General features: G+C 44.7%; 1 protein-coding gene across 1 annotated transcript; it reads left to right on the top strand.

Annotated features, from left to right (window-relative positions):
• Positions 1-22,525: 22,525 nt before the first annotated feature.
• odad2 (outer dynein arm docking complex subunit 2) lies at positions 22,526-143,416 on the top strand (the record flags this gene model as incomplete). Its single annotated transcript, XM_080751841.1, has 25 exons — positions 22,526-22,734; positions 23,174-23,331; positions 23,934-24,135; positions 24,562-24,668; positions 25,387-25,523; positions 27,729-27,848; positions 34,113-34,336; positions 37,465-37,618; positions 50,453-50,599; positions 51,892-52,101; positions 55,102-55,314; positions 56,625-56,735; positions 61,015-61,169; positions 70,050-70,230; positions 70,808-70,869; positions 74,854-74,968; positions 80,952-81,140; positions 81,831-82,052; positions 91,763-91,864; positions 110,677-110,882; positions 114,430-114,589; positions 118,870-119,023; positions 122,982-123,401; positions 142,066-142,099; positions 143,212-143,416. The coding sequence occupies 25 exons, from the start codon at positions 22,526-22,528 to the stop codon at positions 143,414-143,416; spliced, it is 4,197 nt and encodes a 1,398-aa protein (XP_080607967.1).
• Positions 143,417-144,179: the final 763 nt, after the last annotated feature.

Below are 144,179 nucleotides of genomic sequence, written 5' to 3'. Positions count from 1 at the left end.
TGCGGAGCGTATAGATGGCTGGTGCCTCGGCTGAAGTCCTCCCAACAAGCCCCCGAAAGCTTTTCACTCCACAGCTCGACCTTCCTGCACCCCATTACATTGAAGTCTATCTCATCCACTCCGGTTGTTCCTCTAGCGTGTTTATTTGACTCTGTCTAGTCTGTGAAGAGCTGTTGACCTCATGGGTGTTCCGCTGGTGTTTTGAGTGCCTCTCGCCATCACTGGGAGCGGTGGCGCTGCCTCTGTGAGAGGCCGTGCAACAAACGACCAGTGCCTGATGTGGTGTCATCTTGACGGCCACGCTTGCTTGCTCGCGTCCCGGCACTTCTTGACGTGTGAGCCGCCCTGCGCCTACGAGGAGCCCGCGGTGGTGGTGGGGTGTCAAAAGTGATGGGGGGGGAGGGAGCGCTTGCGTCAGCCCAGAACCCGTGTTTTTCATGCGCTTGCGAGTAGAGGAGGACAGAAACACATGTTCGCAGATTAGGTTTCCCCCCACAGTGCCACAGACGATGAAGAGCTAAGAAAGACGAGGAGACAGAGAGCCGCGCGTTCGCCGAAGCCAGGAATCAGTCACATGTACCGAGCTTATTTAGATGAGTGATGACGTGACTGTGACAAATTATGTGTGCATGTTGTGTGGCTGCGTGTGTGTGTGTGTGTGTGTGTGTGTGTGTGTGTGTGTGTGTGTGTGTGTGTGTGTGTGTGTGTGTGTGTGTGTGTGTGTGTGTGTGTGTGTGTGTGTGTGTGTGTGTGTGTGTGTGTGTGTGTGTGTGTGTGTGCGCTCATTCATGTATGTATGGACGGTCCGCATCAACAGAAGAAAAAAAAAGAATATATTTCTTGCACTAAATAGCGGTGCCCCGAGTACTAGACGAGAAGAGCTGCTCACATAAATCTCCATTTAAAAGTCTATAAAAGTCTACGAGTGCCTCTAGCCTCTGACTGATTTAAGATAACAAATCTCCCTCTTCCTCTCTCGCCGTCATTCCTAGGAGAAGTCATTCCTAAGCTGCCGTGTGAGGCGAGGCCTCGCCGTGGTTTCCACCCGGTTCTGACATGAACATTAGAGCGCTGCCGAATCAAAGGGACGCTTTCTCTTCGGCTTCCCCTCTGTCCCCGACGACCATAATACTTTAACAGGACGCGCTTTAGGATTTATAGTAAAGAGATGTTGTCCTTTTATCTTCAATATCCCTGAGATTAATGTTTGCCCCTGTTGGACTGCAGTAGGTTCTCATGAATCGCTCTCGTTGTTGGACAATGTCTTTTTTTTTCTTCATGTATTTATTTTCATGTCCATAAATCCATGTATTAACAGAGCCTTTGTTTTGGGGGAGAAGGCCAGGGCCAGACGAGCGAGGCGGACAGGGCTGGGGGGAGGAGGGAGGGGGGGGAGGAGGGAGGGAGGGGGGGGGGGGTCTCAGGAGACATACGGTACAGAGGATTAAGTTGTGGAAAATCAGACGGCACTGTCCCGTCCAAGGCCAAGCGACATGTCACAGAAGTTCCTACACCTCGCCCCCCCTGCAATCTTCCCGATGCATTTCAGAAACCATTCCGAGCACAAAAAAACAACAACAACACAGAAGACTGCCCTCGTGATGTACACTCCAATCGTCTTGATTTACGGAGCTGAAATCATGATGTCTGGGATGATATCCTGAAGCGGCTCTCTACGTGATAAGCCCTGCCTCCGCAACATGACAAACTGTACATCATGTGCATCGGAAAAGGGAGGCAGGGGGAGGGTATGAGGGCACTCGGGCTCCTGCTGACATCTGATCTTCTTCATATAAGGTCTCGCTTGAAAGAGCCATTCTCTCAGAGCTCCTCATAACCCCGTCTCTCAATATCCCCTCCCTGTGTCTCTCCCGCTGTGGCGCTCTCCCCCCTCTCCTCTGTCTGTCTTGTTAAGGAGTCCTACCTTTGCCCATGCAGCCTTTTCATGTGGCACGCTGGTCCAACCTCTCTTATGTGGGAGCCAGCCGGCCCACGCTGCTGTTTTCCTCACCCCCGTTAAATGCCCCTGACCGTAGGGAGATGGACTGGCGACCGGCGATGCTCTTCCGCCCACCCTGTCTCCTCTGCACTAATTAGCCTCCGCCATTACCTCATGTCTGTAGGCAGAGGTCTGCGGCGGCGGGGCCCGTTACCTTGAGCTGTATTTCCCCAATTATACGAGGCTCCTGGGAACCCGGTGGCCCCGGGATCTAAGGAGTGAAACAAGGGGATGCCCTTCATTCTTCCTCGATGTCTGAGAATGGCGTTTCACCCCGATGAGAGTGTAGAAATCACAACACTACAGGCTCCCTCTAATAACCCTCTAATATGGGGTGGCGTATGTATGTATACACTGCCTGCTGTGGCGTCAGGTATGTGTGTGTGTTTGAAAGTGAGGCCGAGGGGGCAAAAAGTGAAGTCGGAGGGTCCTTGGCGGTTGGAAATTCCTCTGACGTGTCGGAGCTAAAGCAGGGTACGAGTGCGAGGAGGTTGCGTGCAGACATTGACTGTGTTAGGGGAGTGCAGAGCTGTCCACCTGTATTTTCTTAAACTTTTGCCGCGGCCTTCCCCCCCGAGCCTCGTTGCCCTCTAACGAACCACTTTTAATTGCACATCGCTGAACTGTCATGTTTTAAGGTGAGAGAGCCGTGGAGGTCGCGGCCTCCGTTGTGTGCATTCCAGAGTCTCTGCGGTCCGTGACTTCCCCTGGTTTTGACTCGTGACTTGACAAGCGAAAAGGAGGAAAAACTATAACATGGCCTTTTTTCGGAACAGTGCTGTTTTAAGAGGCGTTGCTCATAGCTGATTTCACTCAATCATTGACAATTTAATTCCCGCCGTGTGCAGCCTTGAATGTACGAAAAACATGCAAATGTAAGTCATAAAACAGCGGTTCGCCATCCTCATCCAGCCACGCACAACTCCAGTGGAATGCACAGGAGAATCCAGCTGGGGTAGGAGAGGCCAGCGGCAGTAGCCACACTGACCCTGTGTAATGACGGTAAGTGGATTACAAGGAGGCCCTGGTCACCGTTCACTAATGGTGAGTCCACTATAGAGTTACCTCCATGTGGCAGCAGGCACACCACAGGGACCAGGCCTTGGGCCTCTGAGATACCTGAGAAGCTCCTGTCTCTGTGATGAGCTGACGGCAGTCTCTAAAGAAGGACTGGGTCAACAGTTTTATAATCTAATCCAGGGGTCTTCAATGTTTTCAGGCCAAGGACCCCTTAGTTGAGAGAGAGATGAAGCAGGGACCCCCACAACCTTTTAATAGATTCCATAATTTCATTGTTTGACCGCACAATAATCAGTGTATTTTGGATTCATGTCAATTTGTGTTTTTAGATATTTAACCACTTGAACCGTCAATACTTAATAAACTTGACCTTTCACTCTGTACATAGTGTGCTCTTTTTCCTCTCTACACCAAAGTTCTTTGCCAAAAATAGCCGATCTACAAGCTCACAACGCCTCGCGCTGCGAGGCGTTGTGAGCTTGTAGATCTGCTATTTTTGGCTAAAGTTCTCAGAATATGGACGTTAGGGTTCAAGTGGTTATAATATAAAAAAGGAGAAAAAAAAGTTTCTATCACACAAAGATTTGGAGGACCCCCTGTAGTAACTCTTGAGGACCCCCTAGGGGTCCCGGACCCCCTGTTGAAGACCCCTGATCTAATCAAAGATCAGGTTTTATGTCAGCATAGTGTGCAATCATAATCGTTGCTGTCGGGCAGAGCAACTCTCTTATCTCCATATTTTAACTTTTTCCGTAGATTAACGCCCCTATACTTGATCATACTGCAGCGTCACAAGAAATCATCAGATCCGGGGTGCCCGCTGGCCTACCGGTCCAGGCGCATACCACACAGGCTCAGTGTAGCCTGACAGTGTGGCTCAGGGACATGCTGGGCCCCTGATTCAGCCAGGGAAAAAAAGAGTTGTAGAGGCCCTCATTGCGCGCTATAGAGAGAGATCTCTCTCTATAGCACTGCTGCTACTCAAAGATTTGTGACAAAGTGACCAGCCAGTGGGCCAATTACATGAGTTATATTTTGTCGTTGTCGGGTGGAAACCTTGTATGTCCAAAACCGTTTGTTTTGTATTTATCATTTTAAAAATGATTTAAACTAATGAAAACAGACGATCTACAAGCACACAACGCCTCGCACCACGAGGCGTTGTGTGCTTGTAGATCTGCTGTTTTCACTACTTTTGTGCGACGGCCTTGTATGATGAAGCAGCTTTGCGAAAAAAATTACAAATTTGAAACTTGGAGATACGAGGTTTCTGCCCGACATTTTTTTCCTAATGGCCGGCCTGGACAGGCCAGTAATGAACCGGCCATTCGGGAGTTGTCCCGCTTTTCCCAATGGCCAGCATGTCCTTGGTGTCGCTGGTTCGAGTCTGGATCCCGACTACCTTTACGTGTCACTCCCCATCTCTCTCCCCATTTCCTGTCATATGAGGGTTCCACCTGACAGAGACTGTACTCTTCATGTCTTGGTAGAAAGAAGACATTTACCTTTTTCTTCCAACTAAGGATGGGCATTATTTATACAGTCCGTTGTCTAGCTATATAATTTTTTTAAGCTAAATTCAGATATTAAGTGATATTCTTTGGTTAAAACAATGTTTTTTGTTAAAATGTTAACACTATATTCAACTTAATTTTTATAGTGTTCCAGTTTCAACTTTGTCCGCTCATTTCTTTGTGTCATGATTTCCCATGTAACTTGTTTAATCTGTATCCTGTCCGAGTTCTCTATCCTGATTGGATAAAATCCCAATTTGAAAATGCATTTTCTGTTTAAAAAAAGACTCCAGTCATTGCACAAACAAACACTATATTAATATCAGAATATAGAGCTATTTAACACTTATTTTAACCAAAGAAAATCACTTACCCTACCTTTAATTTGAAGTAACGTCTGTGCCTCCGCCATGGGGCCCACAGTAGATTTCCAGGGGAACATTTGCAGTGGGTTTAGGATACATTTCAAAAATAATTCATGATATTAACGTTAATATCCCCACAAATCAACATAATATGTATTTTTTCCTTTTTTTACGATTTTTGAGTCTTATGTTAATAAAAGTTTTAAAAAGCACATATAACGGCATCAGAATTCACGGTCGCGATATTAACGGCCTTAATTTACTGTATGTCACAGAAAACGTCAAACTATCTTATGGCTTAAGTTAACCGCAGAGTTTATTTTCTGCGTAAATCAAACACCCTATGGCAAAAAGCTTTGGAACTACAAACTGTAGCACTCTATACCATGCCATGCATTGCTGTGGGCAGGGTAATAACCCTAATAAATTTAAATATAGACTATGGGGCAACTACGTCAATCATTACTGGTCTGAAGCCAGTGGACGTTTGAAACTAGAACATGAGACCACGCCGGCACCCCTAATTTGCATCCTTGCTATGGCAAACATTCTTTGCTGATTATTTGGGGATTACGTCCTCAGCCCTTTTTTTAAAACCATGTCAGCTTGAGTCTAGTTGCTAGAGCTACAGTACCACTATACTGTTGTAAACATACCGTACTCTTGGTTATAGCAAGGCTTCTTTCTGGATGTAGAAGGAAAATTATCCTGTAATTTCTAACTGTAACTTTGACAATGAAAGCAGGAATTCATGTACGTAGCGGCACATCCGTACTGTCCTTATGAAATCACTGACATGCTTCCCTGGCTTTGTTCACTGTCCTTGGATCTAACAAGCATTTTGAATGAAACCTTGTATAGGTTTGTATTTGGCCTGCAACACAAAGGCCTCGTGTCATGACAGATATTACAGGCCCACCTTGTCATCAACGGGCTTCTGAGAGACGCGGTGACAACATTACTGGAGCGCTTGGCTTGGCATCTCTGTATCAACACAGCGCGGTGTTGAGACGGGTCCAGGCCTTATCTTGACAATCACGCATTTATCTCACTGAGCTATAGTTCCCAGAGACCCCGAGAACGCAAGCCAGGGCCCTGAGCCCACACACCCAGGCCTTGTTTTGACAGGTTGTCGTTCATCTCTTGGAAGACTTGGTACGAAGATGAGTGGCCATATACACACACGCGCGCCATGTTCTGTTGCTCCAACCAAGCCCTCCTCAAACCCTGTCTGCCCAGCCTGGGAGGTATGGTGGGAACTCACATGATCGATCATCACACGACGTGTCAAAAACAACAAAAGCACAACTGAAGAATAAAGAGAGAGCAGAATAACCTGAGAAGAAACTAAGACATGCGAGGCGCCAAAGATTAAAATAAAAGGATCAAGAGTGAGCGATACAAGGAGAAAAGCTGGACCATAACAGAGGGGGAAACCCTGCCCCCACTTTGCCAAGGAAGAATAACAAGCAGCGTGTTTTCGTAATGGGTCGTGTCCCTTTACAAGCTGATGTAATCCCCAATAAAGAGCCACGGGCCGGCCGAGGGCCACGGCAGCCGACGGGGCTATAGCGGGCCTCGACTGGGCCAGATATAGCACGAGCCGTGATAGGAAAGGGAAACGGCATTGTGAAAAGGTCTGGTCCACTCACTCACTACGTGCTAAAACTGTCAACCCCGGCCGTGAGTCGCATGAGAGGATCCAGGTGGCCTGGGCCCTAACACAAACAAACCGTAAAGCACCGCACCTTTGCCCACTAATAAGAGCAACTGGCAACGCGAGGCTACACTAATAACAATACGTCTTACGCAACACAGCGACCGCTTTCGGCGCTTTGAGGAGTCCTCGAGGAAATGCTGAGAAAAGCCCAAAATAAAATGCTTCCAAAACCCGAGAAGAAAGAAGATGCTGTGGAACTTGTTAGCGCAAAGGAGCAAGTTCATATGGTGGGAGGGTTCTCCACCGCAGGGACCCTCAGCCTTGCGTCTGTGTGTCATGTGTCAGCAGGTGTTGATGGTGGGGAGTGGTGGAAGAGTGTTCCTGGGAGTACTTGGGGTTTTGGCTGAAGACAACGGGCCTGTATGTGTGTTAGTGAGTGATGCTCCGCAGGGGCTGCCCTGACAGCCAGCCAGAGTTCAGGGAGTGAAGCACCTCCTGAATGCATCTGGATGGGGGAGAGAGGCTAAAATGCCCACAGTGTGTTAAGGTATGGCTGCCTGGCACTCGCGCTTTGTGAGCCTCCAGAGAGGAGCCCCGACGTTAGACCAAGCCTAGCTAGCCCCCGCAACCCCCCCTCCCCCTCCCCAGTGGTGTAAAGTAACTAAGTACATTTACTTTTTTTTATTTTGAGGTATTTGTACTTTACTTGAGTATTTTCAATTTCCAATGCTTTTCCTCCTACTCCCCTACATCTCAGAGGCAAATACTTTTACTAAACTACAATTATTTGAAAACTTTAGTTAAGACTCACGAGTTACTTTGCAGATATAAATCATAATATCATAAAACATACATAAACCATTTTAGCCCTATTTTATAACTTGGCTATTTGAAAATAGCAGTCGCAATGCGACACTTGTCGCACTTTTACTTTTGGTCCTTTAAGTACCAAAACACTTTTGTACTTTTATTCAATTACATTATGAATTCCGAACATTTACAGAGTACTTCTACATTGCAGTATTGATACTTTTACCTAAGTAAACCACTGCCCCCGCCCCCCACCGCAGTAGAGCAGCAGACGTGCTCGCACGCAGTCTGCAGACAGACTGATTAGTCCGCTGTGCTTTGTGATTAGACTACATTGTTAGCATTGGAACGGCGCAGCCTTTGAGGGCCTCTCCTTGGCTTGGAGGAGAAGTTGTACAGAAACATATAGTATTTCCCAAAACTGAACTTCAAAGCGTCCAGTGGGATACTCCCTGAGTGCAGCTGTCCTCATGTTTAAACACTGGACATACTACTGTTTATAAACAAAAGGTCTCGTTTTGTCACACCGGTGATAATGATTGCTGGATGCGTATATGATCGCTATTTGTAATACCCTCCTTTTGCAAAAGCTCCCCCCCCCCTTGACCATTGACAGAGAGAAGATTATTGGCAACAACAACAAAAAAAGTCTTTTGATGTGGGTGCCATGTGCTCCTTGTTGTGGGCCCGAGTTCCAGTACAGCTCCTGTCTTGTCCCCTCCTCTATCTCCGACCCCATATGAATAATACTCAGAAGTACACAGAAGTGTGACTTTTAGCAACAATGCACCAGCGTATTTCTCCAACCACTGGAGAGTTTGTGTTTACTTGACTGGTACAATACAGATGTTACTACTATCACTACCACCACAAGAAGAACAACAATAAGTGTGCCTTCAGCTAACAAAAGGCAGATAGAAGTGGTGCTCGACCACTTCCTGCTTGTTAGAAGCACAAGCTAAAAACCACACACAGTGGAATTACATTACATTGGTGTTTATATAACCCTTTGGCATGTAGCTAGTGGACAATTTTGTTTAGTGTTTATGCACTGGTATTTTGGCTTGGGCATTTGTCATTGTTTCCTGTTGCGTGTAGCACATTCTGGCCCGTTCCATTGTTGTCACTGATATAAGGCCACATTGGAAGTTTAATACCAAATGTCCTGGTGTGCAGTTTTCCCCATGGCACTTTAGCCTACTGCAGGCTTTTAAACACGTTGGTATTGCTTGTATCTCTTTGTTTGTTTGTTTCATCTATAATCCAATATAATAATCGTAACGTAGGCTAGATTCAAGCTAGAAGATCAGTAACTGTGTGTTCAAGTCAAGAGACACAAAGATTCATGATTCGCCCGCTGCCCTAGCGGTCCAGGCGCATACCACATAGGATCTGATGCCTGACTGTGTGTCGTGGGTTTGAGTCCCGTTTCCGACAATCTTATTCTTCCCATTTCTGTCCTATCCGTAAAGGCATAAAAGCCCAAAAACAAGTCTTTAAAAAAAGAGACACAAATATTCATACTACTACAGAGTATAATTAGGCTTAAGTTTTTCAGCATTCTGTAACCTGGTTAGATATATGTGGCCCAGTATCTTCTAAAAAGCGCCTGCTACGCATTTCGACATAGATGGTTAAGATGATGTCATCCACCAACGATGAAAACACTGAAAACGTGTGTAGTGAGAGGCGGTTAAAAAGAAAATGTGTAACCTACACAAATTATTTTCACATTTGTAGATCAAAGTTGAGGAATATCATTGCAATACCACATAAATATCACAAATAATAACCCAGATAATAAGGTAATAATCTCCCACTGATTAATATCATGATTATAGTTTTAAAAATACATGGGAAAAAATACAGATAAATAGAGGGCAGGCACATGCATAAAGTTAGTGGCAAAACGAGTGGCAAAGTGAGTTTAATGTCGCTTAACGCCATTTAATGCAATCATATAGGACTTTTCCGTTTGGATCTATGGGCTGTCAAGGCCAGAAAGTAGCTTTTTTGCCACTCAGTAGGCGTTCCCGCATAACTTCCGGTTATGACGATGATGTCACACGCATAGCCTCTACTGCAAATGAATACAATCTACACACAATGTTCCAGCTCTGAAATCTGTCTTGATGTGGTGTCTTTTCCAAACATATTGTCTGTTCATAGTGTCAGGGAGGGGGTGGTGTGGTAGGAGATGTAATTATTTCCAAGGAGTGGTAAAAGTATCCCCTCTCCCTCTCTCCTCTCTGTCTCTGTCCATTGGTGCCAGCAGCGCTGGAGGCTGACCAACACCAGCTCTCAAACACCACCTCCACTATAATGACACGAGGAGAGAGGAGCTCTCTCTCTCTCTCTCTCTCTCTGTTCACCCCTCGTCGTCTGGCCTCCATTCTCCCCATTGGTCACCAGCAGGGACGTGCTGGCCATTGGGAAAAGCGGGACAACTCACGAACGGCTGGTTCATAACCCGGCCGGTCCAGGCCGGCCATTAGGAAAAAAATACAAATAAAATGTCGGCCTTCGTTCCGTTTTAGGGGCTGGGCGGCTAACAAAGTAAATCATCACTGTCGGGCAGAAACCTTGTATCTCCAAGTTTCAAATTTGTAAATTTTTTCGCAAAGCAAAGCCCTGCTTCATCATACAAGGCTGTCGCACAAAAGTAGTGAAAACAGCTGATCTACAAGCACACAACGCCTCGCACTAAATCATTTTTAAAATGATGAATACAAAACAAACGGTTTTGGATAATAAGGTTTCCACCCGACAACGACGAAATATAACTCATGTAATTGGCCCACTGGCTTGTCACTTTGTCACAAATCTTTGAGTAGCAGCAGCGCTATAGAGAGAGATCTCTCTCTATAGCGCGCAATGAGGGCCTCTCCAACTCTTTTTCCCGGGCTGAATCAGGGGCCCAGCACGTCCCTGCCTCCTTTTCTCTATACCTTCCCCACCTTGTTTTTTAATCCACTCATCATCTGTCGACGCTGTCACCTCACAGCTCTTCATCTGTACTTTCCCCTCCGCCTTGTGTAACAGACCACTCTCACTCTTTCCTGTACACTTCCTCCCCTGTCTCCCCCTCTTTTCATCCCATCCCCCCCCCCCCCTCTCACTCTCTCTCTCTCTCTCTCTCAAGGGTGCCTGTATACCCTCTCAACTCCCCTCTGGCTCCTCTCTCCCTCCGGTATACCTCAGCCCTCGTTTCGTCCTGTAACAGAGGAGGAGGAGGAGGAGGCGGAGGAGGAGGGCAGGAACAAAGGGCCCCTGAATGTCTTCCCGGAGAGCGCTTCTTAAAACAAAAGTCAAATTGTATTAGAGCTCCCCGAGCGTTAGCGAGTGAGGCGGTGCCAAGACGTGGACGGACCCACAGACCGCACTTTCAAAATAATAATTACCGCTTTGAGAGATGGAGCGAGGGAGACAAGAGCGCAAGAGGAGAGAGAGAGAAGGGAAGACAGCAGAGATCTGTGTTTTTATTTAAGTGCTCCGCTGAATGACTGAGAATAGTAGAAGCAGCTGCTATCTGCGGCCAAGGGAAGGAAGGGGCCTTGGAGGTGGAAGGAGGAGAGGGATGGGGAGAGCATCATGACACTATGCAAATGACGGTGTTTTATCACAGGATTCTACAACGAAGCAAGGTCATAACCTTGCATGAACCAAACAGACTTAAAGGACAACTTTGTTTTTTTACAAGGGTTCATATTTTAGATTGTAATTAGAGAAAAGAAAAGGTTAGTGTTAAAATGTTTTCATTTGCTTCGTTCTATCGTTTTATGACGTTTACTGTGCTAAAATGTGGGGCATGCGTACGCATGGGGGCATGCGTACAAGTGGCTAAATATGTATTTTTTTACACAATAAGCCAGCTGTTTCTTTATTGCTAATTACAGTAAAACTACTAGCCTCCATAAGTCACATCCAACCATGAAAGGTTGTGTTGTATCTTGGGAATGGGCTTATTCTGTGTAAAATGACATATTTAGCCACTTGTACGCATGGGAAAATCCCGTTTGGGCGGTGTAGCGATAGGGCGATGTAGCGATAAGGCGGTGTAGCGATAAGGCGAAGCGGACTAACAGGGGCAAATGTACGAACGGGCTCTCCTACCGTACTGATGAGCAATACAATGGTTATATGTCACAGTTATTGTCCACGACATTGCAAGCGGCGCGAAGGCCAGCGGACCTTGGTCCTGCTCTTCGCGCCCGAGCGCCGCGCTGTGAGCTTGTAGATCTGCTATTTTTCACTGGTTAAAGCATTCAATAATTCTAGGCCTAAATGTAATGGGTTGGAAATATTAAAGTTCATGGTGAGACTTTCTGAAAGATGTGTTTTGAGGTTACACACATGCTTGTTCAGCTTTTCTGGAAACTCACTGAGGCTCTTGTAAAGTTTCGACACTTTGTAGGCCTAGCAGTAGGAACTCCCAAATATCACAACACACAGTAGCAAACCAAAAATAAACATAATGTGTCTTAATACATGTGACTGTCCAGCCTGTCATTGGTTTTCCCATAAACCGTTACGGCCATAAATCTTGTTTTGCATCTATATTCGACAAGCACACATCTTCTCCAAAGAAAGCATTGGCAGATTTGGCACCGTGTGTTCGCAACTTGAAAATACATGCACGGTAGTACTTGAAAACCACAATTGTAGGTTTACATCCATAAGACGCTCAAGCAATGATGTTCATTGTTACTGAGGAAATATTTTCAAGAGTATCAGGTTTTGTTTGCTGAGGCTCATTTAGAATAGACACAGTGGAGTCTATAGACTTAATTTTCTCTGGCACTACAACAGACCTTAATGGACGTGGTCTTAAGAGTTCTTTCATCAAACAGAAAGGTGTAGCCACAATGGCTGATGCAACGCTGTTTATTTCAGCGACGGTCGCCTGTGAATCTCATCAAAGGACAGCCCATTAACATGGAGATGCTCTCTTTACGTTGGCTTTGAGGATGAGATAATTAAGTGCCGTTTTCTTTGGCACCGTGGCCTTTGCCTCGCTTGTCACCGACCGAGGAGTGAAGAGGGCTAACATATTTTCCATGAGCCACTTCTACTGGTGCCTATTCAAACAGTCAATAAAGCAGGCAATTACTTATAACGACCAAATGCTTTCATCGTCGTCTGTCAGAACATTAACCAGAAAGATAACCTCATTAGCAGTGGCCCGGTGCAGGACTGCCCTGCAAAGTAGCACATGTGTGCAATAAATTGCTCCCCAGAAGAAAGTTATATGACAGGTCATCGAGTCTCCTGTTCGTCATAAGTCACTCATGCTGGATCCCCCTTATAGCACTTGCCCCTTACTCTGTCCCTAAAAGCACAGAGGATTATAAAAGGGGACAAGGAATTATGGGGCAGCAGAACAGCTTTTACAACAGGGGATGTGGTCACGGTCTCTTGTTGGAGTCATGTTTTTCTTTTTTACTGTCTTCTATTTTGGAAATTCATATGTGAATGAATGCGACAGATTTCGCAGGTGCTCATTACGATGACCAGTGTCACCCCTGTCTTTTCCTGCCCTGGGTTCCCTTCCCTGCTTTTAAACCGCACAGCCATGAACTGTGCTGAACTGGATTTGACAGCAAGCCTGAAATAATAATCCAGCTTCTCTGCGTATACGGGAATCTATCCCTGAAAGGGAAGAAAATATATAGGAGATACGGTCTTAAACTACCTTCAAAACAGGACAGGAACAGTAGTCCTAGCTCCTCATTGCTCTAGTTACTCAAGCAAGCACTCTTTGTATATGTTTTAATTTCAGTGTTTAATGGGGTGTTTTGGAGGTCATAGTCACAGCGAATGGATGCAATCAACAGCGGCCATGATTTAAAAAGGCCGGCCCACAGTTCCTCTCTATGTGTGTCCCCTGTTTCCATGTAGTTCAATCAACGGCTCAACTCATGCATCTGGAGAACTGCCTGGTGGAGAATGGCCTTGTTTATTATGCCGTATTAAGTTGAAGTCTAAAGTGCATCTAGCAGGTGCTTCTGACCACAGTGTATTTGTTTTACTAGTGTAAAAGACCCCGGCCTGCCAGGCCGTTTCATTTATGTCATTTTAACGAACAGCAATTTGGCTCACTAATGAGACCCAGGGTTAGATATATTAAGACCCTCATTTATCCTGTGCTTGCTTTCTTTCTTTCTTCCCTGTTTCGTTTCGTTAGGTCACCCACTCCCTAGACTTCTCAGTTGTTCTTCTTTCTTACTGCACAGGGCAGATCCCACAAACCCATCCACACACCCACGTAGCTGCGGCTACGTGGATCTTCAATGCCTCCTAATTTTAGACGGGGCCATCATCTGCGTTGTTCCAAATGAAATACCTGGAGGGAGAGTCAAACTCATAAATTCAGCGCTGTAACAACAACATCTTCCCAGAGTGATCTCTCTTTCGTCCTTACAGATGAGCTTGCTGCTGCCCCCCCCCCCCCTTCCCCCTGAGGCTCCCATGCTGATTGATTTACATGCAGGCCCGCATGTCTCTCCTCCGAATCCTGACGGGTTTCAGAAGACAAAACCGTTCCACCTGCTGTGCTTATTTGCTTTGGGACTCGCCGCAGTGTGTTGTCAAACCAGTCAGTCATGGGACGCTTACAGGCAGGCAATAAGAAAAAGGAGCAGGAGGTTTGATTTGCACAAATTGCCCTGCCATTCTTTTTAGTCAGGATGAAGGAGACGGGGGTTTATTCAAATCGAATGAAAACATGTCTGCGCTCCAGTTATAAATTATGTGTCTGGGGCCACGCTTGAGCTCATACTGTATGGAGTCGTCCACGGCCGTGTGCTGCCGAGGGGCTAGAATTGGTTGGAGTTATCTTTCTTTTGGAGACTCGCCCCATTTACTCTCCGAGATGACTTCTGACAGGCTTGACTGCGACTGGTCTGAGTGTGTGCAGTGTCTAAAAACGGCTGCAGTCGTCTGGTTCTTCTCCAGTGGCATCTTCCTGAATAGGATAATGGCTGCTGCCACATGCACTTTATTTGATTGCTTTGCTTAAATTCTGTCAATATTCCTGGAGTCTGATTTGTGAAAAACAAAACTAAAGGGTTGCAAATGGTATTAAGGAAAGAGGGGGAGGGGGGGATTTCCTTACCCACTTAAGCCTCGTTAAGACAAATAGCCTAGTGAAAATAGCAGATCTACAAGCTCAAAATGCATCGCAATGGTATTTTTTTTTTCAACTTCTTTAAAAGGTTTGATCAAATCAAGACTACATTTCCCAAAAGGAGCAGGATAAAACATCCCAACCATCTCAAAAGCAGAGATATGGATTTCACCCAAACGCAGTGGTACTCAAGTACATGAGTTTTATTTATCAATTTTCAGGACTTTTACTTTTACGCCACTACAATTATTTGAAAACTTTAGTTACTAGTTTGTAGATTTTGATTATTATGACAAAAATACATTAACCACTTCAGCCCTATACATTTTGACCATTTGAAAATCTACTGTGCTTGTAGATCTGCTATTTTCTTTTTTTCCCCTTTTTTTCCCTTTTTTTTATTTTCTTTCTTTTTTTATATATACATTTTAAACATTTTGAAAACTTGTGAAATGGGACATTCTGCATAATGAGTACTTTCTACTTTTGCTACTTTAAGTACATTTTGATATCAATACTTTTGCACTTTTACTCAAATTCTCGAATTATTTTACATACATTGCAGTATTGATACTTTTACTCAAGTAAAACATTTGAATACTTTTTCCACCACTGCCCACATGCTCTCCCCCAGCAAATCCAACCCTGTCATAGTATTATCTCACATCTTTGGTTGGTATGTACAGTAGGCCACATTTACATAATATAGCCTAGGACAGGTTTTCCTCATCCCTCATTTGACTTGGTGGTAGGATCTGGCACTGGTTCAAGCACCCCTAATTGATATGCATTAGGCCGTGCCATACGCATTTAAAAAAATGCAGAATTATTTTCAACATTTTTCAAAATGGTTCAAAATATTACATGTACAAGCTCAGCTTGTAGATCTGCTAGTCTTGAATAGCCAGCGTATAAATGAATAAAGTGGTTAAAATTATTGTGATGCTTTATTAATAGAACGGGTACACATTATTGTGTATCATTATTTTATGCTTTAACAATTAAAAAATAGCAGATGTACAAGCTCACAGCACGGCACTCGGAGCCGCGCTTTGAGCTTGTAGATCTGCTATTTTTGAAAAATCGTAAAAAATTGAATTTTGACCTGATTCTATAAGTGTCTTTAGAATCCTTCTAAGATTTTTTGAAAAACCTATGTTTCTATGTCAGCAATCTGGCTAGCCATCGTCAAAGAAAAGGTCCTTTTCACTTAAAGGAGTAGTTCACCCCCAAAATGACTTTTTTTCCATTGATTACTCATGCCATGGAGAGTAGAGTTCCATAATATTAGAAAAGAAAAAATGTGATAACAATAAATTTACCCCCATTCGTTCCGGATGGGGACCCGTTTCGAAACGGGTCCCCATCCGCAATCAATGGGGGTAAATTTACTTGAATCATTTTTTTGTCTTAGGAATGTGACAAAAACCCAAAGATATTATTGAACTCTACTCTCCATGGCATGAGTAGGCCTAATCAATAGAAAACAAGTCATTTTGGGTGTGAACTACTCCTTTAACTGGAGCTCAGTTAGTCTGTTCTTGAGAGACTACCATGTCAGTGGTTCTCAAACCTTTTCATGTGGGACCCCCAAAATGATATTTATTTGGTCACGGACCCCCATCTCAAAACATTTAGTTCCAGGGACCACCCAGAAGCAAAGTTTGAGTTACGTTCGCTTTGAAAATACATATTCAAAGATTTGCACACATTTTCACGACAAAAAAATAAATAGCAGATCTACAAGCTCGCAGCGTGGCATTCAATAATTCTAGGCCTAAATGGGTTAACAAATGTACCTACTTTGAGAACAACTGCTATAAGGGGCTGTAACATTTTAACGTCATCATAGAAAGGTAGAAAGTAGTTAGAATTTCAAAATAAGATGGCCAGTATGACTTTCAATGGCATTCACACGTGAAAAAGATTTGCTTCTTGCTTTAATTTCCCATGCACTGTCAAGGACATTTTCTCGAAATACGTTCCTAAATTAGATGTTTGATTGGCGTCAGGAGTGACTAACTTTGTACTGAGTGAACTTATTTGCAGTGTCTAAACTGAGAAAATCCTTAACCCAAATAGACTGTTTTTCAGTGCCCAATGTTTGTCTCCAAATCACTGCCAAACCAGTAGTCAGAGGAAATAGGCTCTCAAATATGTGGTTGTGTGTGGACACTCAAAAAGGAAAGCATACAGTGATTTCCTTATTATAACAACATTTGATTTGACATTTTGAGTCTCAGACTATGCAAGTTGTTGTCTCCACACTGCCATAATATTATTCAGTTGATCTTTCACTGTTAAATAAAAATAGAGAAACTGTTGAAGGACGACTTGCACCCATTTTCAACCTATACTTTCATAAAAAATCGAACCTCTGTTCGAAGTGGAGCTGTGTGTGTGTGTGTGTGTGTGTGTGTGTGTGTGTGTGTGTGTGTGTGTGTGTGTGTGTGTGTGTGTGTGTGTGTGTATTGCAGTTGATGCTCAGGGCAGGCTAGACTCAACAGCACCTCTCTGGTCACCCAGGATCATGTGTACCGATTTTTGTGACATTTGAAGAAAATATGTAGGAAAAGGAGCAAAAAGTGTGTTTTGGAGAAAATTCAAGATGGCGGAAAATCTATCCTGGCGCAAATGGGCCTATATGGGGAGATGCGTCTTGACCCAAGGAATCCAGGGAAAAAAGAATTTTAATTTTCCGATCTACGGTTCAAGAGTTACAGGGCAAAACGCAAAGTGGGCCGTTATAGCGCCACCATGAGGCCGAGTGATGTAATTATTTTTCGATTCATTCTTAAAATCATTATGAATCTCCTCTCCGAGGTTTGAAACTGTAGCTCCTATGCTTTGCGAGAGAAAAATACTTGAATGTGATGTCTTGCATTGTCCCATTATAAGTCAATGGGGACAATTCAGCGTCGTTTTTTGCCGATTATGTCGCCATTGTAAGGCGGATCGGAAAGAAAGTTACTAGCACACCATTCCCGGCCGAGCCGCACGTTTTGATGTATATATTGCGGGGGTGGCGTAAATGGTGCGGGACTAGTAGCGTGCCGAAGTTTAGGCTACATACACGGACGGACGGAGACCCACACACACGGCCACGTATAGGGAGCTTGTGTTCCACACAGCTCCAAAAATTGGTCCTCACTCAATGCTCATGATAGAATGGTGAAAATCCTTTCTACTGGGCCTGTGTCTCAGAGGAGGGCTGTAGACAGTTCAGCCTACATCATCTTCATTAGGCATTTTTTTTAAGGACAACTTTGTTTTTTTACAACAAGGGTTCATATTTTAGAGAGAAAAGAAAAAGTGAGAGTTAAAATGTTTTCATTCGCTTCGTTCTATTGTTTTATCACATTTACCGTGCTAAAATGTGGGGCATGCGTACGCATGGGGGCATGCGTACAAGTGGCTAAATATGTCTTTTTAGACACAATAAGTCAGCAGTTTCTTTATTGCTATTTACAGTAACACTACTAGCCCCCATAAGTCACAACCAACCATGACAGGTTGCGTTGTATCTTAGTTGGGAATGGGCTTATTCTGTGTAAAATGACATATTTAGCCACTTGTACGCATGCCCCCAATCACTGAAATAAGAATCTCTAAAACAATAGAAAGAAGTAAATGAAATACTTTTAACACTCATCTTTTATTTTCTTTCATTTCAATCTAAAATATGAACCCTTGTTGTAAAAAACTAAAGTTGTCCTTTAATTGTTTATTTCCATTAGCATTCTAATTTTCCAGAAATAGAGCGCCTGCAGTTTCTATTATCTCTTGGATTCCCCATCGATGATGTCACTGGTAGGCGGGTTTCTCGACTGTCCACATAGCCCTCCTCTGGGGTATTTATGGTTCCACAAAAATGGAAGCATAATATCATGAGCATTAGAGTGAGGATCAACAACATGAGGATAGGTTGAACATGGGTGAAGTCGTCCTTTAAATAAAAAAATCGAACCTCTGTTCGAAGTGGAGCTGTGTGTGTGTGTGTGTGTGTGTGTGTGTGTGTGTGTAGCACCTCTCTGGTCACCCAGGATCATGTGTACCGATTTTTGTGACATTTGAAGAAAATATGTAGGAAAAGGTGCAAAAAGTGTGTTTTGGAGAAAATTCAAGATGGCGGAAAATCTATCCTGGCGCAAATGGGCGTGGCCTATATGGGGAGATGCGTCTTGACCCAAGGAATCCAGGGAAAAAAGAATTTTAATTTTCCGATCTACGGTTCAAGAGTTACGGGGCAAAACGCAAAGTGGGCCGTTATAGCGCCACCATGAGGCCGAGTGATGTAATTTTTTTTGGATTCATTCTTAAAATCATTATGAATCTCCTCTCCGAGGTTTGAAACTGTAGCTCCTATGGTTTACGAGAGAAAAATACTTGAATGTGAGTTTTTGCAATTCCCATTATAAGTCAATGGGGAAAATTAATTCACTAATAAATTAATATCAATTAAACTATAGAACCTTTCTCTTAGCAAGTTACTAGCAGACGATTCCCGAGTAAGCCGGTCGATTTGACATATGGCGCGAGTGTGTGGTGCAAAAACTGTGGGAGGAGTAGCGTGCCAAACTTTGAGGCTACATACAGACAGACAGACAGACAGACACGGACACACACACGGCCACGTATAGGGAGCTTGTGTTCCACACAGCTCCAAAAACAGAAAGGCAAAAAGAATGCATTCCTGCACAGATAATATATAGGCAATTGATCAAAACCTTTAATCTTAATTTTGTATTGCCTTATCAATTATCATCAGTGGTGGAAAAAGGCTACTCACATTTTAGTTAAGTAAAAGTATCAATACCGCAATAGGCCTATATAATAGCCTACTCCAAAGTAACTTTCAAATATGTAGTGGAGTAAAAGTACAAGATTTAGTAAGTAAAAGTAGGCCTACTGAAAATTGGAAATACTCCAGTAAATTACAAAAATACCTCATAATTGTACTGTACAGAGTACTTGAGTAAATAAACCTAGGCCTACTTAGTTACTGTAGGCCTACACCACTTATCACTCATCAGGCGAGGCAACTTTCCTTCAAACACCCCATAATGTTTGCGTTTTAGTCTATTTTGACCCTTCTGCCTCTCTGTAATGTTTGGCAGTATCATAGCAACAGGTTCCCCTCCCCATAGAGTTTCCATAACAACAATAAGGCTGGGCTCAACTAACTCTGGCTGCAGGCTACTGTTGCAAACATTTCCCACTACCACTAGAAAGAAGTAACGAACTTTGGGTAAGTGCGCAATACAAGTTGAAGTTACCATTTTATACATTGTCTTTAAATATTCTTTGGTTGCTCTAGTCTAGTGACGTTCTCACAGTGGTGGAAAGGGGACTCACATTTTTACTTTAATAGCCTATTAGGCTACTCGTTACAAGTCTGGACTGGAATTCAAATGAGTAAAAGTAGAAAAGTATTGTCATCGGGCTACTCATTGTGCAGAATGTCTCATTTCAAGTTGTATTCAAATGTGCTTTTTTTTTTTTTTTTTAATAGCAGCAGATATAGGCCTACAAGCTCACAATGCGCGTCCCATCGAGACTGTAGTATGCACTGTGAGCTTGTAGATCGGCTTCTTTCAAATGCCCAAAATGTATACAGAGCTGAAGTGGTTAATGATAATACCAATTTAAAGTAACTATAGTAACTAAAGTGTTCACATACTTGTAGTGGAGTAAACGTACAATATTAGCCTGGTGAGATGGGTGGAGTAAAAGTAAAGTAGGCCTACAAATACCTCAAATTAAAATGTTACTTAAAATGTAGCCTACGTGTAGTTACTTTACACTAGGGGTCTTCAACAGGGGGTCCGGGACCCCTAGGGGGTCCTCAGAGTTACTACAGGGGGTCCTCCAAAACTGAGTGATAGAACCTTTTTTACTTGGGCCAAAAATAGCAGATCTACAAGCTCACAACATTGTGAGCTTGTAGATCAGCTATTTTTGGCAAAGAGCATTGGTGTAGAGGGGAAAAAGAGCAGACTAAATACAGAGTAAAAGGTCAAGTTTATTAAGTGTTGATGGTTCAATTGGTTAAATATCTGAAAACACAAATTGACATGAATCCAAAATAGGCCCAGGCACTGACGATTGTGCTGTCAAACAATGAAACAATAATATGGAATCTATGAAGAGGTTATGGGGGTCCCTGCTTCATCTCTCTCTCAACTAAGGGGTCCTGGTCCCAATTGGCCTGAAAACGTTGAAGACCCCTGCTTTACACCACTGTCCAGGTCATATCATGTTATGTAAATGCGTGTGTGTCGTTTTGGGGGAAATGGGCCCAAGCAATGAAACAAAACAGGGTTTGTGACTCACCTCATCTTCTATGATTCGAATCATCACTGATTGATTTCAACTGGGAAGACGTGCTACATGAGACTGTGACATCATGCCCGAATGTATTTTAAACAACTAAAATCAGTGATTGCATAATTATGCACCTTCTTTTAGTTGTTTAAAAAGCGTTTGTTTAATTATAGCCTAGTGATTGCCAATCACTAAACTATGATTAAACAAACGTAAATCTGCTTCCGCAATTAATTAGCCTTGTAGGTTTATAGTCTAATGGGAGCATTTTAATGCTAGCTGGCTTCATTGTAATCTTTTTGAATAATGATGTGCTGAACAGACCGCTGTCTAATCAAAGACTCATCAGCTGCAGTGGCGTAAAGTAACTGCATAGGCCTAAGTAGGCCTACTTTTACTCAAATACTGTATTTATAGTACATTTTTGTGCAGCATGCACCTGGCTGCAGACACTAGGGTCTTGTTGAGGTCCACGGGAGACGGGAACCTCAACAAGTGGCAGGAAGTGACCTCACAGTGCGCAAGTGACTTCATGCCACTTGTGGAGGTCACGTGACGTCTCTGCCTTGCAGTCCAAGGCACTACAGTCCCTTTGAGCCGCATTGTCGCTATGTGTACATGTTATCTTTTAGACAACCCAACTCTACCCCTAACCCTAAACTTAACCTCCATGGGGTAGAGCAAGAAAGAGGTGTGAGGTCACTTCCTGCCACTTGTTGAGGTTCCTGTCTCCCGTGGACCTCAACAGGACCCTAGTGGCTGCAGCCATGGAGCATTTTTTAGGTACTTTTACTTTACTAAAGTAGGCCTACTCCACTAGCCTACATTTCAGGGGCAAATATGGTACTTTTACTCCACTACAATTATTTAAAAAAACTTTAATTACCAGTTTACTTTGTAGATTTGGATAATTATTATTACAAAAACTCACTTCAGCCCTACATTTCGGCCAATTGAAAATTGGCTCAGGCATTGTGAGCTTGTAGATCTGCTATTTTCAAATGATTTTTATACAATTTATAGGTTACATTTGAAAACTTTTGAAATGGCACCTGCATTTTGATGCCAATACCTTTGTACTTTTACTCAAGTAGGCTACATTTTGCTGAGTATTTCTACATTGCAGTATTGATACTTTAACTTAAGTAAAACATGCAGTACTTTTTCCACCACTCATCAGCTGCACCTGGCTCATATCAATCTGCTTTGCTTTGATATTATTGCCTCAAGCCTTAAATTACTAGGCCTATCCAACATGACAGTTATGTAAACAGAAGTCAGAATGCAGCTTACAGTTAAACAACACTCAAGATTTTTTTATCCATTTGAGGTGAGAAATAAACATTGCAGTAACAGAATATTGATTAAAACGTCCTATTATTACTTTTGGTCCCAGTAATTATTTTATTTATCAAGTAGCCATGTAATAAGAGGATAATCAATGGAGAAGGTCATTCTTGAGAAATAAACCCGGAGTCCTGCTCATCCCCATTAATTAGCCCTTGCATAACGGTAAATTCAATAACAAAAAAACAAACAAACAAAAAAACAGAGATGGTACAATATTAGAATATAATATAATATTAGATTACAGCAAGTACATTTTGAATACAGGACAACATAGTATAGGCCTATCTATTATCTACATTGCAGTATGACTTAAAACATTTGAATACTTCTTAATCTTACACCACTGCAGCTGATGCCATGGGAGCTTCACTGACCAGAGCGGCCCAGTGGACCACTGGCAAACTGGAGATCACACCTATCAACGAGTCCTTGTTGAAAGAGATCCTGCGCTTCGTGGAGCACTTCAGCGCTAGACACCCACAGGAGGCGAAGCATGTGTTCAAGGAGCCGCTGCAGTGGAGTACCACCTTAGAGGCTTCTGATTTCAAAACAGACTATGACATCAGGTTAGTCTTAATCATGAGGCGGGCAGCCTCCAGGTATTATGTGTCTCTGCAGGATATGCTGTCACTGTTTTACCTCCACATAATTGTCCTGGCTCTATATTAATTTGTTTTTCAACTTCAGCAGGAGACTGAAAACATTCTATCCCACTTCGTGGCAAAGTCCTCTTCCGCTAATTTCTGCTTGTGGTTAGCTTTTCACCTCATAGCCACAAGGCACGAAACAGCCAAACACAGATTTTTCTCCAATGTGCAAGCCTGGCTGAGGAGCAGCTCGGGCCACAACGACAGAAATGATTCAACAAAAAGATAATTAGAGCAATTAAATTGTTCTAATTATTATTTTTGGCTATAGCGCTATGGCTATGTTCATGTGAGCCTAAGTTTGGTGAAGTTGGTATCAATCAAGTTCTAACAAAAAAGAGTTTTCTTTCCTCCTCAGTGGCTCAATCGCACAGTCCCAAGAAAAGGACGGCAACGGACGTCCCTTGTTGCAGCTCTCGCCTCCAACTATTTCTGTGCACAGCTTTGGCCAGCTGTCTAAACTGGTTCAGCTGGCACAGGATAAGAAGCTGAAGGAGGTTCAAGCTTGTCTGGAAGGTACAGCAGAAGCATGGCCACTGCAGGATGAGATTTGAATACCATTTGCATCCTAAGTAGTCCAGCCGCCAGCATAGTTCCATAACCCCCATAACTCCTTGTTATCTTCTACTTCCATCCAATTACACTGCCATCAGATAATGTTTGTAATACTTTACAGATACATTTATTGTGGGGGGCCAAGTGCCAAAACCAGATATGGTGATACAGTAAATGTTTAGTCTGCCAAAGGGATACAAGGAGAAGACAGTAAAACCCAAGGCCCAAGGAAGGGGTGTTGTATAAGTACGATTATGTTAACTTGGTTTAAAAAAAGACCATAACAAAACACAAAAGCATATTGGCCCTCTGTGTAACAGAGGCTCTCGGGCAGTCTGGGACCTAAATCGGATACATTTAGTCACGGAACTGAGCCTTTTTGTGGGCCCCGGCCTCATTAAATCACACCAGAGCTCTTTCACGTGAGGGCCCTCCACTAACATTATGAGCCCTGTATCCACAATTTTAGAAACGCTGCTGTAAAAGTATATACACACACTGTAACCTGGATAACACACGCTACATATAGACGTCTCTCACCAATTTCACTGTCCCTCGCTCAGCAAATAGAGACCCCGTGGTCAAAATCCTGGATGCCAGCTTCGCCGCCGTCCTGGAGGCAGGCGACACCTCGGCGCTGGGTCTGGTGGACAACGTGAAGGCAGCGGACGAGGCAGGGGACTCTGAGCTCAAGGTCAAACTGTTCCTCTTGCTGCAGCATCTGGACAACCAGCTCCTCGACAAGTCCCTCACACATTACCCACCGTGAGTGTTACAGTCAAAGCCAAAGTGCAGTAACTACGTTTTTGGACACACCGACTTATTTGTGTGTCCCAAAGGTCAAATTAGTCTTCAAGAACAGATATACAATCAGTGTAATATCACTAATATGCCACTTATATCTCATTTGGTTGACCATTTGAAACACTTTTAAACCTATTTATCTGTTAATCCTTTTTCTTCGTAGTTACTGCACTTTGGCTTTGTAGGGAAATGCACCTTTCATACATCCTACAAATATAAACCACCGTCCACCATGGCACCCTGCTTTCATTTCGGTGCAATGAATGTGTCCTTTTCTGATTAGAACAGGCAGGCGGTTTGGAGACGAGAACCACGAATGAATGAGATACATTGCCTTGTTTGTTTTGTTTTCTTTTGTTTTGCCGTTTCGTTACATTCATACGACAGAGGAGTAATGCTGAGCCCGGCGGCGGTGAACAATGAAGTGGAGCTGCTGAAATGCTTCTGCGGCGAAGGGGAAAAGAGGCTGTTGAAGTCTGTTCGATACACATCAGGTTTGAATTTACGCCCGCCACGTTCCACCATGCGTTGCGAGGGGAAGCCATTGCTATTAGGGGCTAATACTGGATGTTCCAAAATACAAGACGTCTGTGTTTCAACCCCACATTTCCCCAACCCCACGCATCCCCCTGTAAAAAAACAAAACATGGAAGTCATTATATCTGTCAGACTTCAGTTTACTGAGACTTTTGTCAATTTATTTACCGTACATGCCTCGGTGAAGCACCAATAAACATCCGTGAGAGGGCCACCCCCCCCACACACCAAGTGATAAATGCGGCCTTTGAAAAATGTGTCCCCCATATTGCTACGAGTAAATTCAAACTTTCTATGCAAATACCCTTCAACTCTGCGATACCAGGCGGCCTTAAATTATGCGGGTGACATGAGGTGGCCCTGTTTTTCGGCAGATGATTCATAAAAGGGAGTCAAATTGCGACTCTAGCCTAACCTGGGTTCGTCTCTCAGACCTGCGTCGCGCGTAGCGATCTGTCATGCGACTTGGCAGCCCCGGCACTTTGCGATGATTTCTCCTTTTGTGATGCTGTACTCTTTGAACCCATGGAAATTTACCCCCACCCCACCTTCTCCTTCTTTCTTCGGGGGGTGAAATGATGATGTGACCTGATTTTATGCACTGCTACATATTGATTACAGAGCCTGTTGTAGTATTTATTCCCTGGCTGTCCGGGGTGTGTTATCTTTCCATAGATTACCAGTTTTCCAACGGCTGTCGCAGCCCCCCCTGGAGGCAGGTGCACGATGAGATATGTTACCTTGTCATTGAGCCATGTGACACCGATAGCCTCTCCATCACCTGTAGCACAGCTGGGGTCTTCTTGAATGGGGTAAGGCTGACAAGATAGGGCCACAGTGCACTATTGTACAGTATATACTGTCAACATGAATGAGTATAGTAGTTCCCTCCATATGACAGTGTTTTAAAGAGCTTAAAGACATACCGTACTTTAACCCATTTAGGCTTAGAATTATTGAATGCTTTAACCAGTGAAAAATAGCAGATCTACAAGCTCACAGCGCAGCACCGAGTGCCGCGCTGCGAGCTTGTAGATGTGCTATTTTTGAAAAAGTTGTGAAAATGTGTGCAAATCTTTGAATATACTTTATGTATTTTTAAAGCGAACGTTTGTAACTCAAATTTTGCTTCTGGGGGGTCCCTGTCTGGAACTAAATATTTTGAGATGGGGGTCCGTGGCCAAATATATATCATTTTGGGGGTCCTTCACGTGAAAAGGTTTGAGAACCACTGACATAGTAGTCTCTCAAGAACAGACTAACTGTGCTCCAGTTAAGTGAAAAGGACCTTTTCTTTGACGATGGCTGGCCAGATTGCTGACATAGAAACATAGGTTTTTCAAAAAATCTTAGAAGGATTCAAAAGACACTTGCGCTCGCAGCGCGGCACTCGGTGCCGCGCTGTGAGCTTGTATATCTGCTATTTTTCATTAGTTAAAGCATAAAATAATGATACACAATACTGTGTCTTTAAATATTGGCAAACAGTTTTATTGACCAGTTCATCTCTTTTAGAAGTTCCATCCCTGTAAAAGAAAAAAGAAAAACTAGAAATAAATACCACATTGCGGTTGTATCATTCCTCCGCCAACGAGTTGCGGTGTACATCCATGTCTGTCCAGAACTCATAGTAAGTAGTATGTAGTGACCTTAATGGAATTTATTTTGTAAGGTCATAATTTTCTAGATAGATATTGTGTCGTTTGGGATAGATGTATGGATGTATAGACATGTTGACAAGCCTGACAACCTGAAAACACAATACCTTCGGCTACGGTTATTTGCTGGCACAGCCTAAAAGAGTGCTGCCATGTGTCTTTCTTATGCACAATTTTATAGTAGTGCTGATTTCAATGCTTTTTGACCATAGGAATCTATTTTCATACTGTATCTGTAAATCATACAATGTCACAGTCCATAATCAATAGTGACTTGTTGTGAGCTTGTCGGGCTGCTATTTCTGAAACAGTTTGATGCTGTAAAAGTGGGCATAAGTGATTAAGTAAGTGAAGTGTCAATGAAAAGCAGAGAACTTATCAATCTCTTTTACATGATTCCCAGTGATTCCTGTGAGGCGTTTGTTCAATGTTTACATCAACCCACGGACCTGAATCTGTGTGTAATTAATCATAATTTCACTCTATGGTTTCCTCTGGTGACAAGCCCTTACATTTCCTCTATCTTATTTCTTCACCTGGAAACAGTTCAGCTAAGGTAAAATAACAAAAAAAAAAAAAAAAACACTACACGATAAATATCTGGGTGTTGCCCAATGGGTGACATTGAGGCAAAGGAAACCACAAAGATTAGGACAGTTTTAGCCATAATGAAGCTCTTTAAGTGAGTTTAGACTTCCCACATTCTTTTTTTAGTTTGTAGGAAGCCCAGCGATAGTATGCAATTTCAAACCTCAGTTAGTCAAACAGACATGTGGGCAACATTATAATTGTGGTTTGCAGTATTAACACAATTAGTGCCTCTTAATCTGAAGGTTGCTTGGTGCCTCGGTGCCACGCGGTTTCCTCCATAGGCCGCCGCTATTATTTTGAAGGGCTGGAAGGGGGTTGTTTTTGTTTTTTTGGATTATCACTTGACGGCAACGATTACGTCATCTAGTCACATGACAGTGTGGGACAAGAAGAGGCAAGATGGCTGCGCCCTGCCTTGTGCCTTGTTTACATTTAGATCTGCTGCAAAATGTCTCAAAATGGCTATTTTGTTTAAATGAAGTTTCTTTATGGGCCTCTCCATTGACTTAACATTGAGGAGCTTCACTTCGCGTGCACGCCCAACGTGCGTTGTAAACAAATCGCCGACATTACCGATGCGAGCGGGACCGGAGCGACATTAAGTAAGTAATAATATCTTTACTGTATATACAGTAAGATTCACAGTCCTCACCGTCAACGGCGCCATGGTATTAACCCTTTCAATGACGGTGAGGACTGTCAACGGCGGCGAAAAAGTTAATGAGGCTTTTTTCCCCTCCTCCTTTCCCAAACATTGTTTTCACACAGGGCATAAAACAGGAGGAGAATGAGGAGAACGCCTACGAGCGAATGAGTGATTTCTACAAAGACATGGTGACGCTCCTGAAGAGCAGGTCCCCCTATTTCGCAGAGAACATAAACGAGCAGGTAATAACAACAATAATACTTATTTTATATTGCACTTTACACTTAAAATGAATCTCAAAGTGCTACAATACAGGGTCAAAATATTTATCTAAAAAAGGTCTTAAGGTACTGCAGTATTCATTGCAGCGACAGATGCACAATTTGAATTGTTTTCAACATGGCATCCCATATGTCATGTGGGCATGTTCAAAATGTAAAAAAAAAAAAAAAAAAAGCAGATCTGCAAGCTCACGAGGCGTTGTGACGCGACAAGTTTTGAGCTTGTGTTTCGGCTATTTTAGCTCTTCGCTGCACGGCGAAGTTTATAGAGCTTAAGTGCTTAAGTACACCGTTTGCCCCAGCAAAAGCATGCAAGCCGGGTGCGTTCAAGTGCCTCTTTGTGTGTTAACTGGGCCCTCCTCCTCCTCCTCCTCCTGATTTGACTGATTCTGTATATGAGTCATGTGTGCAGACTTGCAATTTGGGATTGTGAAGGCAGTGTCTGCTCCGCTCCTCTGGCCTAGTGAGCTAGTGTCTGCTTGTCACCGCGCTGAAAACTCTGTGACGCGTCCCCCCGCTGCGCCTTCCACATCTCCCCCTCCCCTGGTTTAACACAATGTCAAACAGCCCCAGAGAGATGCACGCACGCACGCACGCACGCACGCACGCACACACGGTCATGTGCAGACTTTGAAAATGCACATGATTCATTCAGTAGTGCCGTTTCCTGCTTAAGTGATTTGATGAAATAACAAATCACCTCGATAATGGCTACCAGCTGTGCACCAAAATCTGTTCATCATTTGAAAATATGAGAATGTTGTGTGGTTTTTTTTCTCTCACTCGGGCTGATGTTTGTCGGAAAATGTGGCATCATCACAGGCTCATCAGGAGTCTGCGTGGGCATTTAAGCCTCTCATTGTTGGGTGGCTGCTCACTGTGCAACTCTACACACCATCTCTGTAGACGAGAAGAGGCAGCGCTGCTGTTAGAGCACGACCATAACCAATATACAGTATTGGTCATGTCGTCATTTTTGGTATCTGCGGATATGCAGCTCATGTGTTTTCAAACATTTTCGAAAAGGTTTTAATAGGGCTAATACGTAGGATACTTGTATCTATAAAATAGATATTAGTTTTTACTTTTTAATTTATTTGTTCTCAAATGCTAACCTTTTCATATTGATTGAAAGTTTTTGCACTTCTCTTTTCTTCTCTTTTCTTTCCTTTTTCTTTGTTCAAAGTATCGGTCAAAACATTGGTAATATTTCTAAAATCGGGATCGGTATTGGACCTGCCATCGGTCCGCCTCTAGATCTTATATTGTTCCTTTTACATACTTTTGGGGCCACTCATCATTTTAATCGCCAATCAAAATGTAAATATGATGAAGCACTGTTTACTTTGCAAATCTTTACGCTTAAAATGAGACACTCCAAAAATAAGAGTCCATCTATCTGTTGGAGTGATGGGATTCACAGCTGTAAAACAGGGCGGACAAGGAGATGTATTTTTTTCTTCCCGATGACTTCTTAGAACTATTCTGCATGAGAAGGGCCAAATGAGTTCACTGACATATTCGGCATGTGAGGCACCTCTCGGGAAACAAAAAAGCTCACGACAAAATAAATCTTTTAACAAAAACCTAAAAAATGCTTACTGGACCCTAATTGCCCTAAGAGATTTTCTGTGCGCTTGTACGTACGTAAATGCCAGGACATTTACTGCCGTAAGTGGCCTTTAGCAGCAATTTCTGTTCAGCCGTTTTTGAAATAACATTATACTGGGCTCATATACAGAACACAGCGAGCGTACAGTAGACCTTCGCCGATATCTGTCAAATTGTGGTTGGTCAGTGTGACTTTTTTCCAGAAGGTGAGAGCAACAGGGAGCCAAGCCTTTGAGTGGCGGGGTAAATGAAGGCATTATTAACCCATTTAGGCTTAGGATTATTGACTGCTTTAACCATTGAAAAATAGCAGATATACAAGCTCACAGCGCGGCACCGAGTGCCGCGCTGCGAGCTTGTAGATCTGCTATTTTTGAAAAAACTGGAAAATGTGTGCAAGTCTTTGAATATCTTTGACCCGATCTTTGACCCGACTTCTAAATCCTTCCTCTAAATCAGTGGTTCTCAAACTTTTTCATGTCAAGGACCCCCAAAATTACAGGTATTTAGCCACGGACCTCCATCTCAAAATATGTTGTTCCAGGGACCCCCCAGAAGCAAATATTTGAGTTACAAATAATCGCTTTTAAATAGATATATTCAAAGACTTGCAAAGAAAAATCATGATTTTTCAAAAATAGCAGATCTACAAGCTCGCAGCGCGGCACTCGGTGCCGCGCTGTGAGCTTGTATATCTGCTATTTTTCAATAGTTAAAGCAGTCAATAATCCTAGGCCTAAATGGGTTAAGCCGATGAGTGTTTCCAGCCTGAGGCGTGTATAAAAAATGAAAAAGGGGAAAAAAAAGAAGCACATCCAGGCTTTTATGTTTTATGATTCCTGTGTGAAGAGTGATGCCATGAGCAGAACTATGTAAAGATGATGAACAGAGGCCGTAAAAAGACGCTGTGAATGAGTTTGCTGAGACACAAATCATGTCAAGGTCTTCTCTTTGCTGTCTCTTCTGCTCCTTTGAAGTTGGCCTGGTTGTATCCAACACAACATACTAGCTGGGATGTACGTCCAACGTGTTCTACTCACTTATCCATTTAGAAAGATCAAACCTTTTTATTATTAAAGGCCCACTTCACCTCTGGGACAACCAGATCTTATTTTATTGTTGTTTGGTCACGAGTTATTTTTTGAGTTCAATCTGTGTTTTGAGATATTTTAGTATTTTGCATCATATGATGCATCATGCTGCATCATATGATGCAAAATGCATCACTAGTCATGCTGAAATACTAAAATATCTCAAAACACAGATTGAACACAAAAAATAACTCGGGATTGTGTTGATCGTGTCCCAAACAATAATAAAATAAGATCTGGTTGTCCCAGAGGTGAAGTGGGCCTTTAAAGGTTTTGCATGTATATCCCATTTTATAACCAATAATCAATTCATCTGGTAGTTTGGTCCTACTTGACCAAGACTTCGCTTGTTGATTTGTCATTTCTATTCTTTTTCCTTGCTGAATGAATTCTCTTTTGACAAATGATGAGCACATATTCTTGATAATAAGATATAACATATCCAGAGATAGCTGTGTTCTCTAGATATAACCATTACATTTTGGGGGTTGGGTGGGGGCCTGATTAAGAAAACGTTGCTGTGTTTTCAGCGTGTTTTGTTTGTGGCTGATAACACGGGCTGGGGCGCAGAGGGCCTTTGACATCCCACATTATGGAGACATTAATACTGTATAATAATTGCAGACACTCTTGAGGTCGAGAAACCAGTTTGACCGTCGTTCAAATTTGAGAGAACAATCGCAGGAAAAGTCATGTCTGTTGGACACGCGATCCCGAACAGCTCCTATACAGCCCAGTTCTCTGATTGCGGCGCACAGAGCAGCCCGAGCAGTGCGCTCTGTGGCAGGTATAATGGCCAAAGATAACAAACACTTAATCTTCAAAACATATCTACTCGTTTTCCAGCGCGAGGAAGCATATCTTTTTGAGACGTTTTATTAGATTAGACAGTCTCCATCAAACGTATGCTGAGGCAGCCAGAGGGAGAGGACGGCTGCAACACGGGGAGGAAGCAGGCTCAACTTCTCTGTTGGCTCATTGTCGATTCCTTTTGACATTATGGCGTGATTGGAAATTGGACAATGCTGTGTATTTGCATGTGCGACGCACACTCGCTGAGAAGCAAGCCCCCCCCCCCACCTCACTCTCTGTTCTCGAGACGTTTTATTATTCGAGTTTTTGAAATGAATATGGCCAGCTTCTCTGTCATAATCACTCAGCGGACGGCTGTTTGCATCTCGTCACTGACAGCTATTTTAGCGCGGCAGATTTGCTGCACTGCTGATTTTCCATCAGTGTGGTTTTTTGAAGCAATTAGATCCGAGTCTTCCCCAAACACATGTAAATATTTGGAGGTTCAGGTTTTTTTTGTGCCCGAGCCGAAGGCTTGGATGGAAACGAAGCGAGTGAAAGATATAAGTCTAGCTAATGACTGAAAATTGCCTACTATAAAAATATTTGTTGCTGAGAAATGTTTGGAGAGCAGCCGGCGTCAGTTCTGTTTAACATGGCCTTTGTCTGCTGGCCTTTTAGTTTGTTCTGACGCAGATGGAGGCACCTGTAATAGGGCCCAGCGTTGTGGCGTGCCATAGAATCTGGAGTGTTTCCTCCTGCTTCAGCTCATGGGACTTTGTCCATTTCCATGTATAATGGAATTGAATGAGGTCGGATGCCTCAATAAAACCCAAGTGTGGCGTTGTGTTGTGAGTGAGTGGATTGGTCCGCATGGCCTTCCAACAGCGGGTCACGTTGTGTTTTATGACAAGCAAAGTCATTGGAAAAGTGACTGGGCATGCTTGGTTCTGGCCTATATATGTGAAAACAACCCATGTTAATTCTTTTCCCTCTGCCATAAAAAAAAAGAAAAAGAACCCAAGCTCGAGGTAAAATCTATGACGGTCCAGCAGGCTATTTTCTACAGAACAGGTGTCTGTGATTAAAAACGTTCCTGCCTGCAAACCATTCATATGTGTCTTGTTGGCATTCTTATGTTAGGTTGTAAAGTTGGGCAAAAAGACCTTCAAAACGTACAAAAAAAAAGGAAAATCATCGCTGAATAATAACAGTGACACAAAGACTCTACTTTGTCCGTGCCAAGCTGCAAGGTTTAACCTAGAGGAATGTAGAGAAACAATAAACTTTTGATATTGTTCAGCCAATTAACAGAGAGGGGGGACCCTCTTCTGTGTAAAACACAGGGAATGTGTTATTTTATTCCCAAGGCTCAATAAAGGCTGAATTGTTATCCAGGCCTGGGGATTTGTTGAGAGTTTTTATGTGAAAAGTCACTGATACTGTTTCAGAACCCTGATTTCGGGTTTTTTATATGGTTCTTCTCAGCTCATGATGGCCAGCAGCCTCTTACTGTACGCATCATCAGCGTGTGGTGTGTCTTAACTCTTAAACAGTGAATAAAGAGGCAACATGTCAAGATGTCGGATGGAAAATATGTCCCATAACTCGGGGGGAGAATGATAATAGGACTTTGTTAACCCATTTAGGCCTAGAATTATTGAATGCTTTAACCAGTGAAAAATAGCAGATATACAAGCTCACAGCGCGGCACCGAGTGCCGCGCTGCGAGCTTGTAGATCTGCTATTTTTGAAAAAGTTGTGAAAATGTGTGCAAATCTTTGAATATATGTATTTTCAAAGCGAACGTTTGTAACTCAAATTTTGCTTCTGGGTAGTCACTGGAACTAAATATTTTGAGATGGGGGTCCGTGGCCAAATAAATATAATTTTGGGGGTCCTTCACATGAAAAGGTTTGAGAACCACTGACATAGTAGTGTCTCAAGAACAGACTAACTGAGCTCCATTTAAGTGAAAAGGACCTTTTCTTTGACGAGCCAGATTGCTGACATAGAAACATAGGGTTTTTCAAAAAATCTTAGAAGGATTCAAAAGACACTTATAGAATTGGGTCCAAATTCTAATTTTCACGATTTTCAAAAATAGCAGATCTACAAGCTGTGAGCTTGTAGATCTCTATTTTTCAATAGTTAAAGCATAAAATAATGATACACAATAATGTGTACCCGTTAGGGCCGGATCTAGCCTTTAGCAGTAGGTGGGGCAGCATAAAATGATAGGGGGGTCACCTCCAGCCCATGCCGCGAAGCGGCGTGGGCAAAAAAATGGGGGGATCAAACCCCCTAAAACACCCGAAATGCATAAAAAACTAAGCATTTTGGCACACTTATACCTATAACACGCAATACAAACAACAGGTCTTACACCTATCTCTCTCTATATTAGTTTATCTATCCATCTACCTAGTTGTAGCATAACATTTCAAATAGTTTAATATTTTAGAAATGTTAGATTTTTGCATGCCATCATGTTTGGTGGGGCAGACAGGGCATTTAGGGGGGCATTGCCCCCCTTGTCTATGCCTAAATCCGGCCCCGGTACCCGTTCCGAATGGGGTAAAAGAAGGAGTCCTGCAGAGGACTCCTTCCTCTGAAGGACTTTTAACAACCCAAATTTATTGTATATCTCACTGCTAGCATCTATTCGGAGGTCTTTTTTCCACACTCTAAAAACCCTTGTCTGTTTTTTCCCCTCCCGTCTCACCAACAGGATTTCGCAGTTCAAGAAGAACTTCCATCAACAGTGAAAATCCAACATGTGGAATCGGTTGATGCGGAGGAACAAGGCCAAGCCCGAAGGTCTTACGAGCATCAGGAAAAGAATGTGCATGAGAAGGAGGCGAGACAACAGCACACGCCGAACAAGCCAGGCGGCAGAAAGAAATTAGAACCATCGCAGAAGTGGAAGAATCTCGGCCTCGTGTCTCCCTATGAGTATGTGATGATGATTCCACTCCCCTGTCAAGTGTTCTGAACTAGTGTTTTGGGTCCACCGCGTAGTACCAAGCATGGGGATGGCTGCCTTGGTGTCATTAAGCCAAATTTATACTTGGACGCACAACGGATTTCGCGCAATTTCCAACCTACAAGCTCACAACCCGTCGCAGATGCAAACGCACTGTGAGCTTGTGGATCTGCCATTTTTGCCGCGCGACTCCTTTGTACGACGGAGCATAAATTAAGCGTCGGGGGTTGAAATTCCAGCCACATCTTCTCACATTATCAAGCCATAGTTTTATGGTTTATTCGTTCTGGGGGCAATTAGCAAATATTCCACTTTTTAATTACAGATGCTCTTAAGTTGATGTCTTTGTTCGCAGTGTGGAAAACCCTCTCTGCCCAATTACAGACAGAAAAACCCGGGAGAGGTCTCACAAGAAATCCCCAAATGATCTATCACATATGGGCTTTGATTGATAAATAGATCTAGCAGGGGCTGAGCTTTCGCAGCTGTACCTTCCTTGTGATAACTGCCCCCACCCTCCCCAGTTTGAGGGGCAAATTGGCTCATGATAAAAGTACCTAAATAGCACAAGTGATCCCTCGTCTAGAATCGTTAGATAATGATCACGTTAGAGACATAACCATTTCGCAAAATAGAAAAGGGCATAACAGCTCCTCATTTCATGTGATGATTACAGGGAAGTGGGGGGAAAGAGAGGCGGAAAGGCGTCTGTGAGGGAGAAGCCCGCTGAGATACGGGACAGGGCTCTGAGATCAGAGAGCAAGAAGAAGTCGGCTTTCTCAGCGTCCTCCTCACCCGGGCACCAGTCGAGGCAGAAAACGTAAGTCTCTCCCCCACAATGACTACTCCTTGGTCCCATGCCATGATGGCTACCCCCCTTTTCCCCCCTTTCCCCCCTCTACAGATGGAGTACGTTACATGAGATTAAATCACATTGCGGAGATTGGCCAAAATGCTTTTTTTGGGGGGTTTAACAGCGGCGATATCTTCAGTGGAAACTGCAAATAATTCGAGCCAGCGTATAAGGCCGACCTACGCGTCTCTTGTCTCCCGGCAGCTGAGGTTCTCCCCCAGCTGTCCTTATAATTGTGCCTGCCAATGTATACAGGGCCCCTGCTGTAATAAATTTACTGGGACGATTCTAGCCACTGTTCAATGATAGCGGTTTTCGCTGCTCGCCAGTTAAAACTGGCTAATGTGGGTATACTTCTGAAAAGGGACTCAGCAACTGTTATCTCAGGCACACTAATGATCTCACACACACACACACACACACACACATGCACACGCACGCACAAGCACACCCACGCACGCACAAACATGTACCCTCACTGCTACGCTAAAAGCATTGTTGTTGCTGTTTTTTCTGTGCTTATCACGGCACTGCTTGGAAAATGCTTGGTTCACGTCGCCGCACTTCCTCTCATAATGGGCTCCCCTGGAAATGCTATCTGTGCGTGTACATGGGAACTGTCTCCCCGCGGCCCCATCTGAACGTGTACCAAATTTCATTGCTCCGCGGTGCGCAATTTTCATGATACAGTTATCCGAGTGGCCCGGGCGACTTTGAAAAACGCCATCTGCCATTTGTGTTTGCGTGTGTGCGCACGGTCGCATAGTAGTATGATGATGACTCCAGTCGTCCCAGGCACTTTTCTTCCAGCCATTGCGTGCCACTGCTCCTTAGATTTTGAGGAAGTTCGAACGTGACGCTCGGATTTCAACAAGACTCTCTTTAATGGAGCTCGTCGTGTAGGACGACTTAGCTGGTTTTCCTTTCAAAACACAGGAAAGAACTTAGAAGCCGAGGCACACTTGCACACACACAAAAGAAATATATAAAAAGTTGGGTGTTATTGATATTCTTGATGTCATAACATGGGACTCTCCATCCCTTTGTTGGAATAATTATGTGTTTTCTAGTTTGTTATACTATCCCTTGCTTTTGTAGGTTGGAATCCACTCTGAGAGAGAGAGATGAAGCAGGGACCCCCTCTACATATTGTATAAATGCGTTATGCAGATTTTCTTCGACTTGTTTGACAGCACATCATCAGTCTATGTTGGATTCATGTTAATGCGTATTTTCAGGCATTTAACCACTTAACTCATTTAGTGCCTATCCCGAACATGTTCGGGATATTTTCAGTCCAATACAATTTTTTTTTTATTAATTGACTTACCCTGAGCTGCTTGTATAGTCGTGGGTGGTCCTGGCTCGTCCTACGCTAGCCAGCTAGCCATTTTACATGGTCCGACGATATATTCCATTAAAAATGGTTTAAAATACATTTTTGAGACCCCCAATGTTCACCAAATGTTCAGCGCCGCTTCCGGAACCGTAGTCCAGTGTGCCTATCCCGAACATGTTCGGGATATTTAATGAAATGAATAAAATGATCCGAGGCCTTCTGAAGCCTGGGCCTAAATGTAAAATCCAGTGGTCCAAATCCTGGGGAAGCCATGCCGGCCGTGAGCCGCGAACGTAGCCGCGAATCGCCGCCGAATCCAATGAAAAACCACATCTTTGGAGGCCCATATCTCTGGATTGTGTTTTTAGGGATGCGCGCCGAGGTTTATTTACGGCGAAATCGCCTAAAAATGATCTTTAAAATGACTAGATGGGAATAGCTATTCTGTTAGCATTAACATCCGGGACCTTTCCATGATGTGCACGAACGTGAGCACGCGCGTCACTGCAACGTGAGCCCCTGGATGCTGAAGCGCTCGCCTATGGGAGAAAGTCTGGCATTCCAACGGCGCCATCTAGGGGCTGGCACTGGAAGCGTTAAATCGTCAATATTTTGTAAACTTGACCTTTCACTCTGTACTTGGTCTGCTCTTTTTTACCTCTACACCAAACCTATTTGCCAAAAATAGACGATCTACAAGCTCTCAACGCCTCGCAGTGAGAGCTATTTTTGGCTAAAGTTCTCCTCGGAATAGGGATGAGAGGGTTCAAGTTGTTAATTTTAAAGAATGATCCTATCACACAAGGATTTGGCGGCACCCCTGTAGTAACTCTAAGGACCCCCTAGGGGTCCCGGACCCCCTGTTGAAGACCCCTGACCTACAGTATCTACCTTGTGTGCAGGAGGGCCTCGACAGCAGGAGGTGCGCCGGCGGAGGAGTTAAGCGAGAGCTCCTCCGAGAGCGAGGAGGATGAGGAACAGCCGGAGCGTCGGGCCGAGAACAACATGGACCTGCCCTCAGAGTACTGGCAGATCCAAAAGCTGGTGAAGTACCTTAAGGTACAGTAAAACCCGGCCTCTCCCATCCCGCCACACGCCAAATAAAGCTTGAGCTACACTTGTTTGCATGCACCGAAAATAGCCGATCTACAAGCTCACAATGCGCCTCACTGCAACATGCACAACATGTTTTAGATTGGCTATTTTTGGTGCACGACACCAGCATGCAACTGAATATACCGTAAATCCTCCTTTACCAACCTATTAAAAATAGTGCTCTGTAGAGAAACATGTACTGTACCACTGCAAGGCTAAGGTCGCAACTGACAGGAAACGGTCAAATCCTGTGATCCGTGCTGGAGTTTTGATGCCGACCCCCGAGTCAATACTCAAAACATCAAAGGCGTTCCTCCCTTGAAGGACTTCACTTGTAGTCGAAAATAAATATGTCGTCGGGCTCGGTACGGCCATGAATATACAGCAAGGAGAGGTTATGATGGCTGTCCAACGGCACACAGACGGACCGTTGCAGAATAATTATAATGCAGCATAATTCCACCTGCCCGCATTGCCTGCGTAGCGTTACATCAGGTTGTCATCCGATAAGGAGGGGGGCGACGTCAGATGAAATAACCTACGCAGTGCTCCGGCTCGAAGCCGTTGCTTTGTAGTAGAGGGGAACGGGGTGGCGTATTGAAGTGGTTGGCCCGGCCTGCGGATTCCTGGGTTTTCTGACACAGGGCTGTTTGGTTACGCGTGTGAGCCAAGGGCACAAGGAGAGAGGGGAAAGAGAGCTGTGTCTTGACAGCGGCAGCTGTACGCTCTGTTTGCCCACACCGCAGAAGCATAAAAATGAAGCGCGCCTGCGAAAGGTCTGACAGTGCATATGGTGAATATTAATGTGTCAAAACACACGAGGGGAGGGAGAGGAGAGGACAGGAACGCCAGTGACCCAGGCTGACTGTGAACGCAGCGGGCCACTTGACTCCAGAGGATACCTGTCTGTTTGTCTGCTTCTCTGGACGGCGATGCTACACAGTGAAATCCAGAGAATGCACAAATAGAACGTTGTTTTTTTTTACAATTTTCAGAGATAGAAACTGAACGAAAATAAAAAACATTTTGAGGACACTAATTTCATCATCCAACAGGAGAGAAAACTCATACAGGATTAAAAAAAAGAAGAAGAAAAAAAGACACAGAAGTGATGAAACAAAAATGGGCAGGCAAAATTGGACCTGAAACAGTGTCAAATTGAAGCTGATAAATGTGTTCTTTCTTTCTTTCTTTCTACAGATTGATTTAAATTTCAATTGATTTAAAATGTATTATTCTCTCTTTATTAAAGAGCTGGAGAGGCTGAGAGACCCCTCTGTTACTGAACAAATATATATACCAATGATTACTATCAGAATACACAGTAGAGCTTTAACTTTTGAACAAAAAAAGCTTTTGTTATAACTACAAAATATCACTTACAGCACCTAGCACTAAGGATTGTACCGTGAATTTAGGTAGAACCTGGCATAGCGTTTCAGTCTTGACATTCCCTGACAATAAAAAAGGCAAACTCTGTAGGTGTTGCACAAACATATACGTTGCTGTTATTTCAGTGTGGAAAAATAGTCTACATTACAGTGTATGTATGAATTTATGAATAGCATTATTAGATATGGGGGGGATTTGTGAGCTGTGTGTTGTGGCCCAGTGCCTAATAAGATCATTCACAGGGCGACGGCGTAAATCTCGTAAAGAAAACACTGGCCTGCAAACGTTCGGCTCGCTGTCGATATTTTTAGCTAAACCAAATAGAATGCTGTATAACGGAATAAAAGTCTCCACTGCTGCATGCGCTCTAAAAGCGAGCTGCTTGCTCCCTGTCCAAAAAACATGAACGACAAGATGTGAGAGATACAAAAAGGGGCAATTTCAGATAAAGAAACCTCAGCTCAGTGCGCTTAAATATTTTAGATTTTTCAGCGGGACAGTAGTGCACGTGCCGCTTTTTAGGTTTGCGCGTGCGTGTTCCCACATCCACGCGACACGAGGATCTGACATGATATCCCAACCTTCTATCTGTCTGGAAACCGCACGGCGCAGTTATTTATGGAGGTTTGTCCACCAAGTCATTTTATAATGTCATTACCATCACAGGCTCAAGCTCATCACGGTGCCAAGTTAAATATCTGTTTTATTTTAGGAGAGTTCCTCCCCACGGCGCTCTATGGACGCAGACAACACACAGACAAGATCAAGGAATGCTCTGCTTGGCATCGCAATTATTATATTCATTTTAGGACATTGCCTGGTGGGTGCTAATGTGTTTATACAGTCTATATACCTTTAATACGCATTTAACATGTGCTGTTAAACAGCATGTCATATCAAACATCAAAATGCACGCACGTACACACACACACACACACACACACACACACACACACAGACACACACACACACACACTCACGCTGGCACACACGCACGCAGGCACACACGCAGGCGCACACACACACACACACACACACACACACACACACACACACACACACACACACAGACTGGAAACAAGTACAGTAATATCTCATTTGATGTTGTGCCAAAAATTGCTAATCTACAAGCTCAAAGTATGTCACAGATGGGACACATACAGAGCTTGTAGATCTGCTATTCTTGGCGTATGACTTCGTCTCATGATAAAGTATAAACCAGGCTCAAGACTATCAGGCAATTCAGTTAGTGTTTGCTCAATTATTGTTAGTGATGAAAAAAGCACATGTACCATTTTCCATAGCACATCATGTTGTGATTAGCCTACCACACACTGTGTACTATATATCATAGACTACGTGTGTATGGCTGTTTTTACCTGCCAGAACCAAATAGCCACGTTAGCGAGAATTACATGGTGAGTTTGGCGACGAGGCTAAACTATGTGCCTTTACTGTGTCACCAAAGCTGCTGTCAATTAGGCTGCTTGTGCCCTGCTGGTTCTGATCAGTGGCAGGTAATCACGTCTACAGAGGAATCTCTCTTCACCTTGAATCGCTTTAGCATTAGGCCTATTTCATTTTGTTAATGTTTTTTTTTTTTTTCACATAACTTACAGTATGAGATAACAGGGGTCATCAATATGTCTGCACAGACAAATGTGTTTTAGGAGCCCAATAACTCTGAGAGTGTACAAATGGAACCAAATGGGTCCATTTGTAATACTAGAAGCTGGGCCGCCCGTAGTCGGCGACCTGGCCAACTCGGGAACGATGTAAATAGAGAATGAATGCCCCGCCCTTTAATGCAAACCCCATTATACCTGTTGTCATAGGACCTGTTTTGACCATCTGTTTGCCTGTGTCCATTTATGCCCATATATGGAGATATCTGTATCTGTCTGTCTGTCGGCGTCCATTTTATGTCCATATATGGAGATCACTGCAGATATAGTTCTGGGTCCATTTTATGCCCATATGCCCATATATGGAGATATCTGTCTATTTGCGTCCATTTTATGCCTGCCCCACCCTTTAATGCAAACCCCAATATACCTGTTGTCATAGGACCCGTTTTGACCATCTGTTAGCCTTTGTCCCCACCCTTTAATGCAAACCCCAATATACCTGTTGTCATAGGACCCGTTTTGACCATCTGTTTGCCTTCTGTTAGCCTTTGTCCCCACCCTTTAATGCAAACCCCAATATACCTGTTGTCATGTTGTCATAGGACCCGTTTTGACCATCTGTTTGCCTTCTGTTGCTGGGCCGCCCTTTGGGCGGCCCAGCGTCTAGTCGGCGACCTGGCCAACTCGGAACAATGTAAATAGGGAATGAATGCCCCGCCCTTTAATGCAAACCCCATTATACCTGTTTTCATAGGACCCGTTTTGACCATTTGTCTGCCTGTGTCCATTTTTGCCCATATATGGAGATATCTGTATCTGTCTGTCGGTGTCCATTTTATGTCCATATATGGAGATCACTGCAGTTATAGTTCTGGGTCCATTTTATGCCCATATATGCCCATATATGGAGATATCTGTCTATCTGCATCCATTTTATGCCCATATATGGAGATCTCTGTATCTGTCTGTCTGTGTCCCTTTTATGCCCGTATATGGAGATCTTTGTGATTCTGCATCCATTGTATGCCCATATATGCCATATATGGAGATATCTGTTTATCTGCGTCCATTTTATGCCCATATATGAGATTTCTGTCGCTTTTTCAAACAATCGTGGGTCGGGTCGGGTTGAGGCCGAGCACTGCACTACCTGCTGCGGTGGGGAACGCACGTGCCGAATTTGAAATAGGGAATGAATGCCCCACCCTTTAATGCAAACCCCATGAATGCCCCACCCTTTAATGCAAACCCCAATATACCTGTTGTCATAGGACCCGTTTTGACCATCTGTTTGTCTTTGTCCACTTATGCCCATATATGAAGATCTCTGCACACACAGTACCGGTTGCGGAAAACTCTGATGTCAGACTTTATGCCCATATCTGGAGAACGCGCGTGCCGGTGGGAAGAAGGGTTCTCGAGATACGCGGATTACATACATACATACACATTCACAGAGATTTTGTGTTGACTCATGTGGCGTACGTGATGTCAGAGCCTTTTATGAAGTGATGTCACAATGACTCAGCGCTTGCGCCGATTTCCTCCGGAACAGCCTGATGTCAACAATCAGCTCCGCATAAGGAGATTCCGAACGTTTCGCGCCGGTTTCGGAAAACCGCGAGTCGGGTCGGGTCGAGGCCCGGCACTGCACTCCGCGCGGCGGCGGGGAACGCGCGTGCCGAATCTGAAGCCGGTGGGACGAACGGTTCTCGAGATACGCGGATTACAAACAAACAGACAGACAGACAGAGATTTGTCGCATTTATAGATAGATAGTCCTGTAATGGTCATTTAGGGCTAGCTCTTAATGTGTTTGCCTACTTCATGGGTTTTCAAAGTGGGTGACGGGGCACCCTGGGGTGCCGTGACGGCAGTCCAGGGGTGCCGCGAGATAATTTGATAATATTTGGAACACTTGGAAAAATATGTAGTATCATTTTAAACTTGAAGTACAAAGTTATTTTCAGTCAGTTCTAACCAAAATGGCTATTATCTCAACGTTTTCCTTACAACATAATCACTAAATAAAATATCGTCACTGTCGGGCAGAAACCTCGTATCTCCAAGTTTCAAATGTGTACGTCTTTTGTAAAGCCCTGCTTCATCATACAAGACTGTCGCACAAAACTAGTGAAAACAGCCGATCTACAGTTGTGTGCTTGTAGATCTGCTGTTTTCACTAGTTTAGTACATTTTATAGATGATAAATACAAAACGAACGGTTTTGGACATACAAGGTTTCCACCCGACAACGACGATATGCTATAAATATAAGGTGCTGGGAGTGAAAATTATAATTTAGGGGTGCCTCGGATTAAAAAATGTATTTATGGGGTGCCCTGAGACAAAAAAGTTTGGGAACCCCTGGTCTACTTATTTTGTAAGTCCATTGTAAAAATAGAAGTTCCACAAAAATGCCCACCACAAGCCAGCATGGAGATAACCCCTGTTAGATAATGTTCAGTAAGAAATATCAGATTTTCTATTCAGGCTAGACGATCACCTTCCATGATCCAACATCAACAAAATGATGGAACTATCCTATTTTTTCCCCCCAACTACGTGTTCTGAAATCAATATTAACATAAACCTTTTTTCCATTCTTTATAATGCCATTCGTATGATTACCTTGGCAAGTGTTAGGTGCGTGCAAGCTTGTAAGCAAGGTGTCAGAGGCTTAGCAAAGTTGAGCTGCTTTATCCACTCATTTGAACCTTGTGTTCAGCCCTCCCCTCAGTAAGTTTGCTTGCCCTCTGCTGGGCAGTGACAGTACTGCTGTTCCAGCCTGCTCTCCTGAGAACAATTCTTCCTAATTGCCACAGTAAAAGTAAATCCTGCCTCCGGCGCAGGTAAGCCAGTGCCGGCTCATTTTCTCACCAGAGGTGAATTTGTAGTTAATTATATTTAACCACTAATTATATGCATCGGAGGTACTATTTTAAGAACCATGCTCCGTTAAAACCTTAAAATTCTTAAAACCCTTGTAATGCCTTTACAACATGTCTAGTCTGGGTTTACTTTTTCTTTCTCCTTTTCATTTTACAGGAATAGTTGCGTAATTCCGCGCTCACGAGCAAAGCAACTTCTATCATTCAAAGGACTTTTGCTTCTCATTTTGTTTACTCTGCACGTACCGTTCTTACCGCGAGGGCGGCGGGGGCCCAATTGAACGATCAGGTTTTATTTTATTGGGAGATCCTGTGTCAAGTACGAAGCAAGAGACCACCGTTAATTATCCCTTCCCCTCCCCCTTTGTCCGTTTGCCCATAATGGAACAGGCAGGTCGAGCTCTTGCTCTTTTCATTAGTACCACTTTGCTCCGAGAGAGTCCCGCCGCAGAGACGAGCGCGGCTCTGGGAGAAAGTTAAAACCACATGCGTCCTCCAGGACTCGACCTCTTGCCAGAATGCAAGCGCTTCTTTCTTACACGCTGACGTCCGTGAACCACAGGCGGTGGCTTCTGTCCACCTGTCACCACTCCAGCGTGGGGCGCACACAGGAGCGCACACACTCTCGTGTACCCGCACAAACGTGTTGCCCTCTTGACCGGCGAAGCATGCATGCGTACACAAACACGCCACACACTGCTGCGCCGTAAAGGAAGGGGCTTGGGGGTCAACACGGTATCACTGACAGTTCTATTAACCCTGTCCCCGCTCTGGCACGGTTAACGCCGTGATTTATAGTCCAGGCGTGGCTGAGGCAGGGCCGTCTGACAACCAGAACTCTGCTGAGCGGTGTGTAGGGGTGGGCGATATGGAAACATACAATATCACAATATTTTCCCAAGGTGTATCACGATACACGATTTTATCACAATTCTTTTTTCAAGTTGTTTTTTAATGGATATTTTTCAAGTTACTTGACAAAAGCTAGACTCTCTGGGTTCCTTTTGGGAGGTCTAAATTGAACTTCACAAGTATGTAACTCTGACAGTATACAAATGAAATCAAATGGACCCGTAAGGGTCCATTTGGTTTCATTTGTATACTGTCAGAGTTAAGTGGAGACCTTGACATTTTACATTTCGAGAACTACTGATTTAGACCAAAATGCAGGTTTAAATTGAATTCTGCAATGAATCTCTGTATCAACGATTAAACAGGCAAAGCTCCCTCAATTGTATCACGATATATACGATATCTCTGAAAAGGCATATCGTGGAGACATTGTATCGTCTCAACGATAATTATCACCATATCGCCCACCCCCTAGCGGTGTGTGTCTGTGTGTGTGCGTGTGTGTGCGCGTGTGTGCGCGTGCATGTTTGCCTCCGTGTCCGCGTGTGAAGCTTTCCTTTTGACCCGCAGGAGCCCTACGCCAAAGGAGGAGACAAAATGCATAAAGCATCTTTAAGTGGCCCATATCAATTTCACATCGTGTATTAAATGTGACCCCTCAGTGTGGTAAATCTCCTGTAAATCCCCCTACTTTTTTTTCACAGTTGCATCAGACGAGGAGGATAGATCACTTAGCCCACATAATGATCTTAACCGTTTCCTTGAAGGATTGCATTTGAATTGTAGATACACGATTATTACTCAGCCACAGCACATACTATAGCCTACACAGCGTAATGTGAATGCCACGATACCAAAAGTAAATGTGTTTTATGGGGTCTCTCTCTCAGCAGGTGGGAGTTTATCTGCACTCGCTATTGTGTTTTGCAATAAACCACAGTCATTTAGGAATAATAGTTTTCGGACGCGCAGACATTGGGCAACATTCATCGGATCTCAAAGTGATTTATACCTCCGATCTCTCGTTCCGCCGCGCGGTGCCTCAGTGATTTGTGCCACAGTTTAAAGGTATTTTATCCCTTTCTAGGGTGTAATTTACAAGGACATTAGTCACTGCTGTTATTATTACTGATCCCTGCTGCTTGCAAATGTCTCGAAAAGGGTCACCTTCCTCGGGTTTATGAAGCTCACAAGTTAACATTTTCACCTGTGGAGTTTATAGAGCCTAAATAAAACACATCACAGCTCGGCAACCTTTCCCTGCCCCAACCGCCCTCCCCCCTCTCCCCATACTGTACACACAGCAAAGTTAAATCAACGTACTATTGCTGTTATCTGCTGGTTGGTAATGAAACACTGAGCCTGCATGAGGTACGATGGCATGCTGTATGTAATTCAAGTTAACATCGTCCTCCTCGCACAGACAGAGCACTTCTATCAGGCTGTGTTCAGAGAGTCGCGCGCGTGGTTTGCACGGGACGATGATGGGGGATCCGCTCTTGAGCGTCTGCCCTAACCGTGCTCAGGGGGAGTCAAAGATCCCCGCACCATAAAAGATTGTCAGATGTTGTCAGTGTTTTTTAAAAGAATGTCTACTGTACTTCAAGACCGAAGCTAACGAAAATGGAAGCATATGACTCCGCTTTTTCTTTTCTGTTCTCACCACTTCATCGCTTCAAAACATACCCCCTTTCTCTTTTTTTTACAAGGTACGAATCAAGCGAAAGCTTTTGAAGTGCGAGAACGTGGGAGACAAAGGAAGCGGTATATTCTCTGCTGTTAATGGGCAAATGGTTCACATTTGGGCCAGCGTTTTTCGTGATATGGGGAACACATGTGCCCGTTATCCCGGCGTGTCAGAGCCCTCCTTTTCGGGGGAGATATGATCAAACAGAGCTTGAGATTGTAGTGCAGTGCAGCCCTACGCTGATGAGCTGGTTCCTCCCATAGCTGCCTGAGACACATTACTCTGCCAGCGTTCTATACATTGGCTACCCAGAGCATATAGTGTGTATATATACAGTATATACAGTAGCTCTGTCTCTGTCTTTTTCTCTGTCTCTGTTTCTCTCTCTCTCAGTGTAATTCTTCTACATGAATAACTGTTTGCAGGACATGCACTGCACTGTAACATTCCCATGCGTGCGGGTGAAATAATCCACGGGAGGATGAGTCTGGGATGTCTGAAATGTTTATGAAGTGTGCATCTAATAAAAACAAGTTTAAAAGCGCCCTTGACTTCGCCCACGTTAAGTCTATCTGTCATGCGTTTAAACGAGAGTGAAAAAAAAAGAAAAAGAAACAGAATAAGATTGGATTGTTCACTTGCCAGGAGATTTTGGACCAGGCTTTTTCAGTGTCGCATATCAAAGCCGCGTAGCATGTCTAGAATTACAGCCTCTTAACTGTTGCATTTTCTACCAACTGCCATGAACTTCTGTTTCCATCCGAACGTGTGTTTCCCCCGACCCCCTTTGTGATCAAAAAAGCCTGTCTCATGTCCAAAGGGTTTTTGTTATGCAGCTAGATAGTGACTGAATATAACATGGAAAAAAGGGGCTATTGTTACTCAAACTGTACTTTAAATACCTCCATGACCTCACCCTAAGATTGTTATGCTCTGTGCCATAACGCTGTCAAGTTCCCCCCACAAACAGGACATTATGTGAATCTATGTAGTGAGGAGGAGACTCTAAAAAAAAGAGAAAAAGCCACAACACGCGTTTAGACACTACACTTAGCATAAGAGAGCAGAGTGAAGTGAGTGAGAGCCAATACAGTGTACATCTTGACCTTGTATCACTTATGTTAAACCCCTGGTTTTGTCTTTTTTTCCCCCCTCTTTTTTTGTAAGTGCACATATTGCATCAAGAGGCTATAAAATATAATATGTTCAATTTCCTGCCATGTGTACATATTGAACAGCACTTAAATCAAATGGCAGAATTTCTTTCCCTTTTCTTTTTTTTTTCCTCACACAAACCACTTATTGACTTAGTAGTGTAAGAGTTGCTAATTATTGGGAAGTGCGAGTTAAAAGTCATACAGTATGTGTATATAGCAACTGTCAAAACAGTGCCCCCTACTTTTTCCCCCTCTCCTCTTCTCCTCGAAATGCCCCAAAAGGTCGTTATTAGTCTGAGGTCTCCTCCGTTGCTACTGGTGTTTGTTTTCAATCTTAGGTCATTGTCTAATGTTTTCTGGCCTCATGCTCAGTAGTCGGGAGGGAGGCAGTGCTCCGTTAGCAAACAGTTTCTTTCCATCGCTGTTTACCGCCACAAAGCTAAACACTTACCAGGGCTGCGGTTATAAACAAAACTACAGTACACCAGCAGGAGTGGTCCTACCAGGCACGTGCACACATTAGGGTGGATCTTAAATTACCTTTTTTAGATTTTCTTGAGTCTTTCCCCCCAATTATGTTCCAATGTACAAAAAACTGCTTTGGCTAAAATTTGGTTGAATTTCAAGCATATTTAGAGGTAGCTCAATCAAGTCAAAGATTGTACATTTTATTGGTCAAAATCGAATTGCACTGCAGGCACATTTAAGTTATACATTACACATTATTCTTATACTAAGCACAGAAATTATATGTTTTAAGCTTACAAATCTAAACACAAATCTGATTACATGTTTGTCATATGTCAAACCAGAATTAATGTATTGTAGGAAATAGCAAAGCAAAGAATGACAAATTGCTATTTTTCATTTAACGTGCACAATGACATGTTATTGCACACTATTCAATCATACTCACAACAACACACAACAAGCACACAGCCCCACTTCCTTGTTTACCCCCAAAAACCCAGAAAGTCACTGCAGTATAGCAATTCAGTAGTTACTGATCAATTAAAGTTTGTTTACGGCTATCGGGATACTTGTGCCGATGGTTCTGCACAATTTGCAGCAAGTATTGGAGTTGGGACTCATCTTAAGTAATGAGACCACAATATTCTTGTATTAGGTCAACCCCACGCTCTGCATGATCATTGACAACATTCATCGCCTTCACTACTACAGCCAGAGCTTCTTGGTAGTCCCTGGGCTCCCACTCATCGGGATCAACGTCAAGGAAGTCATCTGGGAGATCCATCATTTTGAAAAGCACTTCAATGTTCTTCCTTGCAATTGTTCCAAGGTCAACAGTAATTATCTTCATATGCCCCTGTTCATGATCTTCATTTCCATCTTTCATGGCTCTCACCATCAGCCTCTTCGTTTGCGCGCTCACTTGACTGTCAAACAATGCAAGCCCGACAATCTCTGGAGCAAAATACCATAAGTGATTGGACAACTTTTGAGAAGCAGCTTTAGACACCTCAGCATTTATTGATGAATATTCCAGCAACGATTTTAACAGCTGCCAAGTAATTTAGTGGAGCGCTGACAGCAACAGGTGCCATAATTGCAAACTGCAAAAATGCACAAATCCATGCATGCTTTTTCTTCCCTGAAGGTCAGTTTGAATTGGCCATGAAACATCCAGATCTTCATACAATAAATAACCTTTACCATCTAACGGGCATGATGGGTAGCTCCTGGAGCTCTGAACCGGATACCTCGAGCAGCGAGGTATCCGGTTCATCAATAAATGCTGAGGTGTCTAAAGCTGCTTCTCAAAAGTTTCACTTATGGTGAACAGGGGCATATGAAGAGAATTACTGTTGACCTTGGAACAATTGCAAGGAAGAACATTGAAGATTTTTTCCAAGGTGCTTTGAGTGGGAGCCCAGGGAGGACTACCAAGAAGCTCTGGCTGTAGTGAAGGCGATGAATGTTGTTAATGATCATGCAGAGTGTGGGGTTGACATAATACAAGAATATTGTGGTCTCATTACTAAAGATGAGTCCCAACTCCAATACTTGCTGCAAATTGTGCAGGACTATCGGCACAAGTATCCCGATAGCCGTAAACAAACTTTAATTGATCAGTAACTACTGAATTGCTATACTGCAGTGACTTTCGGGGGTTTTGGGGGTAAACAAGGAAGTGGGGCTGTGTGCTTGTTGTGTGTTGTGAGTATGATTGAAGAGTGTGCAATAAAGACATGTCATTGTGCACGTTAAATGAAAAAATTGCAAATTGTCATTCTTTGCTTTGCAATTACCTACAATACATTAATTCTGGTTTGACATATGACAAACATGTAATCAGATCTGTGTTTAGATTTGTAAGCTTAAAAAATATCATTTCTGTGCTTAGTATAAGAACAATGTGTAATGTATAACTTAAATGTGCCTGCAGTGCAATTCGATTTTGACCAATAAAATGTACAATCTTTGACTTGATTGAGCTACCTCTAAATATGCTTGAAATTCAACCAAATTTTAACCAAAGCAGTTTTTTGTACATTGGAACATAATTGGGGGGTGAGACTCAAGAAAATCAGAAAAAGGTCATTTAAGATCCACCCTAGCACACATAGACATCAAAGGGGGCTTGAGACCCTGCCCTTTTATCTGTCTATAAAAAGTGCCCTCTCCAGACCATGAATACAGTTTTTACTATGGTGAAAGCAATGCAGATTCCATCTTTCCATGCCATGCCTGAAGGCAGCATTCAAGAGAATTGCCTTGGCCAAACTCTTCTGAACTTCTGAAATGCAGCATCTTATGTCGAAAGAATTGCCCTCTCTGTGTAGAAATCCATGCCGTACGCCACATCTCCATGCAGTATTCACTTGATTATGCTTAGTTCACTGTGGTATCAAGCAGTCGCAGCGCTGTGAGCTTGGAGGTCTGCTATTTTCGATATTTTCACCAAAATGCACAAAAATGTCAGCCCCTGCCTCTCTAACATTCTCTGCACGTCCCTGGGTCTTACAGCGGGACGCGGGCGGGAGGAGAGGGGAGGGGAGGTCTGTGTCCTCCTCATTTTCATTTTCTAAATGCCTGTTTCATGTTTAACTCTTCCCCCCCTCAGCTCTCACCACCTCTCTCTCTCTCTCTCTCTCTCTCTCTCTCTCTCTCTCTCCCTCTCTGTGTCTGACGTTTTCATTCAATCGTGCTTGGCATTATTATTATTTCAGGGAGGGAACCAGACGGCCACTGTGATTGCTCTGTGCTCCATGAGGGACTTTAATTTGGCGCAGGAGACGTGCCAACTGGCCATCCGGGACGTAGGTGGCCTTGAAGTCCTCATTAACTTGCTGGATACAGAAGAAATCAAATGCAAAGTGAGTGTAAGCCCGTGCCAAGAACCGGACCTAAATGGCCCGCAGGCCCTCCCGAACAGAGCCAGCACTGTGTGTGCCAGCCTGTGTTTGCAAGCTAGGGAACCACATAGCCTCACTGTCAGGCAGAAACCTCGTATCTCCCAAGTTTCAAATGTGTAAATCTTTTCGCAAAGCAAAGCCCTGCTTCGTCATACAAGGCCGTCGCACAAAAGTAGTGAAAACAGCAGATCTACAAGCACACAACGCCTCGCACCGCGAGGCGTTGTGTGCTTGTAGATCGGCTGTTTTCACTAGTTTAAATCGTTTTTAAAATGATACATACAAAACAAGCGGTTTTGGACATACAAGGTTTCCACCCGACAACGACGATATCCTCATTGGTATTCCCCATAGTGCCAGAGAGAAGCCATCTGAAAAAGACACAAGGTAGCAGTTATCCTCATAGACCTAATGACATGTGTGGGCGCCTGCTAACCCACTTTATTAAGACTGTGTCTTGTTCCCACTATTTTTAGCAGCAGAAGAGTTCAGCTAGCCTTTGGTGGTGTTATTGCTGCTCCCCTGACGTACAGATGTTCACCTCATGTTTGCATGAGGGCACACTTTTTCTCCTCCCAACAAGTCTCTGTTTGGGTTTGTTTTGGGGTCGCTATCTTATCGTGTGTGTGTGTGCGTTAGGGCATTCACCAAATATTCGAATATTCGAATATTCTAATATCAAAGTCACGATTCAACGTTGTTCACCGAAGTCGAATATTCGCATATATATATTTTTTTTATTGTTTTCTCTCTGTAAAAAATATATTGTTTATAAAGTTTGGCGTGATAGGAAGTCATAAGAATGAGTTGTCAATGCCCCTGGAGGATGATTTTGTTAATACTCTATACCAGGGGTTCTCAAACCTTTTTAGGCCGTGACCCCCAAAATAAACATATTTGAACTGGGGACCCCCACACTGACAAGCACTTGGAATTGTAGGTATTACATTTAATGTGACTCGGTTCTGCAGATAAATATTGTGAAAATAGCAGATCTACATGCTCACGATGTGAGCATGTAGATCGGCTATTTTCACAATGTTCTCCTCTTGCTTACTTAATATGTGACAGTTTCGCCAGTCCTGTCGAATATTCGACTATTCGAATACTTTGAGGTCGAATAATTCGAATACAAAAAAATCACTATTCGTGAATGCCCTATTGTGCGTGTGTGTGTGTGCGTGTGTGTGTGTGCGTGTGTGCGTGTGTGTGTGCGTGCGTGCGTGCGTGTATGTGTGCGCGCGTGCACTCAGATCGGCTCGCTGAAGATCCTGCGGGAGATCAGCCAGAGCTCTCAGATCCGTCACGCCATCGCCGACCTGGGCGGCCTTCAGACCATGGTGAAGATCCTGGACTCGCCGGTGAAGGACCTCAAGGCCCTGGCGGCCGAGACCATCGCCAACGTGGCCAAATTCCGCCGAGCCAGGAGGACCGTCAGGCAGTCGGGAGGCATCAAGAGACTGGTGAGTGTGAAGTAAGGACCCGTGTGTAACAAACGTGGTGTCGGGCAATGACGCACGATGCTCTACTGCAGGGGTCTTCAACGTTTCCAGGCTAAGGGCCCCTGAGTTGAGAAAGAGATGAAGCAGGGACCCCCACTAGAGCCTATATTGTATACAATTGTGTGTATACAATTTTCATAGATTTTTTAGACATCGTAGACTTGTTTGACAGCACTCTCATCAGTGTACCTGTATGTTGGATTAATGTGTATTTTCAGACAGTTTACCACTTGAACCGTCAATACTTCTACTGCTCTTCTTTTCCCTCTACACCAAACCTCTTTGCCATAAATAGCCGATCTACAAGCTCACAACGAGATGTGATGTGATGTTGTGAGCTTGTAGATCTGCTATTTATGGCTACTGTGCCACTCAGAATAGGGTTCAAGTGGTTAATGTAAAAAACATGATCATATCACACAAAGATTTGGTGCCCCCCCCTGTAGTAGTCTAACTCTGAGGACCCCCTAGGGGTCCCGGATCCCCTGTTGAAGACCCCTGCTCTACTGTACAACACATGACGTGGTTACAACCTTGGCTAAAGCACAAGGGTCATGAATAAGTCCGTACACGGACAAATGTGTCCGTGGAAAAGACTTGGCCTTGTTTGTGGCAAGTTTTAGATTTTCTTTTTTACACACCATTATAATGTTCTTATTTTGATCATAATACCCAATTACTGAACATCAAGTCTCCGGGTTTTCTCCAGAATATGATTTACTAAGACACTATGGCACATTAGGAGCCCACCTAGTGGTTCTCCAATGTTTTATTTGCAAGGACCCCCTTAACTCTGCGACTGTACAAATGGAACGGGTCCATTTTGTTCCATGTGTACCCTCTCAGAGTTAGAGCTGTTATGGTCATTCAGGGCTCGTTCTGTATGTGTTTCTGGTCAAATTATTGTCTACTCATTTTGTATGTCCATGACAACAAAAAAAATGTACACAAACATCCACCACAAGCCAGCATGGCGATGCCCTCTCGAGACTCCACTGCTGAATCTGTAGGAAACTCCTGTAACAACGTGTAGACAGAGTTTAGGAATGTGCACAAAAGAGACGCCACCAGAAGTGGAGCCGAGCGCTGACGTATAGCGAATGGCCGTCCTCCAGTCTCTACAAGTGGAGAGCGGGCAGTGCCCCCAGAGGCACATTCAAAGGAATAAAACATATTTTCTTCTTCTTTTTCTATTGCCGATCCCAGATTGGCATGGCGATGACCCCTGCTAAAGCACGTCTCTCGCTGTCCCCAGTGCTCCAAAAAGTCTCTCCCTCATGAGAGTAAAGGTCCAGGCCCCAAAAACAGATAGAATGTCCCTGACGTCCAACGACCTGCGTTGGTGTTTATTGACAGAGGGACCTGTGATTAAAGCCCCCGTGCTTTGTATATTTTCCCCCAGCTCACGAAATCGGATGTTCTCATGTGCGAGTCACTCGCAAAGGGCAGATTAATTTCACGCTACGCTACGAGACCACCTTTGAACTGTGTGTGCAGTGTGTGTGTGTGTGTGTGTGTGTGTGTGTGTGTGTGTGTGTGTGTGTGTGTGTGTGTGTGTGTGTGTGTGTGTGTGTGTGTGTGTGTGTGTGTGTGTGTGTGTGTGTGTGTGTGTGTGTGTGCGCGTGCGTGTGTGTGTGTAATAGATTTGCCTGCTCTGTCTCACTGGCCCAGGAACTACGGATTAAAACACTGACTGGATGGCCATAAGCCGTCACACCGGGCTACTCAGGCCTAACGTCAACATCTGTCCTGACGCTTTTCCACTCCCCGCATCTCTGGCTTTTTAATCCTGTCAGCCCCCGTGGTAATAGAATTTTAATTACGCCCCCTAATCACAGCCAACAACTTTGCTATTCTCATCTGGAGACGGCCATTATCGCTGCAGCCGGTGGAGATTTCAGAATCCTTGAACGCGAGTCAAGTTCAGAGAGTTTGCGTGCTGTTAGTGCCGTGTGGGTGACTGCTCCCAGGTTTACACTGCAGGCCTGTTTGTTACCTGATTCACGGCCGGACTACACCAAAAAATGTGCGCATATGCGCGTACTGTCCGTGGAGACGCTCGCGTATGCGTACGGGCTCCAGGCTACACCAAGGAGGGAGTATATGTGAGGAAGACCAGATAGTCTGTGTACAAAACGCATACGCGTGCTTAAAAAATAGAACCGATCCTATTTTTAGGGAATGCGTATCGCCTGGTGTAGCCGGCTGAATTGATATACATTGGATCTATCCAAAACGCGCATACGCGCGCACGACCCGCACACGCATGCATATGCACTGACGCGCGCAAAACGGCTTGGTGTAGCCCGGCCGTCATACTTGATTGCGCATCAAAAACACCAGATCTACAAACTCACAATGCGTGGTGATGCGACACGTTGTGAGCTTGTGGATCTGTTTTTTTGGGGGGCGCAGAACACCAGCTCGCAAATGAGGCCTATTTTGTCCGTGTGTGCGTGTAAACGAGTAAATGTTTGCATTCCACGTCACATTTCGTGCATCGATATCAGTCCGTGTACGCGTGACCGCTGTCCACCTCTTGGGTTAATTTTATGTTGTGGAGGGATTAGAGGAGAAGTGATGCAGTAGAACTAAAAGACAAGTCATTTTATGGTTGGTTGCACTCGGGTGTTGCGCTCTAAAAATAGCAGATCTACTTGCTCACAACGTGTCGTGCTGCGATGCATTGTGAGCTTGTAGATCTGCTATTTTAGCATGCAACCAAGTGTAAAATCCGGCATTACGCGCCATCAAGGCCTGCCAAAAATATTCTTTTGCGGACAAAATAAAGTTGGCTAAGTCGATATTTAGTCGACTAACACTAGACTAAAACTAAAGCATTTCAGATGACTAAAATACTACTAAAACTAAATGAAATTTTCCGCAAAAGACTATGACTAAAAAAATCACAATGTGCTGTCCAAATCAACACTGTGTTGTGTGGACCTCCTTTGGGTTCAGGTGGAGCTGTTGGACTGCGCCCCCGCTCAGCAGAAGGACGTGGAGGTGGCGCGCTGCGGGGCCCTGGCTCTGTGGAGCTGCAGCAAGAGCACCAGGAACAAGGAGGCCATCCGCCGGGCCGGGGGGGTCCCCCTGCTGGCACGCCTGCTCAAGACCCCCCACCACAACATGCTCATCCCCGTGGTGGGCACGCTGCAGGAGTGTGCTTCAGAGGTGGGTGGTCGTGTGTATGTTTATTCAAACTTTATTCAATTTTTTATTTTTTTAAATGTTTTTTATCCCACGATTTTTGCAACCCATTTTTCTCACCCGGTGACTACCTAACCTGTAGTCCTGGTTTCCGCTCTCCCCCTGCCGCGCCAGGGGACATTGGGGAGCACCCGGCTGGCTAGGGGTAGTATAGAAACCAGGACTACTGCATGTTTTTGTGTGAGGGCCTATGCCCAAGGAGACACGGGGAGAACATGCAAACTCACCACAGAGAGGCCCCATCGCCAACCCCACCTAGGGTGTGGGTGCTGATGATGCGGGTGGAGGAACACGCCCCCAGCGCCCACAGCTTCCCCCGGCGGGAATCGAACCCAGGACCTTCCAACTGTGAGGCGAAGTGCTAACCACTGCACCACCGTGCCCCTTATTCAAACTTTATTTAACGCATCTTAGCGATTGATTTCGGTGGAGATGACGGAGGCGTGCTGTCTCAGACGACCTTGAGCCACGTGAGACACCGCCACGTGAGACACCGCCAAGCGAGCGGTAGCGAGCGAGTCGCCGTGTCGAGCGCTGAGAAGGTTGCATGAGCCGACTCAGCGCCGTTAGAAGTTGTAAACCAGGGGGCCAGAATAGTAAATCGTCCCCCCGACATTCGGCGCCTCCGCGCGGTCCAAGTGAACACAACGAAGCGCTCCCTACCTCTGGTTCAGCCAATGACAAACTTCCGCGGGTGGATCTTAGCTGTACTGTGGTGGGTTTTAGATACACGCGTATTTTTTAAACAAACATTTGTCACTCAAATGTTGCTTCTGGGTGGTCCCTGGAACTAAATATTTTGAGATTGGGGTGGCCAAATACTGTACATATACAGTAATTGCGGGGGTCCTTCACATGAAAAAGTTAGAAGGATTTAGAAGACACTTCTCGAATTTTGTCCAAATATTCAAAGATTGTCACGATTTTACAAAAATAGCAGATCTACAAGCTCGCAGCGTGGCACTCGGTGCCGCGCTGTGAGTCATAATATTATTAGAGAGGAGTATCTGCAACAGAGCAGAAAGCCCGCAACACTCCAAGTTAGATGAAGGCTTTTTGGTGCACGGCTCAAAATAGCATAAGACAAAGAAGTAGTTGCCAGCACTCAAGGAATCTCCTTTTCACATGATTTTATTTACCTCAGATGGACAGACGCATTTCGACCCTTCGGTCTTCGTCAGCGTTGTCATTGTCGACAACGCTGACGAAGACCGAATGTCGGCTGCATTCATCATACCATAATACGGATTTCCCTCTTTGTCTTTCTCTTACAGAGAAGCTACCGACTTGCCATCCAGACAGAGGGCATGATCAAGGACCTGGTCATAAACCTCAGCTGTGAAAACCAAGAGCTTCAAATGCACTGCGCCAGCGCCATCTTTAAGGTCTCTCTTTATTCCCTATAGGCGACTTGCAGCATGCATTCTGAACCAGGACCATACGTACTGTAGGCTGTTCTATGTGTGAAAAGATGAATGGTTATATTCAGGGGCGTCACAAGGGGTAGGAAAGTGGGACTGAGTTACTAGGGCCCAAGGTGGAGGGGGCCTAGTTACTTTAGCTATTGAAAAATAGCAGATATACAAGCTCACAGCGCGGCACCGAGTGCCGCGCTGCGAGCTTGTAGATCTACTATTTTTGAAAAGTCGTGAAAATGTGCGCAAATCTTTGAATATATGTATTTTTTAAGTGAACATTTGTAACTCAAATTTTGCTTCTGGGGGGTCCCTGGAACTAAATATTTTGAGATGGGTTGGTCCTTCACATGAAAAAGTTTGAGCATCACTGACATGGAAACATAGGTTTCTTGGCACACATTTTCACGATTTTTCAAAAATAGCAGATCTACAAGCTCGCAGCGCGGCACTCGGTGCCGCGCTGTGAACTTGTATATCTGCTATTTTTCAATAGTTAACATTCATGGAGGGCCCGCAGTGAATCCTTGTACCCAGGGCCCAGAATTTGGTGTGACGCCCCTGGTTATATTCCACTGTTCCACACACTGTTCTAATTGGAAGCACATTGTAGCGCCAGCTGACGTACAGTGGTGTAAAGCAGTGGTTCTCAACCTGTGGGTCGGGACTCGGGACCCCCAGGTGGGGTCCCCAAATTATTTTGGGGGGTCCCCAGATGATTAACTTAATGAGCAATGTTGTTTTCTCACTCAACAGTAAACAAACCAACTTAAAGTTTAAGTGTATAGAGGGTTTATGCACATTTCTAAAGTGACAATTTAAATGACACATTAAACTTTATCCAAATTGTCAAATATTAGAGGCAGAAATTGTGAAAATAGCTGATATTTTCTGCTATTATATAAGAAAAAGAAGGTGCGCATCAGCAATGGTTTTCTCAGTGGAGTGCTAGACCTAAAGTCAAATTTACATAAAACATAGGAATTAAATTATGCTCTGACGAAGGCTCTTAGCCGAAACGCGTAAGCGTTCCTTTTTGGTGTGTGCCAATAAATAAGTGGAAATGTGAGTACTTTGTCCTCCTGATTTAAACATTAGGGATGTGCTACCTTTTTGGAATTTAATTCCTATTTTTTATTTTCTGCTATTAATTATGTTATCTGCTATTTTCACAATAGAACCGTGTTATACAAAATGTAATGGCTCAACTCTTAGTGCTTGTAGGGTGGGGGGTCCCCAGTTAAAATATGACTATATTGGGGTCGCGGCCTGAAAAGGTTGAGAACCACTGGTGTAAAGTAACTAAGTACATTACATGTACTCAAGTATGTAAGTAACATTTTTAGGTAATTTTTTATTTTGTCAGTATTTACAATTTTCACTAGGAAAATATTGTAATTTTACTCCAGTACAATTATATGAAAACGTTAGTTACTAGTTAATTTGTAGATTTTTATTATTATCACTAGTAAGACGCCTCAGGGAGACAAGCGACCTCGCCATGTCTTGGCCATCTGGCCAGTGATGTGTATCGGACCAGTTACCCCTATATGGAGACCCCTGGTACCCATATATGGAGATCCATGTACTGTATATGGAGATATGATGTGAGAGCCCAAACATGCTTACTCAGTTATTGTCTCCACCAGCCGAAGGCTGAGGGAGAGTATGTTTTCCCCTCCGTCCGTGTGTCCGTCCGTGCGTGCGTCCGTCCGTCCGTGCGTGCGTCCGTCCGTGGGTCCTCGCAGTTTGCGAGCACCTAATCTCAGTCGCCGTTGGCCCGGTTGCTGCCAAAGTGAGCACACACATTCCCTGGATGCCAATCTAGAACCTCTGCCCGAAATTTTTCAAATGGGCCTTTTCTAGCGCCACCTAGTGGCCGATGTTCGCAAAACACATTTCTGTGCACTACTCTTACAGATTTTGTCCAAAAATCCTACAAATCGGTAGGCAGTATCTCGACAGTCATGTGATCGACACAGATCTGTCCGATTTTGCATATTGCATCTTGATTGGCTAAGATTGGCTTCCAAAGTTTGTAGGATTGAGCCGTTTTGAACAAAATGCCTCAAATCACAAACGCAAAGTGCAATTATCATGAAATCGCGCACACACGTTCCCACTAGGCCGAGGAAGAAATGCCACTTAATTTTTTTTAAATCAGCCTCATGGTGGCGCTATAACAGGCCGATTTGTGGTTTTACCTATAACTCCACCGATCAGTTTCAAACTTTGTAAGCGCACTCCCTAGAGGCTAAGGATAAACCTTTGCCCTGCATTTTTCACATCAGCCTTTTATAGCGCCACCTTTGGGCCGACATATGTAAAACACATTTTTGGATATTACTCCTTGAGATTTTATGCAAAAATCACGCAAATCGGTACACAGTATCTCTATAGTCATGTGATCAAGTCCGATCAGTCTGATATTTCATATTCCATCCTGATTGGCTAATATTAGCTTCCAAATGTTGCAGGATTGCTCCGCTTTTGAACAAAATGCCTCAAATCATCAACGCAGCTTGCGATTACCGTGAAATTTGCCACACATATTCCCACTAGGTCAAGGAACAAATGCTACCTTTTTCACATTGGCCTGTTATAGCGCCACCATTAGGTAGACTTTAGCAAAACACATTTTTGGAACACAATGCTTCAAATCATGCATGCAGCGTCCGATTGCCATGAAAGATCTAAGGTGAGGAACATATGCCACCCTTTTTACATTGGCCTATTATACAGTAACACCACCAGTACGCACGGCCTGGTGGAGACCTGTGCTCGGAAGAGCACTGCTTCTAGTTAGTTATGTGAAAGTCCTATGACGTCTATGACATCTGACATCATACATCATACATACAATCCCTTTTATGCCGATACATGGAGAACCAGCCACCCAGATATGGGCTGTCTTGGCCATCTGTCTTGGTCATATATGGATTCTGTTAGTGTGGTATGTGGCCAATGTGGCCTCCATATATGGGCATTCCCATTTGAAGTCCCATATCTATATAGATATGGGCTTGATATTGATGACATCAGGGAACTCCATATATGGGCATAAAAGGGATTCTGTTAGTATGGTTCCCCTGACATCACAGTGAAGTCAGAGCATGATGTCAGAGCGGCAAACCCATAGACCGTAAAAAGGGTCGAACGTATATGGACAAGCAGTGACGGTTCTGAACATTGAACATTTCTGATCTACAAGCTGACAATGCATCGCATCGCGACGCATTGTGAGCTTGTAGATCGGCAAGGTTTTTTTTTATAAATGTTGAAATGTGATATGGGACATTCTGCACAACGAGTACTTTTACTTAATGGTACTTTAAGTATATTTTGATGCCGACACCTTGGTACATTTTGTACATTTTTGAATACAGGGACTTCTATTCGTAAAAGAGTATATCTATCTACATAGCGGCATTGATACATTTGCCTAAGTAAAACGTATCTCTTCCATCACCGTTGCTGACGTACATATAGTGTTTTATAATTGCGATGATATTTGAATGTTTTTCGTCGCTATTTGTTATGTCCCTGAATTGAATACCAAGGACCTCCGACATAAACAAGACCGTAAAGGGCTTATTTGGGGTGTTCCTTTTAGTCAGGTTTTTTTGTATTGACAGGGTTCCCACGGCCATGAAATTCCTGGAAATATTTTGAAATTAGAAAAATATTTTTCCAGTACTGGAAAAGTTTTGGAATTGATCAAGGGTCCTGGAAGGTCCTGGAAAAAATAGCTATGCATTGTCTTTGGTTATTGATTTTGTTAATACCTCTGAAATGACAAATTAAACATTGTCCAAATTGTCAAATATTAGAGGCAGAAATTGTGAAAATAGCCGATCTACATGCTCACAAGCATGTAGCATGTAGATTTGCTATTTTCACAATAGAAACGTGTTATACAAAATTCCTCAACTCTTACTGCTCGTCAGGGTGCCGGGTCCCTAGTTAAAATATGATTATTTCGGGGGTCACAGCCTGAAAAGGTTGAGAACCACTGGCATACACTACCTGTCTTTGGGCATTGTGCATAGGGGTAAGTGACTTGTTATTGAGCTGAATTATTGTTATATAGTCCTGGAAATTGGGTTAAATATTCTAGAAAAGTTTTGGAAAAGTTTTGGAAATTAATTGGTAAAAATGCGTGGGAACCCATCTAATAAAATATACAATCAATCATTCAACCCCCCCCCCCCCCCCCCCCCTCTCTCCTGTTGGTTTGGCCTCTCTGTAGTGCGCGGAGGACAAGTGCACGCGTGACCTGGTGCGGCGCTACAAGGGCCTGCAGCCCCTGGTGTCGCTGCTCAGCCAGGTGGACAACAAGCTGCTGCTGGCCGCCACCACCGGAGCCATCTGGAAGTGTTCCATCAGCATGGAGAACGTGGCTAAGTACGCTGCTCTGCTCACCGTATTACCTCTCATTAACACGCTAACACGCATGAGGGCACACGCACACCTTCACGCACACGCGCACACACACACACACACACACACACACACACACACACACACGCCCACACACAAACACACACACACACACACACATGCACACACGCGCACAAACAAACACACACACTACGCATGCATGCACGCACGCGCACTCACGCATATGAGAGGCATATACACTTACTTACATGTGGCGGGGCACACACACATACATGTTCTCGCACATGCACACACGTTCACGCACATGTTAATAAATGGCAATGGCTGGTGTGTGCTGCCGCTGTTTGTTTTGCGTGATAGGGCTATGGAACAGCCCCCATGTTTCGAGACCTACGTCTGTGTGTTTGCAATTAGCCCGGGGTAACGGATTACCCTGACGTTGACAAATCACTTACATGCGAGCGGCGATTCTAATGAGCCTCAATTTTGAAAGCAGGGGTTAATAGCAATTTAGCTTTTTTTTCTATTTTTTTTTTCACCCACATGTGTTCGTCGTGTTTGGGGAAAATTATGTTTGCTGACTCTCGCTGCGGTTAGAGCGGGAGTCCTAGGCAAACCGGGTGGACTCCTTGAGCGTATTAAAGAATAGCCATTGCAATCACCATCACATGTGCTGCGTTTATGGGGGCGCCCATTGGTTCACATGCTAGTCCTCTCACTTTTTCCACCCTCCACACTGTTGTCATAATATGTCCTGTCGTTTTACGTCGCGTCTGGTCGAAGCGATTATTTGGGATAAAAATGAAACGCTTTTTGTGCACGGTTTCTATTAGCTCTGATCTTTTACGTGACTGTTTGCCGGTGGAATTCGCCCTTTTTCCTCTGGCTAACAAAAGACAAAGTAAAAGGTGTTGATTTTATAGTCTTCCGTGACGTGTTAGTTCGAGGCAATCCTCTTGTCAGTGTGTTGAACACAGAGCGAGCACACTCAGGGGCGTCACAAGGGGGAAGGGGGGGGAGTGGGACTGAGTTACTAGGGCCCAAGGTGGAGGGGCCCAAATTATTTTATACTTTAGCTATTGAAAAATAGCAGATATACAAGCTCACAGTGCGGCACCGAGTGACTGCGCTGCAAGCTTGTAGATCTGCTATTTTTGAAAAGTTGTGAAAATGTGTGCAAATCTTTGAATATGTGTTTTTTAAGCAAACATTTGTAACTCAAATCTTGCTTCTGTGGGGTCCCTGGAACTAAATATTTTTAGATGGGGGTCCGTGGCCAAATACATATCATTTTCGGGGTCACATGAAAAGGTTTGAGCACCACTGACAAAGAAACATATATATTTTTTAAAACCCTCAGAAGGATTTGAAATATTCAAAGACTTGCACCAATTTTCACGATTTAAAAAAAAATAGTAGATCTACAAGCTCGCAGCGCGGCGCTCGGTGCCGCGCTGTGAGCTTGTATATCTGCTATTTTTCAATAGTTAAAGCACAAAACATGAAGAACATTCATGGGGGGCCCGCAGTGAATCCTTGTACCCAGGGCCCAGAACTTGGTTCGACACCCCTGAGCACACTGAAAGGATCAGCCATGGCGACGGGGCTATTTTGCTAATGTCAGAAAAGGCACGCTGACAGAGCCTTTAATCGTTTATCATGTGCGGCAGACAGTTTATTTAAGTGTCATTTAGCGTAGTTCCCTCAGCAGTGACATTTTCTGGAACCTCGCCTCGGTTTCTCTGCGTTCGTGTCGGATGATTTTTTAAGTCAAGTAATTTTCCCTCTAAAATAAATAATGCCCGGAGTCCGTGCCCTGGCAGGCCTCTGCGCTCTCCAGTGGTGCTCCCCGTGAAAAGAAAAGAAAATGATTTAACTTATTTTCTCATTCGGTTGTGAGGCAGGAGAACCCAGAATACAAAACCCACATCTATTAAATGAATACCGTGGCAACCTCGCAATAAATCCAAGGCTTATTTTCCGCAACGGAGCCAACAAACTGATAACGTTCTGTCCGTTAACTCATACAGTGCCAAACGACTTTTAGATCAACTTTCTCACTATGGACTTCCCTGCCAGACGACTTAAATCGACAAAAAACATTTTTTATTTTTTTATTTTTTATTTTTTTTATTATTATTATTTTTTTGACCCCATTAAATCTAGTAAACATGATTTCAATCGCGATTTTGCATGTTCCACCCCCATACAACCCCATCTTTCATACAGGGTAGCCATCTTTGATTACATAACATGTAAAACATAATGGCTATTATCTCAAGAATGCCTGAACGGATTTCCAATCTGTTTTTTTTTGTTTGAAAGCTGTGAACAGCCTGCACAAACATGGTGCATGATCTGTGCATGGGCGTGCATGATCTGTGCACTATAAATTACATGGAAGTCTATGGAGAGGGCTGGCAGGGAGAACCCAAAGAAGGCATATTTAATTGGCAGTAACTGAGTTAATCACTTCTTCTTTCTTTTTTTTTACAATAAGATTGTTTCGAGAGTTTTATAGGTTTACGTTGAGGTACGGTTATGTGGAAATGTTTCGCTTCTGACTCGGGAACGCTATATAATTCAAATTGCTGTAGAATTCTAAAAATAACAAGAGAGAAGGCCCCAGTAGCTCTCACAAACATCCTTCGACACGTCATACATCATAACTGACAGAGTGATATCCTACATTTAGGAGAGTCTTAAGTCCCCCCCGACTGCAAATGGATGCCTGTTGCCATATTCAATTAAGTAAAGATCCCATTATAGAGGCATGACAATAACATCTCATTGAATTGGCATTGCGGCGTCGCCGGTTCGATTCCCGATCCGGACGACCTCTGCCGCGTGTCGCACCCCATCTCTCCCCCCATTTCCTGTCAGTCTACTGTCCTATCCAATAAAGGCATAAAAGCCCCAAAACAAATCTTTAAAAAAAAAAAAAAAAATAGTAGATCTAGCTTGTAGATCTGCTATTGTTTAAAAGCCATGAAAATGTGTGCAAATCTTTGAATATATACTGTATATATTTGTTAAAGCAAACATCAACTCTCTTCATAGGGGTCCCTGGATCAAAATATTTTGTGATTGGTAGCCACGGCCAAACGTTTGAGGACCGCTAATATAGAAACATAGGTTTTTTCAGAAAACTGTTAGGATTTAGATTAGAAGACATTCATAGAATGTCTTCATCCATTTTTCTGGGTGCAGACTATAGGGATGGGACGATATGAAAAATTCATATCACGATTATTGTGACTAAAGTTATCGCGATAATCAAAATATCCCAAACATCCATTATCATCCTGGGGCAGAACATTTTCCCAAAAAATAGCAGATCTACAAGCTCGGAACGTGCCGCAACGCGGCACGTTGTGAGCTTGTAGATCGGCTATTTTTTTGGCAAAGACATTTGATAGAGAGTGGAAAAAAATAAATGTAAAAAAATAAATGTATCGAGTACGTATATATTAGTACTGTACCTTTTACCAATTATAGAGGGTTTAAGTGGTACCGGATATGCAGCTCTGCAAATAAAAGGTGAATTGATCCCAGTGCATGACGGAGGACGATATCACGATAAATTAAACTTCCACGATGCGATTATCGTGAGTGTTTTTTTTTATCACGATAAACGATAATATGGCGTATCGTTCCATCCCTAGTGCAGAGTGAACCCTTCATACTGCCCCTGCATGGACCACTGGCTCCTAGACAGATTTTCATACTGTATATCGTCGTTGTCGGGTGAAAACCATGTATGTCCAAAACCGTTCATTTTACATTTATCATTTTAAAAATGATTTAAACTAGTGAAAACAGCCGATCTACAAGCACACAACGCCTCGCGGTGCGAGGCGTTGTGTGCTTGTAGATCTGCTGTTTTCACTACTTTTGTGCGACGGCCTTGTATGATGAAGCAGGGCTTTACTTCGCGAAAGAACCTACACATTTGAAACTTGGAGATACGAGGTTTCCACCGGACAACGACGATATGCAGCATGCAAGAAAAGAAAAGAAAAGAAAAGAAAAGAAAAAGCCGTCAGAAAAACAACAGAAATGGCAACAACTGGGAACCCTTCTGAGTGCAGCTTGGCATGGTGATAAAACAAGTTAAGTGTGCTATAGCTGGCCATGAGTAATATGGCACCTCAGTACACTTGCTCCCACTATGGGCCCGGTGCCCTGCGTAATTACTCATAACATTGTTGCTACGCAAAAAGGCAACAGTAATAATAATAACACCAGGAATGATGATAATGGTACCATTAACCACACGTAAAACCACAATCGGTGGCACTTCATTTGCGAACATCAGAGGATTCAGGAGGTAGGTAGGTATAGCCCCTGCTATCATTAGGACTAATGCAATACTTCACCAGGCACCTCCTAGCTAGGTGGGAGAACCAAAGGGCCATGACATGATGGGATACACAGTGTTCCCATTTAGCTGCTCCTTTTCCTGTGTGCTGTTGAGTTTGGGGTTTCGTTTTCTGGACACCGCTTGGCGGCTGGGTGTGAACGAAGCTGAAACTTGGCCTGCACTTGAGGTGCACTTAAAGTTTCACTAGTCTACTGTCTACGTGTGTGTACGCGTGTGTGTGTGTGCGTGTGTGTGTGTGCGTGTGTGCGCGTGCGTGTGCGCGTGCGTGTGTTTTCTTTGCTCTCACAAGGGTTATTTGAATAACTTATAAAAATGTCAAGGTCATGCAAAGGCTTGGAATGGCTTGACCAAGCCATTACTGTCAAAAAGGAACTGCCTAATGGTAAACTCGGTGTTCCGGGCGTGCGCTCATTTTCAGAATCAATCACAGGCTGAGTGGCATTCCAAGATGGAAATCAGTTTGGAATAAACTGTAGTAGTAATGAGAGGAAGGGGGAGGTGGAGGGGAGATTTCTTTCTTCATGAAGTAACATTACTGTAACATAGTGCATGGCCCATAACAAAGCACTGCGTGCTTCTGTGTGAGTGATCTTCAGCCTGGTCTGGACAGTATAGGCAGGGGCGTCACAAAGGAGGGGGGGAAAAGTGGGACTGAGTTACTATAGGGCCCAAGGTGGAGGGGCCTTAATTATTTTGTGCTTTAACTATTGAAAAATAGCAGATATACAAGCTTGCAGCGCGGCACCGAGTGCCGCGATGCAAGCTTGTAGATCTTCTATTTTTGAAAAGTCGTGAACATGTGTGCAAACTTTTGAATATATGTATTTTTTAAGCGGACATTTGTAACTCAAATTTTGCTTCTGGGGGTCCCTGGAATTAAATGTTTTGAGATGGGGGTCTGTGGCCAAATACATATCATTTTGGGGGTCCTTCACATGAAAAGGTTTGAGAACACTGACATAGACTATTATTTTCAAAAATAGCAGATCTACAAGCTCGAAGCTTGTATATCTGCTATTTTTCAATAGTTAAAGCACAAAATAATTGTGTGAGGGCCTGCTGTGAAGGGCCCAGAATTTGGTGTGACACCCCTGAGTATAGAGACCTAGCGGCTCTCAGCGCTAGCAGCAGCAGCAGCAGCAGCATGTGTTAGCCATTTCGCTGATTAATGATGCATCACAATGAGAGATGATTGATGGCAAGAAATATAATTACATTCATAACTGAAGTGTGTTTGTTTAAAAGCAGCCATCGTTTAAACGTCCAGAAGCTTGTGTTCTCTCTCCATTAGACTTCCAGTATTAAAGAAACGGTTTGGAGCCTGGGCCCAGATTATTCTTTAATGAAAGGCCTTTATCTAAAAGAAAGCCAACCTTGGAGTCATCGTCAGAAGCTTACTGTGTACATATTTTAAAGTAGATTTATGGAAGCAATGATATGTGGCCTCTTGAACCTATATAACAAGGTGTTAGGGACACACACAAATGCTGTGTGTAAAAAAAGAAAAAGCCTTATAACAAAAGAGTGAGGGAATAACTTTGCAATGGAAAGCCGCGACCGCCAAGTTTCGGGACCATATCTGCCAGCACAATAATGTTCGGGGTCAAGATTGCGGGGTTCGCTTCCAATTACTGACTATACCCCGCCATCTTACCTCTGTTCCAGCCCTATGATGAGCAAACCATAATTGCATATCCAAATGATACATCTCCTTAGCTCACATTCTGTCTAAATGTCTTCGCTCACTCCAGAGTTATTCCCTATTCTGCCATTGCCTTTCACTTGGAACGATTTGATGCGTTTAATACTGACTGCAGGTCACCTCTAATGTATGAGTCTGTTTGAAAGGTTTTCATATTCGGTTATGGTCTCCACCAGGCTTCTTAACCCGTTTAGAACGGGTACACATTTTGTGTTTCATTATTTTATGCTTTAACTATTGAAAAATAGCAGATCTACAAGCTCACAGCGCGGCACATTTTGACCCGATTCTATAAGTGTCTTTCGAATCCTTCTAAAGTTTTTTGAAAACCCTATGTTTCTATGTCGGCAATCTGGCCAGCCATCGTCAAAGAAAAGGTCCTTTTCACTTAAGTGGAGCTCAGTTCGTCTGTTCTTGAGAGACCACTATGTCTGTGGTTCTCAAACCTTTTCATGTGAAGGACCCCCAAAATGATATTTATCTGGCCACGGACCCCCATCTCAAAATATCTAGTTCCAGGGACCCCCCCAGAAGCAAAATTTGAGTTACAAACGTTCGCTTTGAAAATACATATTATTCAAAGATGTGCACACATTTTCACGACTTTTTTCAAAAATAGCAGATCTACAAGCTCGCAGCGCGGCACTCGGTGCCGCGCTGTGAGCTTGTATATCTGCTATTTTTCACTGGTTAACGCATTCAATAATCCTAGGCCTAAATGGGTTTTAATGCAATCTCTGTTCCGGGTCCCTGAAATGATGTCTTTCGCTCACCCAGGCTCTCCTAAACAGGCCGGCTGGCATGGAGGGTAGCATTTTAGCTCTCTGCACCATCAGTTAAAGTGTTACTCTGGCTGCTGAATGACAGAAAGAGAAGGAAGACGATCAATCATAAAAAAATGTGCCGCACCAAAAGCCAAATTGTGGTTCTTGCGTCTTCTGACAAGGCTTTTAATAACAGCTTCCAATGGTATGAGGCCCAGTGTTTGGAGGACGGGCCGCTCGCTCGAGGCAAACTGCTGCCATCACGTAATTAAGCGGGTTGGGATTTGGGCTTTAAGAAAAATAGACATGACTTAGTCCTTCATTTATCAAAAGTTATGTGCGAGATTACAAGATAATTCTACCCCAGTGCAACGCAGATGGCACTTCGGTGGCTGCATAGGAAAACCATTGTTTTCCCTTTTTTTACTCTCGGTGGGAATTTCACTTTGGCACTTGGCAGACACGCGCTTCATTAGCACGGCTTTCGCTTTGCGAGAATATGCTGCGTTTCAGCGGACCCTGACCATAACCAAATGACCTTGGACCCGTTCTACAATGGTCTACGGACCGGGCCTCTGCCAGCGACCGTAACCGTGAATAAAAACAGTCGTAGAACTTAACCGTACATCAGAGGTTTGTTGTTTTTTTTTGTTTTGTTTTTTTGCAACCGCACTATATCCCTCTTAAATGTTTACTGCTCTTATAGGGCTGGCAAACAATGCAATGTTGCAGCAAAACAGAGAGTGCGCTTTGCCAAGCCACAGCCGAGCCTCGGTCATGCAAAGTACATGTGGGGGCGCTCCGGGAGGAGCCGCATGGGAAAACTGCCTCTGCTACTGTGTCAGTGATCTGTGCCAATGCCAGCCAACGGCCCGTACAACAACCCACGTTCCTACACCGTTGTTGCTGCTGTTGTCTGTCACGTGGTCAGATGCACACCATTCGTGGCTGATTACTGAATCTTTGTCAGAGGCCCTATTTGTGTGTACAGTATGTGTTGGGAAGAACCAGGACATATTTGCACATTTATTGTACGCTTGGGAAAGAAATCAACATTCCACGAGGCAAGCATTTGGCATGACCAGATTGTTTTTTAAAGTGATGTAAAAAGTCGTAAAAACACGCAGTTGAGAAGAAAACAAGTGTTCTCCGGGCCGGGGCCCTCCCTTCGGTCCATCCAGTCTAGCACTGACCGCCTCTTGTCAACGTGCAGGAAAATGGCAGATCTACGAGCTCACGGTGCGTTGCATCGTGACGCATTGTGAGCTTGTAGATCGGCTTTTTTCATCGGTCGCTCTGTGCTGGTACTGTTTCGCTCCGGTTCAAAAGCCTCAAGGCCTCGTTGTTGGTACAACTGCCAGGTCATGCATGTCAAGGCAACTCTTTGTTCAGTTGAGAGTGGAGTATTCTTCTTTTTTTTTTTCTTTTTTTTATAATTTTTATCCCACGGTTTTTGCAACCCATTTTCTCATCCAGTGCCAACTACCTAACCTGTAGTCCTGGTTTCCGTGAGAGAACATGGAACCTTTGGATTTCTTCACATGCGGCTCTGCCGCGCCAGGGGAATTAGGGAGCACCTGGCTGGCTAGGGGGAGGTCGCATAGAAACCAGGACTACTGCATGTTTTTGTGAGGGTATCTACCCTAGGAGACACAGGGAGAACATGCAAACTCCACACAGAAAGGCCTTATCGCCAACCCCACCTACGGTGTGGGCGCTGATGACGCGGAGGGAGGAACACGCCCCCCAGCGCCCACAGCGTCCCCCGGTAGGAATCGAACCCAGGACCTTCTAGCTGTGAGGCGAAGCGCTAACCACTGCGCCACCGTGCCCCCCTAGAGAGTGGAGTATTCTGACGGGCCGCTCAGTCGACGCAAAACATTACGCGAATGATTCGTAGACCAAATAAACCACACAGTGTCAGCAGGTGCAGAACCAACATGGTGCCACAGCATGACTTGTGAGAGTATGAAGGCTGAATCACTGACAGTTAACACTCCCCCCCCCCCTCCCCACACACACACACACTTCAGATTCCAGGAGTACAAAGCCCTGGAGAAGCTGGTTGCTCTGCTCACAGACCAGCCTGAAGAGGTCCTGGTCAACGTGGTAGGAGCACTGGGGGAGTGTGCCCAGGTTCCTGCCAACCGAGACACCATACGCCAGTGTGGAGGCATCCAGCCTCTGGTCAACCTGCTCACTGGAACCAACCAGGCGAGTACAACTTTACCTGACTTTACTGACTTACGCCTACTACCCCTTCTGGGGCACAGGCCGTCAACCAGCCATCTCCAGGCATCTCTAGTCTACAACTTTTCAACTTAGTACAAGTTTGCTTTGCTTTATCTGTTTATTTAGGGGAGAGTGCACCGTTAATGAACATTCGATACAATGTACAATAAATTCATCGGTTGAACATGATGTCATGTAAACATGGCGGATTTGCCTAGAAGCTCATGATGTCCATCCTCAGTCCCACATACTGTATAGAAGACTCACGACGACAACAACATGACGAAAACATAAAAAGACAACTCTCAGCAGGGACATTGACACGCGCGCACACACACACACACACACACACACACACACACACACACACACACACACACACACACACGCACACATGCACACACACACACACACACACACACACACACACACACACACACACACACAAATGTCGACCACTGAAGACCTTCTTTTGTTTGTTTGTTTCTCTATCTCCCCCCCTCTCTCTCTCTCTCTCTCTCTCTCTCTCTTCCGTACTTCCATTCTTCACATCATCAAGGCACTGCTGGTGAACGTGACCAAAGCCGTGGGCGCCTGTGCCTCCGAGATGGATAACATGGTGTGAGTATCTCTCCCTTCAAACATACAGTACAGCACTAGGGCCAAAGGTTTTACACTGCTCCCTCCTGCCGCAGAACACACACTTGCCGAACACACACAGCAGTGTTTTCACAAGTAATTCTTTAATGCAGTAGATGACTGGCGGCGGCTTACCTAGAACATTACCGAATTAGGTCCAAAACATGTAATAAGATTGTGTGTTATGACAAAAGACGGTGACATAATTTCCCCAGATCAAAGATGGTACCATTTTAAGTCACCAAAGACCTCAGCGTTTTAAAACAAAACAGTTATTTTAGTGTGTAATTACGCAGGTAGGGTCCTCTTTCATCTGCGGCGTAATGACAGATTTTAAAGGCTTTTGTTTATTGTACCTGCTGGGATGAATATGCTTTGTGGTGTGAGCCCCAGTGTTTTACTGCATCTCCGCGGTCATTGTCAGGGACGTAGCTGGTCAGGGGAGCATACCTAAGGCCCGTCCAAGACCTCATGAGCTGGAAAAAGCACAGTGAAACATACAGTACGCTCCAGAACAGCCCATGTTCCTCCTCTCTCTCTCCCCGTGGCCGCAAAGCACTGCACAACACTGCACCGTCCCCATCTGAATCTCATTGTTTTTTTATGGGCTTGTTATGGACTCCAGGACCCTCCTTAACTCTCAAATACCCGGAACGCGCCCGAGTCGCTTTAGATTTTAACCACTTTAACCATTATTTTATGCTTTAACTTTAGAAAAATAGCAGATATAGCTTGTAGATCTGCTATTTTTGAAAAATCGTGGAAATGAGTGCAAGTCTTTGAATATCTTTGACCCGATCTTTGACCCGACTTCTAAATCCTTCCCCTAAATCATGCTGTTCTCAGACCTTTTCATGTCAAGGACCCCCAAAATTACAGGTATTTGGCCACGGACCCCCATCTCAAAATATGTTGTTCCAGGGACCACCCAGAAGTAAATATTTGAGTTACAAATGTTCGCTTTTAAGTAGATATATTCAAAGACTTGCAAAAAAAAAATCACGATCGCAGATAGCAGATCTACAAGCTCACAGTGCGGCACTCGGTGCCGCGCTGTGAGCTTGTATATCTGCTATTTTTCAATAGTTAAAGCAGTCAATAATCCTGGGCCTAAATGGGTTTTAATTAACACTGGACACAACTCGATGCTTGCGCGTCTGAGAGTGCACACTCTGCGCTAGCCGCTAACACTATTGTGTGTGTCAGAGTAACGCGCTTGTTGGGGGGGAGTTGGAACCGCAGGGGTGCAATAAAAACAGTTCAGCGTGTTTGGACAAAATAAGGCTGTCTCAGCCACTAACTGTGGGAGATTCAGCTTCAACAAAGAGAAGTGTTTTACAGTCAAGCCTGATCATTCAGCAGTCATGTTCCCCATGTTTTCTCACGACATGTATATTTAGGCCAAGGCCTTGTAATCTTTAGGCGTTTACACTTAGCCGGGGAACAGAACGTTGAGACTTCCACCGGGGCTTTTTCGGCATCTTGTGGCAAAGGGCTTATTTTGAGACATGAGCTTGTACAGTCATTTGCTAAGCAATTAACATAACTCACATTTGATTATTTCCTGCCCCAGTCCAACAGGGCCTGTGTTGTCATTTTTGCTCTATGATTGAGTAGACTCTTGCTTGTTTAGTTTGCCAACAAACTTAAGATGACGTTGTTTGCATAAGTGTTGTGCTGCAGCCACAGTGACAAAATTCCAATCTCGCGCACCACCTGACACGTTTGCCAGTGAAAGGGTTAGCTTGCATTGCACAACCGTCCACCCCCGGTTGCAGAAAAAAAAACACTGCATCACGGCCGTATGCTCCTGCTAATTAGTCGCAGTTTACATCTCCGTCTGTTCATGCTCATATAACGTAGTGCAGACTTTACAGAAGGCATTAATTGTAGTTTTGGGCAAGCTCTTACAGCCTCTCCCACTCACGCACTTAACAGGTGACATCAATTAAGTCTGTGATGGTTCAGGGCTTAGGCCGTAGGGTGGACATTGGGATTGACAACTAAACTATTAGGCAGGATGTTGGATCCAAGTAAGAAGAAGTGAAAATTAGCCTCCAGCCACGGCTTTTGCCCCGTGGAGGCATAAAAACCTGGTTTATGAGGTAACAGTCACTTTGCCCTTTGAGCTTTGACCACCTTATTCATTCAGTTCATTTTGTGAGTCCAAGTGGGCGTCGGTGCCAAATTTGAAGAAATTAGCCTCAGGTGTCCCTGAGGAATATCGTGTTCACAAGGTTGGGGGACAGACAGATGGACAGACAGATGGACAGACAGATGGACGGAAGGACGGACGGACGGACAACCCAAAGACATGATGCCTTCAGCTTTCGCCAGCGGACAAATCTGTGAAAACACTGCTTCCGTTCGCTGCGCTAGTAACTCCTGCAGGTTGGTCGGGCGGGCCGCCTGACATCTGGGGGAGATGGCGTGAAGTTCCGTGAACCTCTGTGTGCATTACATTCTCCCGGCGAAGAGAAGTGGCTGGCGACATCATGTGTAAAGAAGCATGCATGCGGTTGTCTGCACTCTTCCCAACACCAACAGTTGGGGGGTGACAGGGACCGCTGTACACTTTTTTTTGCGGTTTGGCAACTTCCAACATCGGGGAGGAAATGGAAAAAAGAAATTACATAAATAAAGCAATGTTTGTTTTCTTTCCCGACCGGTAAGACCAGCGTGCTTTAATAACGTAGCATTTCCTTTAGACAGACAAATGCCCGTGTAGCTACACAGAGAAACATGCATCGCTGAATGCCTCCAGGGGTCTGCGGTCTCCCCTCACCGATCCATCACTGTCAGCTGCATCTTCATCTCTAATGTGTTTCATACCTGCTTCTTTGGGGAGGGGAACGCGGCCCTGTACAGTATTTTGGCCGGCCCTGTGTATAGTATTTTGGCCGCCTAGTATTTTGGCGGCTTGTATTTTGTTTCTGTTTTTCAGCGGCTGGGTTTTTAAGAGGCCCCTGCGGACTGGAACCTCGTGTTATGACACCCCCTCACAACCAGACCCCCCACCCCCACAGCCCTCAGACTGATTTATGCGCAAACGGAAGACAGATGGCGTGTGGGGGTGGGGGGGGGGGAGGCGGACGTCTCCGTCGAGTTGCTCGCTCGTTGCCAGTCACGGAGATACCGTGATTAGGGAGTGTTTAAGCAATTATGACAGCATTCAATGTCGGGCCTTGTTGGTGGAAGCACACATGGGGAACACGTTACATGTTATTTATACCAGACAACGCTCGTACTGTGGCGTAATTCTTTTTGGGTTCCCAGACTCTTGACTGCAGCCCCTCGACTAACAGTCATGTATGCGGCATGAAATACTGCTCGCGCTTGAGTAAACTACGCTCGGACCCAATGAAATATAGAGAGAACCTGTCTCTTGCTCTGTTTGATTTGGAGAGAGGTCCCAACTCTCTTTTTTTTCATCTTCTTTTGCCCGGGTTGAAAAACAAGCCACCACCGTGGTACAGTATGAGTTTGTCTGCAGTTACTATATATATAAATGCATGTATGGAGTCCACACACATACAGTAGATGTACACCAGTTAACCCGTGGCCCCTAGCATGGCTGGACTGAACCGACAGTGGGTGGGTTTCAGGGCTAGCAGAGGGAACTGCAGCCTACGGGGATCAAGCCGGGGCTGTGATGGAAAGCCCATGTTTTAGATGGATGGCTCCTTTGATCCGGCTCAGTAACGGCTGCTCAAGGCCTGCACTCAAGCAAGCAAAGATATGCTCAGAGAAATGGCCACGATAATAGGCACGCTCACAAAGAGAGAGAACGAAATAACAGTCGCACTGTCCTGAGCGCTTGATTAGTAGCTGTCAGAGTAATCACTGCGTTGTAACACCGTGGGACTCACAGTCAAGTCCTTCCTATGTTTTTTTTACGTGTTCATTCCGCTTCTTTAATCTCCCTCCTCTCCACTCCCCTCCCGCTGTCTCCATTTCTCTTTCCAGGATCATTGACAGCCTGGATGGAGTGCGTCTGCTCTGGTCCTTGTTGAAGAACCCCAGTGCAGATGTCCAAGCCAGCGCTGCATGGGCCATTTGTCCATGCATCCAGAATGCAAAGGTACAGCGAAAACGCCTGGCGCTTTTCTCTCCTCTGCAACTAGCAGCACATCTGTCTTCTGTAATTGAATGTTCTCCTCTTGTCTGCGCAAGTGGAGCGGGCACACACACACACACACACACACACACACACACACACACACACACACACACGTGTGCACTGTAAATTAAATGAGTCTGCAGCGTTCCTGTCACTTCAAGGATTATGCGGGCAGGGTTGCAGTCGCCCAACATTAAGCCTGCGCCTATATCGGCGCTCTTGTCTCCAAAGCCTGCACCTTCTGCAGCCTTGCTACTGAGAGGTTTCACAGGGGCAGAGTTGTGTCAGTGGAGGGCTTACATGAACCCTGGGGCTAATACGAAGCAGAGATGCCTCCTTAGTCCTTGGCACACGTGTCAGGGAAGCAGGCAGCGGGGGAGAGAGATTCAGAGTAATATCCTGTGGCACGGCTTCTGATTCCTTCGCTGAAAATCCTCCCTCAACATGCAACTACACTACACACTAAAATCGTCATTGTTAATTTAATGTTAAGTGAGAGTGTGCAAACGGAACCAAATGGACCCTTATGCCATTTGGTATGTGTACACTCTGAGTTATAACGAATCTAACCCTAACACTGGAGGATTTGACAGTGTACAGAGGCAGTGTACGAAACAGGCAGCAGTTTCGCATCACAGCACACTGGGTGACAGACGGCCTCTCCTTTAAACCTGCTAAGCACACAGAAAACAGGCGCTCGCTGAAGAACAAGGGTCATCGTGTCCTCCTAAATACCGCTGTCATCGGGCGTATGCAGCATGACTACACAGGAAGTAATAATCATCTGAGTTTTTGTCATTCTAAATAGAACTGTTCAAGGAGCCTAGATGAAGGCTGCTAATGCAGATGTTGGGTTGGTGTTCCTGTGTAATATTCAAGTGTAATATATTGTCATATAGTTTCTTAGATACTGTGCCTTCTGCTATGCTCCCCCCAAATCCCCTGTTGTCAGGAGTGTCACACTAAATTCTGGGCCCTGGGTACAAGATTGCACTGCGGGCCCCCCATGAATGTTCTTCATAGGCATTTAGACTGTGAACGCATTATTACACATTATTTTGTGCTTTAACTATTGAAAAATAGCAGATATACAAGCTCACAGCGCGGCACCGAGTGCCACGCTGCGAGCTTGTAGATCTGCTATTTTTGAAAAATCGTGAACATTCATGTCTTTGAATATGTTTGACCCGATTCTATAAATGTCTTCTAAATCCTTCTAAGGTTTCTTTCTATGTCAGTGGTGCTCAAGCTTTTTCATGTGAAGGACCCCCAAAATGATATGTATTTGGCCATGGACCCCCATCTCAAAATATTTAGTTCCAGGGACCCCCCCAGAAGCAAGATTTGAGTTACAAATGTTCGCTTAAAAAGAGAGATTTGCACACATTTTCACAACTTATAGCAGATCTACAAGCTCGCAGCGCGGTACTCGGTGCCGCGCTGTGAGCTTGTATATCTGCTATTTTTCAATAGCTAAATAATGAAGGCCCCTCCACCAGTCCACCTTGGGCCCTAGTAACTCAGTCCCACTCCCCCCCCCCCCCCCTCCCTTGTCGTCCTGCCTCCCCTAGCGTGTGGCCTAGCGCTACACTGCGCTGGTGTCAATCAGCTCTAGTTCCAGTCAGATGTCAGCGGGCCTTTGATCCCCAGAGAGCTTGTATAATTTCCAAATACAAACGCACCGTACCTTCTATTAGATTATCGCTGTGATTAAGGTAAACAGCTTGTCAGTGGCACAATCTGGTTAAGTTTAAACAGATATATTGGGCCCGGGCAGGCAGGTGTCTGAAGGGGGTTGGAGACCCTTTTTTTCACTGGGAGCTGCTGGAATTTCTCCGCCCCCAGAAGTGTGGCGAAAAATGATGTATGGCAACCATATGGGAGGCACCGGAGGACGGCGCGGGACCCGCTATTGAACGCTAACAAAGTTTGACAATGTTTGTCTGGACGTCATCGTGCCAATTCTGAGGGAAATACATGTACATGCTCTTCTGGTGATTTTTTCGGAGACGTGGGCAATGACAAGAGCTAAACAGCGCTCTTTTTTTTTGCCTGTCGAGCCGGGGAACCTGATACAGCACCGCCTTGGTGCAGTAGTTATTTAGATTAAAAAAAAAAGAAAACATGTGGTTTGAATTAGCAGCTCCAGAGTGGATTTATGAGAGACCCATGCAATAAATGCATCTGCTGGATGCTCCATACGACTGCAGCCCCCTCCCACACACACGCACACTCACGCACACACACACACACACACACACACACACACACACACACACACACACACACACACACACACACACAGGCACATGCTGCTCTAGCACGGGGCACTCAACTTAAATCCACATATCATTATTCACATACTGTATAAGTGCTTATGGGTCAGTCAATTAGCTTCTGTTTTTTTTATTTTGTGGACAATATGAACTTTGGATGCCAGATTAGCTTTTCTTTTTTTCTTTACTTTGAATGCTGTACAAGCCTGATTGCGTTAGAGGAAAGGCACAGGCAGGCTGTTCTATCACGGGCCACTCAACTTAGATACACATTATTATTCAAGTACTGTACTTTTTTGGGGGGCAATATTAACTTTTTTCCCTTTATATAGTACAGCACTGGTTCTCAAAGTGGATTCCAGGGACTCTTTGGGTTCCTTTAGGGGGGTTTAAATTGACCCATTCAAGGCTGTAACTCTGACAGTGTACAAATGGAACCAAATGAACCCTAGTGGGTTCATTTGGTTCCATTTGTACACTGCCAGAGTTAAGGGGAGACCTTGAAATGTGAAAGTTTGAGAAACACTGTAGTACAGTACCTGTGTGTGCTGTACCAACCTGCTTACAGGTGAGAAAGGGCCAGGGTAGCGTCGCTGATGTGCGCCTCCCGCTTAAAATCCCGACGCAACATCGGCACACAATGTGTTTCCGATTTTATTGGGCACAAGAGGACTGCGGGGGAGGAGGGAGCCTGCCCTGCATGGGTGAAAGACGCCTTTCCGTGTGCAGCCTCATAATGTTGTGGTTTCTTCCAGATCTGGGGGCCGGTCCAGGCCTTGAAAGAGATGCTGGCTAGTCCGCCGCAGCTGGTGGCTTGAGAGCACTTCCTCTGTCGCTGGGACTCCCGGCCCGGCCGTCATCAGTATTCCTGAGGAAGGGCTTCCTGTGTGTGTCGGGCCGGGGTGGGATGGGGTGCGGTGGGGAAGGGGGGGGAAGGGGTCAGGCTGCTTGCCCCTGGGCCCCCGCGCCCAGAAGCACGCGCCTCATCCCCTGGCATGGCATCACAGAGCCCATAGACCCCTGTACTGCTCTGCTCGCTGGCCCCGTCTCAGCTCTGCAGGGCTGTCTGTCAGGGGTGTCACAAGGGGGGGGGGGAGTGGGACTGAGTCACTAGGGCCCAAGGTGGAGGGGCCTTAATTATTTTATACTTTAGCTATTGAAAAATAGCAAATCGACAAGCTCACAGCGCGGCACCGAGTGCCGACGCTGCAAGCTTGTAGATCTGCTATTTTTCAAAGGTGTGTGCAAATCTTTGAATATATGTATCTTTTTTTGCGAACATTTGTAACTCAAAATGTTGCTTCTGGGGGGTCCCTGGAACTAAATATTTTGAGATGGGGTTCCGTGGCCAAATACATATCATTTGGGGGTCCTTCACATGAAAAGGTTTGAGCACCACTGACATAGAAACATAGGTTTTTCAAGAAACCTTAGAAGGATTTGAAATATTCAAAGACTTTTCACGATTTTTTCAAAAATAGCAGAACTACAAGCTCGCAGCGCAGCACTTGGTGCCGCGCTGTGAGCCTGCATATCTGCTGTTTTTCAATAGTTCAATGTGAGTGAATCCTGGGTCCAGAATTTGGTGCGACACCCCTGCTCTCCGTTGAGTGAGAGGAGCACATCCAGCTCTCCCAGAGTAGCCGTGCAGCAAAAACCACACATCAGGACCTGGTCTTTGTCAGCGATGCATTTCCTGAAATCCCTGTCGACGGCCGCTGCCTATTTTAACTCTCAAATACCTGGAACGCGCCCGAGTCGCGTTAGATTTTAACCACTTTAACCATTATTGTATGCTTTAACTTTAGAAAAATAGCAGATATACAAGCTCACAGCGCGGCACCGAGTGCCGCGCTGCGAGCTTGTAGATCTGCTATTTTTGAAAAATCGTGAAAATGTGTGCAAGTCTTTGAATATCTTTGACCCGATCTTTGACCCGACTTCTAAATCCTTCCTCTAAATCAGTGGTTCTCAAACGTTTTCATGTCAAGGACCCCCAAAATTACAGGTATTTGGCCACGGACCCCCATCTCAAAATATGCTGTTCCAGGGACCCCCCAGAAGCAAATATTTGAGTTACAAATGTTCGCTTTTAAATAGATGTATTCAAAGACTTGCAAAGAAAAATCACAATTTTTCAAAAATAGCAGATCTACAAGCTCGCAGCGCGGCACTCGGTGCCGCGCTGTGAGCTTGTATATCTGCTATTTTTCAATAGTTAAAGCAGTCAATAATCCTAGGCCTAAATGGGTTAAAAAGGCCTATGGACGAGAAAGTACAGTACACACGTATGATTCTGGTGTCTACTGTCCTGAACAGCCCTGTGTCATACATCAGCGCTGGACATTTTAGATTGATGTTGAAGTGGACTCAAATTAGGCGAGCTTTGTGATTTGCTTTCACTCATCTATAATTGCATGCTTTCGGGGAGTAAAGAAATCTGTGCTATTTTCATCGCATTGAACATTACAGAGCCAGCCACCTCGATGTATTCCTCCCTTTGGCGGGGCTCTGGCGATATGGTGGAGTTGTGATTCTAAAACAGCCGGCCTGATGTGCCAAGCCATACTGAAGGCAGCGTCCAGTGCCCGCTTCTTCCGCTGTGGTTCCCTCAGCACTCGCCACCAGCCTTTTGGCGCGGAAGGCCCGGCCCCATAAGTGGCTGAGAGTCCTGTGGTGCCCACCAGGCCTCCTGGTGCCATGAACTCCCAAAGTCATGAACCTGTCCTCACACTGCGTCAGGTTGGGGCACGAGCTTTGAGTGCCATTACTTCTAAGCTCTAATGCTACGTTGCCGTCTCGCTGTGACAGGTGCGGGTGAGAGGGACGACAGCTTGATAGAGATGTCAAAAGACTCTTGCGTCAGGCACCAAACAGAGTAGGATCCAAAAGCAGGGGGGAGGGGGTGGGGGGAGGCAACGGGGGGCAAATCGACCAGGGGCAGCATGGGTCACAGTTCGGGGGGGGGAGGGGGGCAGTCAGCGTGGCGCCTGATTCAAGAGGGGCAAGCCATAGTCTGTGGGCCGGATCCTGGTCCAAAACGCTGGGGGTCTGTCCGAACAAGCAGAAGTACAAAGGCGTTAGTTAGGGGAAAATCCAGATACAGGCAGGGGTCTGAAACAGGCAAAATAACTGGTTCCGAATATCAGGTTTAAGTAACTGTGGCTGCTCAGTGGACCCAGGCACAGGTGTGGAAGTGGGCACACTTGTGTGGGAGCTCCCATGGGTGTGGGGTTGACACTCATCCCTGGTCGTATACATCCAAGTGACAGCTCTGATACTGGGGACGGCGCTGGTCGCTGAGACATCCCTAGACAGATTGGAACAGAGTTGCTGCACATGCCTGATGATGAGAAGAGCCATAGATTGGGACAGCCAGGTCTTGCATCGATGACAGCCTTTTTCCATTCTGCGTAGAGCAGTGTAGAGCCATGGCTCTGTACTGTACCTCTGATTGGACTGCAATGATGTGACTTTGATTGTTGCTTGGACTGATGAAAAGCCTTTTTCTTCCCCCCCCTTTTCTTTACTTGTATGTGTCTTTTGTTTTCTCTGCTTAGATGCCCCTGCATGCCCCCCCCCCTCCATTTCTTTGCCAATTATAGCCTCAGGCCTCATTGTCACAGAGTGAGAACACTATAGCTAATAACAGGCCCTTTGACTTTTAGGATGCAGGGGAAATGGTGCGCTCCTTCGTCGGTGGATTGGAACTGATTGTTAATTTGCTGAAGTCAACAAACAAAGAGGTGCTGGCGAGTGTTTGTGCCGCCATCGCCAAAATAGCCAACGACGGGGAGAATCTGGCAGTCATCACCGATCACGGGGTCGTCCCGATGCTAGCCAAGCTGACTAACACAGTAAGTATACCTCGCCACAGGAGACAAACAACAAGATTTTCCTTTACGGCACCATTTTCTTGTTCACCATAGCGTAAATCTCACTAATGAGGAGAAAGCTGATAGCATGTTGCCAGGGGTCTGTGGCAGAGACGTAGCGGAGCTGAGCTGGTAGTTTCTGGGGTTTTGTCTCCGGAGGCCATCAGCATACTACTGTCCCCCTTCTAGGGGTGGGGGATATGGTGATAATTATCATTGAGACGATACGATGGGTCCACGATATGCCTTTTCAGAGATATTGCACGTATCGTGATACAATTGAGGGAGCCTTGTAAAAAATCCTGTTTAATCGTTAATACAGAGATTCATTGCAGAATTCAATTCAAACCTGCATTTTGGTCTAAATCAGTATAGCTCTCAAACTTTAAAATGTCAAGGTCTCCACTTAACTCTGACAGTATACAATTGAAAACATGGTCCATTTGGTTTCATTTGTACACTGTAAGAGTTACATACTTGTAAAGTTCAATTTCAACCTCCCAAAAAGAACCCAGAGAGTCTAGATTTTGTCAAGTAACTTGAAAAATAACCATAAAAACCAACGTGAAAAGGAATCGTGATAAAAATCGTATATCGTGAAACAGCTTGGGAAAATATCGTGATATTGTATTTTTCCTTATCGCCCACCCCTACCCCCTTCTGTCCGAGCAGACCGACGACGGGCTCCGTCGCCACCTGGCCGAGGCCATCGCCTGCTGCTGCATGTGGGGCAGCAACAGGGAGTCGTTCGGGGAGGCCGGGGCCGTGGCCCCCCTGGTCCACTACCTGAGGTCCACGGACTGCTGCGTCCACCGGGCCACGGCGCAGGCCCTGTTCCAGCTCTCCAAGGACCCCAGCAACTGCATCACCATGCACCAGAATGGAGTTGTCAAGGTCAGTCGCACTTCCGTCTACGCCAGGGGTGGGCAACTTTGATGATGGAGAGGGCCACTACATGTTCACACTCACTCCAGAGGGCCACGATGCATATTCATAGCAAAAATAGCCGATCTACAAGCTCAAAACGCGTCGCAGGGTGACGCGTTTTGAGCTTGTAGATCGGCTATTTTTGCTATTTTTGAATTGGAATCCCGAAAAGTAACTTTTTTTTTCTTCTTTTGTTTTAAATTTTCAAATGCATTTATATGTCCTTATGTTAACTTTATGAACTTAAATACAAATACATTGGACATAAGAAATACAATAACATTTTAATACTAGTCATTTAGCTACTAATATAGACTAAAAAATTAAAGCTGGTAATTTTTTCCAAGTTTGGAATTGTAACAGCTGAAATCAATAATATATCAGTACTCCAATATTAACCTGCGGGCCGCATTAAGTGAAGGTGATGGCCGCATGTGGCCCCCGGGCCGCCAGTTGCCCATGTATGATCTACCCCAACGACAATCATGCAACAAAAGCTCAAAGACACACTGCACCCACTGTTTTCCCTCTTCATTAAGTCATTATAAAATTATAATTTCTTGTGGTTTAGTGTTTTATTTTACAGTAAATAGAGTTATTACATTGAGGAAAATCCGCCTTGCCTCCCCCCCACCAGCACCACCAGCAGCCTTGTTATAGCAATAGTGTGAAAGAACACTTGACTTGAGTAATAAACTTTGAGTTGCTGTGACTATTTTCAGAGCCTTTGACCGATGAAGCAGAAAACAAAGTGCGTTTTATTCCGGTGGCGGAAACATGAGTCCGCTCTCTAGCTGTCATGGGAATTCAGAAAAGCAAACAGCTCAGTGTGTGCGAAGTGCCACTTCCTCGGTAGACCCTAGATGCCATCGCAGCGCGAGTCAAAGGGCTGTAGCTGGGGGTAACCGTTGCTAAGGGCCGTCCCTGGACATCAGGGTAGAATGCGGCGGAGATACATTTCAGGCCAAGGAATAGGGGTCAAAGCTGTTTAGCGCTAAAGACTTACAATGTTATGTTTAAGGCGTGTGATTTTGCCCCCCACCCCCCCCCCCCCTCTCCCTTTAAAGCTGCATCTCTTGAAGATCGTCATTGCAATTATGCAGTGCAATTCCCAAAAAGCTCTTGTTGAAAAAAAAGGGAACAAGCATTGTTTTTGTGGATGCACTTCAGGCTGCGGGGCTCTTTCCACAGCCCCGCTCCAGATATTGTTTATGTTTTGTCCATGACAGGGACGTCGAGATTCAACGTCGAGATTGGCCTGTAATTGATGTCTGTCACAGATGATCATGTACCGTAATTCAATGTTTGGGGAAAAAACGACTGGCTCGTTCTCTAATTCGGTCACATTCTACGAAGAAACATTTTCACATGAGAAATCTCTCTGTGGCCACAGAGAGTTAAAATTGTTCTTATTTTTTTTTCTTCAATAACAACTGCGATATAAATTATGAAGTGGTTTAGCCTGCTGCAGCCAAATATTTTTTCCCATGTTCATTTAATGGTGTACTTTAGCTTGATCTGCTGTTACAGTGTATGTGGTTCAACACTGGCCATAATTGGTAGCTGGACTGAACATTGGGTGTTCCGAAAGAGTTATGTCCAATTTGCAAAAGTCGTTAAGATGAATGTGTTTTTGTAGTTTGAGCCACGACAACAACTGGACAGGCCCTCTTTCTCTCTCTCTTACTCATTGTGTGTGTGTGTGTGTGTGTGTGTGTGTGTGTGTGTGTGTGTGTGTGTGTGTGTGTGTGTGTGTGTGTGTGTGTGTGTGTGTGTGTGTGTGTGTGTGTGTGTGTGTGTGTGTGTGTGTGTGTGTGCGCGTGCGCGCGTGCGTGTTTCACTTGCACTCCAACACACTGCATACCACCCTTTTTAATCTGTCTCTCTGTTTGCCCTTATTAATGTACCAGTTCAGAGTTTCAACACCACTCCATAATGTATTTTTGGACTTTTAAAGAGCTTAATTACTAAAGGGCCACGTAACTGCTTTAGTGTTTCATTTGTTCCTAATCTCAGACGCGTTGGAAACACAACACACAACACAGACTGGCTCATTGTTCGGTGGTATGGCCAGCGCGCAAGGGATGTATACCTGGCTTCTTGAGCCCTGAGGAGACATTACAGCGAGGGCTTGTCACTCTCCGATGAGGGAACCATTCAGTAATGTTTAGCCTCATGATATACGCATCAGTACCGTGGAGAATGTGCTAAAACAATATATCCTATTAGTCGGGAAAGACTCTGAGAGTGGACTTCACCTAGGGCCATGAATGCTGGGCCTGGATCGCACGGTGCGCCTAATTTATTGCCCAGTGTAAGAATTCGAGACTGCCTCTTGTGTTATTGTGGCCATATTTCTAAAACAAAACTTTCTATGCCACTGAGAGGCTCTCACGAAACATATTTACACCGTATGTACTGTAGTATACGATTTCAAATGGTTTCTCTTGGTCGGAGGCTGCGTAGTGTAAGTGTGCGGTACTTGAGTATAAGTGACTTTCCTCTCTTGCATTCTAAATGCTGCACAGCTCCTAAAGTCCCATAAGACTTGCAAAGGAAATTAAGCATTGAAACAGAAGTATTTCACACTGGGAAATGCATTTATGTCCCATTTTGGGTTATTTATTTATTTTACTGTCCCTTCCGCTGTCTCAAATATTTGCCTCAGCTACTGTATATTACATTCTTAAGCTGTGGAACAGCTTATAGCATTGCAAATTCATACTACCTAAATATTGGTTTATATTAGTTTATATATAGATTTATTCATACTAGATTTATTTATGATATTATTTATTATATAGTGATGTATTATATCTCTGTTGGAGGTCAAAAGGGGGCGGGCCTGCGGACTTATCAAAACCAGCTAACTCCATCATGTTTACAAGATGATATTTACGGCAGTATATCTTTAAATGTATCTTCAATTACATCTCAACCTTAAGATTTAGTTTGCTGATTTCAAAAGGGCATTCATAGATGCTGAAATGGTGTCCATTTTATTTTGGGTCCAACTGCTGTGTGCTGCTAGAAGGTCTGCTGGGCTTCTCAGAACAAACCTTGACCAGGACCAGTGGTGGAAAAAGTACTCAGATTTTTTACTTTAGTAAAAGTATCAATACTTTTTTTTAAAAGATGTGTTTATTAACAAATATCAATCGATATACAAATACAATCAAAAATGTATCATTCTTTTTTTCTTTTTTTTGAACAAGACAGTAAAAAAAGTAAAAGACAAGATAAAGACAGAAAGGATAACAAAAAAATACAGAAAAAACCCAACCCTCCCGAACCCACCCCCCACCCCTTTCCCCGAATGGCCCACCACTACACTCTTACTCTATATCAAGACAATATACTTTTCCACAGAACCCGTAGACAGAACTCTCAGATCGTCTGAAAACACTGAAGTCAACCTGTAGGGGATATAGTGGGCAGACAGTCCAAATAATCCTGCCAAATCTTTTGAAATAATTCAGGTTTTCTTCTGACATTGTACAGAAGTTTTTCTGGTGTGCAATAAGAAGAAAGCTCATTTATCCAGTGTCTCTGTGAGGGTGCGTTCTCCGACTTCCAATTAACTAAAATAATTTTCTTTGCAGCTAAAAGTATCAATACTGCATTATAGAAATAGTTACAAGTAAATGTGTGGAATCCTAAATTTACTTGAGTAGCAAAATGTACCAACGTTTTTAAATAAATGTAGTGGAGTATGTTAGTGGATCCGAGATATAGTGGAGTGGAAATAAAAGTGTTGAAAACTGGAAATACTCAAGTAAAGTACAAATACCTCAAAATTGTAATTAAGTAGAGTACTTGGGTAAATGTAACGAGTTACTTTACGCCACCGTTCAGGACAGGGTCTCAGCGGCAGCTCGCTTTCCCAGAGGAAGTGTGAAGAAATCCAGCGTCAGAGACACATTTCTCCACGTTTGATTTGACATCTACACTTGGTATCTCACAGTTTTATACGGATGTGCTTTATTTTGTCCCTGCGTACAGAATCAACACGCCCTCCCCTTGCACATTACATTGCTTCCAGAAGAACTGGAGATTGTTTGCCGAGACCATAAATCCATGTAGACAGCTTTAGCCAGCTTTTTGTATTAAAGAGCCTCTTTCATAAGAAAAAGCTTTGTGAAGTAAATTGATGTAAATTACAAAATGCGGATGGTAATTATTGGCAATTTTCAACTGAAGGTATTCCAGAGCATTGGCCGTTGCCAGGTCCTGGTATGTATTTTAGGCTGTGACTAATCTAAATGAGAAAAACGTTTGCGCTGTTGTTGCCATGAGCCCACTTCTGCCCCAGCGCGATGACTGTTTGTTTTCCTTTTTTTTCTCTCCTCCTTCTGTCTTACAAGTACGCTCTGGGAGCGAAAGTGGGCTGTGAAAGCAGCGGGAGGGTGTGTGGGGGGGAGGGGGAGGGGGAGGGGGGCAACGACTACACCGAACAAGAGCGAGGTGAATTCAAGCACAGTACACCAAGAAATATCTCAGACGATTCCTCTTAGTCATGCTGCCGTCTGTGTAGCAGGACCGCTGGTTGTGTGTGGATGTGGTAAGCAGATGATACAGGCAGTACAGTTACACGCACTGCCTGCTCTGTTGTTCGGACTACTGTGCATTCATATTATCTATATCAGTGTTTCTCAAACTTTCACATTTCAAGGTCTCCGCTTAACTCTGACAAGTGTACAAATGGAACCAAATGAACCTGTCAGGGTTCATTTTGTTCCATTTTGTACACTGTCAGAGTTACAGACTTGTATGGGTCAATTTAAACCCCCTAAAGCAGGGGTTTTCAAAATGGGTGACGGGGCACCCTGGGGTGCCGCGACGGCAGTCCAGGGGTGCCGCGAGATAATTTGATAATATTTGAAATGTATTTCGACATTTAAAAATACTAGTCCTTACCCGTTCAAAGATATGAGCTCCGAAATGATGAAATGCAGTGTGTGGGTTATGGGATGTGCACTGTGCACAGTATATGAGGGACGGAAAGTAACTTTAACTGGTGCTTGCATGATAATATGTAGGAGCATCAATGTAAGAAATACCCGTTTCGTTTAATGGCTACAGAGATACTGTGTACCGATCTGCATGATTTTTGATCAAAATCTGTAACAGGACCAGACAAGGAGACATGGGGAGAGCATGCAAACTCACCACAGAAAGGCCCTATCGCCAACCCCACCGCTGATGACACGGGTGGAGGAACACACCCCCAGCGCCCACAGCTTCCCCCGGCGGGAATCGAACCCAGGACCTTCGAGCTGTGAGGCGAAGTGCTAACCACTGCACCACCGTGCCCCTGTATCATTTTAAACTTGAAGTACAAACTTATTTTCAGTCAGTTCTAACGGAAATGTCTATTATCTCGCTTTCCTCGCAACATAATCGCTAAAAGGTCTGGGAGTGAACATTAGGAATATAATAATGTAGGGGTGCCTCGGATGAAAAAAATATTTATAGGGGTGCAAGAGCCCAAAAAGGTTTGGGAACCCCTGCCCTAAAGGAACCCACAGAGTCCCTGGAATCCACTTTGAGGACCACTGATCTATATTATGACACCGCTGACTCCAGCCTCTGCGCTTCCAACATCTGCACTGTCTGCAGGAATATGCCAAAGAGGCCGGTGGATGCTCGAGACATTGAAACTGAAAAGTCTCACAATGAAACTTTTTTCCGCTCAAAAATCATTGATTTTAATGCTCCCCATCTCCTCCTCCTCCTCTCCTCTCCCCAGGAGACAGAGGGAGACCAGCTTAACAGCCTCTTGGCTCGCTGGATGCTGTAGGGAATGTTGTTTACCTTGACTTCCCTCAGTAACTTCCCCTCCCGGTCCAGCTAAACACTGCTGTCTGTTTGTGTGCTGTTTGCCTACACGGGGGAGCCTGAAACATGGTAACTGCAGCCTAGGGGAGGGGAGGGGGGGTAATGGTTGTCAGACCAGGAATGGGGGGATGGGGGGGGGGGGGGGGGGGGTGGGTGAGGGTGAGGATCACGGTCTGTGTGCTTGAACGGAATGAATTCAAACCTGCTCACGGAGCAAAGCAACCCAACACCCGCGTATTTAATCCACCGCAACACGTCCATGTGCGATGGGTTGTGTGCGCACGCACGTACCTTAAAACAATGTCTGCAATGTCTTTTCCTCGCAACATAATCACTAAATTATCGTCACTGTCGGGCAGAAACCTCTGTCGCACAAAACTAGTGAAAACAGCCGATCTACAAGCACTTGTAGATCTGCTGTTTTCACTGGTTTAGTACATTTTATAGATGATAAATACAAAACAAACGGTTTTGGACATAGGCCTACAAGGTTTCCACCCGACAACGACGATATTCTATAAATTTAAGGTGCTGGGAGTTAAAATTATGATGTAGGGGTGCCTAGGATTAATAAAATATTCATGGGGTGCCCTGAGACAAAACAGTTTGTGAACCCCTGCTCTAAACCTCACTGCTCACTTCGAGGGGTCAGGACTCACTGGAGCCCTCTGAAGTGCCAAAGAAACCCACCAGACCAGACTTGACGATTCATTTCTCAAGCGCGGGGCAAAGTGTTCATGTTACCACGGTTCGGGGAATAATCTAACAAGCGGTGTATTATATTCTTTGAGGATCCCAGCTGGGAGGGAAAGAGCGCAGGAGAGAGGGAGAAGAGGAAGAAAAAAAAAACAGCACGGAGTGAGAGAGAGAGAGAGACGCGCTTATCTTAGCTTAGCTGTGCGCTTCGGGAGACCTTATTTGGCGACTTCTGAATAACATGCTATGAGGTTGGCAAAAAAAAAAAAGAAGCTGCCTCTGGCAGTCCTCAGGCATCCTCTCCGTTCACAAAAGAGACTTGTCCCGGGGAGCTGCATGTTTTCTGGGGGCCTGTGTGTGGATGCAACTAAATTTGAGGTGTTTTGGATGCTATTTAGAAAGTCGTATAAAAACAGCTGCCAAAGCGCTTCTTTACACACTACTCTACTCCACCGACACTAGGGCATTGAGAGGCACGCAGACACACACAAGACCCATCCGTGGTCAGTTCCCTCTCTTTTTTTCTTTTTTTTTTTTACTTCTACGAAATTACACGATTATAATCAAGGAGGAGCCGTGATATTTTCTCAGCTTTTTTGTGGGTTGCTCTGCACATTGTGTCTGTGGGGCCTGTCCGTCCGTGCTCGTATGCACGGGAAAGAAGATGGCCCGGCCCGCCTCGTCTTTCATCTGTTTTCCTTTCACTATTTATCTTTGAGCAGAACATTCTGGGAATGTCTCCTCTCCCTGCTTCCCTGGCTCGGCGCAAAAAACCACACGAAATGTGCGGAGCAGCCTCTCTCTCTGAGGTTTTGCATGTAACATGGAGTGCGGCGGGTTCACTGCACGCTCGAACCTCGGGGCCGACTCCTCCGACGTACAGTACATGCGTAGCGGCGGGCGCGTGATGACACGCGATGATAACCTGAGGAGAAAACACGAGTCTGGAGTTGCTGACCGGGCTGGGCGCGCCAGGGCGAGCTGCTCCATAATGCAGTTAGATAGAGGGAGTCGAGGGCGCGATAAGGGGTACGTCTACACACAGCTTATTAGTAAAGCGGATCATTCCGCTTTACGGCTGACACTTGACAGTTTGTTAGCATGATGCAGACGATGGAATCTCATCACTTCCTATCTGGCCCAACATCTGGTGTCTGTGGTACAGCGAAGGGGGAGGGAGGGGAGGGAGGGGGGAGAAGGCTGGGAGCGAGACAAAGGAGAGAGACTGTGAGAGAACGCTATCACAGAGATCAGTATCCTTTGAAATATCTTTTTGGAAATAATTCAACTTGGATCAACCGAATCCAACTCGATGCAGGGAGTCAGGTGTTGGAGATTTGGTGAGAGCGTTCATTTCCTGTAGACTGTGGTGCGGTATAACGTAGTGTTGTTGTTTTCTGCAGGGACTCACCCAGGATGTGAAGTGGTACCACTGGAAACATGGGGGGGACTGAACAATGGAGTCTGGACTTGGTTTACAGAGACTAACCCACTTTCAGCCTATTGTCCAGTTTCCAAAAATGGAAAGAGTTCAACAGATTTCTAGGATAGCAGATCTAAGGCTGCCCGCTGGCCTACTGGTCCAGGTGCATACCACCTAGGCATTGCCACATAGGCATTGATGCCTGGCAGTGTCGCCGGTTCGATTCCCGATCCGGACGACCTTTGCCGCATGTCGCTCCCCGTCTCTCCCCCCATTTCCTGTCAGTCTACTGTCCTATGCAATAAATGCATAAAAGCCCAAAAACTAAGCTTAAAAAAAGAAAAAGGAAAAAAAGAATTGCAGATCTAGATCTTGTAGATTTGATCTTTTTGCTATTTGGTGTACAACGATGTACACCTACCTACTGTATGGCTCAAGTGGCTAATTTGTGTTTAGTGCTTGCGAGCATTAAGTGTAGGGCCCTGATGTTGCCTCTGTGGTTCATTATTGATGTAAATAAGAAAGTATCTGAAATAACTGAGTGTGGCTTAGGAGAGCCACACTCGCAAGGGGAGCACACATTGAACACATTTAGGTCTGTCTGTTGCCAGAGTGTTTGTGTTTGCATTTACTTTCATTTTGATTCAGGCCCCACCACCGCCCGCAAACTTGGTGCAGTCATTTTGCACAAGAAAAAAAAAAGTCAAACAATAAATAGAATAAACAATGTCACGCTGCAGCGTATACAAGAACCACGGTTTTGGTTCTTTTGCTACTCTGTATAGGCTTTGAATGTACATATAAACCTGACCATATAATAAGTAACTCTGTGAAAGGAATAAAAACGTTTTTTTTTTTTTTTTTTTTTTTTATGTACCGATTTTATGTAGCCCAAAAAAATGCATCCCCAAAGCTGGATGGATTTCTGGAGAGAGAAAACCCGTGTTCTGCAATAAGATCAAACGGGTCCGTTATACAAGCCAGTAATAGTCGGAAATAATGTGACCTTTGGAGCGGTGGGGAGGCTGTCGACTGGTGTGGTTCGTGCTCAGGTTTTTTAATGTTGAGCTTGCCACGCTCAAACTTTTCATCTGAACAAACTTACAGAAGCATGTGTGCTCACAGCTGTAACTCCTTTGCCCGAGTACTCGGCATGGTTTGGGTGGTTATAATGGGACTTATACAGGGCGCGCACACACACACACACACACACACACACACACGCACACACACACACACACACACACACACACACACACACACACACACACACACACACACACACACACACACACGCTGGGACAAATGCCACCAAAGCTGAGGACAGTCACAATGTAGCCACTGTATATATTTGTGGCCACAGTGCCCTGGCCACACTATAAAATCCTGAATTTCACTCGTATAAATCGAACCATTACCACTACCATAGAGCTAAGTTAATGCTCAGGATTTTACAGTGCATTACAGTTTGGGATATGTACAGTAGAGACTGCTTTGAGCAGGACACAACTGCCACCTTGATTTCTTTTACATCATTTTCATCATCATATTACAGTCCATTTCAATCATCCGTGGTTTCATTCTTCCGGGTCGTGTATTCAGTCCATTTCTCCCAAACTGCCACCTTGATTATAATGGACCATACAGCCAACCTACGCTTTCAGTCATGAACTAGAAGTAGGCTATGGATTAACTTTGTTCCTCTCTGACTCCATTGCAGCTCCTTCTCGCTATGATGGGCTCCACAGACGAGATGCTGCAGGAAGCTTCCGCGGGCTGCGTGGCCAACATCCGACGCAGACTGGCCGCTCTCAACGGGAAGGCCGGACGCAGTCAATGACAAGCAAACCGCAACACACTCCAACACCACTTCTCTCTTATCAGCGACAAAGGGCTGCTTTGGACATTATATTACACTGTGAAATGTTTAAAGGTGATACACCATGAAATTTCACTTTTCCTATTTTAAAACCTTTTTTTGGGGTCCCACTAGCACCTTCTATCCTCACAAAGTCCCATTTCTGACCGTTGTGTCTTTCTCTGGTTTTGAGAAGGCGAAGGTTAAAAGTATCCCACGGGTTCTCAAAACAGGCTATCCAGATTTGCTGCCAATTGTGACATCATCTGCCGATTGTGACGTCATCATCAAAAAAATAAAAATAAAATAAAAAATAAAAAATTCTAAAAGATTTTTTTTTTGGGGGGGGGGGGGGCGCAGTTCAGGCCAAAGGTGGTACTGCAGCTGAAATGCTCTGAGAGCCATTCAAAAATGAGAGAGGCTCTCTATTCAGGAGTGGTAATTTAGCCTCAAACCTTTTGAAAAACGTTTTTGGGACAAACAGTATGACATAAATACTTTTTAAATGCATGGTGTATCACCTTTAACACCAGCGTACGTCTCCATTCGAGACCACCCACCCCCCACGACCCGAGCAGACTCAGTCCTTCCCACTACTCCACACAGTGGAGTGGTGTCTTTGAAGTTAAAACGTTGTATGATGAGCAGTGAGGTGTATATTTATGTTCCCCTTCTGTCTCAAATCTAACAGGAAGCTTTCATTCGGGCCAGCTCTTTATATTAACTATCTCATTAGGAATTTATACAAACACTGTAGGGCAACACCGGGGGGGGGGGGACGGTTCCTTTCTTTGTTTGTTTTCCTCGGCGAGGAGGTTCTTCTTTTTGGGAGAACGTTTTGATGCTTAAGTTCAATAATTGCTCGGGTTCCGTCAGGCTCGGACGTCAGACACCCCACGCTCTCCAGTCTCCTCGGAGCCAAGCGAAGCGCGTTCCCTGCAGTCTCATTCCTTACATAATCCACACGAGACCCTGATATCTAAACAGGACCACTACATCTGGCCATGTTGCTCACTCCAGCACATGTACAGTGGCTTGACATTGGGTGAATATACTATGCAGACTATGCACCGTATCGAAACAAGACAGACATACAACCTACAACGAGTAATTTGGATAAACAGAAGGAAGCCAGTTGTAGGTTGTTGTGTGCAAGGCCAGCATTTTCCAGTAATGAGTGTCAATGCAGCTGGAGACATTCTCATTAATTTTGGATTTATGAAATATACAAGCAAGATATTGTTGATAGCAACCCAGGAATACAATAATTTTGAGAGGGTAGAGGGAGTCATTATGAATAATAATAAGAATATGTTTTCTAATGCTTCTCATTATTTTTGTCAGTAAAAAGGAATAACATTGGAGCCATTTGTGGCCAAGGGGACTATCTCTCCACATGGCATCTGCTCAACATCAGCCATAAAACAATCCATGGAAGGAATAAGACTTTTCTGCTGAACATACGATAAGCATGAACTATTTTGTTGGAGGAGGTTTTTCCTTACACAGTTCATGCCAGTTTCATAGTCACTTTTTATGTTTACAGATTATTATGTACATTTCCAGACATCACTGAACCATTGCTCCATATTTGGCTATTCTCAGTGGTGGACAAGGTAGACTACTCAACCCCAGCAGTGGTGGAAAAAGTACTCACATTTTCTACTTAAGTAAAAGTATCAATACTGCATTGTAGAAGTACTCTGTTACAAGTCCAGAATTCAAAATGTACTTGAGTAAAAGTACAAGAGTATTGGCATCAAAATGTACTTAAAGTACCAAAAGTAAAAGTACAAAATGTTTGAAAATAGCAGATCTACAAGCTCACAACGCGTCGCGATGCGACGCGTTGTGAGCTTGTAGATCGGCTATTTTCAAATAGCTTAGGTATAAATTAGGGCTAAAGTTGCTAATGTATGTTTTATAATATTACAATGTATATCTGGAAAGTAACTAGTAACTAATGTTTTCAAATAAATGTAGTGGAGTAAAAGTACAATATTTGGATCCCAGATGTAGTGGAGTAGAAGTAATAATATTGGAAATACTCAAGTAAAGTACAACTAACTCAAAATTGTACTAAAGTACAGTGAAAGTAATAGACTATAGATATTTCTGGTCAAATATGCTCCGTCAATGTTGTACTTGAGTTAAAGTACTGGAGTACTTGCTTAAAAAATATTCAAGTATTAAAAAATACATGCATAAAAAAAGGACTTACAATAACTATTAAAATGTAAAAATTTTACCCGGACGTCTGGCGTAGCGGCCCGGGCTCCTAGGCTGCTAATGCGTCGCAGGTTCGAATCCCGATCCCAATGACCTTTGAGGCGCGTGTATCAAAACAGCATCCCGCTTCCAGCAGTGGAAGCTTGTGATTGGCTGAACCGGAGGTAGGGAGCGCTCCGTTGTGTTCGCCTGGACCGCGCGGAGGTGCAGAGAGCTCACTCGTGTATAGATTATAGGTAATATATTAGGCCTGCCCTACATGCAATGTTTCATAACATATAACACAAGAAATAATCATAAACAACATTCTATATTTACAAGGTCAAGTATTATACTTAATAATTGGGACTTACAAGAAGTTTAAGGAGAACTTTAGTTTTTTACAACAAGGGTTCATATTTTAGATTGTAATTAAAGAATATAAAATATGAGTGTTAAAATTATTTCATTTACTTCTTTCTATTGTTTTAGAGATTCTTATTTCAGTGGTTGGGGCATGCGTACAAAAGGTTAAATATGTCATTTTAGACAGAATAAGCCCATTCCCAAGATACAACGCAACCTTTCATGGTTGGATGTGACTTATGGGGTCCAGAAATGTTACTGTAAATAGCAATAAAGAAACTGCTTGCTTATTGTGTCTAAAAAGACATTTAGCCACTTATACGCATGCCCCCATGCGTACGCATGCCCCACATTTTAGCACAGTAAACGCAATGAAAAAATAGAACGAAGCAAATGAACACATTTTAACACTCACTTTTTCTTTTCTCTAATTACAAAAAAATATGAACCCTTGTTGTAAAAAAACAAAGTTGTCCTTTAAGAACCATTATCATAGTTATAATTGGCCTATATTTACAGTAGTTTAGGCATTTTGGTTTGATAAGGTTGCCTTGTTTGTTATTTGACTATTTTTACTTTAATTATAATTAAAGACACTTCATAGTGAATTCGTGATTATAATAAATAGCCTATGTCATGATTGCTGTTATAACTAGATCAGATTGTGTTTATAATATAACGCCGGCGCGCCTCCGTCATCTCCACCTTGTTCCATTGTTGGAACCAGGATGTTGTTTTGATACACGCCTTTGGTGCGTGTTCCCATCTCCCTCTTGTCATTTCCTATCTACTGTATCTATCAATAAAGGCAGGAAAAGACCCTGCCTCCCAAAAAGGTACAAACTAGTACATTTCCTTTTTAATATTAATGCATTACTGTATTAAAACATTCTGGAATTATAAATATATTTAATATATATATATATAAATATAGTGAAAATAGAAGATCTACAACCACAACGCGTCGTGATCCAAATCGTTGTGATCTTGTAAATTTGCTATTTTCCATCATAAATATATGAAATGAGTTCCGTTTGTACACTTTCTCAGCGTTAAAATAACGCTGGCGATTTTACCTCGTAGATTGAGGTCCTATATAAAAATCTTATAATAAACTGGGAGGCCGTGACCTAATCCATATCAAGCTGGGGGTCCTTGAAAATAATGTTTGTTGAGAATCACTGATCTAGATGATGTCCTACACTCATCTTTCACTCTAATCATGTCCTCGTTAAGGGGGCAGACCTCCATTCAGAATAATGGAAGTCAATCTTCTGAATGGCAATGTTTCTGAATGGAGATGTGTAACCCCTTGTTAAGTCAAGAAGAGGACGCGCTGGGCTGTGCAGTTTGCATTAAAATACCACACCACCACCACCACCACTTCCTCTCTCCTACAGTACATGCATGTCTGCCTTGTTTTATCTGTCTGATCCCACTATCCTGGTCTCAATTAACCTCAATGTTCAGTACTCAGCCACGGACGGCTGCCGCGAAAAACACTCATGGGACTTTCATCACTAAGTATCAGCCACGTGCTAATGCAGAAAATTAGCAAAACATCAAAAATATGCACTCGAATCTTCATCACTCTTTGATGTCGTAAGCACTACCAGCTGCTGCTGAAAGGTCAGTGGCAGAGCACGGGTTGGAGGAGCGAGGATGAGTGAACTCTTCTTAACTTGATTACTCCGAAAGAAGCAACTCCCTCCAGAAGAGGTCCAACTGGGAGCTGATAGCTGAAGTGAGGCAGCCTCTCCAAAAACCATTGGACCATATCGGAAGCAAATAAATCTGCAGTGATTAATGGCTCTTTAATGCCATGCAACAAGCTTTTACGGGCAAAACAGGCTTGCACGTCAAAACAGATTTGAAGGAACGTTTCAAAACGAGAAGCATTCGGTAACAAGAACACAAACATGCAACAAAGAAACTAAACAAAAAAAAAGGAAAGCCCTTATCATAGTTGTTATTTTAGAGTAATCTCTGTCTTCTTTCCCCTCATTCATTCTTTCTCCAGCATCTTTCCCTTTTCCAATTTCCTTTTGTGTGTGTGGCGAATCCGAGGTCGCTGCCCTGGAAGGCTATGCATAACTAATATTTGTTAAACAAATGTTGCATGTTCTACTGTGGTGGCAGAATTTATGAGATGTGCAACTCCACTCCATGTTTTAGCCGTCGGCAGGGAGGGCCAGAGGCAAGAGTGCAAGATGCTTAGCATTATCCGCAGAGCTTAAAAGGAGAAAGATATATATTCTTCCTTTCCATGATGGCTTCTCAGTTCAGGATCAGCCTTGATTTACAGTGTTAAATCCCTCTTCGTGTTGTTGTCATAAAAGAAATACTGCTTCGATTCACTTTCTGAACCCTGGGCAGTGTTGTGAAAGGCACGGGGGGAGTTCTGAGCGGAAGTAGTAAGCTGGTTTCGGGAGCTTGGCCCTCTGGCCCATTGGTCATAAAGCCACAGTTGAGTGTATTAGCCGAGCCACAATCCCTCTGAGAAAGGAAACTGCCACTTTCTTTGGCTTGACGGCTGAAACAGGGACATTATTCACGGGAAATTAGAGGTTGCGCTTTGTACGCCTCAGCAGAGGCAGCAATTACGTCCGGCGCTGGCCTTTCTAGTCGCCCATCGGAGATCCTGCGCTTCTCATGGATTCACGACGGAAATAGAGGAGGGATATCCTGATGTTGTTGCTACTGTTTTGATGGAGCGTTCAGGCCCTGACATCTGGCCACACCCCTGCACTCACTGAGCTCACCATGGGCCTGACCTTCATCCCACGGGCCAGACACCAGTGGACTCCCAATGAACACGACCGACACGCTCAAAGACTTGAGTACACATCACACAAGACTTAAATGTGTGGAAATATCAACAGTCATGAAATGAGTTGTGTAAAAATGTATATCATTTATTTTTTTATGGCCTGGCAGCGCTTTAGAAAACGGGACTGAAAGATTGTGATACGAGCTCAACTGTTTCAAAATGTCCTTCTTTTGAAGTTTTTTAAAAGGTCCCACTTCTCCCCTTGCGCTCGGCAGCAATATTTTAATAAAATAGACTAATGAACTGTAAAAGTTCCTTCCAAATATTAGAAGTGGCTTTCTGTCCCCCCTCCAGAGCCTAAGTATAATTTATTTTTAATATAAAATCACAAACGGTTGCACAGCAGCAGTAATAGTGGCCGTGTGGTTTTTGCTTGTGATGCAGCCATTAAAAACATGCATGTACACAAGGGCTCCACAGAGCTCGCCGTCTAAACACGATGCAGAGCCGGCCGGGGCCAGTAGCCGAGGGCCAGCGGGTGAACACGGCTTCTGTTCTCGACCTGTAAATTGGGCTTTCGTGTCATTACAGCGTCCTCGCACACACACCGCCAGGCCTGTGTTGTGTGGCGCGCTCTCCCGCTGTTTGCACAGCGCTTTTCTTCCAGCCGGTGACGTTACCTCACTGCTCACTGCTCCTTTAAACCCATTTAGAACGGGTACACATTATTGTGTATCATTATTTTATGCTTTAACTATTGAAAAATAGCAGATATACAAGCTCACAGCGCGGCACCGAGTGCCGCGCTGTGAGCTTGTAGATCTGCTATTTTTGAAAAATCGTGAAAATTTGATTTTTGACCCGATTCTATGAGTGTCTTTTGAATCCTTCTAAGATGTTTTGAGAAACCCTATGTTTCTATGTCAGCAATCTGGCTGGCTATCGTCAACGAAAAGGTCCTTTTCACTTAAATGGAGCTCAGTTAGTCTGTTCTTGAGAGACTACTATGTCAGTGGTTCTCAAACCTTTTCATGTGAAGGACCCCCAAAATTATATTTATTTGGCCACGGACCCCCATCTCAAAATATTTAGTTCCAGGGACCCCCCAGAAGCAAAATTTGAGTTACAAACGTTTGCTTTGAAAATACATATATTCAAAGATTTGCACACTTTTTCACGACTTTTTCCAAAAATAGCAGATCTACAAGCTCGCAGCGCGGCACTCGGTGCCGCGCTGTGAGCTTGTATATCTGCTATTTTTCAATAGTTAAAGCATAAAATAATGATACAAAATAATGTGTACCCGTTCTAAATGGGTTAAAAGGTTAAGGTGCCGTCTTGTAATCCGCTTGCGTTACTCAGAGGTTTTTGGAGCTTTTCTTTTTTTTTTTTTTGTAAACACTTTCATTGCCCTAATGAATCCTGACGTTCCCATCCATAAAGTGTAAATAACAAGCTGGCATGACAATAAATAAACAGAGAAATGAGTGGGCAAATACCGCAACGTCTGGGTCGGGTTTCAGGGCCGCGAGAGCAACGTCTCCATAAAGGCCTCAACGATATTAATAATGCCTACATTGCTCATGACAGCTGTGGCTTTTTTGCTCACGTGTATTACGTGCAGGGCTTTACCAGGCTTCTTGGATAGAAAACGTACCTGTTGCAGCGTGGAACAAATGGTAGCCAAACTCTTGGAAACTTGTCATGCGGGCCAAAGAACTTGCAGTGGAATGGCTCTCGGCTGTAACCTGTGCTGTGTTTACCTGCCAAAGTGCTTCCCCATCAGAACACTGAACTTTTGTACCATTAAGTACGACTAGAACAGGAGAAAATCTGACGTTGGTCAACCCTTCCAGATCCCAAAGAACGAACTGGCGAATGCCTTCCATATGCACTTGGTCCTTTTTATTTACTCTTTGCGGGTAAATCAACTGTGTTGACTGCAGTTTATAGCAAACCTTTACCTGGAAGCGCACTGCCTTCCTCACTCTGCAAAAAGATGCTTTAAGTGCTATGAAGCCTTGCTGAGCTCTTTAATGGAGTGCATCTCTCCATTCCGACATGTCTCCTTTCCGACATGTCTCCATTCCGACACTAACCCTATCTCTTATCCTAACCCTAACCCTAACCTCTATGGAAGTGTTGCCACTCCGACAATAAGAAGTCACTGTCGGAGTGGCGACATGTCGGAATGGAGAGCGCCCCCCTCTTTAATGCACTCCTTTTCACTACAACCGTGAGTGAGAGGGAATGCTGATAGCCAACAAAACAACATACGGTAACGGGGCAACCGTTGGCCTAGCGGTCCAGGCACATACCACATAGGCTCTGATGCCTGACAGTGTGTCGCGGGTTCGAGTCTCGTTCCCGACGACCTTTGCTGCGTGTCACTCCCCATCTCTCTCCCCATTTCCTGTCAATCTACTGTCCTAACAATAAAGGCATAAAAATATTCCAATGTAAAAATAAATTTAACAAATTATAATTATTGGATGGTTGGTTGTACAGGCTGGCCATTTTGAATGTTCAGCAATTTCTTTTTTCACCATGGAGCTAGGTAGCTCGGCAACATACAAGAGCTCAATAGATGAGTTCTGAGTGCAGTTCATCCATCCATTTGGAACCATTTCTGGGTCTTGAGTGGATGTTGTCCATTTATCCCAGATAAATAATTCACCTGGATTGTGTCCATCTTTTCCATCATCATTCACTTCAAACACATTGTGCTTTCATCAGTTGGGTGCTCAAAATAAAAGCAAAAACCTTTAATCCATACGAAGATGTTACGAAGATGTAAACACTTCACCTTGCCAGCCTGCCTCTACCCCACAAAGACACTTCCAATTATCAATGTAGATTTTGTAGAACATAGTGAAATACTGTATCTACTTCCTCTTTTCTTAACATCAAAATCTAAGCCTGTGCTCTATAAAGGACAGGCACAGAAAACACCAAAATGCACAAATGCAGTATGAAGCAGGGCCTAATAAGTTACCATAGCCTAATGCTCATATACGGTATGTCCATTGTTGTGTCTTATCGGACATATGGCTAACAACAAACGGTCAAACGGTTAACCATGAACATTTTTGTTCATTTCTGTTGTCACAGTCTTGTGGCCCCCGACTTCAATTGATTTTACATTTGTGGCCCCCTGCCTAATCTAGTTGAATACCCCTGACATACAGTAACAGTACACATCCAGGCTATAAGGCCAACGTCACGTAAAGACACGCAAAAATCCAGAGCTCCTCACACACCACCAGGCAGTGATGAATTGGCACATGCATGCATCCAGCTGCACAGCTGTGAACCATAAGGCCCAGCCAGAGTTCCACTCACTGGGTTGTGAACCAACCTGAGAGCTCCTTGTGGCATCCAACCAAAAAAATGATATTCTCCTCTTAAGTTTTCATTAGGCTTTTCATCAAGATATCATGACTCTGGCCCTGCGTGGGAGAAGCGCAACCGAGAGGAAATAGCACGAAATCAACAAATCACCAGCAAGATATTAGAGAACATCAAATTTAAAGAGTGTAACTGATTGAGCACGTTTCCATCGGAGCACACCGTACGGTTCTGTGTCATACCTGAGTTGCTACGGGGCTGGATTTTGCGGACGAATATAAGAACAATATTATGTAAAAGCAGGTCAGTTTTCCACCGTGGCGCGCTGTGACGTCACCTGCCTATCACGTTGTGTTCTCTCTGACCTCTCGACTTTCATCATGGTTTTTCTCCCGCTATGGATCTGACATTAATAAATGTCCTTTTTCCCTCTGTGCAATGCATCAGCCCCCTGCTCCAGTCCAGCCCGACGCCGCCTGTCAGCCTCCCAAATACTTCAATAGCTCCTCAGCCGTCTGCTAAAGAAAATACCTGGAGACTCAACAACTAAAAGATAGCACCGTCAGAATTATAGAGGCGATGACATATGGATAACCGAAACATTTTACTGAAAGTTTTCACGCTGGCATTACAAATTACCGATTCAGACGCGCCTCTGTTGTTATTCTTGCATGAGCGAGTGGTCTTGGCGAGGGTCTCTTTGCACAAAAAAGGTGCACTTTGTCTGACTTAATCCAACTTGGATCCAGAGTGCATCCAGAATTTAACATTCAGTCCACGTTGAAAGCATGTTAGCTGACAGCTGTATCCATCAAGCACACTGGATACTGAGCTGTCTGCTCCTCCCTGTAAAGGAGTAGCTAAGGAGTAGTCTATATGTGGCTATTTAGTAGCCATTTGTATATTCTTGGAAGGCCATATTTAGAGAGACAACACGGGACAGGGGAGTTAAAAGAGCACTGCTGCTCCCAGATACAATTATTCTCCACTGTAATTTTGAGGCCTAAACGTTGCAGCTTCTGATGGCATTTGGTTTGCATCTTGATTGCTTTAATTAGGTGTGGACAGGCGGTGCACGTTTATACTTTCTGATTAGTGTCCCAAATGTTTAAAAAAGTCGTTCTCAAAAAACACTAATTGGGTCATTTTTAAACAACCTTGAGAGCCTTGCTTCTTGGCTACCATCACAGTCACATTTTCCACAAGGGCTGGCGAATTATTTTTGAACAAATAGGTCTTGTGGCTTTACAAGTGGCCCCCGCCATGTACTGTAACTCCAACTTGGTTTACATGGAGAAATTGATTCCAACTCTGGTGTGAAAAATGTCAAATTAAATGAGGGCCAGATTAGGGTTGCAGAGCCTGGGGTTTAAAAATTCATTTGGCTTGTAATGGCATAAGGTGTTGATGTAACACTGATTTCATGTAATGGCCACCTTTCCAGCCAAATACTCTCTAATGCACCCTGAATGATGGATGCTTTGAGAATATCCTCGGGCAGAAAATGGCATGTTCCCCTGCTGATCTCAGTGTCAATTTGCATGTCTGCTTTTTCACGTTTCACAAGTTCCAACTCTTACATCTGCAAACATGCAATCTGCTCCCAGCCAGCTAGCCCTCCCTTCTCCGCCCTGCTGCAAGCGGTGTTTAATTTCTAACAAATAAACAGTTAATTGTCTGATAAAGCAGATGCCGTCCCTGAAAAAAAGAGTCTTGGAGCTAAATAGGTCTAGTCCTTCCAGGAGCAAACAAACGTAACGAATGCGAAGAAATAAAACCGTAATGACAAACACCCCTCGGTCTGGCCAGGCCAAACCCACAGACAAATTAACTCCCCTGGAAGCATGTGCAAGGGGAGAGTGAGTGAGTGAGCGATGGGTGAACCAGCCAATGCAAGGAAAGGAGAGCTTTTGTTCCATTATTCAGTGTCCACACAAAGTGTTCACATCACAAGATCTACTGTACAAGCTCACAACGTGCGTCATAAGGCAATCTATTAGTCTTTTGTGGTTGCAACATTGCATTGATATAGGGAATTAAAATACGAGCGCCTTCCTAGGAAGGTCCTCTATGGGCCTTTTCCACCGGCAAAGAACCGGTTCCAGAACCAGTGCAGGTTCAACTTTCTTGGAACCTTGGTTCGTTCTTGCGAACCGGCTTGTGTTTCCACCAGATTGAACCATGATTGAACCAGAGGAACCAAGGATTTTGTGGTTCCTGTTCGGAACCAACTTTTACGGTTCAGAACCAACTCCGGTTCTCGGTGGAAAAGCTCAACTTTGGTTCATCCCATATGCGGGAGAAAGAACCAGAACCGGTTCTTTGCCGGTGGAAAAGGCCCCATGATGTCCCACTGGGAGGAGATCCCATGGCAGACCAAAGACCAGATGGAAGGATTACATCTCCACACTGGCCTGGGAATGACTCGGGATACCACCCAAGGAAGTGGATAAAGTTGCTCAGGAGAGGGAACACTGGAAATCTCAGTTGGAACTGTTAGCCCCGCGGCCAGATTCCGGATAAGTGGTTGAAGATGGATGGATGGATGGAAATGTCAAATTATCGTTTACATTATGTGAGTGCACAGTTTGTGTATGTGTGTGTGTGTGTGTGTGTGTGTGTGTGTGTGTGTGTGTGTGTGTGTGTGTGTGTGTGTGTGTGTGTGTGTGCGTGCGTGCGTGCGTGCGTGCGTGCGTGCGTGCGTGCGTGCGTGCGTGCGTGCGTGCGTGCGTGCGTGCGTGCGTGCGTGCGTGCGTGCGTGCGTGCGTGCGTGCGTGCGTGCGTGCGTGCGTGCGTGCGTGCATTGCACAAAATTGAGGTTCCCATGACTGCAATGTAGAGAGAAATATCACTGTATATGCAGTCACGATATTAGTGAGGTTGTGATGTTGATATCATGCATTTTGTCAATGGTCATCCAGTGCTGGCCCGGGCACCTAGGCTCCAATGTTGCCTGACAGTGCATCGCGTGTTCGAGTCCCGTTCCTGACGATCTTTACTGCAAGTCTCTCCCCATCTCTCTCTCTCCCTGTTTCCTGTCCATCTCCACTATAAATAAAGGCATAAAAAAATGCTGTTCTGCCTGTGGTGGTATAGCAAACTAAAGAAATGGCATGTCAGTCCAATCCAAAGAAAAATTGTATTTCTTTTTTAAATATTAAGATGAAACGGAGCTGTCTGGAGCATGTCACCCATTATGTGTAGTACTAGTTTGTACCAGCCGCTCCAAACATCATCATTAACCAGGCCTTCAGAATGCCGGGAGCTGTGATTGATGGCGCGCGTCTACCTGTTGAAACACTTGTACAGCCAGCCGTGACATCCAGAGACCGTCTGCGATGGAGTTATGGAAGTGAGTGAGTGAGAACAGAGGCTCGAGAGGCGAGGTAAGTGGTAGATTAAGATAAAAGGGATGCTATTGATAGACTCCTGTGAACGTCCATTCTCGAGGGAAGGGCCTTGGCAAATGTTTAGGGAAAGACTTAACAAGGTCACAGCAGGTAACATATTATGTTCAATTCGGAGGAGAAGAAGGCAAACTTATATATCGGTTATAACTTGAGCAAATAAACCTGGCGCGGCCTTAATTAAAGTGATTACATGACTGACTCATTCATATATGTGTTTGCACAAGCTGTTAGCAGAAGTTACTTCCCCCGTTAAATGAAAATAAACACAAATAAACAGTAATTACACAGGTCCCTTGCCCTTCATAAGGTCTCGCTGCTTTAGATCATGTCCTTTCCAATCACTACCTCGGATAAAACCCAAAAGAACATAGCTGAGGACCTCTGGATTATACTGACTCATGGGACTCATTACAGTCAATGAGAGGGTTCATCAGAAGTAAAGCGGTGGTGGCATTCAAGTGGCATTTTATGAATGTCACCTCTGTTTATTGTGCGATTGATTATGATGAAGTCATGCAGGTCTCTGCAGGCTGCTGGTTCTCAAACTAAAAAATCAATGACCCCCATGACGCTGAGAGTGTGCAAATGGAACCAAATGGACCCGTAGACTATATGGGCCGTTTGGGACAACCTAAAGCAGGGGTAAGGCAACCTATGCTGCCCTACAAAGGCAGAGTGCAGTAACTACGTTCCTGAATTTCACCAAAAAATTGGTTTAAAAGTGTTACAGCTGATCAGCCAAATGAGATAAAGGCATTTAAGTGATATTACACTGATTGTATATCTCTTGAGCTAATTGCTCATCCCCCAATATCATGAAGGCTAATTTGACCTTTGGGCGACACAAATAAGTCGGTAGTTACTGCACTCTGCCTTTAACATTGGAGCACGGGGGAGGGTGATCACTGGCACACAAGCATAAGTTTGATTTCATTTTAAATGTTAATTGTGACTAAAGGTCGCAGTTTAGTATGTGAAATGGCACATGCTGACTCTGTCTGGACGTGTACACTTTTTTACGGTTTATGGGTTTGCCTCTCTGACATCATGCTCTGACATCACTGTGATGTCAGGGGAACCACTCTAACAGAATGGGTTTGCCGCTCTGACATCACACTCTGGTTTCACTGTGATGTCACGCTTACAGAATCCCTATTATGCCCATATATGGAGTTCCATGATGTCATGAATATTAAGCCCATATCTAACAGGACTTCATATGGGAATGCCCATATATGGAGGCCACATCGGCCACATACCACACTAACAGAATCCATATATGGCCAAGACAGATGGCCAAGACAGCCCATATCTGTGTGGCTGGTTCTACAGACAGGGATCTCCATGTGCATAAAAGGGTATGATGTCAGATGTCATAGACATCATAGGACTTTTACATAACGAATAACTGAGTACCGGTAAGCATGTTTGGGCTCCCACAGCATATCTCCATATAGAGTACATGGATCTCCATATATGGGTACCAGCCAGGGGTCTCCATACAGTATATCCGATCCGGTCTGATATACAACACTGGCCAGATGGCCAAGACATGTCTCCCTGAGGCATCTTACTAGTATAAAAAAGAGTTTAGTCAGTTAAATTAAGTCCCCTTACATCTAATATACAAATACATCCTGCACATAATGTGACATGCATTCAAACCCTTCTATAAAGTCTAATGATCATTACATCCTGTGGGAAAGAAAAAGACGAAGTTGGAAGCATTTAATTTTGATGTGGTGCATAATTAAACTTAATTGATATGTCTGTCAAGAAAATTTAAACATGGCACTTCATGTCAAAAAGGTTGCCGGCCCCTGACCTAAAGAAACCCTGAGAGTCCCTGCATGGCTGGACCCCACTTTGCAAATCACTGCACTGGGGGGGTTTGAATAGAAAATTCACGGAAAGACAGGAAAAGTCAGCTATGTTGAAACAGAGTAGGCCTACAGTGCATTGTGAATAATATGAAGGTGGGAAAAGTGCTGCCATGCACCCGTGCTGTTATATGTGTACTGTCTGTCTGGACGTTAACACAATTGGCATGCGGATCCACATGGTTTGTGAGAGACGCTGTCAGATCTGGTCTTGTATCGCCGCTTATTGCTCCAGATCTAACTTCACTCCTCAAAAAAGTGTAATAGAATCCAATCCAACATAACTTTAGCTGAGGAGCTAATGCTGTACAGATGGGAAGTTGACCGGCAGAGACGGGAGAGAACTAAGTACATTTACTTACTGTACTTAAGTAAATTTTTTAGGTATTTATAGGCTAATTTACTTGAGTATTTCCAGCTTCCAATACTTTTACTTCTACTCTCCATCTCAGAGGCAAATATTGTACTTTTACTCCACTACATTTATTTGAAAACTTTAGTTTACTTTGTAGATTTTCATTAATTATTACAAAACATGCATTAACCAGGCTGGTAGCTTTGTTTTTCTTACCCCATATCCAGGGCAGGAATTTCATGGAGGCCATGAAGGCCATGGCTGCCGTTGCCCTTCAGTTTGGCCTGGTGCCCCTCAAACCAATGGCATGACCTGAGGCCACAGTGGCCTTAATGCCCCAGCTGACTTAATTCCCACTTTCTCCTCTGTCCCTGTGAATATGTAGACAGTAGACACCGGTGTCTCTTACTTGTCATGAAGACACCAGTGTCTTTTGTTGAGATTCTGAAATCTTAACTCCCCCAGAGTCCCCATCTTTAAACCAATCCAGTGACTTTGATTGGTGCAGGGCTGAGCATGAATCAGATTGTAAATACCATCAATTATCTATTTCACTGCAGATTGTTATCAACCCTTAAATTCAACAAATTCTTTCAATGGACTAAAATCTTGTTTTATTTGATGGCCTTCCTGCCCTGGCATTTGGCCTTTGTGCCCTAAAAAAATCACACCCGTGTGAACTGAGCGGTGGTTTACCCACCTAACTGTACTGTACATATTCTGTGTTCTATATCTGTGAATTCTATGTGTTCTAGATCTATGAATTCTGTCACCCCCCCCCCCCCCCCAGGCTAGTCTCAACAGCACCCTCTTACCCACCAACCCCCCCCCCCCCCCCCCCCCTGTGTGTGTGTGTGTGTGTGTGGGTGTGTGTGTGTGTGTGTGTGTGTGTGTGTGTGTGTGTGTGTGTGTGTGTGTGTGTGTGTGCGTGTGTGTGTGTGTGTGTGCCTGGCCTGGCCTGAAAACAGCGCCCCTCCCTTAACATGTGTGGTCATAAAAGGTACTGTAGGGCAGGCTACATACAGACCCACCCACATACACGGACACATACACGGATACACGGATACACACACGGCCACTCTATGGAGACGGTGTGACCACCGCTCAAAAAATGTACAACACCAAAGTGACAAAATTCCAGGCCTGCCCATATCTATCCGTCAGTGAAATAATTATTTACATCAATAAACGGAGGGAACATCTTAGTTATTATAGTAGACCTATTTGGATTTATACCAGGAAAGAGATCTTACAAGCGTTGAAAAGGCATGGTTCCAGATCAATTCTCCCGTTAACACATGATACATGTTTTTATAGTTTTTTACGCCTGCCGTCAGTGGACAGCTTAATGTTCTTCGTTCCCTGGGCAACCAGGGTTGTTGTGACATCAAAACTGTGAACACAGAACAGAGGTTAACCTACTATCTTCATAGCCTAGTAAACATCCAAACTTCCGTAATCCAGTAGGATTTCCAGATGAAATGGTTTCCGGAAGAGGCTACTATCTTCATAGCCATTAGAACAAAACAATGTTGGTAGCACAGCCAGAAAAGTACATCTAATCTTAGACAAAACTGACTCACAAGAGGCCTGCTGGCTACCTAATATGCAAGCACATGTATTACCGTAGTATGAAAACCTCCAGCTCATGTCTGTCTGTCTGTCTGTCTGTCTGTCTGTCTGTCTGTCTGTCTGTCCATCCGTCACTCTTCTGACATCACAAATTACACCTCATCCCAGCTCAGCAGAAGGATAGGGCTATAGCTGACATGTCTGACATCATAATAATGTTGCAAATGAATTCCGTCCTTGTCCCTTTTATGCCCATATATGGAGAACCCTGATGTCATCAATATCATCCCATCTCAGCATTATATAGCTGCCCTGTTCTGACATCACAATGATGTTACAAATTAATTCCGTCCTCACTTGCAACTGAATTTCGTCCTTGTCCCTTTTATGCCCATATGGACAGTCGCCTGTGGTCTGTGACATCAAACATCTATGATGTCAACTTAAACAACCAACCAGGTATCTGTGCATTATTTTTGTCAAAGTTGATCCTATTAATAGTCTTTAAAAGACAAAGAGGCGGCCGCACACACTGTAGCCAATGGGGAAATCCCTCTAAGTCAAACGCCGATAAGGCAAACGTTGATAAGGCAAACGCAAATGTACTGCCCGGGTCTCCTACCGTAGTGATCTTCTGCTGTCTCGTTAAGGAAACAGACAGAGTAGCCTCCTTATTTTTAGCAATACAATGGTTATATGTCACAGTTATTGTCCACGACATTGCAAGCGGCGCAATGCGCGAGTTACGTAGCCGTGGTGAATGCAATCGTAATATTTATTACGATAAACGCAGCGTTTGCCTTATCGGCGTTTGGCTCATCAGGACGTGCCCGTAGCCAAAGTGCCAATATTAAATTTTTTAGGACAGTAAGGACGCAGACTCAGGGAAAGTTGATCCCATGCCAAAGCGCCAGTGCTCGCCCAGCAGTCTGCTGTCACCCAGCCGGATGCGTGCCCTTTAGGGCGAGGTCCCTTCTTGCCCTTAGGGCGTCTTACTGGTAAATACATATTTATAACTCTATCACATGCACGGCATTTGGCCATTTGAAAATAGCCGATCTACAAGCTCACAACAAGTAGATTTTTATACATTTGAAAACTTTTGATATGGAATTTATGCCTAATGAGTAGACCTACTTTTACTTTTATACTTTAAGTATATTTTCAATAGGCCTACCAATACTTTTTGTAGCCTAGGCCTACTTTACTCAAGTACATTTAGATTACTGGATTTTTACTTATAGCATAACAGTTTCTACATTGCAGTATTGGAAGCCTACTTAATTATAGGCTACTTGTCAAGTCAAAAATGTGAGTATACTTTTTCCACAACTGGTCCAGAGAGACGGGAGGATATTCTACCTATACGCTGCAGCCTGCAGGGTGCAGAGCCGAGGAGGAACAGGCATTAAACATGAACTTTATGTTCGCAGGCTCGGGCCCCGTGCAGGGAAACATGATCAGGGTGAGATATTCAGAGTCCCGGGTGCGGGCTGGATAAAGAGCAGAGGCAGAGCGTGGTGCGCACAGCACAGTGTTGGTGTGTGTGTGAGCGCAGTCTGATCTCTGTCCGGACAGAGGGAACATGTGAGCGGGGAATGAGGATTATTATTGTACACAGCAGAGCAGTGGGCGCTCCTCAGCAGGTAGGAGTTCACACAAGTTAAAACCAGTTGTACTTTAGTGTCAGTGTTCATAGAATGACTTGTTGCAACCGAGGCGTTAGATTATGTGGTTTGTTAATGAACATTATCATGTAACGTTGTTAAGTTTGTTCCGTAATGATTGGCACTTAGCCTACAGACTACCTGCTATAATGCGCGTATCGTATCCCGTGACATTGGAGTTAAACCCATGATGTAGGCTTAGATTTACTGCTATAGCGTGCACTGTAGGATTTTCTAAATTTAGATTTCTTATAGGATTATAATCCTATAAGAAAATATTCAATAGGATTTGTTCCAAAATTATATATGCCTATATGATTTGTAATGGGATTTTCAATAGGATCTTTCTATCAGAATCCTATAGGATTTTTGTTTTGGCCAGCGTGGAACCGTTATATATCATGTGCCTTGTAAATGAAAGATGGGGAAAAAAGGCTAGAGTTGTGCCCGTGCATGGTAGCCTTTTATACAGTAGCTACTGGTGGTCGTTCGTATGAAAACAGCTACCGTACAGCGAGCAGAATAAACTGCTGGGATGAGACAGAGATCTCTGTTTACGCCAGTTATTTCATATGATATGGCAACCTGTGATGGCATATGGAATGCGTTGCAGCTCCTCCATTCAGATAATGTCATCATTACGCACATATCCACCTGAAATCAATAACAAAAGTCCAGGAATGACTTTCTCCATGCAACTGACTAAAATGACTCTCATTTGCATCCTGTGCGTATTACGCCTTTTACGCGCAATGCAATACTGTAACAGTAACCGTATCCACTTGTTTTCAATTCCAATTGGCATTATTAACAACAACATTACTAGGAAATCAAACATGAGGGTAGCCTACATTTATCAAAGCCGAGACTTGGAGTGTAATACTGCAATATCCCTCATATATTTGTCGCAACTATAATTCCACGGTGTTTATTTATTGATTCGTCCATGCAAACATGAATCCTATTTGCCTATGCATTTGAATTGACAGTAGCCTCTTATGCGGGATTTAATTCATTCTAAGTTACTTAATGAAATTGTCACTCGTTTCCTGTGCTTGTATAATCAATAAAGACTGTGGTTTTGGGCTATTAAAAATAAAATAATCCACCTTTATTCCACTTGCTTCACAGGACAGACACCGCGCTGCCGTGGAAGCTTGAATGAGCGCGCTGTCTGTGGCCGTTCTTTTTTCTACGCAGCAGAGAGCACGAAGGAATATCTATCCAAAGATGAATACGATTGTGTTCAACAAGTTGAGCAGCCAGGTCCTGTTCGAGGAGAAGGCGAAGGAGGTGGAGAGGAGCAGCAGGAATTATCTAGAAGTGATGGACGGACAGCATCCAGACCTTCTCTCCAGCAGTCAGGTCATCAAAGACAACTCAGCCATCAGACACAGGCGGTCAGGGTATGTGTGGACAATTCAATTTACACACTACCAGTGGAGGAAAAGTAAAAGTATCACTACTGCAATGTAGAAATACTCTACAAGTAAAATTCCGGAATTCAAATTTCATCAAAATGTACTCAAAGTAGGACAAAAAGTAGAAAGAAGGCTACTCATTATGCAGAATGTCCCATTTCAAGTTTTCAAATGTATAAGAATCCTTTGAAAATAGCAGATCTGCATTGTGAGCTTGTAGATCTGCTATTTTGTGTATAGGGCTGAAGTGAGCTAAAGTTGTTTTCAAATAATTGTAGTGGAGTAAAAGTACAATATTTGCCTCTGAGATGTAGTGGAGTAGAAGTAAAAGTATTGGAAATTGGAAATACTCAAGTAAAGTATATCAAAATTATACTTAAGTACACGTAGCTACTTTCCACCACTGATTTACACACTACGTCAGAATAAAAACAGGGTATGTGTGTACGTATATGTGTGGACAATTCAATTCAAAATCTGCATCAGTCACAGTCTGGGACATGCAGGTATAGCCATATGTGTCACCTTGAACCGGACAGACAATTGTGGACAACATAGACAACTTTTTCATGCACTTTGATAGAGCTGTGCTGTGTGTATATAGACCTACATTAGAATAAAACATATCCACCTGAAATATGCAACAAAAATTCAGGAATGACTTTCTCCATGCAACTGACTAAAATGACTCTCAGTAATTTGTAACCTGTGCGTATTTTGCCTTTTACGCACAATGCAATCTACTGTAACAGTAACCTTATCCACTTGAATTCCAATGGCATTCATTAGCAACAACATGGTTTTGTGTTCTAAAGTAGGCATAGTCTATACGGAAATCAAACATGCAGGTACATTTATCAAAGCAGAGACTTGGAGTGTAGTCTACCGTCTACCGGTATAATCACTGCAACACATAAACATTTAGGCTATTGACTACTAAATAAATACATTAAGTTGTAAGTAATCCTTGTGTGCCTGTTGATGTTCACGGCTGATCTTGGAATTAATAAGTGGGTCATCTGACTTTGTTGCCTTTTGAAGGTCGACCCTCATCTGTTTCCAATAGGGACTACATTGGCCCCTCAGCTCTATGTGTGGTCTAGTCAGTCATATAGACCCCTATATGTTGTTCTTTTCTTCAGAGAGGAAAACAGCATGTTATGGTGTTATTTGCGTGTTTATTTTAGACTATTTACAGACTGTAGCCTACAGTAGTGCCTTTTGCTCGGATGCATGCAACAACATCGAATCAAACGGGATCCTGTGAAACGTAAGTCCATGCACTTATGCAAACATCCTATAGACCGGCTAGCTCGGCTTGGAACGATTGAACTTTGGTGTGTGTGTGTGTGTGTGTGTGTGTGTGTGTGTGTGTGTGTGTGTGTGTGTGTGTGTGTGTGTGTGTGTGTGCCTGCGTGTACCACCACAGTGGCTTAAGGTGCCACCTCGGGGGGGAGTATCGATGCTAATGAAGAATATCACTTTTACTAGGCGTGCGTGGCGGTGGGCTGTGACTGTGTGTGTGTGCGTGCGTGCGCGTGTTGCCAGGATCCAGGAACACGGGAGTCAAAATGTTCTTTAGGATGTTCATGCAGATCTAGATTACAAGGAAAATATTTGTAGAACACGAACCTCAGGCAGGCTTGAGGTTAGAGGAAACTATGTGACATGTGCAGCAGTAGGAGCCTTTTTGGGGCGATAGAGGGAGAGAGGCTGCGCGGAGCCATACTGACATCTACAGGTTCACCAACTGGAGGCAGGTGAAACTAAACAAAAAGAATAATACTAATTATTATATCATAATAATGTTAACTTTATGTAAGACTTTATGTTGGAATGTTGTCTTTTTTTAGGGCAAATGTAGGTTACTGCTTTGTTTTGCAGCTATTAAGATGCAAATCAATCAAATCCATAAAACTCAGCTCAAACTTGAATCTTTTATAGCCTAATAGCCAAAACAAGAGGCATACACACAAAAACGATTTCACTGCACTCTGATAGATTAGTGAGTAAGGATGGGACGATGTGAAAATTTCACATCACGATTATTGTGACCAAAGAAATCACGATTTACAATATTATCACGATAATCAAAATCCATTATCCTGGGCCGGAACACTTGCCAAAAAATAGCAGATCTACAAGCTCACATGTGAGCTTGTAGATCTGCTATCTTTTGGCAAAGACATTTGATAGAGAGTGGAAAAAAAAGACTGTATCAAGTACGTATAAGTACCTTTTACCAATTATAGAGGGTTTAAGTGGTACCGGATATGCAGCTCTGCAAATAAAAGGTGAATTGATCCCAGTGCATAACGGAGGATTAAATTAAATTTCCACAATACGATTATTGTGAGTGTTTTTTTATCACGATAAACGATAATATCGTGTATCGTCCTATCCCTACTAGTGAGTACGTATAGACCTACATTAGATGAACACAGCATCTGGCTGAAAGGCATGGCTAAATTCTATCATTTGAAGAGCAGATTAACGTCTTGATTTTCACTGTGCCCTTGTGTCTTTGTGTGATCAAGTACAGTACATTGTTCTTGATAGATTTGTGTTTTTCTTCTATTTAACCTTAAAAAAAAGGGGGAAAAAAAGAGAAAAGAAAATTGCCCCTTAAAACATAAATGTTTTTGTTTGTCTGTTTTTCCTTGAGACGTGTTTCTGGTTTGTGGGACACGCTGTAAAGGAAAGATGACATGCGACCATCTATTTCTCCTTCACACACGCACATGCACGCACGCACGCACGCACGCACGCACACACACGCACACGCACACGCACACGCACGCACGCACGCACGCACGCACGCACGCACGCACACACGCACACACACACACACACACACACTAGAGTACACACACAGTCTTTCAACTTAATTATAGCGCTTCTGGTGAGAAAATTGTACGGTGTAAGAATGTTAATTTAACGTACTGTATCATGACCCTGGTCTGGCGAGTGGATTCTGAGAACATCCCAGTATACACTTCGTGTTCACTTTGGTTCTGTACAACATGGTTAGTTCCACAGTACTTCTCTAAATTACCTGCTGAAATTAACAGCCCTTGAATCTGTTTTTTCTTTACAAAGTATTTAGCAGACTTTGACTGAAATATTTGTTTGTCAAGCAGAGCATATAGCCTTTACAGTGAATGCGAGGGCAGCTGTTAGTGGTGGCAAGATTGAAAAGTCTATTTATACAGAATGTATACATAGAAAATAAGGTTAATATAAAAGGCAGATTGAGGTATAGGTAGCTATAGGCTTATCTCAGACTACAGCAGAGCTGGTGGATAGTAAACACATTACACCATTGTTATAGGCACATGCACCATGAAACTAATAACGGCATTACATTTTATGTTTCATGAATTATCTGGCAGGGAATATGGCAAAAAACAACCCTTTCCAGCCTTCGCTATTAGTTGTTTTGAAGGGTACATGCATTTTATTAGACATTTACTCTGAAACGGACAGGGTTTTAGTGTCGTTTTGCCTGAAAACACCTGTTCCTCTCTTCCAGGGGTCGACCGAACGGTGGGAAAGTGCGACACAAGCGCCAGGCACTGCAGGACATGGCGCGACCGTTGAAACAGTGGCTGTACAAGCACAGAGACAACCCTTACCCCACCAAAACAGAGAAAATACTGCTGGCCCTCGGCTCCCAAATGACCTTGGTCCAGGTACAGTAAAGCTTCATTTATACTTGCGCCGCGACGCATTGTGAGCTTTGTAGACTGGCTATTATCACTGTGCAACTCCGTCATATAATGAAGGATTAAACAGGCTGTCGTCTTCATCCGTAGCCTGCCCTTTCCAAATGTTGTCTTCTGCCAGATCTGTTGTGACAATCTCTCTCTCTCTCTGGCTAACTGAAAACAGAAGTGTAGTAATAATCTCACTACTTTGAGTCTATTTTGGTTTGATTTAAATATGGTGATTGGTGGCACACAATGCTTTTTGAATGACTGAGGAATAAAAAGATATGGTAAAATCAAAGTCCAAGTCTCTGTAAAAGTTTCCCTTCGTTTAGTCTTTCATTGTTTGTACAATTCTCAAGTGTGCATAATTACTTTGAGGCATTGTTGATGCTATTTACTGTGGATGAATTACTTAGAGGTTTATTTCTTTTTTTCCACTTTCATGTTATTAAGTATTCATAAAAGGGAGTAGGGCAGTGTGTGTGTGATTGTATATTTGTTAATGTTACATTATTACATGGAAGGCAATTGACTTTGTGCAGCATTTTGGACAATATGTTTTATGCAAGCCCAAGAGTAAAATATGATCTGATTAAACAATTCAATTCAATTCAATTCAATTCAATTCAATTCAATTCAATTCAATTCAATTCAAGGGCTTTATTGGCATGAGAACATATACGTTTACAAAGCAGAAGTGTACACGAATCACGATACAATACAATAAAATCAAAACAAAATATGTACATAAGTGATAGGAGTGAAACAGTTTCATGTATCAAGGTTACATGCAGGCAGAGCAGGGATATATATACAACAATGAATAATAGTCTTTAAGGTGGTCACAGCTACAGGAAGGGAATGTGTGTGAGAGTGTGTGTGCGTGCGTGTGTGGCGTGCGTGCATGTTTGCTGGTATATCTATCTATGTTCTGCCTGGCACATGCTGCTGCATACAAACAGTGTCATCTGGCTGGCGAGGTCACAGAGATATGGCCTGGATGGCTGTGGCTGCTATTTCAGGCCACCGCACCATAATCTGCTTCTCGTTTGGGTCCTAATGAAGCCGTTTGTTTTGGTGAGGGTGAGCACAGTGCGGAGGAATGCGTTGCACTAGTGCAGTGGTTCTCAACCTTTTCAGGCGGCGACCCCCAAAAGTTGAGGCATTACATTTACTAGATACCCTTGAATTGTCCTTTTCTAAAATAGTTGTTGTTTGAACCTTGCACAGAGAGACTATAGCCTATTCTTGAATCAAAAGTTGACGAGTGTTCCTCTCCCTCTCTCTCTCTCTTCAAATTACATTTAGTATAACACGGTCCTATTTTGAAAATAGCAGATATACAGTGCATGCTCACAACACCTCACGTTGCGAGGCGTTGTGAGCATAGTTGGGCTATTTTCACAATTTCTGCCTCTAATATTTGACAATTTGGCCAATGTTTAATTTGTCATTTTAGAAGTATTAAAAAGTGCTTAAATTGTCACTTTAGAAACATGCGTATACCCTCTATACACTTAAACTTTATGGTGGTTTGTTGTTTACTGTTGAGTGAGAAAACAATTTTGCACATTAAGTTAATCATCTGGGGACCCCCCAAAATAATTTGGGGACCCCCCCTGGGGGTCCTGACCCTCAGGTTGAGAACCACTGCACGAGTGGACACCGGGATGATGTTCTGTGTGCCTGTGTGTGTGTGTGTGCCTGTGTGAGCACTCGCACACACGCATAAATTCAGGCGGTACCAATCAATCAGCATAATAGCAGCAAAGACCGGGGTCGAAGCTCACGCTCAGTGGACGGTTTAGTTCAAACGGAGCTAAGGTCGACGCTAGACAGGCTCCCGTCACATTTTCCCCCAAACAACAAGCGGGAAGTGCTTGATCATTTTCGCGCTAACAGGTATATGCGCCATGCCCCCCTTCACCCTCGCTAAACATCACCGCCGCCAGGTCACGCTAGCCGCCTGCGAGACGCCACCTCCATACTTAGAGCGCACGCAGAACAGACCAGGCCGCGGGCAAGAAGAGAGCTGGTTTGGCACCGCCAAGACATCTTTCTTGGTATCTGCGGGCGTCATCATCTGAGCAAGCGTGCCATCATTCCCCTCTCTCTCTCCATCTCTCTCTCTCCATCTCTCTCTCTCTCTCTCTTACACTCTCCCTCAGTCACATTGACCGCCATCTTTCCTCCTGCCCTCATTAGCAGCGCACGCTGTCCCTACGCCCGGCCTGGCCTGGCTTAATTCTGCTCCCGTCCAAGCCACATGTATTACGGGGTGGGGGGGGGGGGGGGGGCTGGGCAGGGACATGCAGAGAATGTTGGAGAGGCAGGGGCTGACATTTCTAAAAGGGCCTTTTAGTGAAAATCTCGAAAATAGACGACCTCCAAGTTTGGAGGTCGGCTATTTTTTATGCTTGATTTTTACACAGAGAGGGCAATTCTTTCAACATGAGTTGCTGCGTTCAAGTTCAGGAGAGTTTGGACAAGGCAATTCTCTTGAATGCTTGAATCTCAGGAACGGCATGGAAAGAGAGAATTTGTATTTCATTCACCATAGTAAAAGATGGTCTGGAGAGGGCACTTTTTTACAGACGGGTAGGGGCTCAAGCCCCCTTTGATGTCTATGTGTGCACGTGCCTGGGGCGGGGCGCTCTGTGCGCTGCAGCCCAGGCCTGCACGGGGACAAAGGGGACGTCGTGGGACTGTCTTGTGTTTCTTAATGAGAAACACAATATTGAAATGAGAGCATGGGACGGGGGGAAAAAATTAAGTACTCTAGCATGAGCGTCCCGTCTCGTCTCGTAACCTCCCCCCCTTCTCCCTTCTTCATAAGCCGCTTGAAGTCTATTGAGCATGAGAAGTTATTCTAGTATAACATCTAATGGTGTCCCTTCCCCTGTGAAAAGGAGAGCGCCAGCTCAAATGTCCTTTTTATTGCCCCTCGAAAGACAGCGCTTGGAAAAAAATGTATTATTGGAGGGAGGACTCTTGAGCGTCCAGAATAAGCACGGAGGCTGCATGGGGGGACGGCCGGCCGGCCGCGCATCTCGGTTGGAACATTAGTTAATGAAACGTCGCGTTTCGCCGGAGCCGTCCACCAGCCAGGGCGGGTTTGGTTTGCGGGGTGTTAAATGTTTCTGAATGGCTTTTTTGCAGACTGGGTGAATGCTGTCTCCCCTGTCTGTCTGTCTCTCTCTCTCTCTCTCTCTCTCTCTCTCTCTCTCTCTCTCTCTCTCTGTGTGTGTGTGTGTGTGTGTGTGTGTGTGTGTGTGTGTGTGTGTGTGTGTGTGTGTGTGTGTGTGTGTGTGTGTGTGTGTGTGTGTGTGTGTGTGTGTGTGTGTGTGAGAGAGAGAGAGAGAGTGTCTCTCTCTCCGTCTGTCTCCCTCATTCTGTATTAGGGGTGGGCGATATGGTGATAATTATATCGTTGAGACGATACAATGTCTCCACGATATGCCTTTTCAGAGGTATCGTATATATCGTGATACAATTGAGGGAGCCTTGTAAGAAATCCTGTTTAATCGTTAATACAGAGATTCGTTGCAGAATTCAATTTAAACCCGCATTTTGGTCTAAATCAGTAGTTCTCAAACTTTAAAATGTCAAGGTCTCCACTTAACTCTGACAGTATATATATACTATACTGTCAGAGTTACATACTTGTAAAGTTCAATTTAGACCCCCCAAGAGGAACCCAGAGAGTCTAGTTTTTGTCAAGTAACTTGAAAAATAAACATAAAAACCAATGTGAAAAAGAATCGTGATAAAATCGTGTATTGTGATACAGCATGGGAAAATATCGTGATATTGTATTTTTCCATATTGCCCACCCCTATACTGTATCCGTTGCTCTCTTTCTAGTAGTAGGAACCATTTCCACACAAAACACGGGGGTTCAGGGAGTTGGGTGCAGTGGAGGACAGGGACCAGAAGTCTTTGTTTTGTCATGGCATGTGCTACTGTAGGTGTTTGTAATCAAAACAGTAACAACCGACCCCTTTGCTGTGTGTTCTCTTCCCTGGCCTCTTTCTCTCTCTCGCTCTTTCACTCTTTCTATCTCTTTCGCTCTATCTATTTCTGTCTTTCTATTTCTCTCTCTATTTCTGTGTCTTCCTCTCTGTTTCAATTTCTCCCCCCTCTCTTACTCTGTCTGTCTGTCCCTCTCCCTTTCTCTCTGACTGTCTGTCTCTCCGTCTCTCTCTCTCTCTCTCTCTCTCTCTCTCTCTCTCTCTCTCTCTCTCTCTCTCTCTCTCTCCCAGGTGTCCAACTGGTTTGCCAATGCCCGGCGGCGGTTGAAGAACACAGTGCGGCAGCCTGACCTGAGCTGGGCGCTGAGGATCAAGCTGTACAACAAATACGTGCAGGGCAACGCCGAGAGGCTGAGCATCAGCAGCGATGACAGCTGCTCAGACGGTACAGGCTCAACGTTGACACGATGGCATATGAATGTGATCAACCGTTCAACAGGTTTTATTTATTTGATGTTTGCACCGTGGCACCGTACGGGCCGAGCTGTCTTAGAAGAGGGTGTGTGTTTGTGTGTGTGTGTGTGTGTGTGTGTGTGTGTGTGTGTGTGTGTGTGTGTGTGTGTGTGTGTGTGTGCGCATGCGTGCGTGTGTCTGGCAAAAGCACTGAAGCGCATTTTCTTTTCTTTTTGCCTTTATTGATAGTACAGTTTCAGGTACTGTAGACAGGAAACAGGGAGAGAGAGACTGGAAGAGGCCACCGGCATCGATTCGGGACTCGAACCCATGACACACAGTCAGGCGTCAGAGCCTATCTGGTATCCACCTGGACCGCTAGACCAGCAGGCTCTGTCACATACAGTGTTGTGAAGTTCATACTGGAAGTCAGTGGATGTTGGAGTGGGCTAAAACTTTGCCCAAATATGGAGATGACTGACATCATTATAATGTCAGTGGTTCTAATCATAATGTTCCAGGGGCTCCCCAGCAAAAGGGGAAGGTCCAGATCCACAACAAAGCCTTCTTTTCACAAAATTGAGGCAAGCGATCGAGCAAAAAAAAGGAAAAGTTTGTCAGCCCCATATATGGACACATGATCATAGCATAGTGCTCGGATCTATGGCTCTGTATCTGTCATTCCTTGTCCCTTTTATGCCATGACGATACATTGTGGTTAGACAACACATTCCACGTTTGGGTGTATACTGCATTGGGAACTCCTTATATGGTTATGGCTGAGTCATAGTGACATGAGTGTGACTACATGGTCCGCCGGCCCGCCCTCTGGCTGGTCCTCCCAATGTTAAAATAAAAAATCACACCCAGTGTGAAGTGAGCTATCTATCCATGAGTTAATTTAATTAAGCGTCCTGTGAAGCTTGGCCAACGTGGCATGAGGCGGGACATACATACAGACGCGGGACATACGTACATACAGACAAAGCCAGATGTAGGAGCGGTTAGCACCGCTCAAAAAGACAATTGTTACATCAGAAAGCATTCACAATTGCCAATGCAAATCTTTAACGTCAAAGTGAAGGTTAAAATGGCTTCGCCGTTCAGACTGCATCGGCCACGCGCCCGACACAAACTTGTGACTACTTTAGTCCATGCGTCGTGACCTTACAACACAGTTCTGGCGATCCTAATCTTATCCAGTGTTGTCACTGACAGCGGGCCAAATGCCTGTCCACCCTTTATCTCGCACCCTGGTCCATTCTTAGCATCCGGCGGTGCCTCCGAAGGAGGCTGCAGCTATGCAGGGCCACGCTCTGGGTTTATAAATGGAGCGTGTGTGTCGCGGCCGAGGGACACCGAGGCCCATGGGCCGTGACACGCTGTCATTAAGACACCCCACTGGGCCAACCTCTGTCTCCCAGCCTGCAATTGGAAATGAGTGGCTCTCTCTGTCAGCTGTGTATTTATTGCAAACACACAAACACAGATTCTCAGGGAGATGGTGTTTTTCCTCACTCTCTCTCCCTCTTTCGATCTCTCACTCTCTCCCTTTCTCTCTGAGCCTAAAAACATGGGCTGGAGAGAACATTAAACACTCAGTCCCACAACGACAGTGAGAGATAGAGAGATACAGATAGAGAAGGAGGAAGAGTGTTGCGGTGTCACTCGATGCTCCCTAATTAAGTTTTTGAGGAGGAGAGAGAGGGAGTGCGGCCAGGGGAGGAATGTGTGCATGGTGCTTGCATTGTGTCAGCCACCATCCACCGCACCACCGGAGGCGGTATATCTCCCTGACTCATCCCTCTGTCACATTGTGGTCGCGATGCCGTCCGCAGCTTGCTCCCTCTCCTGACCTTTGCGCCAGAGACCCTCCATTATGTTTGTAAGCCTATGCTTTTAGCTCCACAGGCACTTTACAGGGCCAACACCAGTGACCCGGTGAACTCTCCTCACATTGTCCTGAAATGGTCCTACAGCCACACTCATTGTCGGCATCTACCTTGTCTGCAGCTCGTTTGTTGGCGGCAGTTAGCGCATTGGCGGCAACTACCTCGTTCTCTGCAGCTCGTTTGTTGGCGGCAGCTATCTCATTGGCGGCAGCTACCTCGTTGTCTGCAGCTCGTTTGTTGGCGGTAGCTAGCGCGTTGGCGGCAGCTAGCTCGTTGGAGGCAGCTAGCTCGTTGGCGACAGCTAGCGCATTGGCGGCAGCTAGCGCATTGGCGGCACCTACTTCGTTGGCGGCAGCTACCTTGTTGTCTGCAGCTAGCTTGTTGGCGGCAGCTACTTCGTTCTCTGCGGCTAGCTTGTGGTCTGCGGCTAGCTTGTTGTCTGCAGCTAGCTCATTGGTGGAAGCTTGATCGCTCTTGGGCGGAAGCTCGCTCATTGTCTGCAGCTAGCTTGTTGTCTGTTGCTACCTGGTTGTCTGCAGCTACCTGATTGTCTGCAGCGGGGTCCGCTCATTGTTCCGCCGGTCCGTTGTTCCGAGTAGCGTCGGCTACCTCGTTGTCGGCAGCTAGCTCGTAAGCGTCAGTTTCCTCGTTGGCGGCAGCTCGCTTGTTGGAAGGAAATTGCTTGTTGGCGGGAACTTGTTCGTTGGCGGCAGCTAGCTTGCGCAGTGGCGTTTCACACGTTTGTGGGTCTGGAGGCCCCAGCTGGGTTTTCAACCTGTCACCGTGGCAGAAGTCATACAGAGAGAGGGCGCTGGATACAATAATGCCCGGTGACGGACATGAAGCAAAACATTGTCAAAGGATTTTAATGACAGATTGAGTTTATTCTCGTCATGTACATTTCACCAGCGAGAGGGAGGGACGGCGTTGCGGTTTCACCAGAGGCGATGTCCATTAAAAGCAATATCTACCTCAGACGGCACACAGGGAAGGAAAGCATATACTGTACATCCATGTGGTTCTGATATGTGGAAACGATAATTATAATTTGGCCCGGGACAGAATCAAAAGTCCAACCTGCCCAAATTACCCAATTACAGTCTTGGGCCAGGACGGTATCTAGAATGAAGTTCCCCCTGATTTCCCTCCCCCCGGAGGATATCTGGTTTTCCAGCGCCGTGTTTTATCTTTCCCCCAGTTTCTTTCATCAGGTAGGGGCCAATGTTTTAATTCAATCTCTGCGGCCTCGTAGAGAGCTCCCTGGAAATGTTTTATTTCGGCAGAAGGATGGAGGGGCAATGGGCTTTTGATGGAGAGGAAATGGGCTACCATCCGTTCTGCTCTGGCAATGTGTCCTCATCGGGTCTGCTGCTGCTGGAGGACTTCCCTATCCTGCCATTCAGTTTAAAACGTTAAGTCTCGCAGCGCCCACAACTTTGACATTTATCCTCACGGGGAGAAAGCACAAGGATCTCTCTAGATTAGCGTAAGAGGAGTTCTACACTGCAGAATCCTGACTGTTAATTTAACTCCTTAAACACACAGCTACAGGAGTAGCTCTAAACAATAGGAATTATATCTAGCGTCTTATGAATATAAATATTCCTTTGTCCTTATCAGTGATGCTACTACCCCAGTGATGCTACTACCCCTGCATCCTGCGTCCCTGACGCATATATTTTATAAAGGACACATTAAACTAAGCATCACTGCATCCCAGGGATGCATACAACTCTATCCTTTCTGCTATCAGTCATTTCACTGCACCAGCTGAGCTGCATGTGGTGGAGTCTCCACAGCTGTGCGTTCTGTCATCATTGATGAGATGATTGAGATTGTCTTGTAAATCCATGCTTCTGTCCCTTATTAACTACATACAAGTAGCTATTTGCCACTATTCGTTTAAATCAAAGTCCTTTGTGATGTTTTCACCGTTACATATACCATAAAATTCTTCTGGGACCCATTACTTTGAAAACCTAGCAACATCACTGCCTTATTGAGTTGGCTGTAATATTTTCTGTCCTTTTTTTTCCTGTCCGTGGCGGGCACCTGCAGACGGCGACAACCCTCAGAGGCCCCAGAGCAGCCCAGGAGAGTTCAGCAAGCCCATGTACCAGAGCGTCATCAAGAAGGAGGGCTCCGCCATGGTGGGCATGGGCATGGCCATGGGCATGGGCATGGGCATGGGCATGGGTATGGGCATGGGCATGGGCCTCGGGATGCCGGCCGGCCTGCGGTCGGCGGCCGCCGAGGCCGCGGCCTCGTTGGCCGAGGACTACGTGTCTCCACCCAAGTACAAGAGCAGCCTGCTGCACCGCTACCTGAACGACTCGCTACGCCACGTGATGGTGGCCAACGCCGTCATGGACGCCCGCAAGAGGAACCACTCGGGCTCCTTCAGCTCCAACGAGTACGACGACGAGCTGCTCTCGCCCTCGTCCTCCGAGGCCGAGGGGAACTTTGTTTACCGCACCGGTAAGCCCCGAGCCACATGTCTCACATTCTTTCCCTTTAAAAGTCACACTTTACACTGCCTCTCTCTCTCTCTCTCTCTCTCTCTCTCTCTCTCTCTCTCTCTCTCTCTCTCTCTCTCTCGCTTTCTTTTCCTTTTTTGTGCTACAGCCCCCCTCCAGCACACACACACACGCACACACACACACACACGCACGTGCACGCGCACACGCGCGCACACACACACACACACACACACACACACACACACACACACACACACACACACACACACACACACACACCCACGCACACACACACACACACACACACACACACACACACACACACCCACACACACACACACACACACACACACACACACACACACACACACACACACACACACACACACACGGTTCACACGCACACCCTTCCATCTGCACATTTTGTTTTAATTCCTGCATCTGGTCGTTGTTTGTGTTCCATTGCTGCAGCCTGTCTGGTTGGTCCCCTCCTGTGCATTTCATCCAGCATGCATGTTTGCAGGTCAATGTGATACTTTCTCCTGTAACAGAGATCCAACACCAAGGGGCCCTCGGTCCTTACAAAGACTCTTATATTAGATTTAAGACCCCTGTGTGTGCACACACTCAAACACACACACACACACACACACACACACACACACACTCTCTGTCCCTCCCTAGCCAAAACACACACACGCACGCACGCACACACACACACTAGGGATGGGACGATATGAACATTTCATATCACGATTATTGTGACAAAATAAATCACGATTTACAATATTATCGCAATATTCAAAATCCATTATTCTGGGGCAGAACATTTGCGCACGCACGCACGCACGCACGCACGCACGCACGCACGCACGCACGCAAACACGCACACACACACACACACACACACACACACACACACACACACACACACACACACACACACACACACACGGTTCATCTCGCTCTCTCTCCAATCAAGCACAGAGAGGAATTCCCTCCTGCCCCCCCTCCAGTCTATTCAGGGTTTAACCGGCCAGACACAACAAGGCCATGTGTAACACGCTCTCTCTTTGACTACTGTTTGGCATGCCTTTGATCCTGCCATGAGGTCTAACTCGTGTGTGTGTGTGCGTGCGTGCTTGTGTGTGCGTGCGTGCGCGCGTGCGTGCCTATGCATACGTTTGCTGATATGAACTGCATATCTGACGCATGTATCTGAGGCAGCCCAAATGAGCCGCAAATGAGAAAAATCCAAAGTCTCACGAGCGAGGCAGTGTAAGGAGAATGTTGTGTGTTCTCAGATAAGAGCCTCGAGACTCCGTATCTCGGGTAGGCAAAGTGAGTTGTACTTGAAATTTAAAATCGTAAACTAGGAGCTTTTTTTCTCCTTTTTTATATTAACCATAAAGTCCATATTCTGAGAACTTTAGCCTAAAATAGCAGATCTACAAGCTTGTAGATCGGCTATTTTTGGCAAAGAGGTTTGGTGTCGAGGGAAAAAAGAGCACAATGAGTACAGAGTGAAAGGTCAAGTTTATTGTGGTTACATATCTGATAACACAAATTGACATGAATCCAAAATAAACTGATGATTGTGCTGTCAAACGATGAAACTATATGGAATCTGGGGGTCCCTGGCTTTATCTCCCTCTCAGCTAAGGGGTCCTTGGCCTGAAAACATTGAAGACGCCTGTTCTAGATGCGAGGTGAAACACTTATGTTGCCCAATCTCCCAAACTTGCCGGCCAGAACCCTGCGGACAATGTAATCGAAAACAAGTATAGAATTCTCTGGGATTACCTTGTCCTCGCCTGTTTTTTAGTGCCTCTGGCCAGGACTTGTTGGATCCAGAGTTGCTGTTGTAATGCGTGCCATTTCATAACGCAACGTGCAGGTGGGGTGGGGGGGTCTAATCTCTCCGAGCTTGCTGTAAGAGTCCTTTCCTGGGATATACGAACACTAGGCCTTTTGTTCAGCAGGAGACTTCATAACTGGTCGTAATGTTTTCACTCTTTTCGCCTGTCTAGCACGTATGGAAGTGCCTGGGGGGGCCGACGTGGATATTTTTATGAGAGCGAGGTGGTGCTAGTGAAGTGATAGAGGGGTTTTCATCAGGGCAAGATTCCTTTTTTTTTTTTGGTTCATTCAAAATTCTGCTTACGGACAAATGTGTTTTAAATTACGCGAGAAGAGAAGGGAGAGGTGTTTTCACAAGTTGAAGAGCAACGGCGATCGTGACGGTTTTTACAATCCTCCGCGATCGAGAATCATTAAGGTCCTCCGTGGCCGTAGGATTAACGTCAGGTCCTCTCCCCCGCCACACCTGTCTGGGCCTGACGGAGGGAGGGAGAGACGAGAAGAGAGAGATTTGAGAGAGGGATAGACTTATAACTCTTTCTCTACTCGATTTAATAAGTAAATTAAATCGAGTCCCCCCCTCTCCCCCAGTATCAATTTACCTGGCTGGATCAGTGTTTTTTAATAGTGATTAACTACTTTATCTCTATGTTGAATATAATGCCTTGGCACTGTCAACCCCTACTCTTGGGTTTCTTGGAGCTTTGGCGTCTTGCGGAGGAGGCGGACCTTTCTGGATTTCGACGCACGGAAAGCTCTCAGAGGCGTTGACAACGCCTGGTGCTCACATGAACACCTGCCTGGGAGAGGTGCTGGTGTTCCTGCCTCCCCTCTCCCCAATATTAGTCGGAGGCCTTAGGGTTTTTTCGCGCTAATCAATCTAAAAGCGCCAAATTTTGCACAGATGTAGCCCAGGGCTCCCAGAAAACGGCCACAAAACTGTGAAAAGTGATGACTCATCACTTTTCATCACTAAACCAACATTTTCTGGGGGCATTTCTAGCCCAAGGAATGTTTTTTTTTGGAAAACAAATGCTTGCAATGGATTCAGCATCATGACAAACCCCTAGTTAGACCCCTCACATCCTACTTAAATACCCAGAAAAAACATGTTTTTCTGGGTATTTTCCTCCTGTATAGAAAGTCGATGGGAGCCCAACTTGATTTGGCCGCTGTGGCGACCCCGAAGGTCGCAAACTCGGGCGCCCTAGCTAAATCATTAGAGCATGCCCTGGGCTACATCTGTGCAAAATTTGGCGCTTTAAGACTGATAAGCGCGAAATTACCATTCTATCTCCCTAAGGCCCCCGACTATATTGGAGATAAAAGAAAAAGCAAGAAAATGTACTTTTTAATTTCACTTCTCATCTCAATGAGGCAGAGGATGTCGGAGTAGGGCTGTCACGATTATGACATTTTACATGACGATTAATTGTCACTCAAATAATTGCGATTAACGATTTAATTGTGTATTTGTCGTTGACGATTACTTTTATGTTTGGCTTTTAGGCTTTGAAATTGCACTTGGCAATCATGACACATAACTTAAATATACAAAGAAATTACTGACACATTTGACAATTCTATACTTAAAGAACATTGATAGTGGAAATAGCCGATCTACAAGCTCGTAGATCTGCCATTTCCACTACTTTTTGAAAGTGTTTGTAACTATGTTAATTAACATTTCTCAACATGGAAACGATTATGCAAAATAATGCGATTACCTCAAATAATTGCGATTAGTCGATTATTATGTAATAATTGTGACAGCCCCACGTCGGAGAGGAAGTCAGAAACGGCAGGACGGAGAAAGTACAAAAAATAAAATAAAATAAAAGAGGACATTTTAAGCTCGGGGCTTTGCATCATTTCCTCTCCTTCTCCTTCTACTCTCCTGTCTGTACATTCCAGATATTTTTGTAGTGAACAAATTCCTCAGCCTTTTTACAATTACAGTGTCTGAAATTTCGGGGCCCGAGTTGGACGAGAGAGAGAGAGAGAGAGCAGGGGCGTCAATTGGGTATGGCAGGGGTTATGCAGCTGCCATACCCTGTGGGTCCAGGGGGAAGATAAAAGTTAGTTCTAAATATGAATCCATGAATGTCTCTTTGTCTATCTGTGCGGGTTATTATGTTGGTAAATGACAGTAAAATAACTACAAATGCAAAATTTAACAAAATGGTCACTTTAACAAGGTATTAGAATTATATTATAGGTATATATAATTATATATTATATGTACTTCTTCTTAAAATAAATATATCGTGCCTGTTGCTAAGGTATGGCAACATGACTGGTGTCTTGCACGCGCGCTTCATGTTGCCATACCTTAGCTTTTTCTGAACTGACGCCACTGAGAGAGAGAGAGAGAGAGAGAGAGAGAGAGAGAGAGAGAGAGAGAGAGAGAGAGAGAGAGAGAGAGAGAGAGTCAAACAGACACAGGGAAAGAGAGTGGGACAGTGAGCGAGCGAAAGAGAGAAGGACACAGACAGACAGACAGACAGACAGACAGTGGGGGTGGACATAACGAGTGTGAACGGTGTCTCCTGGGTTCTTTTCTTTTTTTCGTCTTCTTTTTGAGCGGTGGTCACACCGTCTCCTATACGTGGCCGTGTGTGTGGGTATGTATGCGTCCGTCCGGCCGTCCGGCCGTGTATGTAGCCTGGCAGTACCTTTTCTGACCACACATGTTAAGGGAGGGGCGCTGTTGTTCACACACACACACACACACACACACACACACACACACACACACACACACACACACACACACACAGTGGGTAAACCACCGCTCAGTTCACACGGGTGTGATTTTTTTGCACATATAAGCCCTGACACTGCCCTACTTGCGATTGGATTGGCCTGAGCAAGAGTGGTGTGCCGTCCGCCCATTCGCTGGAGCGCCCATTAATGGGACAATTGGCGATGGCTGCCCTGGCCAGCGGCCCGAACCCAGTGTTATCTCTGACTACAGTGGGCAGTGAGACGTGGCAGGAGATGGTGAGTGTAGATTTACCCAGTCCACACAGTGGAAAGTAAAACACACACACACACACACACACACACACACACACACACACACACACACACACACACACACACACACACACACACACACACACACACACACACACACCTCCACTACATTGGGTTGGAGTGTGTAGATACATGCCCTTTCACAACCACAGACACACTCGCACTAAAGAGTCAAAAACCCTGTGGGGAATTTCATTGAAAACAAGGAACAGTAGAGTTCCAACGTACATGCCAGGGGTTTCATGCCAAATTACCCTTTAATGGGATATTAAATGGCAGGAATCTGGCTCCAGTGTTTTTCTTCTTGCTCGGTACCAGATTTCACCCCGTCCGATATGATATAGATCATTATACGCCAAATAATTCCAAAGCGTTTCTTGGGGACGGGGAGAGAGAGACGGGAGAGATCTGGGGTTTTAGACGTTTAGCACAGGGCTGACAAGTGGCCCCCGTTTTTCTCAGGTTCCCTCTTTGACGGAGTCCAGCGCTGAGCTGGAGTCCAGAGGGTCCCTCGACCAAAAAAAAAAAGAGTTATGGAGAGACTTTTCCGAAGACTTATGCATCCACGCGTGAATGGAACTCGGCTTTCACATCAAAACAATTGATGAGTTAAAAGTACCGTTTGAGAGGCGAGCCGGTGCGTTCCAGCAAGTTTTCCAAAGATTAGATTTTTATGTGGCTTTCTTTCTTTTTCTTTTCGAAAACGCATCTAGTAAACCAAGATAATGAACAGTTATTTCTCTCTGATGAAAGGGCCCTCGCTTACTGTTTATTTCCCAGTGTTTATTCAATATGTATTACTTGCCTCAAATATCTTCCAGCTGTAGCCGAGCTAAAATCTAGTTTATGTGTCTGTGATATTGTTCAGCTCCAGAATTGCATAATTATGTTTATTTTTTCTTCTTCCTTTGTCTTTGCTTTGCGAACACTGTGTTCCACATCAGTTCAACACCACTTAAGACAGTGGTTCTCAACCTTTTCAGGCCATGACCCCCCGAAAAATAATCATATTTGAACTGGGGACCCCCCACCCTGATAAGAACTTGGAATGCAGGAGTTGAGAGGAATTACATTTTTGGTTCCACAAATCTTGCAATAAATGCGAGAAATATCTGTGATATTGTTAAAATAGCTGATTACAAGCTCAAAAAGGCTCACTTTGCAAAGCGTTGTTAGCTTGTAGATTATTCTTTTTTTTTTTTTAAGTTTTTCCTCTTTCTTTATCTTTTGACAATTTGGCCAAAGTTTCACCAGTTATAGTTTATAGTGTAGTTTGTTGATTACTTTTGATTCTTTTTGAGGTATCAAAAAGGTCTTAAAAGTCTTTAAATTGTCACTTCACGGCCACCCCCTGGCCCCTGGGGTCATGACCCACAGGTTGAGAACCACTGGAAGATATACAGCAGTGGTTCTCAACCTGTGGGTCGGGACCCCCAGGGGGGGTCGCCAAATAATTTTGGGTGGTCCCCAGATGATTAACTTAATGTGCAACATTGTTTTCTCACTCAACAGTAAACAAACCAACACAAAGTTCTAAGTGTATAGGGGTATCTGCACATTTCTAAAGTAACAATTTAAGGACTTTTTAATACTTCTAGAAATTACGTATTGGCCAAATTGTCAAATATTAGAGGCAGAAATTGTGAAAATAGCAGATCTACATGCTCACAACACGTCACAACACGAGGCGTTGAGAGCATGTAGATCTGCTTTTCACAATAGAACTGTATTATATAAAATGTAATACCTCAACTCTTAGTGCTTGTAGGGTGGGTGGGTGGGTGGGTCCCCAGTTAAAATATGATTATTTTGGGGGTTGCAGCCTGAAAAGGTTGAGAACCACTGGCCACACAAGGCAGCAGAGCTCAGCATTCAACTTGTTGGTGCGGCGGGGGACGCTTAACGCGCGTGTCTCAGGACGTATTCTATGCTGTAAGTGAAACCAGTGGAGTTTGACGGGGCCGCGGAGGACCGACCGCAAGGGCCTTTTGAATTAGGTCACGACGAGCGCCAGACAGTTATTGAATCCTGGAGAATTTTCGGGCTCCGCTTAAAGAGAGCTCAGGAGTCATCCCCGGTAATTGGAAAGCGGTCTCTTACCAAAAAAAAAAAAAAAAGTAATCTTAGAACGGAAAACTTAAAGTGTTTGTTTTCCTTGTCTTTAGCTAATTTCTCTCTGCGGTTTTCAACCCAAGGCTCCAAGACAGGTGGAGAGAGAGAGAGAGAGAGAGAGAGAGAAGATCTATTCTAGATGGTCAGTCATGACTCAGAGATTACTATGGGAGCCTTCTCCATATTTTTGCTTTACACTGAAACAGATTCTATTTCTTTTGTGTACCGTTAATGCTGTCCATTTCCAGAGTTAAGTAGGGATGGGACGATAAGCCATATTATTGTTTATCGTGATAAAAAACGCTCATGATAATCGTATCGTGGAGATTTAACATATCGTGATATCGTCCTCCGTCATGCACTGGGATCAATTCACCTTTTATTTGCAGAGCTGCATATCCGGCACCTCTTAAACCCTCTATAATTGGTGAAAGGTACTTATAATATACGTACTTGATACAGTCTTTTTTCACTCGCGGCGAGCTGTGTGAGCTTGTAGATCGGCTATTTTTTGGCAAATATGACTATCGCGATAATATCGTAAATCGCGATTTCTTTTGTCACAATAATCGTGATATAACATTTTCATATCGTCCCATCCCTATTCCAGAGAGAACAAACCCCCCCTGCTGGGCTGATATATACAGCAGGTGCGGCTGTGGAGGTTGGAACCCAGGAGTTCTGATTTAAGACAGCCCAACGTCGCATGCGGGACTGGCTGACCGAGGAGGGACACATCATGCGGGGTGATTTACTGTAGCTCCTGTTGGCTGGTAGGAGGGCCACAGCCCGGTGGGAAGACAATGCTTGACTGGGGCCTCGTCTCGGCGACACCGAGCCACTCGCGGACAGTGATGGATGAGGACTCCTCAATCCTCAATCCTAGGAATCCACAGCTTTTTTGGACCCGACTGGCCACAGGCCTCTGTTTCCACAGCTTCATAGGAAAGGAGAGAGGGGGGGGGGGGGGGGGGACACACAGGGAAAGGGAGAGATGTTGTTCCAAGGGAAATGTCCTGGCCAAGACTTCGACTGGGCCCCAGATTGGGCTTTAAGGAACCAGTGTGGAAGGGATGAGAGGGATAGGGAGGTAGGGCCCCGATCCATCCCAGATCAAGGGATGTGTTTCTGCAGTGGTGGAGGGGGCCCGCTGGGAGGAGGAAAAGAAAGAGAAACGATGGCCGCAATGAGTAAGAGACAGAGAGAGAGAGAGAGAGAGAGAGAGAGAGAGAGCGCATGGCTGGAAGAAATGACTGTTCCTTAATGTGTGTGTTTGCATCAGGTACGGCAGCGTGTGTGTGTGTGTGTGTGTCCTACAGCAGTGGTTCTCAACCTTTTCAGGCTGCCACCCCCAAGATAATCATATTTTAACTGGGGACCCCCTCCCACCTTGACGAGCATTAAGGTTGAGGCATTACATTTTGTATAACACGGTTCTATTCAATTCAATTTCTGCCTCTAATATTTGACAATTTGTCCGATGTTTAATTTGCCATTTTAGAGGTAATAAAAAGTCCTTAAATTGTCACTTTTGAAATGTGCATACACCCTCTATACACTTAAACCTTATGTTGGTTTGTTTACTGTTGAGTGAGAAAACAATGTTGCACATTAAGCTAATCATCTCGGGACCCCCTCAAAATAATTTGGGGACCCCCCCTAGGGGTCCCGACCTACAGGTTGAGAACCACTGTCCTACAGAACGACTTTATGACTTATATTGTGAAAAAAGGAGGAGAGAGGCCACTGTATGACGCAAAAGAAAGGTAAAGCCTTGAATGAGTCTTTTTACAACTTTTGTTTAGGCAAACGACCACGCTTAATAGTGATTATTGATTCACGCGACCCCTCTAATTAGTTTTTAGGGTAACACAAGTGTTACCGTTTTTAGTGTAATTTCAACCTTGGTTGATGTACTTATGACTTGTTTTTAAAGTATGAAAAACAGTTTTTTTATTTTATCTGGGGAAATCTTTTGAATTAATTACTCAAAAAAGAAACAAAAAAGAATAGAGGTATTTACTTGTGACCCACAAAAATGGGTCCCGGCCCCCAGTTTGGGAAAAGCAGTGCTTCATCACACTCAGCGAAGTCGAGTCTGCACTGATGATAATTCAGGGCGCTGCGTGTCGTGTCTCTTTGGGCGCGGCTGGCACCGCACGGTCGGTGGGAACCGGCTTGGAAGTTGGCAGAAGTATAAGTATAATCCTGGCAATCACACTGTGGCGACGCTTCATGCGAATGGAAAAGGTGGCATATATGAAAAGGCACGGACGGCACACAGACAAAACCCGATGGCCCGGAGGGTTTCCCATTCAAAAGATAGGATCGGTTCCGTGGCCTGTGTGAGCTGTGACCACTAAGAACAGAGGCTGGTGGCGGTGAGGTCAAACGGAGAAGCAGAGGGTGTTCATTCAAACCGTTACTCTGTGGAGTGTTAACATGGGCTCAGACGCTGTTTACAAAACAGCTGCCTAACATAGAACGGGGAAAGTGCGGAATAATGAGCCAGGGCTCGTCCTCAAACCTGATCGTTTTAAAATCATCGGCAGGCCGGGTTTTTTTGGACACACACACAGTGCACAGACACAGCACACACACAGCACACACACACACACATACACACACACACACACACACACACACACACACACACACACACACACACACACACACACACACACACACACACACACACACACACACACACAGCACACACACATAACACACACACTACACACACACACTACACACACGCACACAACAATCAGCTCATCAGATTCAGAAAACACAGCTGTCCTCCTGCCTAGTAAGGGAAACCGAGGCTCGGCTCGGGCACGCACTGCACTGCATAAAAACACAAATGGTTTCCATTTAAAAAAAAAAAAAAATCGAGCGTCTCTAGAACAATGGGCAGCCATTGTGTTCCCACGGGATTAAGGAGGGCGGGCGGTGTGTACACGCACTGAGAGAGCTTTAATGAGAGAGCAGAGGTGTTTGACCTAGCAAAGGCGGTCAAGTGCCTCACACGCACACACGCACGCACGGACACACACACGCGTGCACACAGACACACAGACACACACACACAGCACACACAGAACCCCCACCGCCACCATGTGTGGGAGAGGGTGATTCAACCTACCAACATAATGATGCAGCGCAGCACAAACATGTCATTTGGCCTCTGAATCCAGAAAAGGGATATTTTGGGGGAATTGGAAAACACTTACAAAAAAAAAAAGTAGTCCAAATTCTGTTTAACCAAGGTTTGCACTTTCGTGTTAATGCGTGCTTTTGCATAAAACTAACACGAAATGATGGTCGTCGTCACTGGTCTCAGTTTTTTTCTTTTGTTCTTGTCTTGTACCTGTTGTGTGGAAGCGTGGGGACAACAGGGAGAGCGGTCGGCATGTGATGGAACAGTTCATTGTGAAGTCCACCTCGCCAGATGTCAGCGTATAACGTGACACACAGCCACGAGATTAGCGCTTGAATCTGGAATCACTGATCTCAGATACACAAATTACTGTAGGTCTGAGTCTCGCTCCCTCTCTCTCTCTCTCTCTCTCTCTCTCCATCTCTTTGAATCTGTCTCTCGTTCGTTCCCTCTTTCCATCCAGCTCTTCCTCTGTCTGCTCTTTTCACGTTCCTCTCTTTCAGTCGCCCTTCTTTCACGTTTCCGTGCCAACCATCTGCGGAGGACGTGTTTAAATCTTTGTCACGCCAAACTCAAACCAAGGCCCCCGATCCGTCATCATCCGCAATGACTTGACAAAGGGATTACTTTTCTCTCTCTCTCTCTCTCTCTCTCTCTCTCTCTCTCTCTCTCTCTCTCTCGCTCTCTCTCTCTCTCTTGTCCCTCACACTCAGAAAAAGCAGACGAGCCTCGGCCCTCCTTAACAGCGTTATTTATGCCTTCTACACGAGAAGCTCCTCTCATTTCGGGGTGAATTACGGGGAGCCCTGATTAGCGTGTGTTTACAGCCACTCGTAAACACCGCCATGGCCCCGGCCATGTTTAAACGCTCTGTTATTATTTCTCCATCTCCCGGGGATGCCGAACGTGATCCTCGTTCCTGGATCCTTATTATCTTTCCTCACCCAGAGGCTGTGGTGCAGACACGCCACCGCGTCATCTGCCCAGCAGACGGCCCGGAAAGAAGCAATGGTGTGAACTGGGAGGGGGAGAGGCAATGGTACAATGCTTCTGTGTGTGCGCGCGCGTGTGTGTGTGGTGCGTGTGCGCGGTGCGTGTGCGCGTATATGCATGCATAAGTGTGTACTATTCCACACAGCGTTGCAGTTCATCATCCTTGCCTTTATTTTCCGATCCGAAGCGATGAAAAATACTTGTCTCTGTGAACGGGCAGGTCTTCAACGTGACGTCTTTGACAGTGTTGACGTAGAAATGTCAGTTTGGGTCTTCTAAGGCCCTGGGCTCTTACTCTCTCTCTCTCTCTCTCTCTCTCTCTCTCTTTCTCTCTCTCTCTCACCACCCATAGAGTGGAAGAGAGAGAGTGTGTCAGAGAAAGTCAAGAGAGAGAGAGAGAGAGAAAGTAGACTTGAAACGGCTGGGAGGGGCAGTCTAAAGCTGGTGCTGGCAGATTGGGAGTTCGGAGCGTGCCAAGGCATCTCTTAACTTCATTCACAGACTCTCCTTGCCATTATAAAAAGCACAGGTCGTTAAATAAATAAAAAAATGTATGAAAAATAGGAGTCAGAGGCAAAGCCAAGAGTGCAAAGTGATAGTTCTGTGTCTCAAATGAAAGATAGCATCAGTAGACGTCGTAATATATGGTGGTTGGAGGAATTAGTCATTTCCTGATCGTTGAAACCAAAGACGGTTTGGCTGGGAAGTAACCCGTAACCTGTCCAACTTTATATCTGCCCATTGGGCATTTTTGTCATGAGTGTACCGGTATATCCGGTAAGTGATGTGTCATAATATATGTTTTGCTGGGTCTTTGCATTGTCCAGCATGGAATTGGTTTTATCGTCTGACACAGCGTTGTGACTCAACTAGCGCTGACTGTAAAACCCTCGAGTCATCAGACCCGAATTGGCAACGGACGGAGACGGTCACGTGTCGCCGGTGTCGGTATGTTGGTGCCGCCGTCGTATCCTCACCCTGATTGGCCGGTGTATCCGCGTTGTCTTGTCATCGCTGCAGGATTCACTGATGAGCGACTTGTCACATCTGCCATGTTGAATTCTCTTTGGCATAGGCTTAGCTCACTCCCTGTACTCCATCGGTACCGTGTGTAATGTGTCTGTCTGCCCCTATGTCTGTCTGTGCATGTGTGCACGTGTCTCTCTCTCTCTCTCTCTCTCTGTGTGTGTGTGTGTGTGTGTGTGTGTGTGTGTGTGTGTGTGTGTGTGTGTGTGTGTGTGCGTGTGCGTGCGTGCGTGCGTGCGTGCGTGCGTGCGTGTGTGTGTTTGCCTCTTAATTCGGCCCAGCCTTTGGTTTGTGCAACAGGGCCTGCCGTGTTTATTGTTGTGTGTTGCTAGCAACAGCTCCAGATGGTAATAATGATAAGTCAGTCACTCATCCCTCTCTCTCTCCACGTCCCAATCTGAGCAGGTGTACCCAATTCCCCCATCTCATTTGTCAGCTCCTGCTTGTTTTGCCTTGTTGTTTCTCCATGTGTTGTTTTTGCCAGTGTTTTTTTCTTCTCTCTCTCATCTCTCTCTCTCTCTCTCTCTCTCTCTCTCTCATCTATCTCTCTCTATCTCTCTCATTCTCTCTCACTTTCTCTCTCTCTCTCTCTTTTCTGTGTTCACTTGCTCCCTCCATCACCCCGCGGTGATGTTAAGTGAGCTAGTACTTTCGGCCTTTCAACGCGACGCCAGAAACCATCAGACTTCTTAGCTTTCCTCCTTTGGCGCTCCGTGAAAACCCACTGTCAGCGGAGCCCGAAGGCAAACAGCGAAATAGACTGGACTTTTTCGGTAGCAAAAAGTAGTAAAGACGAAAAAATTAAAAAAGCGAAAGTGGAGGAGGAGGGGAAAAAAAAGGAATGAGAAAATAATAAAAGGCCCCGCTATGATTTATTGATGATTTATAGTTTCTTTGGCACGGGACTTGTTTTAAAAAATCTTGAGTTTGAGATGTTTTAGGCACAGGGCTTTGGAAATAGGGTTTTTCTTTTCGTGCAGTGGTCCGACTCCAGTTCCTGGGGTCCAGAGTGGGGTGGAGGGTGGGGGGGGGTGCATTTCTGGCCATGGCAGGACTGTGTGTGATGTGTGATGGGGGGGGGGGGGGGGGGGCTGGTGGAGGTATGGACATGCCTCCAGCCACACCTCCTTCCACCACCTGCAGGAGCCCTCACACAAACTCAGTTTTTACAGGCCTTGAGTGGAGCATCTGGACACGGGCTGCAAAGCGCTGGCAACACCGGAGCCATGGACGCGTCAGAGAATGTTTGAGAGGCAGGGGCTTGACATTTCTTAAGGGGGCACTTTTGGTGAAAATATAGAAAATAGCAGACCTCCAAGCCTCCTGGGCTTGGGAGACTGAGCATTGGTTAGACCTCCCGTTGGTTAGACCAGGTTAGCATTCACCAGCGTCGGCAGGTTAGCTACTCACCAGGTTAGGATTCACCAGCTTTAGTTTTACTGAGGTTAGGGTTAAGGTCATGGTCTAACCCAGGGGTCTTCAACGTTTTCAGGCCATGGACCCCTTAGCTGAGAGAGAGATGAAGCAGGGACCCCCAGATTCCATATAGTTTCATCGTTTGACAGCACAATCATCAGTGTATTTTGGAGTCATGTCAATTTGTGTTTTCAGATATTTAACCACTTGAGCCGTCAATACTTAATAAACTTGACCTTTCACTCTGTACTTAGTCTGCTCTTTTACCCCCTCTATACCAAAGCTCTTTGCTAAAAATAGCCGATCTACAAGTGCGAGGCGTTGTGAGCTTGTAGATCTGCTATTTTTGGCTAAAGTTCTCAGAATATGGACGTTAGGGTTCAAGTGGTTAAAAAGAAGAACATTTTTTTACTAGGGTTCAAGTGGTTAAAAAGAAGAACATTTTTTTACTATCACACAAAGATTTGGAGGACCCCCTGTAGTAACTCTGAGGACCCCCTACGGGTCCCGGACCCCCTGTTGAAGACCCCTGGTCTAACCAAAGGGAGGTCTAACCAATGCCATGTTACCCTGCACTTGGAGGTCAGCTATTTTCGGTGCTTGATACCACACTAAACTAAGCATAATCAAGTGAATACTGTTGTGACTGCCGGTCATAGATGTGGCGTAACGGCATGGATTTCTACACAGAGAGGGCAATTCTTTCAACATACTGTAAGATGCTTCAAGTTCAGGAGAGTTTGGACAAGGCCATACTCTTGAATGCTGCCTTCAGGTATGGCATGAAAAGAGGGCATTTGCGTTTTTTCACCATCGTGAAAATTGGATTCATGGTCTGGAGAGGGCACTTTTTACAGACGGGTAAAAGGGCAGGGGCTCAAGCCCCCTTTGATGTCTATGTGACGTTTCTGACTGGCGCTGTGGGTGGAAACACAGTATCAGTACAGATGCTGTGCTCTCTCTTCTCTTACCACTGGTTGGACTACAGTACAACCGGTGGTGGAAGAAGTATTGATAACGCTGTTACAAGTACAAGTCAGGTGTTCAAATTACTTAAAAGTACAAACGTATTGGCATTAAAATATACTTAAAAGTAACAAAAGTAAAAGAAGTTATTCAAGACGTTTTCAAAATGTATAGAAGTCTTTGGAAAATAGCAGATCTAATGTAGAGGTAGACGAGTGGGAGTAAAAGTATTGACAATTGGAGGTAGTCCAGTGAAGTAAAAATACAAAAACATGTCTGCAGATCACAGTATTCCTCATCCTCTGTGTTGTCCTTGTGGTCATAACCAGACAAATAAATGAAATAATATATCTCTGGGCGCATTACAATAACACACAACACACGAAAGCACTGTAATTAGCCTGTAATTGCGCTGTGATTATGCAGAATGGAGCACCTTTTAGCTAGTCCCAACTTGTTCCCTACGCAGATATTAATCATGGGAGTAAAGCAGTATCGCCGATTCGCCATACAGCCTGGTAAATATACACTAATTCAAGGAGCATCACTTTTCTCATATAGATTAACCTCTTTTCAGCTTATATTCAAAGTCCACTGAATGATGAAATACGGAGGTATGGAGAATAAGACTAGAAAGTAATAAAGAATTGTGATGATTTCTTTTTTTTTTACCATGAATTTCAAAGTGAACAAACGATTAGTCCTAACATTTAGCAGACGTGGTTTTGGTCCTCGCAGAAAGAGGGAAGAGTGAAAACAGTGCATTTGTTTTGGCCGCCCCGCATGAGAGCGGTCAGTCTTGCGTACCTGAATCGCAGGGTATTAACGGCAAATCGCTCAATGAGAGAGAGGTGAACGGGAGGAGGAGGGGAGAAGGGACGACAGCGCCGATAAGGAGAGAGGGAGGGGAAAGGACTCCCTCCTACTGTAGATAAGAACCTCCATAATGGCTGACAGAACGATAAGGGAGAGGAGGCAGAGAAGACCGTGGCCAGACAGGAGAACGTGATGATTTCACTGGAATGCTTTGGTGGAACGGAACCTTCAAATCTCAATACGGCAGTTTGTTCGACACGGTTATCACATCCCCCATCATCGCTCACTTTTCTATTACACTCATGCTCGCACAAACACAGTCACACTCACAGGGGTGTCGCACCAAATTCTGGGCCCTGGGTACAAGGATTCACTGCGGGCCCCCCATGAATGTTCTTCATAGGGGGAGGGGGTTTAACCCATTTAGACTGGGAACGGATTATTACACATTATTTTGTGCTTTAGCTATTGAAAAATAGCAGATATACAAGCTCACAATGCGGCACTGAGTGCCACGCTGTGAGCTTGTAGATCGGGCTATTTTTGAAAAAAAAAGTTTCTATGTCAGTGGTGCTCAAACCTTTCCATGTGAAGGACCCCCAAAATGATATGTATTTGGCCACGGACCCCCATCTCAAAATATTTAGTTCCATGCAGGGACCCCCAGAAGCAAAATTTTAGTTACTGTATGTGTAATGTAATGTTCGCTTTAAAAATACATATATTCAAAGATTTGAGCTTGTATATCTGCTATCTTAGCAATAGCTAAAGTATAAAACAATTAAGGCACCTCCACCTTGGGCCCTAGTACCTCAGTCCCACTTCCCCCCCTCCCCCTTGTGACACCCCTGTACACACATACACACACACGACCTTGAGAGATGGCTCACAGTATACGCGCAAGCTTTCGCAACTTTTGCTTCTTCCTTGCAAACGATGAGCAGAAGTTAATTGGACAGAGCAAGGTCCACCTCCCTCTGCGGAGCACAGCGATTAGAGAGCGAATGGGAAACAGCAGGAAGCATCATAATCAGGCTCCACGTTGGCCCCAGGGCCACGCATGCAGCCCAGGTACTGTCAGCGGAGGTCAGCACGGCGCAGCGTGCAAACGTTCTCTGGAAAACAGGGAGGCGTGGGGAATTAATTAGCCCCGCTCGTTGCGCCTTGCACAACGTCTGGACGTGCCGGATCGTGTTTTTTTTCCGGAAGGACGGGGTGAGAGGCGGCGACGCATGACGCCAAAATCCGTCTGGGGTTGTCTACGGGGGGAAGGGGCCGGGGGCGGGGGGGGGGCTTTAGGGAGCCCATAGGGGAGCAGATCCGTGATGGGTTTTTATTTTTTTCCCCGCAGCTGCGCTTTACCTCACGTGCACCGTGTCCCTGTCCAACCCCACCCATCACTTCCAACAAGTGTGGGAATTAAATTCCACTGGAAATAAAAGACAAACATGGCGAGTTCATTTTCATTAGTGGGAAGGAGGAGAGAGAGAGAGAAAAAAAAAGATCACATCAGTGGCCGTCTTGCGGCAGTGGCGAGCGACAGCTCATTAAAAAGAGCCAACCGTTAAACATTCAGACGTGTGCTTTTATTGGATGTCTGTGGTGTGGTGTGGTGTGGTGTGGTGTGGTGTGGTGTGGACCGGGCCGGGCCGAGCCGGGCAGAGCAGGAGAACTGAGAGATGTACAATGGGCAGTGTTTCTGTGGCGGCCGGGCCGGGGAGGGCGGCCGGACTTAATATGAAAGCATCAGGCATGGCTTCAATCAGAGCACCGGAGGTCCAGTGTTTCTGACCCATCGCAAAACAGACCCCGCTTCGAGGGCAAAAAGTGGCAGGTTGCATTATTGCCTGAGCAAACCAGTAAACACATTATTCTCTGTGTACTCGTGGCTTTTTTGGAAACAGGAATTCTCATATAGCGCAGGTCCTCTATACCTGCTTAAGGCATGCCTTCTTATAAGCTTATATGGGGCCTTAACTGTGTGTTTAGCTAACTTAAAGGGTGTGCCTGGAGACTTTATGGCCTAATCCAGATGCTCTGGTCTCTTTTAATGCCTCGCGGGCTGCCAAGCTTGTGTCATCATCTTTACTCGTGGAGTAAAACTCACCTAGAGTTGGAGCCGAGACACAAGGCAGGTCCTAAACAATGCTGCGCAAAACGCCCACGCCCACACACACGCACACACACTGTTGTTACTGTCTGCCCGCGAGCTCAGTCCACAGTATGGAGTAAACAGTGTGGGTAAACACGGCGGTTGGCCTGAAGAGAAGTCGGTTTCATCGTTTAATGACTCTGCTATTCTTCTCTAATGTTTTACATATGAGCACAGAGGTTGCTCCCATTCCAGCAGAAAGCGAGCCGACATCACTCTTTCTTGCGGCCTGACTCACTCCGTGCATTTCTTTCTCCCTTCGAATTTTCTATGCTCGCTAGCTGGGCTGTTTTTTTTTGTTTTTTTTCACAGACAACTCACTTTTGTTCTCGGGACAACTCAATTACCGTACGTTTTGGCGGGCCCTCGTTTGTTTTTTGAACAAAATATTGGAGAATGGAGCTTATGAGTCATATGAAACGTCTTTCAGTTCGATCCTATTAGTCACCTTGTTTCTTGACGACCTCTCGCAGCGTGTCCATTTATCTAGCATCTGAATCAAGAGGGAAAGCAGAGCAGCACATGTTTGCTATGGAGTGGGTGTTCAGACCTCACACAAGTATTTATCCATATGCGGAATATGTGTGCGCGTGCGTGCACACACACACGCATGCATGCACGCTCACACACACGCACACACACACACGCACGCACGCACGCACGCACGCACGCACGCACGCACGCACGCACGCACGCACGCACGCACGCACGCACGCACGCACGCACGCACGCACACACACACACACACACACACACACACACACACACACACACACACACACACACACACACACACACACACACACACACATGCACGCACAACATCATTAACACACACAAATACTCCATTTCTCATGCAGACATGAGCAAACACTCACATGTGCACACATGCGAGTGCACTGCACACACACACACACACACACACACACACACACACACACACACACACACACACACACACACACACACACACACACACACACACACACACACACACACACCCCTCCGGAGCTTTAAAGTGTGACAGGTCTTAATTAATCCTCATTGACCCATAGAGCATTGGGAAATTAACCTCTCTGTCTCTGTCTCTCTCTGTCTGTCTGTCTGTCTCTCTCTCTTCAGAGACTGGGCACCATGGATCAAGTAAGTGTGACAAGTGAGTATTCATGTGTTTTTACTACATGCCACCCCTTAAATCCACTGCACACTCATTAACATATTACATCCACAATAAAGTGTGATCTAACAAGCTCATAATGTGTCGCGTTAAGAGTAGCTATTTTCACAATTCGTCGTGTGAAGACATTTATAAGAGCGCTCATCATGGTTAATTACAAACCAGAATCCCACATACTCTTCTTAACTCCAGTGGTGTAAAGTAACTAAGTACTGTACTTAAGTCCAATTTTGAGTTAGTTGTACTTTACTTCAGTATTTCCAATTTACAATACTTTTACTTCTACTCCACTACATCTGGGATCCGAATATTGTACTTTTACTCCACCACATTAATTTGAAAACTTTAGTTACTAGTTACTTTGCTGATATAAATGATTATATTATAAAACATACATAGACCACTTTAGCCCTATTTTATACCTATAGCCTATTTGAAAATAGCCGATCTACAAGTTCACAACGCGTCGCATTGCGACGCGTTGTGAAGCTTGTAGATCTGTTATTTTCAAACATTTTGTACTTTCACTTTTGGTACTTTTGAGTACATTTTTATAGCAATACTTTTGTACTTTTACTCAAGTAAATTTTGTATTACAGACTTTTATTTATTTCTATAGTTCAGTATTGATACTTTTACTTAAAGGAGCTATAGTCAACTTTTTCTTGAAAAACGGATGCTAAAATAAAAATAATGTTTCGAAAATATTTTATAAAAGAATAAGCTTCATATATGTGTTTCTATTCAAAAATGACCACAAAAAGCGTAAAATAATGATAAAATAATCATTTTGGCCATTGTCAGACCGACACTTTGTTTACATTCTAGTCTATAGACTAGGATGTAAACAAAGTGCCGGCCCTACAATGAAAAAGTTGACTATAGCTCCTTTAAGTAAGGGATATTAGGACTTTTTCCACCACTGACTTAACTGTTCCCTCTGTGTTTCCGTGTGTGTGTGTGTGTGTGTGTGTGTGTGTGTGTGTGTGTGTGTGTGTGTGTGTGTGTGCGTGCGTGCGTGTGTGTGTGTGTGTGTGTGTGTGTGTGTGTACGTGTGTGTGCGTGCGTGTATGTGTGCGCGTGATCATCAGTGTGAGCGTCGGCGGCGTGCGGAAGGCGAAGGGCAAGGACGAGACGTACTGGCGAGAGATCAACGCCGCCATGGCCCTGACCAACCTGGCGCAGCAGGGAAAGGACAGCCTCTCCTCCGGGACCACCACCAGCTGCATCATACAGAAGTCCTCCCACATAGCAGAGATTAAGACTGTCAAAGTGCCGCTGGTGCAGAAGTATTAAGAGGAGTCCCCCCCCCCCCCCCCCCTCCTCGCTGCCATCCGCCACAATGGCATCCCCCTCCCCTCCCAGTCTATGCAAAAAACAACAAAAAAGACACAAACGTTACCGTTTGAGTGCGAGAAACTCTCAGAGAGATTGACACTTTTTGGGGTGGCGGGCGGGCGGTGAGAGTATAGTGGGACAAAAAGTGAACTTTTTATTTCCATTTCTTTTTGTTTTGTTTTGTTATCTGTGTCTGTAAACGTGCAAAAGGGTACTTGAGCATCCTATACATAGTTTTTTTTCTCTCCCTTAAATGGGTTGACTTGTTGGCCTGCACACGCATAGCGGTCGAAATGTTGATGACCGCTTCGCTGCAGTTATCGCCTGAACGAGACACTTTTGTAATGTTAAATTATTTTGATGACTTGATTTGTTTCTTATCGACTCTTTTTTTTAATTATATACACCATATATATGTTGTATTTATATATATCGTCTCTGTCGGGTTGGAGACCTCTCATGTCCAAAAGAGTTGCTTTTCGAAAGTAGCAGATCGACAGATTAAGCTTTGCGCCGTGTTTTGCAGATCTGATGCTTTTGTGTGACACTGTAGTTGTATGTATCAAGTAAGGCGTTCATTAATGAAAAAAGACTCAAAAATGTTCAAGTACGGAGAAAAGAGGTTTCTGCCCGACAGCGACGATATAACATATATATATACATGTACGTATATATTCAACAGAATTCGTATTTTTTTGCCAAAGTGCCTTGCTTTTTCAAA

This window comes from Nannobrachium achirus (assembly GCF_963921795.1).
Source record: "Nannobrachium achirus genome assembly, chromosome: 21".
In the NCBI taxonomy this organism is placed as follows: Eukaryota; Metazoa; Chordata; class Actinopteri; order Myctophiformes; family Myctophidae; genus Nannobrachium; species Nannobrachium achirus.
This window is presented reverse-complemented; position numbering and strand designations above follow the sequence as displayed.